Source organism: Peromyscus maniculatus, chromosome 1, assembly GCF_049852395.1.
Source record: "Peromyscus maniculatus bairdii isolate BWxNUB_F1_BW_parent chromosome 1, HU_Pman_BW_mat_3.1, whole genome shotgun sequence".
NCBI classification, from domain to species: domain Eukaryota; kingdom Metazoa; phylum Chordata; class Mammalia; order Rodentia; family Cricetidae; genus Peromyscus; species Peromyscus maniculatus.
In genome coordinates this window covers 170456320-170557957 of record NC_134852.1, presented here as the reverse complement: position 1 = coordinate 170557957, position 101638 = coordinate 170456320, and the positions used below count along the sequence as shown (strand labels likewise).

The window sequence follows — 101638 nt, the reverse complement described above, 5'->3', positions numbered from 1 at the left end:
ACTTCATGGTCTCCTATATGATATCTCCAAGATATCATATGGGCTTCAGATTTGAAGATTTGGTTAGGGTTGGAGAGCCCACTGGCAAGATGACTCCGTCTTCTAGGTGGTGAACTAGCACTGGATCTTGACACATTTGTGGTCCTGCTATTTTGCCATGCAGCCTTTTGTGCAGGATAGAGTGAATGACTTTCTCCAGAATGAGTAGTCCAAGAGAACAAGGCAGAAGCAGCTTGGTAGAATAGCTTGGCTCGGGTTAAGATTCCCTTGAGTAGTAGGAGAGACAGAACTCAATAGAATTCACTGAAAAGGTTTTTTTTTTTTTTTTTTTTTTTTTTTTTTTTTTTTTTTTTTTTTTTTTTTTTGCACTCTGATAAGCCTCTCTGCTGACACAGCACTCCAAATCAAAGCAAATCAGACAGAATTAGAAAAAGCCCTAGTTTAATGGGTAAAGCATTTCCAGGTGATTCTCCAGCAAAGACGACTGGGAGGAGAGACCGGAAAACCATGTGTCTGTTTTCTGGGATGCAGCTTAAATACCCTGTGGGAGTGGTCGTGAGCATCTCTGGGAAAGGAGCTGTGTTTAGCGGGCTTTGAAGTGGCGGGTTTGGGGAAAGAGATGGGGGAGGAGAGTTGAGGTGGATCTTCCACCAGAACATTCCAGACTCTTTGGGTATATGGATGCCAGGGTGCCAGGGGCTGAGGTGGAGCTTCCACCAGAACACTCACAGGTTGAATAACCTCTTACAAAGGCTGAGGACCACTCTCATACCATCTCACATCCTAGAGGAAATATACTGTTCACCCCATCCATTCAGTTTTTACAGAATGAAATGGATTAAAATGATATAAAGAGAAGCTTTGAAGGGGAAAGAATCATAATTTTAAAAACCCCAAGGGTTATAAGTGACTCACCTCTAGCCATAGTGACAGGCTTAGATCTGTCTAATAAACTTTTAACAGCTTTCGCATTTGCTGGGCCTCTTAGACTTTCCCAGATGATTTCATAACATGCTATTTGATCTTGAGGACAGTTTTAGGTCTGTAGGATGGAGTCAAGAGGGTTGGGATTGAAAGATGGATCTAATAATAGTGAACACTCACCAGGTGCTAGGCATTTGATGACACTTTATATCAACCCATAATCAATTTCGTCAGGCATAACAGGATGATTTCAATTTTGTGCTAAGTTCAGTTTCTTTAGGCTTGGAGAGGTAAATAGCACAAATGTGCTCAAGCTCCCAAGTTAAATGAAAACATACGTTTATCTTTCTCTGTTCTATGCAGTTTCTATTCATTTCCTCTATGCATTTCATTGAAAACATAATTTCCAGGCAGTACACATCATCTCTATTAGTGGCTCCATCTCTTTAGTTACTCTTCTAACTTCTGATTTCATCTGAATATGAAGCAAATCATGGTTTCCAATTGCAGCAAGTAAACATTTCTTCTTCCTGTGATTTGTGACTTACTGTAAGCACTAACAATAATCTGAGATAATCCTTCATAAATGTTAACTTGACTCTCAGGTGGCTTCTGTGGTATTACAACACAACCACAGAATCTTAAAAAAACTTTTAATAGTGTACAAAATGGGTGGCTAAGGATGGTGCTGGAGTAATTGAAAGGTGGGTCCAGGAAGCTGGGTGTCTTAGTCACTGTTCTGTTGCTGTGAAGAGACACCATGACCAAGGGAACTCTTACGAAAGAAAGCATTTAACTGGGGGCTTGATTACAGTTTCAGAGACTTAGTCCATTAACATCACGGCAGAAAGCGTGGGAGCAGGCATGCGCAGTATGCCTGGAGCAGTACGGAGGGCTACTACTGGGTCCTGGTCTGGAGGTGGTGGTGGGGGCGGAGGGAGAGTGGGGAGAGGAAAAGAAAGTGGAGGCAAGGGGAGAGGGAGAGACTGGGCCTGGCTTGGGCTTTTGCAATCTCAAAGCCCACCCCCAGAGACACATTTCCTCCAACAAGGCCACACCTGCTAATCCTACTAATCCTTTCATCCACTCCCGGGGTGACTAAGCATTCAAACACACGAACATATGGGGGCCATTCTTAGTCAAACCGCCACACTGAGCCACAGAGTTTGGGGACTCATAAGACAGGATAATATAGTGGTTAAGGGTGTCACTACTTGAGTCATAAAAGCTGGGTTCCCAATCTGTCTTCTATGAGTTCTGGAAGCATGACTTTGGGTAGTTAGTGTTCCATCTATAGTCCCATAATTATATGGTTGTTCAAACATGAAATAATGTATGTTACTGTAGCTAGAGTTTTCCTGCCTTGCCCACAGTCAGGACAAATCTCTGTCACCCGCCAGTCCCACAGCCGCTCAGACCCAACCAAGCAAACACAGAGACTTATATTGCTTACAAACTGTATGGCCATGGCAGGCCTCCTGTTAACTGTTCCTATATCTTAAAGTAACGCATTTCTACAAATCTATACCTTGCCACGCGGCTCGTGGCTTACCAGCATCTTCACATGCTGCTTGTCCTGGCAGTGTCTGGCAGTGTCTCCTTCTGCCTTCCTGTTCTTTTATTTCTCCTCTCTGTTAGTCCCGCCTATACTTCCTGCCTAGCCACGACCAATCAGGTTTTATTTATTGACCAATCAGAGCAACTTGACATACAGACCATCCCCCAGTACAGCCAAGTGCAGACCATCTCAGACACCTGCACTCAGGCCCATGGTCCTAATCATCCTCTATGCAAACCTGCTGGGTAACGCCACAAGGAACCCAAGAAGGGCTCCCACAGGACATACATTAACATCCCACAGCATGTTACCTTTTGTATAGTTAAAAATATGAATTGTAGAATATAAAGCAAGCATGTCTAAAAGATTCATTTAACGACTCTGAGATACCACCTTACACCTGTTAGAATGGCTAAGATCAAAAACACCAATGACAACCAATGTTGGAGAGGATGTGGAGCAAAGGGAACACTCTTCCACTGTTGGTGGGAATGTAAACTTGTACAACCACTGTGGAAATCAGTATGGCGGTTTCTCAGAAAATTAGGAATCGAACTACCTCAAGACCCAGCCATCCCACTCTTGGGCATTTACCCAAAGAATGCTGATATATACCATAAAGATACATGCTCAGCTATGTTCATAGCAGCACTATTTGTAATAGCCAGAACCTGGAAACAACCTAGATGCCCATCAACGGAAGAATGGATGAAAAAAATGTGGTACATATACACAATGGAGTACTACTCAGCAGAGAAAAACAATGAAAGCATGAAATTTGCAGGCAAATGGATGGAACTAGAAAAAATCATCCTGAGTGAGGTAACCCAAATCCAGAAAGACAGTTATGGTATGTACTCACTCATTGGTGGATTCTAGATATAAAATGAACAATCAGACCACAACCCATAGAACCATAGAGGCTATATATATAGCATGGAGGTCCCTAGGACGACTGTGGCATATAATCAATTTCAGTTTTACTCAATTATTGAAAAAAAATAGCCAAATGAATGGAAACACATGAACTATGAACCAAAGGCTGAGGGGCTCCCAGCTGGATCAGGCCCTCTGAATAGGTGAGACAGTTGATTGGCTTGATCAGTTTGGGAGGCAACTAGGCAGTGGGACCAAGTCCTGTGCTCATTCCATGAGTTGGCTGTTTGAAACCAGGAACTTATGCAGGGACACTTGGCTTAGTCTGGGAGGAAGGGACTGGACCTCCCTGGACTGAGTCTACCAAGTTGATCACAGTCCTCGGGGGAGGACTTGTCCTGGAGGAGGTGGGAATGGAGGGTGGGCTGGGGGTAAGGGGAGGGCGTGGGAGGGGGGAGAATAGGGGAACCCATGGCTGATATGTAGAACTGAATGGTATTGTAAAATAAAAAATATATATCAAAAAAAAAAAAGATTCATTTAAGAAATTAATAAGCTGGCAAGACAGTAAGGCTGGCTCAGAGAGAATTAGAGACAGTATTTGTGGTGTCTGTAAGAAAACTACTGGAATAACATCACTTTGATATAAATCTGGTCCCTGTATAGAGCAATAAGCTGAAGCTTTTAGGGTTGTCTCTACCAGAAAAATGATTTGCATCTCTGCCAGCCATATTAATTTTGCTTACCAGCTGTTTTCAAGTGGGGAGTGGTTTTGTCCCTAAGGGGCATTGATAATGGGAAACATGTTGAAGTTACAACTTGGGGTGGGGGTGGGGGTGCAAAAGAAGACGACCATGTAAGTACTCTGCAGTGTGTACCACACCACCCACAGAAGACTTCTCTAGACTCAAATGCCAGCAGGGTCGAGGAGAGGAAACCTGGTGGTGTTTGTACAGGTTAACATCTGCACTTACAAGATCTAAACCGTTCTACTCAGGAGAGAACTGGATAATCTTTGGTTGAGTCAGCTAACCCTGAAGGGGCAGGAAAACCCCACCTTTTCCTGTTTCCAGGCTTTAGAGGACAGTTCTTCACTCCTACCCTTCCTTTGTTTGGTGTTTTTGAGGCATCAAGGGTATCACTGCATTAGTCCAGGCTTGCCTGGAACTGGCAGTTGTGCATCAGCCTTCTAAATGCTGGCATTACAGGCACTGCCAACTGTCAAAACAGAGTTTTGTTTGCTTGGTTTTTATTTTTATTTTTTTGTTGTTGAATTTTTGTTTTCTCAGACTGACCTCAAACTCAGAATGTAGCTGAGACTGGCCTTGAACTCCTGATCCTCCTGACTCCACCCTGACCTTCTGTGTGCCATCACATCTGGCAGCACATTTTCTTATTAGCATTTGACACTGTGTGTCGATACGGTTAATGCTCAGTAAAGGTTGTTACTGTAAACTTTCAGGTTCTATGTGGGTGTCAACATGCTTGTGTGATAAACAAAACCCTCAGCAGCCTTGGACTCTTTAAAGGACATTGTGACAGCATCACTGTTGGAAATGACTTTCCTGTCAGGTGACTTCTTCTTCATGGTCACTTTGAAGTGTTAAGAAAATCCATATAATCTTCAAACTAATCTACGGTAGGTTGTATTTTAAAAGGCAAGTCACATTTTAAAAAGTAACTTGAAATAGCAGACTCAAAAACCCAGCCTCTTTTTTTCCCCCAAGGGACTATACTGTCAAATGGAGAGCATCCAAGATGTAGAGAGAAAACCCACTAGATACCTGATGTGAAAAAGTTAGGGAAGTGCAAAATCACAGAGTTGCAGTTTGTGGCACATTAATTGACTGGCTTATTGATCGATGGGGCTGGGGACTGTGTGTCTAGGCGAGTTCTCTGTCACTGAACTATATCTAGGCTCCATCTGGAGCACTTCTGATTGGCTAACTCATTTTTTTTTCCTTATGGGCAAATGGTGTATGCATAACATCTCAGAAACAAGAAACGGAAAATGAAAAGAAATACAGGAAATGAAGATGCATAGTTTTCCAAATTCATCTTCTATAATTAGTTGAACAGCATGCTCAATAGTTGTATTAGTTCTGAGTACATCTGGCAGGAAAGCCACATAATAATGAAAACTAGAAGTTAATATATAAAGAATTGAATGCATTACTTATATAAAATCAGTAGTTATTTTAAATCTAACAATTGTGTTAATATAAATATAATAGTATATAAAATACATAAATGAATGAAATGTTTGAAATAGATCCATATGTTTAAAGTAGGTACAATGTGAAACAATAGGATATACACATACTTTCATAAACACAAGTGATATTTATTACATAAACAAAAATAATCAAAAAATTGGGCCTAGTAAGAAGCACACAGAACTAAGAAGAGGAACTTCCCCATCCTGTGGGGCTGAGAAGAGACCCAAGGAGCCTTCTCTGACCTCCTCCCTCTGCACCAAGGTTGGCTAGACCTCAGGAGAGGGCACTGCCAGAACCCACTGAATGACAGAGGTCATGCTGGCACATTTTCGGGAGGTTCGTCCTTTAGAATTTTGAGGGACTCCATCCTCTCTAGTGGTACTCCACCACAGCTGCTGGCTCTAGGGGCTGCTGACTTCCCTGGACCTAAGATCTGGACACCGGGGGAAGCCATGTTTGCTGCAGGCTCCTGGCTGGCAAACCCCCTGCTGTTTCTCCAGCTGCGACTATGGCGGCTGTTCGTAGTCACACTCTGTCAGTGTGAGCACTTCAGTGTGTGCAGCTACTATCTGCTGACTACAGGAGTAACTGAAGAGGTCCTCCCCGGGTCACCGATGCCACTATCACCTAAAATGTCATTGCTAAGACCCTACTACAATCTACTGAATCAGAAGTTTGAGGTGGGGACTGGTCGTCTACATTCTTAGCAAATCTTCCAAATGATTCTCAGATACACTAAAGGGTAGGAACTAGTAAAGTTTCAGAAATGTGCATGTGTGGGTGTGATAGAAAGACACACACACACACACACACACACACACAGAGACAGAGACAGACAGACAGAGAGAGGCAGGTGGGAGAGGGAAAGGAAAAGCTCACAGAGCTTTCTCTGTTCTAAGCTTTAGTCCCAACTTCTTCAGCATCTGGATCCATGGGCACAAACATCTCAGGTACACCCACTTCAGTGATCCCCCTGTCCCTGATGTTGTCAAGGTCATGCTGCTCTAACTAGAGCCTCTGAGCTACCATTAAAAACTTCAGTGAATGTCTCTATGTACACAGAAGTGGTGAGCAATGCCTACCTTGCCTTTTCCATATCTATATTTCCTTCACTTTGGACCACTGACAGCATATTTAAAGATCAGCCTGAGCCGAAAATCCAAGGTCAGCAGAGGAGCTCATCATTGTGCCCTGCCCTATGGCTAACCTCATGAGCTGGCTAGCTTCCCTGGCTAGGCTCCAAATCGAGAAGAGAAAGCTCCATCCTCTCTGCCCCAGGGCCCTTGCTTGGTTCCTTCCCAGGGAGGGAGAGGTGGTACATTTTAGTAGGCTATTTCTCTGTGGTTCTTTGCTCTAAAATGGAAAATCTGTGTCCCTGCTGATGTACTCTGGGGTGATGGCCCGGCCCTGCTCCTACCATTAGCTAGCTGTGTGGAGTGGTCTAGCTCACTGGCTCTGGTTCAGAGTCCATACTGAGCTAGAATCAGGGCAGACGGTAACATTCTAAGATCTTACGATTCTAAATAATAAACAAACTCACTCTTAAACACTAAACTGGTACCTAAAAAGGTAAAGCTTGAATCATATCCATTGGTGATAGACGGTGTGTCTCAATGCATAGTCTTTACTCAACCTTTGCTAATCTTGTCTTCATTTCTGTGTGTGTGTGTGAGGCATACATGTGCATGTGTTTGTGTACATGTGAATATGCACTTGGATACAAAGGCCAGAGTTTGACATTGGGCATCTTCCTTTATTGCTTTCTACCTTATTTTTTGAGACAGGGTCTCTCACTACACCCAGGGCTTGTCAGTTCAGGTAGAGTGGCAGACCAGCGAGTCCTCTCAGGTCTCCGCCTCTCCAGCCCTAGCAATGCAGGTGAGTGCTGCTGCACCAGGGCTTTGCATGCCAGTACTAGGAATCCAAACTCCGGTCCTCATGCTCATGTGGCAAGTACTTCCGGTTGGGAGCCTTGGCCTTTAAGCTATTTCTCCAGCCCCAGGCTTGTCTTGTCCATCTTCTGCCATGTTTAATACTAAGCGCAAGTCTTCAGGCAGCACATCCTAAGAGGACCGAGAAAGCGCAGATTTTAGCAGGCTTGCTCCTTGTCAGTGCAAAGAGCAGACACTTGCTCCCTGTATCCTTTTGGATTCAGTATGATCACTGACTGATAAAGGGCAACTGCAATATGAAACAAGACATACAGAGACCAAGCACTGGAATTTTTCATTTTCAATTTCTGACTTATTTCTTACTGATAAGAGTAAGCAAAAAATGGTAGTTTTTTTTCAAACTTAGTACAATGTTTCCATTTTTAATGTCCATTGTTCAGTTTCCTCACCACATCCCCCCCATAAGGCAACCTTTCTCTGTTTAAGTTTTCAATGCTGAAACAGAGCAAAAAGTTAAGTATAATGATTCTCTATCACACCTTTATGGTGGAGGGGCATCTCAGAAATTCTTAAGAGGTTTGAATGATCTGTGTACATAAAAGGTACAATCTATAGACATGAAAATGTGTATTACAGAAGGGCACGGTGGTGCACACCTTGAATCCCAGCATTCAGAAGGCAGAGGCAGGTGGATCTCTATGAGTTCCAGGCCAGCCAGGTCAGCCAAGGCTTCATAGTGAGAGACTATGTCTCAAAATCAAACAAAAATATATATTGCGTTTTCCCACAAAATCTACTATGATAATGACAACCATTTAGTTTCGACAGAATCTTGCTAGGGAGGGGAAGCAGGCAGAAGCTGTGGCGGATATTTTCAGTTCCTATTTCCTCCTCCTTTCTTGCTAAAATATCCTTGCTCTGTCCTGTGGCAATGTTCCAAGGTAATGAATGAGTCAAGACTGGCATGAGCTTATCATTATGGCATCCTCTCCCCCCTCCACCCCCCGCTTCCCCCAGGCAGTGAGAAGTGACCATATGGCCCAGTTCTGACAGGAACTGAGGGAAAAGAAGCTAGGTCAGAGAGGGCCTTGAAGGCCACAGGGGGGATTTTGACACTTACCCTTTAATCAAGGATAATTAAAATCAGGACTTTAAACAGCTTGGCCAAAAACATGTATGTAAGCTGCTAATTTGAGCCTAGGTTTTGTGTTTTTTATATTGTGTATAACTAAAAACACTCACTAGTTACCAATGGATGTTAGAAATTAAGAAATAATGACAATTGACCAAATGAGGCAATATGACAATATGTAAGAACTGAGAAGATTGTGCGCAATCTATTTTATTATTAATAAACCAATTTTATATTTGAATTAGGACTCCTCTACATGAACACATAATTTTAATCCCAGCATTGAAAGAGGCATTAAGAAATTATATAATTCCCATCCCCTGCCTGTGTCTTTTAAAGAAAAGCTCTGATTCTCCATATGACTGAAGAAATTATGTGATTTTTGTAATTCTAGTGCTAGTTTCAGAAAACCAAATAAAACACACCAAATCCTTCTATGGATATAAAAATCTCATCCCAGGCACACTGGTATTGAACAAGCAGAAGAAAACCCGTACTACAAAGCACAAAGTCTCCGGCACTGCAGTAAACTGCTGACTCAGCCAATGTGAGACCATTATTTTGGGTAATGCTGCTGGTTCCAGGTGGGGAGCATTGCTATGAGATTGCAGACAACATCATTTTTCAAATTATATATTATAACTAACGCAATGAAAACTAGAAAAAAATGCCGTGTAGTAGACAAGATTCATTTCGTAGTGTTTGAGTGTGTGTATACAACACAAATACACATAATAATGTGGACACACAACTATACACACAAATGCAGAAACACACACAACACAATACTCATTGCTGGACTAGACACCAATCTTTTTCTCATGCTAGGAACTAGTCAGGAAAATCTGACCTCCATGCTTTAAAGGAACTGACCCTTTGTGCACGAACTGTGCCGTGCCTCCTGCAGGATGAGAGCAAGCCATTCTTGCATTCATGAGAGGTTCCTGTCCAATGGCACGGACACACATTGCTCTACAGATTGTGAAAAGTGTGATAAAAATGAACAAAGATACAGAAGAGATGTCACTGTCCTGCAGGACATACTGCATTCTGGTTAATGTTCCTCAGCACATCCCTCCACGTGTCTTCCTTTCTTCCTTCCTTCCTTCCTTCCTTCTTTCCTTCCTTCCTTCCTTCCTTCCTTCCTTCCTTTCTTTTTTTCCCAACATAGGGTTTTGCTGTCTTTCAAGTTTCTTAATCCATCCCAGGAGGACTTGCTGCATTCCATCTTTGTGCTGTTACTCACAAACCTTAGGAATAAAGAGAAAAATAAGAATACCCTAAGTCTTATTTGATTACATCTTCACACCCAATACCCAAGAACGTTAAGATTACGAGGATTTTTGAGGCAAAAATTCGGCTAATGAAGACTCATTACTAAGAATGCATGACTGCTGGGCGCTAAGCCATAATAAACAGGGTATATATATATACATATATATATATATATATATATATATATATATATATCACTACCCTGCTTCCCAAGGCTCAAAGAACATTTTGGAAGATGGGGCAGAAGGGATTAGAGAGGTGGAGTATGGGGAGAAGAGTGCAACGCTATCTTCTGAACTGGAAGTGAACTCACTGCAGCTACGGTTTCAGGCACGAGACCTGCCCAAGATAGGGCCCACCAGCACTGTCGTGATGGGGAGGGGCTCTTGAGGCCCCACTCTTTCTGAGGAACTATTTGCAGTTACTTGTGTCTGGGAGAGGGGAAGTTGTTTTCTTCTGTAGTGTAACCACTGGTAAGTTGCCTATGCCTGGTAAGCTCACACAACCCTAATTAAACTCAGTGGTTCACAAGCAACAACAACAAAAACAAACTAACTACCAGAGTAAACATAGAAAAAAAAGACATGAAAATAGTGGAGGGGGGGAGGGGAGAGGATGGAATGTACTGGGAAGAAGGGGTTCAGAGGGAGTGGGAGAGTGGTGAAGGAGGATTATGGGTAATGGAAATGACCAAGTACATTATATACATGTACATAATCATCAAACAATGAAAAACAGAAAGTCCAGATGCCCAATGTCATTTGCAATCGGCATAGATACTTGACTGTAGGAAAGGAAAACTTTGAGGACCAGAGGTGCATCAAAGGGCAGCTGCCTGCAGCATGCTTTTTGTTTTTGAGTGTTGTCTGGATGTAGGAAAGAAGTATTATAGCCTTCAACCCACTGTCTTAAATGAAGGAGGCTTAGCTGAATTGTTCAGGAATTCAAGAAAATACCTGATGCATTCTTATTCCTCAGTTTTTTTTTTTTCAGAGAAAATATCTTTTCAGCAGTATTTAATTGCTGAAATAAGTAAAATGTAAAATGATTGCACTCTAACCAAAACTGCTTCTAAGAACTTATTTCAAGAACATAATTCAAAAAGAAAACCAACAGTATACACAGATGTATGTGGGGGGGGGACTGAGAGAGAGAGAGAGAGAGAGATACAGAGACAGACAGACAGACAGACAGACACACACAGTTGGGGGGGATTAAACTCAGGGCCTCATGTATGTTAGGCAAGCACTGTGTACTGGCTAGTTTTATGTCAACTTGACGGAAGCTAGAGTCATCTGAAAGTAGAGAACCTCAGTTGAGAAAATGTTTCCATAAGGTCAGGCTACAGACAGTTGGACATTTTCTTATTTAGTGATTGATGGGAGAGAGCCCAGCCCATTTTGGGTTCTATAAGAAAGCAGACTAAGCAAGCCGTGATGAGTAAGGCAATAAGGAGCACCCTTCCATGGCCTCTGCATCAGCTCCTGCCTCCATCCTGGCCTGTGTGAGTTCCTGTCCTCACTGTTCTTATCTAGGGACTTATTGCTTATCTTATATTTGCAAAGGATAAGGCACTACTATCTTTGAACATTAAAATATACATAGTTCAAAACCTTTCAGAAACTGTCTAAAAATTATAGCTAAACACTACTCTAGTCAAATAATCAGTGAATCTGGTAACAATCTAGTTGTTCCTGTTGCCTGGGGATCAAGATGCAGAACTCTCAGCTCCTTCTTGAGTATCATGTCTGCCTGCGTGCAGCCATGTTTCTCCATGACGATAATGGACTAAACCTCCGACACAGTAAGCCAGCCCAATTAAATGTTTTCCTTTATAAGAGCTACCATGGTCGTGGTGTCTCTTCAGGGTAATAGAAACTCTAACCGTCCTGGGTTATTTATCTTTTTCATTTATGTATCAATTTCATTACCTTATTACAATCATGACTGTATATTCTTATAATGAAGAATTTGCTGAACAGAGTTATGCAAAGTGAAAAAACCAGAGTCAACATTTGATATGTTAGAAATGTCACCTTGGGTCTCTGAGGCTCAGGGCTAAAGCAGACTGTGCTGAGGATCCTTCTGGCCAGAAGAACTTGGAAAGGTGATGGGTTAAGATAAATTGCACAGTAATTTATCTCTTCAGTGGAAGACTATCATAAATTTTGGAGGCAGGAAAAATGGATCTGTTTTCAAGCTTTTTCTCTTCTAGTGTTTCTTTTATTATTTTATCTCTATCTTGTATCCAGAACAGAAACTAGGTAGCCTTGAGAAGAATATTTCTCATCTACCTCTAGATGCAGGCAGGGAAGGTGTGTGTGTGTGTGTGTGTGTGTGTGTGTGTGTGTGTGTGTGTGTGTGTGTGTGTATACATGCACATTTGAGTCCCATACATAGATATGTACTATCTTGTGGCTTCACAGCATCTACTGCAACATGCTAGCTATTCCTGGCCCTTGTGGACTAATGGCAAAAGGATTTGGGGTGGTATGGGGTATAATACATCTGAGGAACATGACCAAAGCTTCCACTGTCTTTATTGTTAGACAGATCGATCCTAAGGTCAAACTCCAGTATACGACTTAATCACTAAAAGGGACTGGGCCTAAGTCTTGGCCATTACTGGGAAGACAGATACTAGTATCTGGTCACTAAAACACCCTGAAGCCTCTCACTGGGCCAGAAAGAGGATCTGGTCTCTTTCAGATAAATCGTTCTGGCTCAGGGTTATCCTTTATAAAGGCTGAGCAACTCACATCACCCCACCACTCTTGATCTATTTATGTTAGTGCCCTGGGCTGCATTATGGGAGGCTAACCTTCCATCAGAGTAACAGATGGTAGGGGTGGGGTGGTGGGGGTGAGATGGCAGGGGTGGGGTGATGGGGGTGAGGTGGGAGGGTGAGATGGCAGGGGTGGGGTGGCGGGGTGAGATGGCGGTGGCGGGGGTGAGGTGGCAGGCATAAGGTGGCAGGGTAGGGTGGCAGACTTGGTAAGGATTATTAGTTCTATTTATATGAAGAAAATTTAACATGGTCCTACAATTTCCTCAAAGGGCTTCCTGCCTATGTGAAGGGCTGACCTCATATAGTCAGGATCAATGGATGCCCAGATGGCCTGGATGGCTAGTCAGAGAGGAAATGCTGAAGAGAGGGGAAATGTGGTGACATATTGTGTACCCTAATAAAGCTTGCCTGAGTATCAGAGGACAGAGCCAGCCACTAGATTAGACATAGAGGCCAGACAGTGGTGGCACATACCCTCAATCCTATCACTGGGAGGCAGAGATCTGTCTGGATTTCTGTGAGTTCAAGGCCACACTGGAAACAGAGCCAGGCAGTGGTGGCACACACCTTTAATCCTAGTACTGGGAAAGCACACACACGCCTTTAATCCCAGGAAGTAATGGTTGGATAGACAAAGGTCTATAAGGTGTGAGGAGACAGGAACTAAAGGCTTTTCAGCTAGAGAGGCGTTTTTGGCTAGAGCCTTTCAGATGAGGACTTAGAGGATTCGTGGAATTGGGGAGGTGAGATATGGCAGTGGCTTGTGCCTTTGTCTCTCTGATCTTTCAGCATTTACCCCAATGTCCTGGTACTGGGTTTTTTATTATAAAACCGATTTAAGATTTGAGCAGCAGGTAAACTTAATTCTGCCGAGCGACTGACATGTGAGCTGTAGCAGGGTTTTCTCACCCCAAACCCTGCAAACCCTGCTACATTCTTCCCTGCTGTTGAGGCTTATGCTGCTCTCTTTAGCCAGCTGACCATGATATTTTATCTGTGTTGGCCACAAGAATCTCTTCCCTTTTTATTGAGACACTCTGTAGCTTAAGCTATCTTTGAACTCACGAATCTTCTGCATCATCTACCTGAGTGCTGCGATATAGGAATGTACCATCAGTTCAGCATCAGAATCATTTTATTTTCTTTAACATTTGTTTTTGTTGGCTAGATGTGGTGGCACATGCCTTTAATCCTAGCACTATAGAAGGAAGAAACAGATAGATCTTTGTGAGTTTGAGGCTAGCCTGTGCTACACAGCTAGTTCCAGGCCAGTCAGGGCAACATAGTGAAAGCTTCATTAAAAAAAATTATTATTATTATTATTATTATTATTATTAGTGTGTATGTGTGTGTGTATGAGAGAGAGAAAGAGAGAGGGGGAGGGAAAGAGAGCGAAAGCGAGAGCGAGAGCGAGAGCAAGGGGGTGGGAAGAAATAGGGAAGGGGGAGGAGAAGGGTGGGAGAGAGGTACACATTCATGTGGGTGCCTGCAGAGCCCAGAAGAAAGTGTCAGCTCTCCTGGAGCTAGAGTTACAGGCAGCTGTGAGCTGCCCACTGTGGGTGCTGGGTAGTGAACTCCAGCCCTTGGCAAGAGTAGCAAGTGCTCTTACCTGCTGAGCCATCTCTACAGCTCCTGTTCTAGTTCTTATAATTCAAATCTAGCAGCTGCTAGACTTAGAGTTTTGTCCTCTCAGCATGGTATTCCAACTTTCTGTGTGTTTCCTTCTACTCTCTGCCCTGCTTTCTCTATGGAAAAAATTTAAAAATCAGGTCTCAGGTGGGAGCCTTCAACCATGATGGGGTATATGATTTAGTTACGGTCAATCACAGTATGCCATTTTTTTCTACTGAAGTGATAGCTTTAGCAAGTCATGTGATCCAAGAAAGATAAATGTAAAAATTTTACCTGGATCATTTCAGTTGAGTTAAATTGGAAATTTACATTAAAAAAACCAAACTGTTGAAGTCTGGGTATCTAACCTAGTGATGCTCAGCATATGCATGTAGGTCTGGGTTTATTCCCTGCACCACAGAAACAAGCCCATATAAAGTAAATAGTCTGACATCTAGGAAGTAGTAAAGGTAACTCATGGATACCCAGCTGCCCAGTTATCATTTCACACTGGGTATTGACAGCAGATTATCATGTCTGTGGGTAGAGCAAGCTGATTTAAAATAAACTCCAACGGAATTGTGGCAGAGCCCTGAGGATACCATCCCAGCCCTTTACTCCAGCTGACCCTAAAGCCATGTCCACCTCCAGATTTTCTTTTCACTTGAGCCAGGTGGCTGCTATATCTTTCAGGAAAGTTGTATTTGAAAAACAGAAACTTAAGCCTGGTCTACAGAGCTAGTTCCAGGACAGTCAAGGCTACACACACACACACACACACACACAAAAAAAAAAAAAAAAAAAACAACTGTCTAAAACAAACAAAACCAAAAACCAAAATACAAATAAACAAACAAAAAACCAAAACCCCAAAAACCAAACAAAAACCAAAAAACTAAAAGCCCAGAAACTTTATAAAAATTTTTTTTTGAGAGAATAAAGCAAAAGGGGACTTCCGGATCTATTAAAATCATCAGCGTTTCAGGCCCATTGTGTCAGTCCTCACCCCCCCCCCCCCCCCCCCCCCCCCCCGCGCCCCTGAATTTAAACTACATAACATACAAATCACTAAGAGACATAACAGGGATACTTCCAAACCTAAAGCTACCTGACAAACACAACGATGAAGATCCAGATAGGCACTGTATCTCGGACTCTATTCTCAAGGGAAGGATGAATGAATGCAGTCTCTCCTTGTTGGCATTTGTGCACACCATTCTTGGAGTGCCGTGAACTGTTCTCAAGATTCTTTTTCCTCCACCATTCGATTTGATGGAACAATATTTACCATTTTGCTTCTCTAATTCTTGCTTGACATCTTCATACACTTGAGAAAAGAGGTCCTCTTCAGATCTTGTTCCATCTAGGTAAACTGAGAAGAGAGAAATAGCAATTTAAATGTTAACAGGCTTATTAGTAAAGGATGCTTTGGCATTTCTTTAAAACACCAATAGCTTTCACCAAAGAACCCAGAACTGTGACCTAAGGAAGGAAGGAGGGAGGGAAGGGATAAAAAGAGAAAGAGACAGAGGTTAAGCATTGTGCATATGGTATTCACTGTGTACCTATTTCTTCTGCATTGGGACACTCCCTCCTAGAGGGAGGAAGGAGGCTCATAAGACTCCAGAGTAAATGAACTCACTGGCTCATGTGTGTGATATATTGTGTATCAAATAAAGCTTACCTGAGGATCAGAGGTCAAGCCAGCCACCAGATTAAACACAGAGGCCAGGCAGTGGTAGCACACACTTTTTATCCTAGCACTTGGGAGGCAGATATCTGTCTGGATCTCTGTGAGTTCAAAGCCACCATGGACTACATGAGATTGATTCTGTTTAGGAGAGAAACAGAACCAGGCATTGGTGGCACACATTTTTAATACCAGTACTTGGGAGTCACACACCTTTAATCCCAGCACTTGAGATCTCATGCCTTTGCTCCCAGTATTTGGGAAGCACACACACACCTTTAACCCCAGCACTATGAAGGAAGTGAAATGGCTGGGCAGAGAAGGGCATACAAGGCATGAGGACTCAGGAACTTTCAGTTGGAGGATTCGTGGAGACAGGATCTGGCCTTCCATTTGGCCTGAGGGGTCTGTCATGGTGAGAAGTTTCTCTAGTGGCTTGTTCCTTTGTCTCTCTGATCTTCCAGCAAGCTTTATTTGATACACAATCTATCACCACACTCACGGAGCTCCTGGGATTCACAAGGCCCCTTGCGAAGGTTACATCAGCAGCAACAACTGCTGGGGACAGAAGACTCTCCCATGCCCAGAGCAGCCAGCAGGTTGTACAAGCAGCTCCAGGGATGCTGCTTAGAGGAGGTGTTGCCATGGTGACATGGACTTTTTGGTGATGCAACTGTCTTTGAGTCACCATGCTCCTGTAAGTAACCCCAATAAACTCACTGGCTGACTAAGCTGGATGTGGGCAGTTTCTTTGGTTTGTTCTTGGTGCCTGACTATCACAGAATGGCAGGAGACTGCAGTGGTGCCTGGCCCCAAGAGGAGCAATTCCTCACCCAACAAACACATGGCCCAACTGGGATCATCTGTGATGCTTCTAAACTGTGTGTCAGTCTGGACTTTACCACACACTACCGAGACCAGAGGGATGCGTATTTACATATTTTCAGCAGAACTGGCATAGACACTTTTCAAGAAAAAGAAGTTACCTGGGTTAAAGAAAAAAATGACCCTCTAGTCGTAAAACAGCAAGGATGAGGAGATCTGAAGAGGGGAAGTGTGAGTGGCGAGCAGCAGAGGAAGGAACAGCACGGGAGATGAAGTTTTGGAGAAAGGTTGTGTCTTTCTAGATTTTTTTCCCCAAAGAGCTGGAAACCATGGACTGACTTCATTTAAATAGGGTGACCTAGTTTCTTTTCTGGAGTTGTGATAAAACACTCTAACCAAAAGCAACTTGGGGAAGAAAGGGTTTATTTGGCTTAGACTTCCAGATCACAGTTCACTGAGGGAAGTCAGGGCTGGCAGGCAAGGTGAGAACCAGCCACAGGAGCCGTGGAGGAATGCTGCTTGCTGGCTTGCTCTCTGCTCGATCGGCTGACTTTCCTACACAGCCCAGGCCTACCTAACTGACTACAGTGGCATTGCTCACAATGAATGGAGCTCTCCCACAACACGCGTCAGTCAAGACAATCTGTCACAGAGATGGCCACAGGCTGATGTAATCTAGGCAATCCCTCACTTCGGACTCCCTCAGAATGACTCTAGGCTGTGTCAATTTGACAGCTGACATTAACTAGGCCAAAGAACACGGACAACGTTAGACTGGTAGTTCAGACGGAGGGAGCGAAGTGTGTAAGAGGATGTTTCTCCTGTCCGGCACAGTAGTTGCTGGGGCAGCACCACCCAGCAACAGCTCTGAGATGGACCTGCGCCCTTGCTGCACAGATCTGCACAGAGCTACCTTCCCTGGAGGCCAGCAGGCTCCTTTCAATACGGAGAAGTCTCCTTTGCTCTGAAAAGTATACCAGTCTGATTCCTCTGATGTCCTGTCCAACAGACTTATGCCACTCTCTCCCCATGAGCACTGTATAAACGCTCCAGTGACAGTCTCTTAGCTCGAGGCCCAAATATTCCTATTGCCTCCAAACTGGTACATTGTCTCTCAGGTATCTCAATCTTATTTCTTGCAAAACACATTTGTCCTACCCCACATATCTACAACTCCTTCATGTTTTCTCCCCCAAAATATCACCTGCTAGTTCCTGGGGTGTCTGTCATCTTTGGTACCTTTATGCTCCAGTTCTACTGAGTCCTTGTGTTCAGTACTGCAACCTCTGAATCTACCCTTCAGATCACGAGAGGTCCTACTGAAAAGAATAAGTACCAACCACGACGGTGTTTAGAGCCTGTCTGCAGAGAGCTTCCCAGTTCTCCTAGGACATCCTACTAGCATGAGAGGGCCCGGCCTTGGCTTGTATGAACAGCCATAGCACATCCTCCCCTTGCTTTTCTCTACTTCAAACACAACAACCTCTTTTGGGTATTTCTCGTGCCTTCCTGTTCCTAGGTCTTTTCTTGGTTCTTCCTATGATCTGGATGACAGTCCTTCCTCCTAACTTAACTATCTCCCGCCCGCCCCACCCCAAGGCAGCTCCACACAGGAGTTCAGTGACAGATAGTTTTCTCAAGGGACCTGGAGGTGGGCAGTCTCCCTGGTGCTTAAAGTCAGTGCTTACCTGGAGAAAAGACCTGTTTGTAAAGCTCACACTTTTAAAGCAGTTTCCCCGTGAAATTTGAGCTGGGTGAGGTAGAGACTGGGTCTGCTTCCCTTCCCTTCCCTTCAGGCAAGGGTGAGTCAATGAATGATCACGTGGGACTCCGACATGCTTGACAAGGAGAAAAAGAAACCAGCAAGAACTAGTTTCAGAAGAGGGGAGCCCTGAGATTGCCTGAGCATCTCTTTAAAAACTCCTTGAGAAAAATGATTTCCAAGTAACTCTTCCTGTACTTTGACATAAATGAGAAGTAAAAGGCCTTCAGAGAGGGGGGTACTTACCGATCTCCCAGGTGATAGTGTTCATTTCTTGTCTGTGCTTTAGGTACATGGGCCACACGTGGCCATCAAAATACCCTGGAGGGTCAGGAGGCTCATACACCCTTGTACTGGAAAAACATGCAGGAAACTTGATGTTCATACGAAATTATGACTGACAAAGTAAATGAATCCAGTCAAAACAATGCGAAAATCACTCATGTTGAATCTAAAGAAGAATTCAGACTTTTTTAAAAACTCAATCATAGTGAGAAAAGCAGCAAAATGGACTTAGTTCTGTATTTCAAACCATAAGCCTGTAACTCATTAACACTCACAATTATCTTTTCTCAGCTTCCTGTGTTTTATGAAAGAATTATGGGACAAGTCCAAGAAGAAAAGAGGAGTGAGATATGGACAGGCTGGCTTCCTCACCTACTTAGCTGGTGTTCTCTGCAGTGATAGCAGAACCTGGGCATGGAGGCTGAGGAGGAAGGAGCTCACAGGGTGACACTGGCCCTTCTTAGAGAAGTTCCTGTGTACTACCCCAGGTGATGAGCACTTCTACAAAAAAACGTTTGACTTCTGATATAAGGCTTGATCAATAATGCCACTTTCCTTGTTTTCCTATTTTATCTTTTGGATAACAATGCACAGAGATGGTTTCTAAACGTACCTCCTCCTCCTCTTACATTCTTCATAGGGAATGGTCAGGAAGTAACTTCTGTTCCATATGGTGTCCAGTGGCCTAAGATAACAACACTCAGTTCACAAGGCTCTGTCTCCCACCCCCGCATTCCTTTCGGTTGGTATTAGGGTGGGGAGGCTTACCTATAATTAAAGAGAAGGAAACCTTCGATAATTAAGATGGGAACGCCTTGAGCACTTTCTAAGGCTACTGGTCCCGCAGAGTGTCCTGGGTTTTCCATCCAACATGAAACGGCTGACATCATTTTTTCCATGTTAAGCGCTTCGAGCACTGAGACAAACATAAAACATATGAAATTAATATAGCAAACTTTTTTTTAGGTGGTTGGCTTTTGTGATAAGTGTCTCCAGGGCCCTATAAATGTATGACATAGGAGCATTTCACTTATCCTTCAAGATATCTAATAATAAATACTTAAAACACCCAATTAAGACACTAATAGAGATATATGTAAATGGTATGTCTGAGACACTTTTATAGTGGAAAAATAAAGATGTACAAATGTAAAATACAATGAATAGCATGCCACTATTTCTAGCTGTAATTTTTTTTATATTGATATATTTATTGTGTATGTGTTGGGGTCAGAGGACAACTTGAGGGATCCAGTTCTGTCCTTCCACCATGGAGATCCTAGGGATGGAACTCAGGTTATCACAGTGCCTTTACTTACTGAGTTTTCTCCCCTGCCCCAGCCTTGATGCCATAAATTCATCCCATCAACTCCTTCCTGATAATTGAAAAATTTAAAGTTTATGGTACTGGAGACAATATGTTCAGTAGTTGAACTATATATCTCCAGCAAAATCTTTAAAAATCAAACTTAAATTAGTGCTGGAGAGATGGCTTGGTGGTTAAGAGTCTCCAATGCTCTGGCTGAGGAGCTGGACTAGGCCCTCTGGATAATCGAGACAGTTGTTTGGCTTGAACTGTTTAGGGGACCCCCAGACAGTGGGACCGGGACCTGTCTCTAGTGCATGAGCCGTCTTTTTAGAGCCCAGTGCCTATGGTGGGACACTTTGCACAGCTTTGGTGAAGGGAGGAAGGGCTTGGACCTGCCTCTACTGAATGTGCCAGGCTCTGCTGACTCCCCATTCGAGATCTTGCCTTGGAGAGGGTGGGAGTGAGGGGTGGGTTGGGGGGACAGCTGGGGAGGTGGGAGGAGGGAGGACGGGGCAATCTGTGGTTGATATGTAAAATAAATGGGAAATCTCTTAATAAAATAAAAAGGAGAAAAGACAGAGAAAAAAAAAGAAGAAGATTCATGGTCAATTCCCTGCACTGATATGGTGGCTCACAGCTGCCTGTAATTCCAGTTTTGGAAGACAAAATAAACTATAGATACATTTGAAAGATAAATAACATATCATAATCTATTTGGAAAGTAGCTACTATTTTTAATTGTAAAGGATCTCTTATAAATGAAAAAGTGTTTTTTTTTTAATGTTTATAGGTGTTTTGCCTGCTTGTATGTCTGTGCATATGTGTTCAGTGCTCACAGATGCCAGAAGAACACATCAGATTCCCTGGAAACTGAAGTTACATACAGTTGTAAGCTGCCATGTGGGTGCTGGGAAATGAACCCATCTGCTAGAAGGGCAATCAATGACTAATCTCCGAGCTCACATCTCTCCAGTTCTACACGAAACCTTTTAAAAGTTACAGGATACAAATGTCTTTGTAAACCCTGAAATGTGCAACTTCTGGAGCTAACAAGTATGGCTCTACAGAAGCAGAACATGTATTCTTTATGCACGGTCTTCAGACCAGACCAGCAACTTGTCAGACATGAAAATTCTCAGCCTCATGCCTGGACTGCTAATCACACCATGTGCCCTCACAAGTGTTCCTACTGGAAAGTTTTAAGGGGTGGTCTAATTAAGTTAATAGAGATATGACTATTAAGATTTTCTATGGTTACCCTGCTGGTTTGGCTAAGTGCCACTTTTTCCAGGAAACTGTCAGTTTCATCAGTTTACAAATAAATCTCACAGGAATATCCACGATTGAGGTAAGCACACATGTGCACAGACAGACAAGCAGGCAAAGCACCAGGGCTTCTTTTCAACATCTGCAGGGTCTACGATCCCGCTGTTTCCCATGGTTGCTATTTGTAACTTGTACCTCTCCTAATCATTTCTTGACCCATTTTGTTGAACCCCTGTGTGTGTGGGGGGGGTCACTAGATTCTTCAAACAACAGGTTTATGTCTCCTCTCAACATGAAGTCTTCACTATTATGTCACCGAGTCCTTGTTCCCTCTTTCTGAAACTCCACAGGTAGAGATGTTAGATTGTTTGCTATCACTCCATCCTTCTCAATGTTCTCCCATTCAGAGAAATTTCTACCATGTGTTCACGTTACAACTCTTTCTCTCTCATATTTATTTTTCCACTGAGTCTATCCAGAGAGTTGTAAGATTTGGGTTATTACACTTATTTCAGTTACTAAATTTCTTCTTGGCTCCTTTTTTTTTTGCATTTCTATTTCTTTTCTGGGGCATTTAAACTTTTCTGATTCAAGCCTATCTACAGTTGCTTGCTGACCCTTTTTTACAAAGCCACTTTAAAATCTCCGTCAGACAATTTCGACAGCGTCATCACAGAACTGGTGTTTATCAGCCATTATTTCTCTAATTCAAGTTGAGATTTTCCTGCCTCGTTGATTGACATATGCCTTTCAGGTATGTCCTGATGATCTGGGGTGCTGTGTATTGAGGCTACTATCTAATCTTATTTTGCAGCCAGTCACTCTGAAGTGCACCCAGATTCAGAGGAGCGTGTATGTTCAGTATCCATACGATACCAGGTGGGTGGGAGGGGGTCATAGAGGGAAAATGCTCTGTGGACACAACAGGGGAATAAGATTTTCCTTTTGTGCCTAGCTAAAGCAGGAGAAAAAGAAACTGTATTTTGGTAGGCCACCCTTATTCTAGTCCTTTGGTCATAGGTTTCTTGGTGCTTTTTATGTTCATTGATGTTCATGTTGCATACATTTCCAGCACTCCAGGTCCCATATGGGAAGAAATAAAGAAAACAGAGTGTCTTAGGGTTTCTATTGTTGTGAAGAGACACCATGACCAAGGTAATGCTTATAAAGAAAACATTTCATTGAGGCAGCAGCTAATAGTTTCAGAGTTTTGGTCCATTATCATTTTGGTGGGGGTGCAGTGGCATGCAGGTAGATATGGTGCTGGAGAGGTAACCAAGTGTCCTACACCTTGGTTTGTAGGCAATAGGAAGTGGTCTGAGTATCACACTGAGGGAAGCTTGAGCAAAAGAGACCTCAAAACCCACTCCCACAGTGACACACTTCCTCCAACAAGACCATACCTACTCCAACAAATTCACACCTCCTACGAGTGCTACTCCCTTTGGGGCCATTTTCTTTCAAACCACCACACCTCAGCCAGCATGCTGTCTTCTTTTCTTTGTTATATTGTGTTGCAGGTTCTGGCTAAATGAATGAGGCCAATGACAAGGGGACAGGGAGTTAAAATATTTTCTGTGTTTCCTAGTGGTCTTTTAGTCCATGGAATCCATGTGTCTTACTTCACACAAGATGTGACGATACTTAGGATTTGCTAAAAAAAAAAAAAATGCAGATGGAGAAAGTGGATGAGAGTAGAGATGAGCTATAACTGCCAGAGGGTATATTATATATATTATATTATATATAAAGCCAGGTAATAAACTAAACCATGACCATTTATTACAGTTTTCTTTCTACTTTGGTATATGTTTGAAACTGTCCATAAGAAAAACAATTGTAAATAATTTTAAAAGTACTGTCCTTTCCTACCTACCCTCTATAGAATTAAATTTAGTTTGCTATGACTAGAGCACCTCTATGTTCTAATTCACTTCTGTGTTGGGTACCTGTTCTATACATCCATTTGTTCAAGTTGGTTAAATATTATACAGTTAATGATTTTTTTCCCAGCTAGTTCTACTAGCTAAGAAGTGTATCCCCCTTGAAAATTCACATATTGAGTTCTTATGCCCAGTATGTTGGATTATGATCATCTGGAAATACATTAATGAAGTCACCTTACATAATTAGTTAAGCAGCAGGGCAGGCACCTTCTGTGATAGGACTGACGTCACTATAAAAGGTGGAAATTTAGATACATATGCACACGGGAGATGTCACATGAAGTGAAAGGAGAGATTATGGCAAGCAGCAAAAGCCAGATTGTACCACAGAATCAACTATCTTTCATAGCCCTCAACAGCAACCAACTCCCACCACCCCTTCATCTCAGATCCCAGCTTCCAGAACCATGAGGGCAGTACCCTTCTGTGGCTTAAGCTGCTCAGTATTTTGTGTATTTGCTAACTCACTTTATAAACTGTTGTAGAATATTATTTTAAGATGTGTTGCATTTGTTTATGCTGTGGAACATTTGTTTAATGATGCAAAGATGTGTTGCATTCTTTTATGTTGCATTTAACTCTGTGAAGCTGTGTTACTGTGTCTGTCTAAAACTCCTGATGGTCTAATAAAAGGCTGAATGGCCAATAGTGAGGCGGGGGAGAGGTTAGGTAGGCTGCCAGGCAGAGAGAATAAATAAAAAAGAGAAGTCTGAGAGATAAAAGAAGAAAGAGCAAGAGAAGGAGGAGAAGAGGATATCAGGGGCCAGCCACCCAGCACCCAGCCACCCAGCCACACAACCAGCCACAGAATAAGAGTGAAAATAAAATTACAGAAGTAAGAAAAAGGTAAAAGTCCAGAGGCAAAAGGTAGATAAGATAATTTAAGTTAAGAAAAGCTGGCTAGAAACAAGTCAAGACTGGGCATTTATAATTAAGAACAAGCTTCTATGTATGATTATTTGAGAGCTGGGTGGTGGGTCCCCCAAAGAGCAAAAGACTAAAGAGTAATAAAACAACCAACAACATTTTGGCACCCAACATGAGGCTGGGATATCCCTAGAGCCTGAGAAAACTGGAAAACAAAAACAGAAACAAAAAACTAAAAAAAAAAAAAAAAAAAAGGGACAAAGGGACACAGCTCCTTTAAGAAGTTTTGCCATACAGAAACAGCCCTTTTCATGTTAAATACAAACCAAAAACTAAGTAAAAAATGCTTGCCACAGTTCAAGGCACCAGCATTCCATAGCTGGGGGGCTGAACGCAGTTCCAGGTCAAACAATCCTCCGACCAGGCTGTAAGCTTTAGGCTTGGCTCTCGTGAACCCAGAAGCGGGCAGAGCCAGGCAAGAGAGCCACATGGAGGATCCAGGTGTAGCTTAGCAGACGAAAGTTTGCTCCTGCAGTCAAAAGACACTAGAGATACACAGTAAAAGAGGTCCAGATGGAAAACCTCCAGACAGGTTCCAGTGTGTTTTACAATGTGTGTGGGCTTAAGAAAGAAAGAATATGGGTATAGACAGTCATAGAAAGAAAGAAATAGTTAAAAAAAAATAAAGTCTTTAAAGAGAGAGTAAATGTAATATAAAAGAAAAAAAGCCACATAAGATGGTAAATACACAGGGAGTCTGGATCCTGTGTTATTGTTTTGATTTTGAATTTTTTGAATGTTGGTAAGCAAATAACAGCTGCTAAGAGACATAGGAGTGTGAGCAGGACTGCAAAACTGAACCAACATAGATACTTTAGGGCTATCTTAACTTTTTTTTTATCTTAACTTTTAAAAAGAAGTAAAAAGTGTATTTTCAAATGGAAATAAAAAATGCTTTGGAGTTTTGTTCCCACAGTAGAGGAGAGGTTATAGATTCCTTCAGGAATAATATGGATCAGGTTTGATCAAGGGAGACCTCCTGAACCTTGACAGGTGATATCTGTCAACAAAGGTTACTGCTGGTGTTCCCAGGATTTGGCCATTATCTCTAATTTTCTCTCTGGGACCTCAAAGATACTTGCTCCACAGACAGCAGGAATATGACACCCACATTTCCAAGAGGGGTGTGGGAGGCTTTTGGATATTTGGCGGGTCATGGATGTTTGTTATATTTAGGGGAGTATAGGTAAAAAGACAACTATTAACCTCAGATGTTTTGCACTGGCATGGATTTTGATATACTGATACAAATTTAAAGTTAATTTTGTTACACTCTATATATGTTTCTACTCTTGTCTGGGGTATTGTGCTTATGCAGTTCATTTAAAAATGCAATGTACAATTAAGAAATGAGGTTAATGGTTAATCTATAATTATCAAACTTGTAGTCACATTAGTTATGTTTTCAAGGTTAAATAGGTATATTTTAAATTGAATGGTCTTCAAACACTTTGAAGACCTATAGAATATGGCATGTGAAACATTTTGTTAACCTAAGGTTTTTTCATTACAATTAAACACATCTGCTCCTGGCAGCACCAATTTACTTCAGAAATGATGGGCATTTAAGAAACTCCTTATAGAGTTTGCTTTGTGACAAGATTAGCCACTGGGCATAGAACAGATTGTTATAGCTTGAAGACTAGATAGTTATAGTTGCAGTTTTCCTTAGTTATGATAGAAAGTAAATTAGGTGTAAAACTTTGGATTCACTAAGATAGGATAGATAATGCATTATTTTCTCTGAAGATGCTAACTACAAATGGGCAGATTATTGTAAATGTAATTCTTACTTGATAACTGTTTTTGTTGTGTATAGTTTTACCATGCTAAAGCTAATACCTTTTTATTTATTTAGTTCTTTACCTAATTTACTTTCTATCATAACTAAGGAAAACTATAATTCTAATTATTTAGTCTTTAACTCCATCAAAAGCCCAGAAGGATGTAATATTACCTAACAACAGAGACACCTTGCTACCTGGACAGTCACCCAAAGTTCCTCTGCAATGTTGTGGCATCCATCTTCAGCCTACAGGCCCAGAACATCTGACAAACTTTTCAGTGAAGCAGGAAATGTCCTGCCTTGTATTGGCAAAGTTCCTCAGTCACTTCCCTCTGTCTCCTGCAGAATATCTGGCAGACTCTTCTGTGAAGAAGCAGTTTTGAAGGACTGTCCTGCCTTGTTTTGGCAAAGTTTAACATTCTTTTTCCTGTGTGTCCTGCATGTCCAGTCTGCACAGCACATTGTCAGCAGTCAAAGGCAAGAGCAGTTTCTTTGCCTAGTGGCTAACCTTGCCACAATGAAAGCAAACTCCATAAGGAGTTTCTACCAGAACCTGTCCTTTTAGTAGTTACAAAGATGTTGAGTCTACCTGGACTCACTTTACAATGCAACATTTACCTAAAAAGTTTTTTCCCTAAAGATAGACTCTTGGGTATAGGATACATGAACTCATGGCTGGAACATTTCTCGGCATTTGAGTGACATATTTGCACTAGTTTGTAATTGCATGTAATGTGCATGAGGCCACGCCATTGGGCCATTATCCCTCCATTAAAATTCTTTGTTTACTAGAGAACTGGAGAAAAGGTGATTGCAATTATTCGATGACCTCCTGCTTTTTAGAAGGCTTATTCTCATTCTTCTTGCATTTTTTCTATTGGAATATTACCTTTTTATTAGCTAGTTTATGAGAACTCCCCAATGAATGAGAGCCATCAATAATGCTTTGTCATCGCTGAAATTGGTTTTTCAATCTTTCTTTACAAAATGTTTTCTAACTTTTGGAAGGAAGAAAGAGAAAAAAAACAATGTATCAAGATTGAACTTGCCGGGGTTGGGGGTGGGGTGGGATGAGCAGTTGGTCTTTAATCCCAGCACTCCAGAGGCAGAGCCAGGTGGATCTCTGTGAGTATGAGGCCAGCCTGGGCTACCAAGTGAGTTCCAGGAAAGGCGCAAAGCTACACAAGAAACCCTGTCTCAAAAAAAAAAAAAAAAAAAAAAAAAAAAAAGATTGATTTTGATATAGAAAGGACTTGGTCTGAAAGTTACTGTGTGTCTGCAAGAACTGTTATATAACACTGAATACTCAGACCTGCAAATTTGAAAATAAGGAGCATGACATTTTAGGAAAGTCCCCTTGGTTGGTCTACATACATTCTAAGGATAGCCTGTTACATGACGTTTTAGGAGAGCACCCTCTGTTGGTCTACATACATATTAACGATAGCCTGTTAATTACAAAGGGCAGTAAGAACAAAAACTCTATTATGCTAGTCTCTGCAAGAAAAGAAATGCTTTCAAGCTGACTTGAATTCTTTGGCTTCCAAACAGTATCAGCTTGGGTCAAGAGAATAAAGTGAGTCTAAAAAAACATTCCAAGATTTTCTCAGTAGTAAAACAAACAAACACACTTCCTGGTGCTTTGCAACCAGGAAGGGAAGCTGAAGGCCTGGAAGCTTAGTCTGGTGTAGATGAAATATTCTGGTGGGCAAGGGTCAAAGTGTAATCATGGCTAGTCACATATGCCATATGCCAGAGTCAGGGATGGACAGAAGGATGGCAAACCTACCCTGTCCTAGCTTCTGGAAAAAAAAAATCTACCATCCCAGTTTTGAGTTTGAAATATACATCTTCAGGAAAATTTCTGTTTACTTAAATAGTTAACAGAGATCATAAAAACCTACAAAGGCAGGCTTAAAATACAATGATATTTAATCATCCAAAATAAGTTATTTGTGTGTGAGAGAGAGAGAGAAGGAGAGAGAGATGTGGGGGGGCGTTGGGGGGGATAGGGGGTATCTGCATGCCACAGCACACTTGTAGGGACCAGAGAACATCTTGCGGAGGCAGGTGTCTCCACCTTTACAAAGGCTCAAGGGAATCAAACTCAGGTCTTCAGGCTTGTGTGACAAGTGCATTAACCCAGGGAGCCTGCTTGCCCTCCCTATTTAAACATTTAATATTATGTTAATAGAGAGAGACTTTTAGATTTGAGAAAGAAAATGAATATAAGCTCATAATAAATTTACAAGTGACTCTACTTACCATCATACTGCAAAAATCCATTTTCATCTGTGTCTATCTCAGACTCTGGCTGGAAAAGCAATAGGACATAAAATCAAAACAGTATGAAGGGCAGAAATGATGCAATTATACAATTAAGCCTTTAATAAATGCTTTGGATAATGAGGAACAAGAGCAAAGACAGTCACTGACAGATGGTGCCATCTAGTGGGCAGGTAACACTATTTGCCAGGTTCATCCTCAGCCAAAGCTTTTGGATATAATTTAATTAACTTTGTTATTACACCTTTTTCTGTTAGATAAGTTATCTAAGAGACTTTATACGTACCTTGAAGAAGTCATCCTGGGATATTATGCTGCAATTGGGAAGGTGTTTCTGCAAGTTCTTAGCCAGGGTTGTCTTCCCACCATTTGTCACGCTAAGCCAAGAAAAAAACACGAGCCCCAAGAAGACATTAGGGAACAGGGAACATTCTTCAAAATATTTTTTTAAAAAGGATATTTAAAACAATATTTAATGCTTGAGACAGAAATTCTCATCTTCACTGATCATGTTTTGTTTCTAAGGCAACAATCACAGGTTTGAAAGACAAGCCACCCTAACAGTAAGAGTCAAATGTAGGATGGGAAGAGGCAAGTGACAGTCAGGTAAGTGAACTGGACACTAGAACTTCAGAACACAGACACTGTACTATGGTGATATTTTATTTGTACTGAAATGTGATTTTATTTGTATGTTAATAAATAAAGTTGCCTGGGGGTCAGAGCTAATAGCAAGCCATAGCAGAAGTCTGGCAGTGGTAGCACACGCCCTTAATCCTGATCACATGACAGGCAGATCTCTGTGTGTTCAAGGATACCACCAGCATGGAGACACACGCCTTTAATCTCAATACCAACCATAGAAGACCTGAAGGTCTGTATAGATGGGCAATGATGAGGAGGTCATGTGGTTGGGTTTACAACCAATAAGAAGGAAGAATAGAAAGTCTATAAAAAGACAAACACACAGGAAGTAGCTCTCTTGCTGAGGAGGACAGCAGCAGCAGTGAAGGGTAAGGTTTTTAGCTCTTAGCTATTGCTCTGACCTCTTGGGCTTTTAACCTTGCAATTGGCTCTGTGTTTCTTATTTAATAAGATTGCTCATCTACACTGTGCAGGAAGCAAAACAACGTTTTCACTATCTAAACGGTTCTGGGTTCGATATACATTCCAGAGAAGTCCTTGATACGCCTTTCTGCAAGTTTATAGAACTGCCTACAGTCATTGTGATTGTTTTAACCACACAGGAAAAAAAAAAGAGGAAAAAAACCCTGCCTATTAGAAGTCCACCTACCAAGAGCCCACATTTCCTGTGCCATGCCTCTTTCCCCTCTCTCTATAGCTGGGGTCCATGTAGAGGCCCAGGGTCACTTCTCCCATCAGGTCAGTTATTTGTTTCCTCTGGCTGGGCTGTGACATCTGGAGGCACGGGTACCAGACTAACTTATGTGTCCTGTTTCCTTCTCTCCTGCAGGTGAGAGGATTTCTCTAGCCACTCTTTCTTTTCTTTGTGGGTTCTTCTTTGAACCGGGTGTCGCTCTGCAGTCCATATTGACCCCTAACTGCGTAGCCCAGGCTGTGCTTGAATTTACAGTGAACCTTTTACCCTAACCTCCCGAGTACTGGGATTACAGGTATTAGCCACCAAGCCTGGCTTATTCTATCATTTTTGCAAAGAGGTGATTGGCTCAGAGCTCAGTCATATCCAAAGGGTCTATGAAAGAATTCAGGGTCATTGTGAATTTGAAAGGAAAGAGACTGTACCATTTTCACTACATTCCAACAGGAATTTAGCAGCTCCTCTTATTATAAGTAGTAATTTACTGTAGTGACGGTGCCTGTGATTTGGGGCACCCCTTTTCACACTGAGCTGTAGGAGGGCGGGTATCTTGAAGTGTCACAGGTGCTCATTATTGTTTTAAACTGAATATATGCTATTTATTACACTAGCAATGAACTATCACAAGGTCACAGATTTGTTTACAAATATTTTATATCTGCATGTTAATAAGTTAGTTTTTCTTTGTATTCCTGTATCTTATTTTGTGCATTTAAAGTCGCCCCAAAAAGAGGTCAAGATTTCACCACACACCAAATGTTCAAAGCACAAAACTCCTGACGGTATATCTATTGGCAAGAACCTATGATTAGTTCTGGGTAAGACCAACATGACAATGTTTATAACCTAGAGAGAGAAATATACTCATCCAAAGTACTTGTTGTGAGGCTGGGCATGGTGGTGTGTGCCTTTAATTCTAGTACTCAGGAGCCAGAGGCGGGTGGATCTCTTGTGAGTTCAAGGCCACCCTGGTCTACAAAGTGAGTACCAGGCCAGTAAGGGCTACATATTGAAACTCTGTCTGCATTTAAAACAAAAATAACCAACCCCAAACCACCAAAAAGACCCATCCCACCAAACAATAACAACAACAAAACCCCCCAAAAATGCTTATTAGATATAAATTATCGTACCTTATACCTGCAAAGTAGAAGATATTAATAATAAGACTGTCCATTTTACCTTACAATACACAGGTAGGTACTGAGAACATTGATATGACCTTCTCTTTTTTAACAAAAAAATGTCTCTAAACCATACTGCAAGTCCATATTCAAGACACCGAGCTTTTGTTCAAAATGAGGAAACTTTACTATGGTCTGAGAAATCTGGCCAGAAAAATGTGTCAGTCATTTCTTATACTTTCTCTTTAAGATCATGTAACTAAATCAACAATAAATAGACCTCTCCCCACTGATTCAGCTGAAGACACAGAGAAGGAAGTGCTTTCCACAGGAGTCCTGCAGGGAATGGACTAGCTGTGAAAGAGTTTCATCATTGAGCACAGAGCCTGTACTCCATGCTTGGAATGTAACCATCCCCGCGGGTCAGGTGATGCCTCAGGACCCCTTCTTCCCGGTCAGCAAGCTCAGAACCTCCTTCACACAAGCTCCCTGTGTGACGAGCTCCAGAGCATGGCTTTAGGATCTGAGGGAGGAAGTGAGTGGCTACCTGATGCTTTCCTTTCCTTCTTTACAAATAAACGTCTAGCTCCTCTTGTAGTAGGAGGGTGCCAAAGTACAAGCAGAGGCTGAAACCAGTGTTCACAGTTCATCAAACAAGACGAGAGAATACTTGGGTAACAAGGTGATATTAATACCCCCATATTCCAGCTGAGGAAGGTAGGGCTTAGGAAGCTGCTTATCGCTGGAGTGGGAAGCAAAGTTTAACTACGGCATGGGTCTCCCGCTCCCCAGCCACCGAGGATTAAACCAGGAGATGTGTGGAGGAAAATTAGAAGATTATAATTAGGAATTGATGGCCTACTATGGGAGAGTGGCAGTGAGTGTGAAATGTAGAGGAAGACAAGAGTAGCCTTGCAGAATAACACAGCCCTGGCTCCGGGCAGACAGAAGCCACAACAGAGCACATTCTGATGCTCAATTCACTCTTACTTGCTTTTTTTTTTTTGTTTGTCTGATGCTGGGATTAGAACCTAGGACCTCACACACGCAGGCAAATGCTCTGCTACCCAACTACATCCAGTCCTACCTGACTCCTAATTGATTTTTGTATGATGTAATATAATAACACAACAGATTATCTCTCTCAAATTACATTTGTAATATCTTAAATGTCTTATCAATAAGACACACATGAAGAATGACAGACAGAATCCAGTAGCAAGACAAGTAATATCTTTCCCATTGCTGCTGATGTCACATTTGTACATCAGCCTCTGGCACCACAGATCAGATGACCACGCAATTTAGAATACTTGTGACAGAGGATACATGGCCAATATTACACCAGGGTAACGTAAACTAGCCAAATAGTTCACCTGGTTACCCTAAAGGTGGGGGAAGAGGGCTGGAGGAATGAAGGAAGCCTGTATTCCCAGGTCAAAGCTGGCCACAAAAAAGAAGGGAGTGACCTCAAGCAAAGGAGTGACCAATCAGGTCTCAGCTCCAGTAAACAAATGGAAATGTTGGTAATACTGCTGGCCCTACCACTTCCTTCCCTGGGAAACCCTTTCCCCTCCCACTGGGGTTCACACAGCAGTCCCTTCCTGAGTCTTAGGACTCCTCACAGCTTTCTCCACCATGGCCACATGAAACACCATCTGGACGTCTGGAGTGTGTGGCCCAGCTGTTTATGGAGGAACTACTCACCCACCAATTCCAATGACAAATGTTTTCATAATGGGCTTTGGAAATCACGTCTTCTTAATATTTCCTAAAACTATAGAGAGATAAAAAAAAAATAAAATCAGTACCATTTAGTTCTCTAGAGTTAGTCCTGAAGAGAAGTCACAGCTGAGAGGGGATCAGTGGCCTCAATCCCACGTTATCCACACTGTCTGGCTTCCCGTTGCCAATAGCTGGTGTTTCCTTAGGGCCTGTTAACTAATGTCTCCCTTGCGTGACCTGTTACCCTGGGTTACCTTGTGACAACTACTCTTAGTTGTCAACTTGACTATGAATGAGCAAAAATCCAAGCAGCTGGCCACATCTGTGAGGGATTTTTTTTTTCTTACTTAAATCATTTGAAGGGGGACAACCTACTTTTACATTTTTCCTTTTTTTTTAAATTTATTTATTTTTATGTAACGTGAATTGGTGTTTTGCCATGGGTGTCAGGTCCCCTGAAACTACTTTTAATCCAGATCTTCTGAGGTGGGGAGATGGAGCTTCTGCTGGCAGCCTGTAGAAAGAACATGGAAGAAAGGAGGTTGCTCTTTTCCCCTCATTGCTCTCGCTCTCACTGGCAACTCCACTCCTCCACTGATATTGGAGCCGACTTCTTTGGAGTTGTGACATATACTGAAGACGAGGTGAGACATCCAGCTTCACGGACTGACAGCCTGCTGGATTCTTGGACCTTCTGTTGGCAGACAGCCATTAATTGTGACTAGTTGGACCACAGCCTGGAAGCCATTCTAATAAATCCCTTATATATATTTCTTTCTCCTGTAAGTACTGTTCCTCTAGAGAACTCTGACGAATATACCTCTCTCTACGCCCTTCCTACTTTCCTAGTAAAAGGAGGCACTGCCGCCAGGGGCAGAGGCAAACAGAAGCCAGCCTGTCTCTCATTCCCTCCCTCTCTCTCTCTGAAAAGCTTTCACTGGTAATAGCATACATTCTCAAGCTTTGCAGAAGTGCAACCCGGCCCAGACTGGAATGACATATATTCATTTCTAGAAAAGCCAGAAAGGGAACTAGATCAATCAAGTGAGCATCTTCCTATCATTGTGAGAGGCTCTGAAATGCTTCATTACTAAGAGCACAAAGGGATGTTGCACATGTACTGGCTTGTCAGACTCTGGTGGATAATCCATGTCATACTTATTGATGTATTATTGAAAAGCCATGCATTTGCCGTGCACAGTTATTGGAAAATTCTGGTCCCCTTCCCGCCTGACATATTTGTGCACATTCATCAGGATATTGCCTCAATTACATAGGATGTAAATAATGACTGGTCGTGGTACTACAAAGACTTGAGGGGGTTACCTCTGTGGGAACTCTAGCAATTCAGAGATGAGGAATGAGGTGGAAGAACCTTTGGGTAAGAGAGGTAGAAACTCCCACAGCCACATAAGGAAATGCAAGGCTGTTTTCTTTCTCAAATCAAAACAGCATCCCACCCCCAAGCCTGATGACCTGAGTTACTCACTACTAGCTTGATGACTGGAGTTCGATCCCCAGGACTCACATGGAAGGGACTGACTTGTCTGAGTTGCCCTCTGACCTCTGCATGGCACTCGTGTGTGTCCACATATACACTAAATAAATAAGTGAAAGGTTTAAAACCCAGGTACTCTAGGTCTACATTAGTTAGCAACCTGGGACTATACAAAGCAGTGTTTGGGTAAATGCTGGACCTATCTTACAGCAATGAGCAGGTGACAATGTGGGAGAGGAGGAGAACTGGGCCATGCAGAAACAAGGCTGGGGCCAGGCTGAGTGGCAGTGGAGCAGTGAGCAGCCTACCAATCCCTGAAGCTGTCCATTTCAAAACCTGTTGGATTCACATGGCATTTCACTCCAGGCTCAGACATGGCACCAGCAACCCTTTCATTCTAAGTTAGGACCTCTTCGAATATGGTTTAAAACCCAAATTTTTAACAAATTGCAATCAAGAGTTGTCATGCATATATGTATATATATGCATGCTGAAGGATTGTTTGTTTTGGGAGCTTTTCATGTGGCTCAGCTTGGCCTTAAAGTGGCTATGTAGTGGAAGATGGATGACCTTATATTGATCCCCTCGCCTCTACCATTCAGGTGGTGGCATTACAGGTGTGCACCTCTAAATCTGGCCTTGCAGCAGAGTATGTTATGAAGCACATACAACTTGGAGCAAAGATAAACTGTAAATCTTATGTTGCCTCTGGAGAAACAACCTTTTGAACTTTCCAGAGTTATGAAATCAGCGTGTCTTATCACCTTGAATCTTGGGTGGTATTTATGCAGTTTCTTTTACTCAGCAGCAAAGACCATTTGCCCAGGGACACGGGGAGCAGAGAAAACAGACTCAGACAGGAGCAAACCTTAACTGAGTCACTTATATTTCTTTCACATTTATTTACTATTATACTTTTGATACAGAATCTCACTGTGTAGCCCGGGTTGGTCAGGAACTTGCTACAGTCAAGGCTGCTTCTGTGGCAAAGCTACCTACCTCTAAGTGCCAGGATCATAGGCATGCATCACAAGACTGGCTCACTTACAGAATTTTTAAAAACACTTTTGATTTACTCTTAGTGAAATGTTGAATCTTTTTCATAGTTGTCTTAAGTTTATATATGATCTACTCCACTTCTAAACATGGTTTACTTTGAATTCTAAAGTACAGAAAGCTCCCAGGGGCATGTGACAAACCAGCACGCTGGAAGAAGACAGTCACTGCACTACAAAATCTGAGAGATGATGAGGAAAAACACATGTGCTCTTCAGACGAGTTCAAGACACATGTTTTCAGGACTTCTGTGTTTTATTCAACAGTGATCTGAATATTCTCTCATGAACAGGACAATCTCTTGCTACTAAGTTAAACTTTGATCCCTTTTGGTAAACAGAAATCTCCCACAGCTGCCCTGGTAAGCAAGGCCCAGGAGTATGGCCACCACAAAGCTCCTGGTAACCTATGCCTCTTGAAGTTTCACTCACTTTATTTTAAAATTAACCTTCAGTAGTCACTTTGACACTCCATTTTATGAAGGTTTTTTTTTAATGCTTTATTACATTTGTATTTACGTGGTGTGCATGCCATGGGTCACCACAGTACACATGTAGAGGTCATAGGTCTACTTGTGGGAGTCAGTTCTTTTTCCATCGTGGGGGTGCTGGAGATTGAACTCTGGTCATCAGGTTTCGCAGCTGAACCATCTTGCTGACCCTGTAGTTTCTTATGTAACCAATCTTTTCATTTTTATTTTTCTTTCCCCTAATATGCACTAGTCATATAATACTGATCATAACATTGTGAGTTTATGTGTGCGTGAATACAATCTCAAGAGATGAGCTGTTAGGTTAAGCTTGGGCAATTTTTGTCAAGTACCAGACAGTACATAGTTTTGGCTGCGTGGGCAACTATTCAACTCTGAAGTTGTAATGAGAAAGCGGTCACAGTCAATGCATAAGAAAACGAGCTTAGTGTGTTCTAATAAAATTTAACAGACACGGAGATTTAAGTTTCCCCTAACTTTCATGTGCCACATGCCACAAAACACTATGCTTTTGCTTTTGTCTCAGCTTTTAAAACACCAAAAGCATTCTTAGAAGGCTTTATAAAAGCCAGGTAACAAGTGGATTGGAATTTGTTAACCAAATGCTGCAGAAAGGGGCGACCTGTCCCGTGGGAATCAAGACCCAGTTCTCCCACCAGCAAATGTGTGGTCACCTAGAGGGAGCGCCGGTGCAGTGAAGAGCGGTAGCGAGCCGCGGTTTCCCTAGACGCAATCAGGTTCCGGGTCCCGCGCAGGAGACTGGAAGGTGCCCAGGCCTCGGCGTGGCTACGCAGCGGGCAGTTGAGTACTCACCGAAGCGGGTTCGAGTCCTCCCCAGCAGGGCCGCAGAACAGGCCGCAGGAGGGAAACAATGCTGGTGGCTCACCCAGACTGTGCAAGCACTCTACCGGCTTTCATATTCCCAGCCAAGCAGGGCCCGGGGGCGTGGCCACCATAAGCCTCCTCCCCCATGGAGGAGGGCGGGGCCCCAGCGCTCCCAAGCAGGTTGGACCTCCGAGACTCCGCCGGGGCTGCCCGCCGCAGCCAATCAGCGGCCGGCGAGGCGCGGCCACTTCCTGGTGGGAAGGCAGGGCGGTCTGCGGAGCTCGCTGGTCCGAGTGTCCCGCATCGGCTGAGCGCGGGTCCCGAGCGGCCGCGGCCAGCGCAGGCTTGGCGCCCAGTTCCCGTCTGCGTGTGGGGCTCCCGCGGCTGAGCCTGGCCGCTCCACGAAGCGCCATGTCCAAGCCACCTCCCAAACCGGTCAAACCAGGTAAGAAACTCTGCGCGCTGCGCGTGCGGGTCTCCAGGCTGCGGGGCGCAGCGCTGGAGTTCCCGCGGAGCGCCCTCGGGCTCCCTCCGCACGGCTCGCCAGGACGTGCCAGCGAAGTGGTGACAAGCACCTAGGTCGCGGCCACTTCCTCATAGCTCAGCGTGTCGCTGTCAAGTTGGAGTTCTTGACCGGCCGGCGAACGGGAAGTGCGCTGCGGCTGGGTGGGGTTTGCGCCCGCTGCCTGCGGGGCCCGGAGGAGAGCAGGCTGGGGACTCGAGGTCTCCGGGCAGCTTTGGAGAGCTGCACCCGGGCTGCCAGAGGGACAGTCTGGCCCCCTACCCTCTCCGCTCTTCGATTGGGGCACTGTCGCTCTGTCGTGCGTCCCAGTGCTTTGCTTAGGGTGACTCTGGTGAACTAAATTGGAGAGAGCCCGAAGTTCCTCAAAGCAAAACTTGACCACTCTTCCTGGTTCACTTTTTAAACGTTGTTCTTAGAGTGTTTTCTGTGATGTAAAGATACGAGAGAATTTAAAGGGACTGCTATATTTCAGTTTGGCCAAATAAACTCGTAGGAGCTTTCATTGGATAGGTAATTAACAGAACTCGTAGAAAAGTGGGAGATTAATGACTGACGAATTCCCAGCCCCCCCCCCCCCCCCAGTCTGCAACTTTGGTATTGCAAAGGCTGAAACTTGAAACGAGCCATTTACATCATCCTATATGGCAGCTTATGCTGCTTCAGTGGTTTTTTTTCCCTTGAGGGTTTTTTTTTTTGTGGTCAGTCACTCGAAATTTAATAACTATTCAGTTTTATTCTTTTGTGGCAGTATCAAGACCCTGAATTTGAAAATAATGCACACACGTTTATGAAATAGGCATTCTTTGACGACTTAAATTTTCCAGGGCCAAGGGTAAGGGAAGTGGCTCAGACTGGCTTTGGCCTGATCAGAGTCAGGGCGGTGCTGGTTAGAGGCTGCCTTCGATGTGAAATCTGAGGAGTTTGCAATTTGCAATTTAGATGCGGATGTATGAGGTGGCAGTTTTGTAAACTCAGATGTAAGTCAGGACCTCAAGTGTATAGCTATGCTGAGTTCTTAGATAGCTAAACAAAGCGCTTGATTTAGAAGATTGTCCCCGGAATCAGGTCGTGAGGTTTTCAACCCTCCAGACACATTAAAAGAGAAGTTGCGAGTTGCATCTGTGAACTTGTGTGTTCACGCACCTTTGGGCGTGGTTTAGGATTCATCCTGTTACTAAATGGAAGATAGGCTCTGGGAACTATTTTGTTGTCTACATCTCTGCTTTTTCCCCTAGTAAGCCAGAAAAAGCATGGCTAAACATTTTTGCTATTTAGAAAGAACTGACTTCACAGGGATTTACAAGTGAGGCCAAGACATAAGTGAAGTTGCCATGAAAATCAGTTTGGTGACTTAGTAACTTACAATGAGAAATATTAGTGTCAGTAGGACTTAAAAAAGGAAAAACTGGCCCACAAGTACTGTGTGGCAGGCACTGGTCTAGTCACCCAAACACGTTTGAATTCATTCCTTCCTCCCAGCAGCTGTGACAGGTCGGTACCATTTGTATGGCCCTATTGCCCAGGGGGAATCGGAGAGGTTAACTCATCTCCTATCAGTGGTGGGGTGATGATGGATGGAGGAGCCGAGCTCAGATAGCCAGACTCCACTGTGTGAGGGGCCCTGAATATTTTACAGCTGGCTAGGGATCTAAGGTTTCTGACAGTAGTGCTGAACACCCTGGGTACTGACAGCAGGCGTACTGGACTCGCCTTGTTCTCCAGGCAAGTCGCAGGGGTGAAGGTCTCCAAAGAAACCTGGCATTCATGAGAACACATTTAAGGCTTAAATTCTCATTAATTGCTTTGTTTATACCCTCCTTCGTCCCCCATTTTTTTTTTTTTAAATTCACATTGTCAGAGAGTTGGGGGAGAGGAAAAGGAAAAAGAGTTGGGGCAGAGAGGGAAGAATATTAAGAAATGAGAAGAAAAGTAAGCTGATAAGCACACATGTCATAAGCTCCTGTAAAGTCACTGACCCTGGGCTGTCATGTTATTCCTGATCAGCTTCATGCACACAGCATGAAGAAATGAAGCAAAAGAGCAATGATAAGGTTCTTAGTGCTCAGGAAATTAACATGTGTTGCTTGTTCTGGGAAGTAGTTATTTTAATGCCACTGAGATCTGAGACAAAAGTCCCCCAGATTCTCTTCATATGTTGGGCTGGATATCTGTACAGGAAAAAGCTGAGGAATAAAACACCCCGACTCCCAATTGAATGGGCAACACAGCAAAGAGAGGAGCTGGATGAGGGGGTAGAGGGACAGAGTCTAGTTGTGCCTGCCTTGTTTTTCCTGTTGCAATTTAAGAGACTAAGGATTTCTTTTGGCTCATAGTTTCGGGGGTAGTCTATGACAGCTGAAAAGTCCTGGAGGCAGGAGTGTGAGGCAGCTGGCCACAGTGCCTCTGCCGTCACCAAGCAGAGCAGGATGTATGCTCCTGCTCAGATAGCATCCTCCTTTTTATCCAGATGCAGTACCCAAACCCAAAGAATGGTGCTGCCCTTGCCAAGGATGAGTCTTCACAGCCCAGTTAACCTAATCAAGGAAATCCCTCCCAGGCATTCTTAAAGGCTGACCTACTCTAGATAATACCCATAGGTAAATCTGGAAGCTTGTCTCCTATGGGATGCCATAGCCTAATGTAAGTAAGTCAGTATAAACTATCACAAATGGCAAGCAACAGACGTTAAATAACAAAGTGGGTAACGTATCGTTCAGGCCAAACAGCCTATACCCAGCAAGGGGCTCTTCTTGGAAGGAGGCTCCCCAGGCAAGTTCTAGTGAGATCTTACAAGGAGAGAGTCCAGCCATGTTGGAACTACTGAGGACTGAGCAGAATCTCACTGTGCTTTTTTTTTTTTTTGGCCTGTGTCCAGAGTGTCCTTTCTGTTTTCTCTCTGTCTTTGCTTCTTTCTCTGTTTCTTTTTGAGACAGGATCTCACTCTAGCCCTGGCTGATCTGGAACTTATTTTGCAGACCAGGCTGGCCTGGACCTCACTAAGCTCAGCCTGCCTCTGCCTCACCACCTTGCCTGGTCTTCTGTTTAGACATTCCTTACTGTGGCTTGCATTGGGCCCTGGGGGTTCCGGGGAACAATAAGATAAAGTTCTTGTTTGGTACTTAGTTTCTTTATCTACAGCTAGGTGGCTGATCATGTCCATTTAATTGTTTAATCTTGTATAAAAAAAAAGCAAAATCTTAATGTGGTGCATGTCTGGAATCCTTGTACTCAAGAGGCTGAAGTCAAAGAGGCCTAGCTTTGCAGCACCTACCTCAAAAAACAAAACAAGTAATAAAATATATTTTCTATTTTAGAATATTTGGAGCATACAGATAAACAATAAATATATTAAAATTAAAAAACCATCCTTATCACCTAGAGATAATACACTGTATGAATAACCTCTCAGGTTTTATTTATTTTTTTCCCTGTAAGTCAGTTTTTTTTTGGGGGGGGGGCTTTTTTTCGAGACAGGGTTTCTCTGTGTAGCTTTGCGCCTTTCCTGGGACTCACTTGGTAGTCCAGGCTGGCCTCGAACTCATAGAGATCTGCCTGCCTCTGCCTCCCGAGTGCTGGGATTAAAGGCATGCGCCACCACCGCCCGGCTGTAAGTCAGTTTTTATCACAAAAGGAAAAATAGAAGCAATTATCCCCAGAATGGTGTCCGAGTGTCAGTTGGAGATATCTTGCTGTGAGCTGGGATTCTATATTGTCTGTATTGTGCTTGAAACACCATTTCAATCAGAGTTTGCCTGTGCCTTTCATAGCCTTTTATCTTCTGTGGGGCCACTTTTGGCTCCTGAAGGTTTGTCATTGAAACCCTGGCCCTGCTCAATAGATATGGCACCCCGGCTCAGTCTTTAGTGCGTAGGCCTGCCCTGCCCTTCAGAGCCCTGAGGCCGCTCAGTTTGTGCAGAGAGCTGCATGTGGTTTTCAGCCACCCTCAGGAGCCTTGCGCTGCAAGGAGAGTGGTTCTACCTAGCTTGAAGGTGTACAGGACAGAATTTAGTCCTCACTGAGACTGAGAAATCTGATGGGCCACGGGATAAGGAATGCACCGAATATCACCTGAACCTTGAGACCATCTCATTTTGGACAGATTTGGTGACAGTCCATTGTAGTTGGAAACCTGATGTCTGACCTTGGCCATCTCCTCCAAATGGCTTATTGATTTTGGTGGTGAGAGGAAAGCATTATAAATATTTCATGTGTCCTGTGAAAATAAAACTTAGAAGAAACCAGCCAGTGTTCTGACTTCTTTGTTATTCACGATAAAAGCATAAAGGGCATTGTATATATGCCCTTTAAATAAAAAAACGTGAGAGGAAAAGAGTGTCTGTCTAAAATGGTCTCAACTATTGTGTGATCCGCCCCTGCATAAATAATGAATCGATAGTGACACTGATGACTTGGCTTTCAGGTGTATGCCGGACTGTTTTCTTCCGTCGGTGTGATGTGTTTATACCTGATGGCTGAGTAGAGTCCAAGGGAAAACTTCCTGAAAACGCCCTGGATGATGATGATGGCGATGGGGAAAATTAACATTTAGTTGGCCCCACATGTCAGGCATGGTAGCAAGCACTCTGTGTCCTCAATCTCCTGCATTTATTCTAACTTCACTGTGACGTAGGTCCCTAGATCCTTGTTTTATTCAGGATAAATAAGCCTCCAAGCTAGCTGTGAGTGATGTGGTTTGGGACTAGAGTTCAGGCTTTAACTTGGATGGGTTACGCGGAGGAGGTTCATGTTTGTGTGTGTGTCTGTGGAGGTTAGAGGGCAGCTTGCTGGAGTCTGTTCTCTCTTCTGCCGTGTGCGTCCCAGGGACCAAACTCAAATTCTGAGGTTTGACTGCGTGCGGGTATCTCAACCCTTGAGATGTCTTCCTGGCCCACATTAGGGGAGTTTGGTGAAAGATGCACATAATACCAAGAGTGGCTGAGTTTCTTTTAAACTCCTACGTGGTGTTTGCTGATGTTTGTTTAAGGGAACCCTACCAATGCACATTATGATGGATTCCGGTCCTTTGTTATAGCAGTGTTATAACACGTAGTCTAGTTTTGCAAATCCACAGGATAGAGTGGATATAGCCCTGTGGTGGCATTTGGGTATCAGAATGTGGCTGTACTGCCATTTTCAGAGAGACCTACCCCTCAAAAATTGTGACCCAGCCAAAGCAGAAAAAAACTTAATACATTTGACTTGGATATTATTGCGGATGATCAGAGTATTGGAAGCACAGGACACAGAATTTGGGGAAAATGAAAAGGTGTCATAGAGGAGGGGTAATTATAAGAAAAAAACGCCCGGCAAAATCTTTTTTTTCGAGACAGGGTTTCTCTGTGTAGTTTTGGTGCTTGTCTTGGATCTCACTCTGTAGACCAGGTTGGCCTCGAACTCACAGAGATCCACCTGGCTCTGCCTCCCAAGTGCTGGGATTAAAGGCGTGTGCCACCACCGCCTGGAGGCATCAGATTTTAAAACGGTATCATCCCTACGAATTTGATGAGCTACTCGGGTTTTATATTCTTGGAATTCACCAAGCACTTGGAATACATTTTTTTTTCCTGGCCCTCCTAATTTCTTGGAAACTTGTGAGCAATTTGAACTCAAACTAAGGAAGATGTCACAGCCAGTGGCATTGTACCTGAGCCAGAGGGCCTCACTCAGGCCCCTTACAGGAATCAGAGGGAGCACCAAGAAGAGTCTTCATGACCTGCCTTGTTCAGAGAAACTCCTGGGTTCCATTTCAGGACTCCCTGCTGGCTATCCATGGCCTAACTCACTCCTGTGAGACAAGAGCTATCTTCAGCCTGGGGTTGATTTGGAAAGGCTCTGATGTGTCTTCTTGACAATCTCCCAAGCATACACTGACTGCACTTACTGGGAGATGCTTCCAAATCCTAACCCTCTGAGCATAGGTGAGAGCCTTAGATGAGACTCAGTTGATGTATCTCTGACTCCGGAAGTCTGGAGGATTTCTGTGTCTCATCTTTGCTTAAGGTCCAGACTCTGACACTTATGTCTGATGCATTGCTCGCTGAGGTTTTCGGGATTTTCTAGAGCACATCCTCTTTAACTGTTTGAGGGTCTGTTGTCTTCTTGATGAATCAAAGAAGCGTCATCTTGATGGTACTTCTGGAGAACCTCAATTGGAGACATTGTCACAGTGTCACAGGCTAAGACAGGCTTTGGAACATTGCAACAGAAAACCATTCCCTCCCAAGTTTATATACCAAATATGTGCCAAATGAAGTGACTCCCAACTTCAGTGTTCTGTTGCGGGGAAGAAAGCCGCCTCTTGAACCACATCTGCGTGTAGGGTCTAAATACGAGTTACGTGCTGAGCTGCTGGCCAGGATCTGGCCTGAACCGAGCTGCAGTCTGAAGTAGGAGCTGCTGCTGTGGCAATTGCTACCATCCTCTTTCTGAGAACCCCTCCCCCCTCCCACAGGGGTTCTGGTTCTTGCTGAATACCTTCCTTCCCCTTCTGGAGGGCCAGGTCTGTACTTGAATGTTGAGAGTCAGGGGTTCTTTGGGGACTTTTGGTTCCTAGGACTTGATTCTGCTTATTAGGAGCTCTACTTTTGGTAACAAGCTCTTGCCCATTTCCTGGTTGAACTGGGGTCTCTGATGTCAGAGATCTGTTCCGGACTCCCTTTTGACTAGTGTCTAGATCCCCGATGCTTAAACTGTCCTTAGCCCTTATTATTTGCCACTGTTTTACTGTCTAGCTACCTGTCCAGATGGACCCCCTGCATTTCTGATGTACTGTTTCACAGTTGGCCTGGAGGCCTGTCTACTCTCGGGCAGGCCTTGGTGTGGGCTTACTTTCCTCATGTTAGGTAGACCCTAATGGTATGGCCAACTTATTTGGGCATGATGGTGGCACCATAAGGCACCAGCGTCACAGGCCTGGGGAGACTTATCCCAGTCTTCTTTGCTCACAGCAGTTAGAACTTGGTTTCCTTTTTGCTCTGTCCATGGGCCCTGAGGATGGACTCACTGCTTCTCATCTGATGAGTTAGTGCACCGTCAGTGTTAACCCCATCATTGATCTATTGTAGTTTCCAGCTCCAAAATACTTACATTAAAATATAAGGTAAGGGTCTGGGATGTAGCTCAGCTAGTAGAGTGTTTGCCATGTGTCGGGGACCAGCCCTGTCGAACAGTCCTTGGAGGGAGGAGTGAGGATCGAGAAATAATAGATAAGAAAAATAGCATAGAAGAAAAAGACAGAGACACAGGGTAGGTTTGGGAGGGCTCTGAGTCAATACCACAGTCGCCTCGAGTTTATTCCTAATGGGCCTTTTATACACCAGCAAGGGGAGAGGCAAAAGACCTCCCCTTTTCAAGGTCAAAATACAAAGTACAACAAATGTAGACCCTTCCTTAATTTTCAAAACACCTGGTGACCACGCCTTCCTGCAAAGCATCTTATAATTAGGCCTTGAAATATAAGACATCCGGTAACCACACCTTTGGCCAAAACATTCTGTTATGTAACCTTGCGGGCAAAGCAAACACACACTCTCTGACCCTGAGTCAAGATGGAATAAGGCCTCACCTTGGAGTCTCTGTGGGCCCCCATAGCCATGTGTGCACAAAGACCTGAGTTCGATCTCCAGTATCATATAAGCCATGATGGTACACCCTGTAATTCCAGCATGGGAGGTAGAGAAAGCAGGATCAGAAACTCAAGGCCAGATTTACTAACATAGCAAGTTTGGGGCCAGCCTGGGCTACATGAGACCCTGTCTCAAAACAGACAAAAGGTGTGTGTGTGTGTGTGTGTGTGTGTGTGTGTGTGTGTGTGTGTGTGTGTAATATATATACATATATATTAAGTAAGAAACACGCTTTTGGAAAGGAACTCCCTGAATAGTGAGTGACTTTCTAATGGCAGGATTCGGGTATGAAAACCGCCTCAGAGTGGATATTAGAGGCCCACACTATACACTGTAGAGGAGGCCACTTACAGAAATGAAAAATGAAACCCAGATTCGAGAGGAAGTTCTGGTCCTGAGTTTTCAGTTAACTTGCTAGGTGACTTTGGTAAGTCATAAAGACCACTCTGGACTTAGTTTCTTCATCACATCTTAAGTCTGATTCCAAGTTTACTTCATTGCTTTGGACTGGCCTTTTATATAATCTCTCATATTTCTGAATAGTTTCATGCATACTGCTTCTCACAGACTCTTGGGTCTTTTAGTTACTCCCTACCTACCCCTCGCTGTGCTTAGTGCCATGTGGATCCACACTTGTGGGGAGATGGAATACTCCAGGTCAGAGTTCAGGACTGATCCTGAGAGGTAGAGAGGATGGCAGAGGGCTAGGGTGGGGTACAGTGTATTGATAATGAGATCTGATCCCATTTCACTAATTCTGCCTGTGTAGGGTAGTGTTTTGTTTATAGCTAACTGGAGAAAGAACATTGGGAACCTGGCACGATGCTCCCGGGCCACCATATGCACTGATTCTAAGGAGACCATTATAAAATGTGACCATGCATGCATGACTGCCAAGGCAGGTTATTTATTTTTCTTTGTGAGTTATTTGTTCATTAAACTAATATATTTATTTATTTGTTGGTTTGTCTGTTTTTCAAGACAGCGTTTCTCTTTGTAACAGCCCTGGCTGTCCTGGAACTCACTCTACAGACCAGGCTGGCCTTGAACTCACAGAGATCTGCCTGCCTCTGCCTCCCAAGGGATTAAAGGTGTGCACCACCACCACTTGGCCCTAAAACTAATATTTTTATGATTTGAGAAATTTTTACAGTATATTTTGGTCATATTCATATAGTCTTCTCCCAGCTCCTTCCAGACCTAACCTTTACCCACCCCACTCCCTCCCAACTTCATGTTCCCCCCTCCTTTTTTTTTTTTTTTAAATAACCCACTGAATCCAGTTTTTCTGCTTATATGCTCATGGCTTTGGGGCCATCCTCTGGAGCATGATCAACCTAGCAGGGGTCACACCCTTAAAGAAAACTGACTCCCCCTCCACAGAAGCCATCAACCCATACAGGATTTTATGTTTAGAAAATGTCAGCTCTGTGGATGGGAGCTCTGGGAATATGACTTGTAGTTTTTAGAAATCCATTCTCTGTGTTAAGTGTCCTTTAGAGTTCTTCTTTCTGGGGCACTCCCATCTTATCTTTCTGTCACTTTGAAATGATACAGTCTTAAACTGTGGGCTCAAGGTCAGCTTCATAGGAATTCACACTTCCGATTCTAGGCTAGAGGGTTTTCGTTGCTGGTTTTTAACCAGAGGGATGAGAAGCCTTCCCCTGAAAGGATGGCCGTCCATGTGTTACTCTGCATTGAGGTGCATCTTACTAAGAAACTAAAAAGCTCTTTCTTCCACCCTGCTCCCAGACTACTAAATAAACAACTCTTAGACCTGGAGTTAAGGGATTAACTCAAGAATTTAAAATTATCGTGCTAGGAACAGGTTTCATTGTAGTGACTTTAGGATTCAACAGATTCTGTTTATTGGAGAGTATAATACTTTGAATATTAATTTCTTGGGATAGACAGTGAGGGCTGGTGGGCTACATAGGAATGTAGACAATGAGTATAGAGGAGAGTGAATTCTGTGTCTACCTCAGAGCCCACGGTTCAGGTGACCATGGTATGTGGGTGGGGTCATGGCCCTGAGAGTGCAGGTTCTTCCGTCTTCTCTACGCACATATTACACAGCAAAACAGCAAATAATGCCATAGGATCTAGACTGGAGAGAGAGGCAGGGCATCTCTAGATTTTTTTGTTGTTTTTGTTTTTCGAGACAGGATTTCTCTGTGTAGCTTAGCACCTTTCCTAGAACTCACCTGGTAGCCCAGGCTGGCCTCGAACTACAGAGATCCGCCTGGCTCTGCCTCCCAAGTGGGCATCTCTAGATTTTAAGAGCAAATTCCATAGTCTCCTGCCACACATCTCTATACACATAAATCTGGGTACCCATCAATTCTAATGGGTCTTCAAAGCATTCCATGAGCCTAGTATAGCCTCAGAGGGGAGTGGGACCTTCTCCGGTCTTATAGTGTTCTGGAGGTGAGGTACTAAAATTTGTGACCTTCATGGGTTGCCACCTCCCATGTCAGGCCCTGAGAGAAAAGGGGGTTTCCATTCTAACAGTCCTGAAATTTACTTTGTTCTAATTGTGGTCCCAGAAAAACCACATCTCTTGTTTAGCTGGTCCTGTTCTCCAATGAAGTTCTAGAGGCCTCTGCTCCCTTTGGATTTTTCCTTCTTTTTAAGTCTGAGGTAGTTTGGGGAAACACCATGATACTTCACCCAGTAAAGGTCACCTCTGGCCCTGTGGGAGCCTCTTGGACTTACTGGGGGCTTTCCAGACCTCCTTATTTCTGTCAAGCCCTTCATCTCGATAAAGGGTCTCAACTGTGAGGACTCTGCTCACTACCTAGCTGTCTGCTGCTTAGCGGCCACGGTTGAAGAGATGGAGACTCCAGGCCAGGCTCTGGGATGGAATGGCAGTAGAAGCTATTGGGCCACATTTCCAGGGCCGCCACCATTCATCCTTTTCCCTCCTGTGACAGGCATGGTACAGACCTCGGAAGTAAAGCTGCCCCCATGAGAGAAGATGCACCCAGGGAAGCAGTTTCCAGCTGAAAGCCGGGTGTCAGTGGGTTTGACTGCTCTGGACACCTTGCTGATTTCTTGCAGATGAACCCCTTTCCCTTTCTTGAGCCCACCCCACCTCGGTTGTGCCCCCCCTCCCCCCCAACCAAAACACAACTACTGGTAACTAGACCAAGGGCCTCACACACACTACTCTTGAGCCATATCTCCAGCCATCTTTTTATTTTGGGACAGAGTCCTCACTAAGCTGCTTAGGCTGGCCTAGCCTGGCTTTGAATTTGCAATCCTCCTGCCTCAGTCTCCTAAGTATTGTAGGACTTTGCTATCAAGCCTGACTCCTTGAGACAGGGTCTTTGTGATCGCTTTGGCATGCTGCAGAGAAAAAATGGAATCCTTTTGTTTTGGGAAGAGGAAGGGCTCAGTTTTCAAAGGCATTGTTTGTTGACTTTTTTTCTCTTTTTCTCTTGATTTTTACATTTCAGACACACCCAGGTTTGTTTTGTTACACCAGAGTTTGAGTATTAACTTGCTCCGACAGATTTGGCCACCCCGCTGAGACTACATTTTGGCCCCCAGTGATTCTTCCCGGCTCTCCCACACTGCACACCCTTGTTTCTGTGCCAGGTTTCAAAAGTTCAGACATTCTCAACACATTTCTAGGGTTCATAAATGAACACATTTCTCCCAGCACATTGTCTTGCTAGGTTGTGCCCGTGGGAGCTAAGTCTAAAAGAGTGTTATATTGATGCTGGGTGTTCTAGGTATTTAAATCTGAAGTCGTTTTTGTTGTTGTTGCTGTTAGTTTTGTTTTTTTCACAGACTTTCTAAACACTGGTTGCACACATTAATACATGAAATGATCTGACCTGTTGTTTTAAATTACCGACCTCCCAGTAGTAGGACGGAATGTCTGTAATTAGTTATGACTAGTATACAGAAAGGGTGAAGCAGGGGTGTGGATACTTCAGGGGGAGGAGAGAAAATAGGAACAAAAACATTGGAGTCAATCGCTGAAAGGAAGGTTGTTTTTTAATAAGATTATCTTTGGTTTTATGAAAATGTATGTGTGCACATATGTATGAGTGTGTGTGTGTGTGTGTGTGTGTGTGTGTGTGTGTATTTCCGGTCGACTATATTTCTTTGGTGGGTCTTTCTAACACACTTGAAAGAGTGCGCATGTCGGCTTAGACATGTAAGTGTTCTAGCGATTGCTCCCCTAGAAGAGCTGGTTGTGCCTGCCGTCTTTGAGTATGTGGGATTTATACAGTTCCCAGCCACTGGGAATCATGTGGAAAACAGCTAAAAGATCAAGTGCAAACACCCCTCCCCTGCCTCTCTGATCTTGAGAAAGCCCTGGCACATGCCCCAAACCTGATCTCTCGCCCTTTTTTCCACCCTCTGCCTCAAGCACCCTGATCTGGTGGATGTCCTCAGAATGCACTTCCTGCCCTGCGCCCCTGTGTACCACACTGGGCTTTGTTCTGGGGCTTCCTCTCCCTGGCCTCCCTCTCCAGGGGTACCTTATGTGATCATTCTAAATTGAAGTAGACGTTGCCTCCTGTAAGCTGTGCTGATCTCAGCGCTCACTAGTGTCTGTGAGTGTTTTTGCCATGGTAGGGGTTTGTCTGTCGGCCATTTCTTTTCATGGCTATTTCAGGGAGAAAACAGGGAGCAAAGGGGACCCCATTAGTACATCCTGATAAGTTGCACATGACTTCCAAATTGTCCTTCAACAGGACATTAATAAAGATCATATTTTCTAGTAATTCCTCTTCACTCTTGGCAGTTCATAACATAAAGGAAATAAACGTGACTTGTAGTTCTGCTACCCAGTTTTTCTTTATGCATAGCTAGTTGCATGTACATCACAGCCAGTCCCTTACATAATAGTAAAACATAAGTTTGTTCCCCCAAAGCTATATTTTTCAAACATTACTGATCCTGGGACCGTGCTCATATGAGACTAGTGCTCTGCCACTGAGCCATGTCTCCAGCCTTCCATTTACTTTTTGAGACAGCTCTTGCTCAGTTGTCCTGGCCTGGAGTACTCGCTCTGCTGCCTGATGGCTTTGAATGTGTGATCATACATCCTGCTTGAATCTTCCAGGTACCTGGAATAACAGGCTGATGCCACCAGGCCCAGCTCAAAAAACAATTTTTTAAGAAGGTGATAAAACTTTAAAGGTGACATGTTCTAGAGTTGTATACGTGTACACATGAATGGACATTTTAAGTCTATGAATAATTTTATATTCATGGTCCTAAATCTGTTTTAAAAGTACAAATTTAAACTCATTTAATTCTCCAGTAGTCATCAGGGATGTAATGTATGTTCTGTTCCCTTAATTAAAGCACTGAGGTATTTTTTGTCAGGATATTGTATGTGATGCATTCCCTAATGCACAAGACTAGAATTTGATAATACTGTTTTGTTAATGACAACAAAGACATATGCATTAATCCCCAAGTAATGTACAAATGCACACAATGATGACTAACAAGGATGCATATATGTCAGAAGTTGTGTGTGCTACTTTATGTATATGAATGTTTTCACTCCCAGGAACCTGTGGGTTCTCTGAGGACTGTCCAGTGCGGAGAGCTGGGGTTCTTCATCATAACCTCAGCAATCCCATGGCCCCAGGGAAGCCTTCTCCTTGTTCTGTGGACCCAGACTAGGTACTTCCCAACTGGAACTGTAGCCCCTCAGCTATGAAATATGGTTAATAAAGGAATTGAATGGTTTTGAGGATTCGGTGAATCACTGTGAGTTAGTGTTTTGCATGGTGTCGGGCCCATGGTAAATAAATGTCTTGTAAATGTGAGTTTGGAAGGGTCATTTAGTTTTCAATGAATGGTTTTAGTGTTGGGGAATTTCCTCTCCGGTCTTAGCTATGTGGAGTCATTTGCCCAGCTAATGGTCTTATTTTAGAGGGAGCTGGGCCCAGCCTCATTTGGGGTCTTTGTAGAGCACATGGGCTGCAGCTCCCCATAATGTGCCTTTGTCCAGTTTGTTACTTTCAGAAGGGGCCGTGGGATGGGGCTTTTCTGTATAGGGGCAGAGACTGAGGATTTCCGGCTTGGTGGGCTACATGAAGTCTGGAGTGACTGCATGTAGTGAGGGAGCGAACCAGACAGAATGCAAATGAACAGCTGTGTTCTGATAAATGATCAGTCTTCAGTCCTGGACACTGAACTCAGATTATTTTCATGCTGAGAACTGCTTAAAACTGTAAAGCTATTCTGGCCGTGGGTCATACAAAACTAGCCATTGCTGTCAGATGTCCGTCATTAGGCTTCTGCCTTTCACAGAAGATGGTCCAGATAGTCTCAGAACTGAAATCATTTTCTTCCACTTTTCCTCCTGGTCTCCCCAAACTATTGAGGAATGTTTAGCAACCGTTGTCCCCTTTCTTTAATGTTTAGTTACCCAGGGCATAGTCAGACAAGAACGTGTCATTTGGACGTTTGAATCCTCTTATTTGGGACGTTTATGTCATATGTGGAGGAAATGAAAGTAGCCAGCGTTTGTGATCTTTCTCGAAGTAAAGTCAATGACTAAGGTTGCTGAGAGGTGCTGCAGAGTGGAAGCGAATGAAACGAAAATGGACTAGAAAGGCACCCTGTTAATAAACAGAGACCTCTTGTCAGGAAACACACTGGCTACTGTTTGTAAGGAGCCTGCCATTCCTGCCCCTGAAATCAAGACATACTGCAAATTCTTCTGTGCCCCCCCCCCTTTGGATTGGAGAAGGGGGTGGCAGTCAGAGAAGAGGTAGTATTGGAATAAGAGGAATACAAACAGCATTTATAATCTTTTCTATTGATCTGCTTTAATCCAAGAATATGAGTGTGTGGGAAGAAATGTATGCAGTTACATTATTCTTCACATCCTCAGCTCTTGGACATTGCGGTGCCTCGTTATTTTAGAAGCAGTGGGCTTTTGTGGAATGATACACATGGGAATCCAAGCCAAGAAATGTGTTCTGGGATGATCTCTCATTTATGGGCGTTGGAGTCCACAAAGCCCCAGGGAGGCCTGTGTTGGCCTCACAGAGCACAGCTGTTTCCTTTCACCTCAGGAGCGGAAAGATGGCTTTGGCTCTTGGATACCGTCGTTTAGACTCCTCTGTTTCGTTTCTGAGCAGAAAACATCCTGTTTCAGGGCCTGGAGAGATGGCCCAGCAGTTAAGAGTGCTTGCCGCTCTTGCAGAGGACTCAGGTTCAATTCTCAGCACCTCTGTGGGGACAGCTTGTGACTGTAACTCTAGCCTCAGGGGGTCTGATGTCCGTCCGTTTCTCGATCCCTAGGACCCCTGTACTTACATGCACATACCCACACACAGATGTAAAGTATGCATAATCAAAAAGAAAACACATCTAAAACTAAAAACAGCAAAAACAACCATTCTCTTTGATCACGCATGGATGCTATAATCCTGGTAGATAGCATATTGAAGCTTTTACTTACCCTGAGGATATCCAAGGTAGGACGCTTTATTTAATATCCGCAAAGTATGATGTGAGATTAGTATTGCTTTCATTCTCTCAGGAAAAATGTGAAGAATAAATGTATATACTAAATTCATGTTTTCTATAATTTACTTTTGGTCAAATGACTTCCTTTTGAGAACTATAAAATTAGTTATGCTATTTGCTTTTGAGGGAGAGGGAGAATATTGTGTTTTTAATGTATAGCTGAATCTTAAAACTAAAACAAAATTGAGGAAATATTTAGTATTCCCTATAGACTCCTTCAGCAGATAGCCTGGAGTGTGGCTTTTAGGGTTTATCTTTTGACCTTGACTTCTAGTAAGACGTTTTGCTTGATGATCTAGTCCATAAAAATACATAGAAACATATGCATACACATATATGCACCTACACATCCCACACACTCAGGAGTATAGTAGTATGTATAAGAAGTTCATCTTAGCCTTATACTTCTTTCAGAACCCGCCTCTCAACTTTGACCAACTGGCCATGACCCACAGACATCTGCCTAAGTATTCATTTTAGATGGCAGAGGAAACCCCCATACCTACTTTTGGTACCCACACCAGTAATCAAACAAGGCATGATATTTGGGTTTACTATTAACTTAATGTTGTGATAATTAGCAATGATTATGAAGCCAATAATTTTAAGCCCCCAAATCATTTGAACAGTGAAAATTATGCATACAGTTTGAGAATTATTGTTGAGATAGAGTGGTTGCTGATAATCTTTGTGGGATTATCATCATCATTGTTTAGTTAAGTCCAGGTGATGAGAAGGTACACACTGCCCTCAGCTTCTGCTACATAGGAACCAAGGCTTACTATCACACTGGCAACCGTGTCATGGGCAATAGCTGTACTAGCAGAGCTGGTGTGATAGAGAGTGGGCTTAGTTTTACAAAAGTCCCTTTGAGCTAGACTCACGGCGTGGAGAAATTATGATTCCTGTCCTTTTATAGGAAATTCTGAAAGTTGGTGTGCAGCTGGCAGATGGCTCAGTGGGTAAAGTACTTGCCACTCAAGAATGAGAACCTGAGTTTCAGTTCCAAGAACCCAGGTAAAAGTTACACATGTGGTGTAAGCATCTGTAACCTAGCACTCCTACAGGGGGTGGGAGGTCGAGACAGAATTCCCAGAAACTCTCAGGCCAGCCAGCCTGGAGTACATACTAGAAAAACAGGAGACCCTTCCTGGAAGGCCTGGGCTAGTTCTCTGAATATGCCTGCTTTCACAAACATAAGCATGTACTTACATTGTACACACACACATATACATACATGTACATATTATAGATGAGCAAAAAAGTTAAAAAGGGTTTTCTAGATTGTCTAATAAGTTTATAATCATAATTTAACTTTTTAATATTTCCTATTTTTATTACATTGCAGTACTTCATTCTGTCTAGGTGAATGACATTTACGTTTGCCAAATATTAATTTTAACAGTTGCTTGTTTGCCACCAGTATGCTAAAATCTGTATTTGATAAATTCCAAAATATCTATTTAGGCATTTATCTATTCCCAGTAAAGAAAACATTTCACAAAATCATTATTTCAGCTAAATATAGTATGCTCATCTTTTCTGATCTAGTTAATCTTTTGTTATTCTTTTCAGACAGTCTCACTGTGTGGCCCAGACTGCACAGAATCATCCTGCCTCAGTATCCTGAAGGATGATTGTCCTGTGCCACCCTGCATGGCCATGTTTCATTTTGAAAGCTGCTTATTTTGTTTCTCAGTCCACTCACGGTTTCTGACCTGTGGTTTTCAACTGCTGAGACCCTCTTGCTCTGTTAATGGTGAGATAGCAAGGACAGGCCATTTTGGCATGGGATATTTTCTTGTGCAAGGGAAAGTGATTTCTAATTTTGTTCTTTTCCTATATGGATTATTCAGGGTTCCAGAACTGCGATTTAAAATGTTAAGACTTGTAGAAAATGGATTGATGCTATTGCTGAACAGTTTCTTGGACTAATTCCTACCAGCTATTTCAGAATTTAAGAGGTTCTGTGTTTTTATTAGCATGGTAAAAATTACTGTGTGGGCATGCCTTAATCAAAATGCTTTGTTGTTTTTCTTTGTTTTGTTTGCTTTAGACCTAAGAGTTTTAGTGGCTGAACCTCCCTAATCTGAACATTCAAAATCCTGAGTGTTCTGGAATCCCAAACTTGCTTTTAGAGAAGTCTTAAATTCCCAGCAAGACTGAGTGGAAGGAACAAAGCTTCCCTGTCTGTCCCATGCCAGCCCCCATGCATAGCCTCTGAACTGTTGTTAGTTTCCCCCTGTTGTGTTTTGCTACATTGTTCTATTACCAATAAAAACTAAAGAGGCAATACTGGGGTGGAAACCTGAGAGATCAAAGAAGCAGAGGAGGAGTGACCAGCTGACTTTCCCCTTCTTACTGGGGAGCCAGCCAGCGCCTATTCTCTCCACACTCTTGGATCTTTCCCAGATCCAAGAGAGCGGGTGAATTCCAAGCCTTCCCTTCTCCTTCCTGTCTGTATTCCTGGCTTCACTATGGCTAATATCTGGTTGCTGGCTCCACCTCTGGATTCAAAGTTAACTTTATTAACACAATCTAGGAATGTCACAGTACGATCAAATATCTCGCAACATCCCCCACTGTATTTTCTGTTCCTGTGACAGAATACTATGACAAAGACAACCTTCAGGAGGAAGAGATTCTTTGGGCTTATGGTTCTGATAAGAGTCCATCATGGCGGGGAGGCATGGCAGTGTTGTAGCTGGAGCAGGAAGCTGAGAGCCCACACCCTTAATCACAGCCTGGAGCAGGGAGCAAGCTGAAAGTGACAAGTTGTTTTTTATTACAGTTCCTACTCCTCAGTGATGTACTTCTTCTGACAAGACTACACCACCTAAATTTCCCTAAACAGCCCTGCCAACTAGTAACCAAGTAGTTGAATGCCTGAGACTCTGGGGGGCATTCTCACTCAAACCACCCATATTCAGTTCCCTGGCCCCCATAGGCTTATGGTCTTACCATAATGCAAAATGCATTTAGTCCAACTTGAAAAGTCTCCATAATTTTTCACACTCTCAACACTGAGTCTCTCCCGAGATTCAAGGTAATCTCTTAATTTTAACTCCCTCATCAGTAAAATTAAGAAGCAAATTATACACTTCCAATGTATATTAGCACAGAATATTCATTACCATTCCAGAAGGGAGGAATGAGGCATAGTAAAGAAATACTGAACTAAAACAAGACCAGAACCCAGCAAGGCAAACGTCAAATCCTGCAGCGCCATGTCCAACATCTGTCACTTAATCTTTGAAGGACTTAAAGGCTCTGCCCTTCTAGCTTTGCTCTCTTCAACATCCCCCCCCCCCCCCCCCGATGATTCTGTACCCTGTATAGCTCTGCTTGGCAGATGTTTCATGGCTCTGGCATCTCCAGCATCATGGGTTGTCTTCTGCAACTCAGGCTTCACTTGATAGCATTACACAATGGCTTTTCACAGCCTCTTGCCCTCTCATGGCCTTCATGCAAGGACTCCCTTGTTTTATACTGATTGCCTCAGCAGCTCTCTGAAACCATGGAGGAAGAATCCATGACCCCTTCATTCTTGCAGCCTTCATGGCTCTGAAGTCAGTATCAAGTAGGCATGGAATACACTGCCAAGTTCAGCTGCCAATGTGGGATGGATGCTGGCACCCTCGAATCACATTAGCAGCTGCATGTTTATTTAGTTGCTATGAGGAGAAGGTGCCTTCAGTTCTCTTCTGCAGGTCAGAAGCTTAGCAAGTGGAATCTTGTCCTGAGGACACCCTCCTTTTGTTCCAGTGCAATGAAGGCCTCTCTAATTTCTAGTAGTTACAGCCTCAAGCCTCCTGTTGTTCTTTTTCTCTCTAAACTGTACATTTTGCCCTACTTGCTCTTTTTCATTGTAGACTATAGAAAAGTTACCAATAATACATACCACAGGTTCAATAACGTGCTGTTTTGAAATCTCCTCTGCCAAGGAAATTAATCCATCCCCTTTTCAACCTTAGGCAAGTTCTTAGGACAGGGACAGACGGCAAGCCAGATTTTTTTTTTTTTTTTTTTTTGCCAAAATATCACAGGAATGGCCTATAGCTCAGTGCTGGTAAAGTCTTTGCTTCCTTCTGAAAAACCTTTGAGCTGGGCTTACAGTGTTCACTGCTGTCAGTATGGCTATCTTCTAGGTTCCTATGTGGATAGCTCTTTAAGCTCTGCTGATAGCATTCAATTGGTTTCTAGCCCAAGATTCCAAATTCCTCCTAAAAACAACATGGCCAGATTTGTCACAGCAACACCCCCCTCTCTGGTACCAACTTCTAGGCCAGCAGAGCATAAGAACAGGAAGCAAAAATTTTCTTAGTGTTGAGTGATACCTCTCCCTATTCCACTCCCTATTCCTGGACCCTTGAATCCTGGCTGTAGGAGGGAAAGTACCATGTATTGGATGCTGATTCAAAGCATATATTGTCTTCTGAAGAACCCTGCCTCTGCCGTCCAGGCTATTACCACCATTGGCACTTTAACTGTGTCTTTAAAAGACCATTCTACCTCCACCATTTTATCCGGCCATTTGTTTTAGATGGTGGGGAAAACATGGCATGACTAGTGGATTCCATGAGCATGCACCCTCTGTTGCAGTTCTTTGACCATGAAGTGAGTTTCTTGGTCAGAAGCAATACAATGTGAAATGAAATGATGATAGAATGGCATGATGGTGGATAAGGCATTCTGTAAGACCACATTGTTGGTAGTTTTTGCAGATGCATTACATGCAGCAAAGGCAAATCTTTAACCAGAATAAGAATTTATTCCAGTAAGGTCAAAGCAATGCCTTTCCACAAAGAAAGCATAATCAATCTGCCATCATGTTGCTGGCTGGTCATTCCGGGGAATGGAGCATGTCATATCAGGGCTCATTGTTGGTCTCTGTTGCTGGTAGATCCACCACTCAGCAGGAGCCAGAGCCAAGTCAGCTTCGGTGAGTGGAAGTCCATGTTATCAAACCCCTACATAACCTCCATCTCTGCCACCATAGCCACTTTGTTCATGGGTCCACCCATCAGGGACCTGGACAGGGATGGCTGGGGAAAGAGGCTGACTGTCCACAGAATGAGGACTAGCTCCTATGCTGAAATCATCTTTTGATGAGCATTTACATGGAACTGAAGTATCTTCATACCCTTTGTTCATTTGGGGAGCTTTGTTCATATATTTCTTCTGTGAATGCCTTTCTCACCAATTATTCAAGTCCATGACCATCCAGCCAAATCATTGGCTATAGAAGTTCATGAGTCACTGAACAGTCACACATCTGGCCATTTAACCTTACAAGCAAAGTGTAAGACCACGTGTACTGCTGGAAATTCTGCCCACTCTGAATATTTTCCTTTATCCCAGTGTCTTTCATGGTTGTCCCAGAAAGGAGTAGCTACTTCTGGATGGTGCCTGCGTAAACCCATCAGTAAACCAAGCCCTAGTCTTCTCTTTCTCAGTCATCTGATCATAGGAAGCCATCAGTGCATGCTTGGGAACAGAAGGCATTCTAACAGGAGTAAAAACCATAGACATTTGGTGACAGGAAACCTAAGATACTGTGCCTTTGTCTTAGTGTGGTAGGTCTTGCCTGCTAGTTGTGAGCTGTGCTTCTATAGAATTTTCCTGTGAACCGTATTCGGTCTCTCAGGGCAACTTCTTCTTGTAACTTGATCAGGACCTGCTTGAGCCTGATCATGTATATATTACTTCCATTTGACAATGGACTGCTGCTGTGCACCCCTACATTATGGGCTAGTGGGTCAGATAATACTCAGCTTAGGTTACATGGTAACTTTGTGCCTCCCCCACCCTCACCCCCTGCCAAATTTCTACTAAGGTTTAATAGCAGGTTAAGAGCTATCTTTCTAGTCAACAGCCAATGATAGATAGAGCCTTGCTTCAAAAGCCCCAATCTCTGCTGTGATTTATGCATAGCAGCCTGCTTCAGACCCCAGACAGTATCCTCGTCTGCCAGTGACACCTCAGGTACTGTCAGGGCTGCTCAATCATGTAATCTAAGTGACAGAGGAACCAGGACCTGTTGAAGAGCTCTCTCTCGTTCCAGGTTCCACTCCAAGCTGGCATCTTCCTGAGTCACTTGGTATATAGGCAAGAGAAACAAACCTAAGACTGTGCTGCCTCCAAAATCCAAATAGGCCCTCTAAGCATTGTGCTTCTTTCTTGGTGGTGGTGGGGGCTGGGTACAACCACTTTTCCTTAGAGTATCTATGCACACTCCACACGACATGACTAGAAATTTTACTGAGGTAGAACACTGTTGAGCTTTGATTGGATTTATTTCCTGTGCTCTGATGTATGTATCAACAAGTCCAAGGTGTTTGTTGCCTCCTGCTCACTTGGTCCAATCAGCATAATGTTATTAATATAGTGGATTAAATTATTAAAATATTAATTAAAATATTACTGGTGTAATATTTTGTGAAAGAGACAAATGATCTAGATCCCATCACAGAGCTGGAGAGTTAATATACCCTTGAGGTAGGGCAGTGAAGGTGTATTGCTGTCCTTGCCAGCTGAAAGCAAATTACTTCTTGTGGTCCTTATGGGCAGATATTTTAAGTTGCATTTGCTAGATATCAAGTACCAGGAAATGTGTTAGCAGCTGCAGTTAGAATTACTACTTGATTATGTTTTTGATAGTCAATTGTATGCTCCATGATCCATCCACCTGTTTTCTGCACAGGCCAAATAGAGTTAAAGGGGAATATGATGAGAACCACCAACCCTGCCTCTTTCAAGTCCTTGTTGGTGGCATTAGTTTCTGTAGTCTGTTTCAGAATGTGACCACTGTTTTTCCTGATATGTAGTTTGTTTTTTTTTCTAACTCTTTGGGGGTCCGCCACCCAGCTCCCAAATAAATACATGGAGACTTATTCTTACTTATGAATACTCGGCCTTAGCTTGGCTTGTTCCTAGCCAGCTTTTCTAACTTAAATTATCCTGTTTTTCTCTTTAACTATGTTTTCCTCTGGGCTTTTTACTTTTCTTTGTTCTATATATCTTTCTTTCCTTCTTACTCCAAGGCTGGGTGTGTAACTGGGTGACTAGCCCCTGGTGTCCTCCCCTCCTTCTCCTTTCCTTACTCCTCCTCCTCTCCTGTTTATTCTCACTGCCTGGCAGCCCTGCCTGTTTCTCTCTCCTGTGTAGCTATTGGTCATTCATGTAGCTCTTTATTAGATCAATCAGGTGTTTTAGACAGGCAAAGTAACACAGCTTTACATAGTTAAACAAATGCAACACATCTTTGTATCATTAAACAGATATTCCACAAGTATAAATAAATGTAACACATTTTAAAATATTCCACAACATTGGTATGTTAGACTATCTAGATCATATAGTCTAAAAAATCCCCCTTTAATATTTCTATTCATTCTGTGAGTCCTCTTCATTTGGAGAACCCTGACTAATACACCCACCCACCAACACGGATAACATCATTATCACCTATAGACTAATTTATAGTGTTATGTATCTACCATTACAGTACAACACAATCATTTCACTGCCCTAAAGATTATCCTTGCTCTGTCTTTTTTTGTCCTTTTTGATCTTTGTGGGTCTCTATTGTTTTCCCCTTTCCAGAAAGTCACATAGTTAGAGTCATTAAGATATGTGGCTTCTTAGATTGATCTTAGAAAGGTGCTTTGAAGTCTGCCCCATCTTTTCATTTCTTTTTATTGCTAATAGTATCATTCCATTTTCTGAGCATGTCTTCTAGGCCAGTCAATTGCTGTAGCTTGTTGAATTCATAGCTGGGCATGATTGATAGTAGTTTTCTTCCCTAGTAGCTTGAATAACACTTTCTATCACTATGAAAGCGAGCATGTAGGATGAACCTTCCAGGTCAACACCAGCTTGATTTTGCATATGTTTTATGCCTTAAGCATATGGTGTGTGTAGTAATAAGGTCTTTCCACCAAGTTCTAGATGATAACCTAGAGCTTTGGCTATAGCCTGTAATATTTGTGGGCTTAAGGGACCTCACTGGCTATTCTGGCTAGTTTTATGTCAAGCTTGACACAAGCCAGAGTCATGTGGGAAGATTGAACATCAATTGAGGACATTCACCCACCAGAGAGTGGCCTTTGTGCAAGCCGGTGGTATATTTTCTTAATTGATGATTGATGTGAGAGGGTCCAGTTAGCTCACTATGGGCCGTGCCACCTCTGGGCTGGTGGTTCTGGGAGCTTAAGAAAGGATGAGCAAGCAGTGGAGAGCAAGCCAGTAAGCAGCACTCCTCCACAGCCTCTGCATCAGCTCCTGCCTTCAACTTCCAGCCCTGTTGAGTTCCTGCCCAGACTGCCTTCAGTGAAGGACTGTGATGTGGAATTACAACAGAAATAAACCCTTGCCTCCAAGTTGCTTATGGTCATAGGGTTTTATTCCATTAATAGAAACCCTAACTAAAATACTGCCCAACAACCCCAAAAGAAATAACTCATACCTGATATTCGGCTTTTTACTTGTTATTTTTATTGTTTTGATAGTGTAACTTTTATAAAGTAACTCCGTTTTCTCTCTTTTTATGTATGTGTACATGCCAGTTAAATAGTTATGTGAAGCTCCACCAGCCCTTCACTAACAAGTTAGATGTAACCTTTTTTAGTTCTCTTTTACAAATCCCGAGTCATCTGTCTTGTTCCAGAGGTGCAAAGATAAACACTGGAGAAGCCCACACTTCCTTTCTGGCCGTGAAAGACCAGATCTCCTCCCTTTGCATTCACTCTTCTGTGACCTTGACCTTCACACTTTAAAGTCTGGGGCCAGCCTTCCTGCAGAGGAAGAGGCAGCACTTGGCTGCTGATGGTGGTCTCCTCCTCTCTAGTGACAGCAGGGAGTTAGTGAGAAAAGGGAAGGGCAAGGCTGGAAACAGCACCAGCGTTTAGAACTGCTTAACTCAGAGGACCCCCCCCCCCCACACACACACACAGGATCTCCCTACAGTGCCATCGAGATGCTGCTGGATCATCCCAGCCCATGTTTAAGACAGAGGTTATGTTGGGTCTTTTCCAGGGCTTTCATTCTGATGAATCCCAATTTCAGGCCATTTCCACAGTCTCTTAGCTCCCAGGCAGGCCTCTTTGTTATATGTAACCATGCTTGCGTGAGAAAATGCCGAGCAGAGAGCCTTAGAAGGCATGTGTGCAGTCCAGCAGCACAGCTCATTGACGTTTGTGAGTGCGCCTTCCTTAAGTAAATTTGGAATTGATCAGTGTGTGGGCTAGCTCTGTTTCGATGCTCCCTGTCATTGGATGTCTGTCAGATGTCAGCAAGAAACAGAGCTTAGGTCTTGTCCCTAGACACTGCTGTAAGGCTGAAGTCAGTCTGTGGAGCACTGTCCAGAGCTAACTCAGTATGTCAGAAGGACCAGTGGATTACGTATTAGTATTAATTGATCTAACAACAAAATATTCCAACCTGTTGCCTGGCAGTTGTGAGCAATCTACTGGTTTTGTGATTCCTTAGCCTCTGGATGTTTCTGTTACGTTCTTTCATTTCCAGTTGACTCAATTTTGAGAATTCGGGCCCCAGTGTTTTGGAATATGAAGTGAAAGACATCTACAAAAGGTTAATGGCCCACTATTAAGCAGTAAATAGTGTCCTGTGTTGAAGCGCCTTCTGGATTTCACACTTTGTTGTGTATTAGGGTAATTGTTGTTCAGTATTTAGTATACATCAAAAATGAAAGAACGTCAGTTATGCAAATTAGTGGTTCTGTCACTTACTGTGTATTTACTTTCAGGTTCTTCAATTTCTATTGAGTTTTGTCTGAGCCCATTAAAGTTGTTGTTGTATCTTGTTTCCAAGACTATCCACATCTTTCATCCTCACCATTATCTGTAAGGAACTAGAAAGTTCTATTGTTCATGTTGATCACAATGGGCTGCTTCCTTGCTTTTTGGAAAGTTTGAAATAATTGAGATAACTAATTTCCACCGTCTGCAGACAATCAGCAAACAATGTTCTCTGGCAGCTCCTCCTGCCTCCTTGTTTCTGCACCAGCTCTCACTGTCCTGGAACTTGCTATGTAGATCAGTCTGGCCTCAAACTTAAGAGATCCAAGTGTTGGGATTAAAGGTGGGTACCATCACACCTGGCTTCCTCCTTGTGATGTTTCCTTTCTCTCTAAGGGTTGTAAGGTGTGGATGGAGTCTCCAAACAAGCAAAGTAACAAAAACAAGGGGAAAAAATTACATTTATTTCTGCCAGTGACTTTCTCTTCATAGACACAGAGAGACATAGCACAAGAATTCAGATTGCAAAGTGTGTGTGTGTGAGTGTGTGTGTGTGTGTGTGTGTGTGTGTGTGTGTGTGTATGTATGTATGTATGTATGCAGGTTCCTGTACAGACCACAGGAGGGTGTTAGAGCCTCTGGAATGGAGTTGTATGTAGTTGTGAGCTGCCTGAGTGACATCTGTATTGGGTTTTCTGGAAGAGAGACAAGTGCTCTTAACTGCCGAGCCATTTCTCCAGCTCCCTCAACCCCTCAACTTTATATATATATATATTTTTTGTTTGTTTGTCTGTCTGTTTGTTTGTTTGTTTTCGATACAGGGGTTCTCTGCGTAGCTTTGTGCCTTTCCTGGGACTCACTTGGTAGCCCAGGCTGGCCTTGAATTCACAGAGATCCGCCTGGCTCTGCCTCCCGAGTGCTGGGATTAAAGGCGTGCGCCACCACCGCCCGGCTCAACTTTATATTTTTAAGCGATATTATAACATTATTGTTAGGGCTGTCTCTACTCAGGACAGAGATGCAGTGCAAATCTGTAGTTCGTGTCAAACCAAAGACATGTGCTTACTGTTGTATTCATGCAATAAACATTTTAGTCATGTCATCCTGTGGGGAAAAGGTACTACCTCTAAAGCAGTGGTTCTCAACCATGGGTTGTTGGGAGGGGGTCAGATGACCCTTTTAGAGGGTCACCTAAGACCATTGGAAAACACAGATATTTACATTGTGATTCAAAACAGTAGCAAAATCACAGTTATTAAGTTAGCAATGAAAATAATTTTATGGTTGAGGTCACCACAACATGAGGAACTGTGTTAAAGGCTTGCAGCATTAGGAAGGTTGAGGACCACTGCTCTAAAGTAATATTCCCAAATAGACTTTTCATTTGGGAATTCTAACGAGGAAAATCGATAACAACTTAGAATAAAGTTAGAAACAAAAGAGTTGATCAGATTCTTTTTTTGTTTTTTTCTTCTTTTAGGGCAAGTTAAAGTCTTCAGAGCGCTGTATACATTTGAACCCAGGACTGTAAGTATTCTGATTTAAATTGTAAAATTGACACAGCAACTTAAGATGACTTTATTTAGACACCTGTTCTGGCGTAAGTAGTCCGTACTTTCTGCGATGCTATGAGTAATTCACAGGATGAGTGTCCAGTCTCTCCCCACGGCTCTCCCCTAGTGAGTGGAGCTAAGCCCCAGGTTGATGTGCATGGCCTGAGTTTGGAGGTCATAGACTCCCTCACATGGCTTCTCTCCTTGTGTGTGGTGACATCTGCTTTAAGTCACCAAGGGGCCCACGTACAAAAATATCTAAACTACAGAGACCCCAGTCTTTGTCAGCTTTGCTGTGGGTCACACACTAACCTTCCTCACCCACTCCTTGACCCTCTACCTCACACCTTCCGCCGGCCTCCTGGAGCGGGGCTGTCTTAGTTCTTCTGTCAGCATTTCCTGTTGTTGTGGATCCCGGTGTCCACCCACCCACTCAGGGTTTAGTGAGCTCCTGTTTTGTGCCACACGCCGGATGAGCCTTTGTGAATAGTGCAGCGACAGCTGAAGGAAATATAAGAAAGCTAGCTGAGCACAAGGGAGCCAGCAAACACCGTTTCTCCATGATTTCTCAAGGTTCCTGCTTGGGTTCCTCCCCCATGATGGAAATGTAAGCCGCATCAGCCCTTTCCTTCCCTAGGCTGCATTCGTCAGGGTTTTATCAGGCAACAGGAAGGAAGCCGGAACATCCTCCATAGCACCCATCATTTCTCCCATAGTTACTCCAGGGTATCCATCATCACTGGCATGGCTCTCCCACTCTGAGTGCTGATTCACATCACCAGGCCGGGGCCTGCTGGGAGATCACAATCTGCCCTTTTCTAAACCTCTACCCAGTTCCTCATTTGAACATGGGAGTACTGCCCACTGAACATGGGAGTACTGCCCACTGCTCTACACCACAGTCCTGACAGAAGGTTCCATCACTTGGTGGTCATCAGCTGGTGACAGTGATTAATAGCCAGTCCAAGTCTGCATACTCAGAGGAGCTTTCCCAAGACTTCAGAGGTAGCAGGCTTCCGGGGCTGTCACTGTCACCGTATGAGGTGGGTGAGCCATGGGTAGAGTGTTTGTGGAGGGGCTGCTGCAGCAGAACCACAGACCTGACATTTTAGCCACAGACATACAATTCCTCATTATCCTGGAAGCCCCAGATTGAGTCGACAGCAAGGCTGGTTTCTTCTGAGGCCTGTCATGATGACTTATAGTAAGTCACTTTCTCCCCATGCCCTCACATGGCCTCTCCTTGGGTGTGTCAGTGTTCCCGTCTCTTCATGGATGTCAGTTGTGTGGGGTTGGGGTCTGCCTTGAAGCTCTCATTGAATCTTAATGATCTCAATAAAGACTGTTTCCAGCCAGGAGGTAGTGGCGCATGCCTTTTTATCACATTACTCAGGAGGCAGAGGCAGGTAGATCTCTATGAGTTCGAGGCCAACCTGGTCTACAGAGTGAGTTCTGGGACAGCCAGGGCTATATAGAGAAATTCTGTCTCAAAAAAGCAAAAACAAAAACAAAAACAAAAGGCCCTGTCTCTGAGGTGCTGGGAGTTGGGACAGCAACCCAGAGTTAGGGAGGAAGCACAGAAGGCCATGACAGGTAGAGTGGCCCAGAGTCATCTTTAACTTCGCTTACAGGGACATCTCTGATGACGTCAGGATCCCGGAGGAGGAGAATGGTGGAGGGGAGCTCACAGCATCATCAGTTGCTCCTTCAGGCCATGCAAACACGAGGCCACAGAAGCCTCCTCTAGAATGAGACCTATGTTCCCTGAGGGTAGTGACTGAAGGTGTCCTTAGCCGGGCCACTGTTGTCCTTCCTCACTGACCTCCCCTCGCTATGTGACTCCCCCGACTTTTGGCCTTTCCTCACTTCCAGTGTGAATCAAGCTTCTCCATTCTGTTTGCATTCCCTGCTAGGTTAATGTTTCCAATCTGTGGCTTCGGCCCACCATCTGCTGCCCATCTGTATTTTACTATGTGGTCCTCTGTGGTGTAGCTCTTGTTCCAGAGCCCCTGCCCCCTGCCCCTCCCCCTTTTGTATCACCCAGAGGACTCTCAGTAGCCCCATCTCTGCACCTTCTCTGGACCCCTGCTCATGTGAACTGTTTTCCCTTCCGTGAATACTGCACTGAGCATTCCCACTAGAAGTAGGTGCCTCTTACTGTGGCCTACTCAGGCACAATACTGTACAGGCAGGTCCCATCTGGGGAGCAGGACCCCGGTTCAGAGCCTGAGGTAGGCTTTCCGGTTTTTCCTGCCTCATTTGCTGCTTGTGACATGGAGATGACTTAACCTTTGTCTCTGTTGGTTTAGTGAGAACTATGATAACGTAAGGCGGCAACAGCTGGAATAGTCGCCATTGCCAGTGAGTACTGGTTGCTCTGTTGATGGACGTTTAACAAATACTTTTCTTTGTTTGATATACTGATTTACCTCCATTTCTTTGTTGGAGGGAGTTTCCCCATGTTGTTTTTTTAAAGCTTTAGTTATTATTGAATATATAGGAGTAATACATATTTAATTTATTAGGTAATTTAAAAAGTATTCTATTTTTAAACTGTGACTATAATTTTTGATATGCTGGTCCTGAGAGTCAGTAATGGCCATTCCACATCCTGTTATCTGCATACTGCTCCATGTTCTCCCTTCTGTCAGTCTAGATACTGAAGTATCTAGTGAACAGGTCACCAGCTCACACAGGCCTTCCTTTAGCTGTTATTAGATATTGAACATCCTTCCAGACATTCCTTTACTTTTGTGAGAGCATGAACCTGTCTCTTGGACAATGCTGGAAGCATTGTTTGTTTCCCTGTAACAGACAGTCATCATCTTTGTCTGGGCACACAGCACACTGATCACTCAGCATGTCATGCGCAAGGCACGCACACCACACACCATGGTACAAGGACACCACAGTACAGCACACAGGATACTCAGCACACCGTGGCACACAGCATAGTACATGCTCAGCATGCCACACATTGAGTCTACTGCATCCATAGCACACCATTTACTCAGCATACCCTGGGCACTGCACTCTGAGAACACAGCACATTGAGGATGTAGCACATTATAGTCAGTACACTAAGTTCACAGCACACTACAGAATACACTGAATATACCGCTGAGTGCACAGCACACCACAAGCTCCACATTCTGAACACATTGCACAGTATACTGAGGTCACAGTACTCCAAGCACACCAAGTATACAACACACTGCAGGCATAGTAGGTTGAGTGCATAACACATGGTTTATAGCGCACCAACTACCTCTTTAAAGCACTGTGGCCTGGACATATTGAAGGCTGAGCTGGAATCTAGGGGCCCTTTACTTGCTTATACAGCAGCCTGGAAGGCTATGGTTCTCCTTTTAGCAACTCACAACCCCAGGAGACAGTGCGAGTGTCAGCCAGCTCCAGTTTTGGTAATAATACATTGGCTGGGTAGAGTAAGGCAGGTGTGGCTCCTGATTATCTATCTTGCTTCAAGGAAAGGTATTTCTGGCATCACTCCGCCTTCTGAGATTCTAACCCTCCCCCAGCCCCCATTTGGATGAAGTTGTCACCCAGAGACCTGCCTGGACTGGATGGACCAGTGCGAAAGCATGTTGTTGGGGGAGGAACAGTGTGCCTGAGGAACAGTGCCTGAGGAGTGCTGGTTTCTGAAGGAAAACCAGGTGGACCTGCTTGGTCGTACAAGGCTTGCTTGGCTGCTCTAGGTTATAATGTGAGGAGGTGTAGAATGGGGATCCGAAAGTCGAGGTAGGATCCCAGCCATGCTCCTTACTCTGGCCTTCAGGCTTCCTGCATCTGCTTGCTAAATAGAGATACCTATGACCCAGTTCTGCCTCGGAGGTTTTTACAAGGACCCAGTGAGGTCAAGCATACTTTGCATGGGAGAGGAACTGTTTACGACATTGTTGTCCTGCATTATTGAGGAGTTAGGATAAGGAATTTTTTTTTTCCAAAATCACCATCATTGAACTAGGTCATGATACTGTGATGACCAGTATGTGTGATGTTTCTGTGAGAGAAAACAAAAGCTGGAATTAGAAGTTGGGGCTCCATAGTCTGAACATCACATGCTTGGTGACAATCTCATCGTTAGTATGGCAACAAAAAATGGCCCCCACTCCTTAGTAATTTTGGAGAGGGTTAAATTACTGTTTGCAAAGGTTGTGACCAGTGCATGTCACATAAGTAACTATAATAAAATAGTAAATGAAAACATTTATTTTTCCTTTTATTAATTTTTGTATTTTTAAGTTACCAAATCTAAAAAAGTTGAGAAGTATATCACAGTTTCTCTAAGCTTTTAAAAAACATATTTGCATAAACCAATAAAATTGCTGTCTTGGGACTCTGTTACCCATACTATATAGAATAGTAACGAGAATGTACATTTGCACTCAGTACTAATAGGTATTTACACTTGGTACGGGAGCACAGGTCATTGCTTATTCCTTTCGGCTTTTGCTTTACTCGAGACAACGTCTCTCTCTGCAGCCCAGGCTGGCCTTGAGCTTAGAGCAATCCTCCTGTCTTAGCCTCCTGAGTCTTGTGATCCAAGGCATGAGTCACCGTCCTAGCTCCCTTCTTCGTTCTAAGACCTTGTCGCTTTCCCAGGAGAGATGAGAGAATGTGGTTAAAAACCAGAGAGCAAGCTGGATGTAGTGACGTGCTCAAGGCATCATTGGGTCTCTGCTTTCCCATTTCTCTTCCGTGAATACGATGCCAGGAATGTAAAAGTAGATCCTCCTTGAACAGTTTACATTAAGTGGTCTGTTGTGGGTTCTTAATGGAAAATGCGACTATTTTAGGTAACGTCTGATTTTAAGTCATAATGTTACCATACTGACTGTGCAGTCCCCAGCAGTGTCAAGAATTTCATAAACCGCCCTCTTAGTCAGGCTAGGAAAGCCCACCCCTTTATTTTGTCCTTTTGGAAGAAGATACTGTGTAGTTTGTATTGTACTTGAGAGCTATTAAAGGAGAATAAACTATAAAAACTAATGAAATGGCTGGGTAGTGGTGGAGCATGCCTTTAATCCCAGCACTTGGGTGGCAGAGGCAGGCGGATCTCTGAGTTCAAGGCCAGCCTGGTCTACAGAGCGAGTTCCAGGACACCCAGGACTACACGGTAAAACCCTGTCTCAAAAAACACAACAAAACAAAAAACCCCAAACTTATAAAATGATCAGACCTTCCCCCCGACTGGCTGCTGGTTGGTGCCTCACTTGATCAGTCCTGACCAGGGTGGAGGTGCAGTCGCCCTGTAGCACAGCTTCTGCTCATTTAAAGCCGAATCAGCACTGTGAAGTCGTCGGATGACTCAGCTAAGTGACATTTTCCCAGTGATGCCCTTTACCAAGCCACAAAATACAATCACCTAAAAGATGCTGAGAGTTTTGACTTTAATTGTTTTAAAATTGAGATAAAACATTAAATTGACCATTTTAAAGCCAACAGTTGAGTGGGTTTAATACAGTTGCCGCGGTCAGCAACCACTTCCTTTAGCAGGTTCCAAAACATTTTCATCACCCCAGAGTAAAACCCTTTGCCCAAGAAGTGGCCACTTCTCATTTATTTCCCAACTCATTACTCAGTTCTTACAGAGAAGAAATTAAAGAGGTGATGTGTGTGCATATGTGTATGCACACATATGCCTGCTGTGTATTTTGGGCTCTTTTGGCAGAGATTTTTTTTCATATGTTTTTGTTTTTCTCATGGGTGAGTGATCCTACTAAAGATGGAAATTTAGGCAGATCTGACTTTTGAAGGAGACCAAAACGGGAGGGAAAGGTGGCTCCTTGGCTTCCCCAAGGCACTGATTCAAGAGGGCTCGTGAGCTATGAGTGGACAGATACAGACTAGAAATGGCCCAGGACATCTCTAACGTGGAATGCGCACATCTAACCCTTGTAGAACTCCAGGAAGTGCAGTCATTATAGAAGCATTTACAGCTCACATCAGCCACCCCCCCCCCACACACACCCATTCTAAGTTCCTCTTTCCTTCCCATGCCTTGGTACTTTCTAAGGAGAGATAGTCAAGTGGTGATAAAATGCCACCTTAATGCTGTGAGATGGCCACTGTGTTCAGTGCCGTGCCGTGGTGATGAATGTGGGCTCTCTTAAGTGTCTCTGAGAGGATCCCGTTTGCAGCTGTTGTTAAAGGAAATTGTTTCTCTAATCACTTCTATGTCTGCAGCGTATTGAAAGTAATACTGGCCATCCATCTTCAAAACAATGGGTAGAGAAAAATCTCAGAGGTCTTTTATTTCTCTCCTCCTGAATATTATTTCAAATGAAGTTACAGTGCACTTCCTCAGGTCCAGTGGGTTTAACTAGTTTTGTGTAGCTTCTGCTGTAAATCTAGTCTCTGTAAATCAAAGTGTAAAGGTAATAAATGCTTTAGGAAGTTGCCTTTAAAGGAAGTCAGCCATTTTGGGGATCTCATCTATCACCATACAGATGGTGAATCTTTCATCTGACTTCACATTTGTGGTTGCTTCAAGCATGATGCAGTTGCTAACAGTCTTTGTTTATATTGGGAGCAAACGGCAGTTATGATAGGGCACATCAGCTTTGAAATGAAATCCATCATAGAGCAGAGTCATCTATACTCATCCCAGTCTTCTCCTGAGAGGAGGCAAACACTTGGGGAAATGGGTGAAATAATTTGTTTCAGTCGTATAATTTTTATTATATGTGCAGAATAGGCAGAAATGAAAGTTTTTTTTTTTTTTTAGATATTTTCCTACTAATATTATAAAAGTATACTTGGTAATAGCAACAAATTTGGAAAATTCTTGTGCATATTTTATGCATAATCATTATTCTTCCTGTGTCTGTGCTCAGTGTTTCTTAGCAGCTGTCAATATCTGAGATTCTCTTTCAGTGGGCATTGTACTTCCTGTTTACTCAGAAAACCATGGTGTTATCTACTGGCAGTAACAGGATGTGTGAGCCAAGTGCTAGCTTCTTGGGAGAGCTTGCAGGGCACTTGATGGGCCAGGCCAGGGTGAGGGCACTAGCTGTGAAGTCAGCCCCTGCAGTGGCGAGGGTTTCTGATGGCTTCTTGTGTTTTAGCTCTTTAGGCCTGTCAAGGCTGAATTACATATTAGTACTCGTGTATGAGAAACATTCATTCTCTCTGAGCATGAGGACCCGGTAATAGTTTTCTGAAAACAAGCAAATACAAGTATTGATGTCTTTCATGGTCTTAATTTTAGACATTTATCCACATACATACATATATGTGTATATATCACACACATGTTAAATATGTATGTATGTATGTATGTATGTATGTATGTATGTATGTATGTTTATCATCTACCATAATTTTTAAGAGGGAAAAGTTTACCAGTATTCTATGCTGGTGTGAAAAACCTTTGCTTTGCAATGGAAGAATCTAAAAGGTGTTAGAAACTCTAACTTGTTATATGCACATTCTTTGACAACATTCATCACAGGACACATCCAGCTTTAGAATTCAAGTATTAATTTACAATAATATTTTGTTGTATAGTTTATTTTTTGATGTTAATATAGAAGTAATTGTCTATAAGAAAAATTTAGGGTTTAAAAATTTAAAAGAAATCACTGTATTCTAAGGTAGGAAAAATCTCATGGAGTTAATGTTTATTTTTTTCTTCCTTCTAGCCCGATGAACTGTACTTTGAAGAAGGAGATATTATCTATATCACGGACATGGTAAGCCCAGCTAATGTTCTGTACTACTGCATCATACTATAGATATATCAACAGAGGGCTACATGGTTTGGCCATAGTATTGTAAATTCTTTTGTGTATATTTACATAGAGGTATATATGCAGAGTCTCGCTTTTTGACACATTTACAGTCACATATCATTGGCAATAGTCATTTTTGTTCATCAATAGGAAATAGTTGAAACTTTGTGGTGGCCACAGATGGAACTCTGCAGCCTTACAAAGGAATGAGGATATCTCTCATATGCTATTCTGATGTAATTCAAGTGGAATAAAACAAGATATAAATGCATATATATTATGCTTTACTTGACTAAGAAAGCAAGAGTGAGAGACATAAATATGCTTCTATTTTCTGACATTGAAAATAAAGAAAAAGCTGCAAAATATGACTTTAAAATTAGTTTCCTCTATCTGAAGGAAGGAAAAATAGATTTTTTAAATTATAATTTGTTTTAAAGATATGACTTTGGAAGCCTACAAACTTATATGTGGCTGTAACATTAAATAATTAAAAGCAGTCCCTAAAAATTGTGAGCAGAATGAATCAGGTGACTTTAATCATGCTCTGGCAGTTAGCTCAGCCACACAGAAAGGAAGTGTCTTCTCTCAGTCAGACTTGGCAATGTGACTAAACATTTCTAGTGACTATAGCAAATGAAACAGAATGCCAATAAATAAATAATGGAAGGAAGGAAGGAATAAATACATATAAAATAGAGAGTGCCCATGTTGACCTGCAAATGCTCTGAGACTACTGCGTGTCTCGCATTTGAGGGCGGATGAGTCATTAGGTCGCTGGTGTCCATTGTGGGTTCTCAGCATGGGAGGAGGATGTGCAGATGTCAGTCAGTAAAATGAAGTAGAAACACAGAAGTCCTTCATTTGAATTGGAAAAAAGCATCACATTTTATCTTTGAAGGGGGCCTTAGAAAATTGCCAACCGAGTAATAATATATTACTTTCATTGGAAGGAACAAGGCCCCTTTGAGAAATAGCTAGTACCAGCTCTGGGCCATTAAATGTGCAGGATGAACTGGCTGTCCTGTGACTGGAATAGAAGGCAGCTTCAGAAGACTGCAAGTGCCACACACTGGAGTGACAAGGAAAGCAGCATGCACTACCCTGAGATGGGGCAATTTCAGCATCAGTCAGGGCAACAACCCTCAAGGATTGAAACACTGGTTTAAGTTGATGATTTCCTAATGCTACCTCAAAACAGATCTCATTGGTACTGTGAGGAAATGCTCTGGAACGAGGGTGTTTATTCTGACACCTGGTTAGGGAAGGAGTCAGTACTTATTCTGTCCGTTTTTCCTGACTTTATCTTGAATGGTCTGAGAGTTGGTAAGGGAAAGTTAACTCTTTAAAGAGATATACTATTTATTTAAATGGAAAAACATCCCCATTCTGCAACCCCTGTGATTACTGACAGCAGCTACACTCCTACAGAGGTGGGTTTGCCTTGCATGTTTCCTGATGGGGGAAGTGAGTACCACCCATGCAATAGCCTTCCCAAAAATGTGAGGCTGAATCTGCTTATGCATTTAGGACTCAGTAGCAACTCATGGGCAATGCATGGAAAAGGGGTATGTGTTTAATGATAGCATAGGTTTACAACAGCAAAATCCAAACTGTTTCCCTTTCTATAGAATATATATATATATATATATATATGTACACACACACACACACACACACACACACATCAAGAGCTAAAAAAACAAACAACAGCAACAAAACTAACACAGAAAAGAATGGAGGAGGAGCCTGTAAATTAAAGGTGAAGTGAAAGAAAGGGAAATTAGTTGTACTATGTGGTCTTTATTTGAAATCTGTGGGCCGTTAGGAATTTTGAGTTTTGACTTAGATATTTGATGATGTTAAGAATTACTGGGGGAAAGTTAGAAACTGTGGTAATGGTGTCACAGTTGCCTTTGAAAATTATTTATCTTTCAGATACATATTCCAATCTTGCAAAGTAAAAAATACACTACCTGCCACTAACCCTGGTAATCCCAGAGGGGAAATAAGATGGGTGGTGGGTAGTATTGGTCACAAATAATGAGTCACACAGTTAGGAAATGTTATCACGTTGTTCTGCTTCTGTATAGCTATGAACTTCTCTATGATAAAAAGTTACCCAAAAGTGAAGATAACACAAGAAGAAACTTTAGAAAATGTGCCAAAGCATAAAAGTATATCAAAGGAGAGATGTGGAAGCCTGCTCTCTAAATCCTTTAGCTATAATCTAAACTAATGCATTCCTCCTCTTTTCTCACATCTCTGGTTTGTCTGATGGAAGATCTGTGCTGTGTACCCGATGTGAATGGGGATGCTTCTGTACTTAATGTTCCTGATAAGGGACATGGATACAGATGGCAAGGGTTTGAAGATGCTGATCAATGGGGACCCAAATGAGGACTTGGGGACCCAAATAATTTCAGATACAATTACATGCTGACTCCCCTGCTCTCTTGGCAGAGCGATACCAGCTGGTGGAAAGGGACATGCAAAGGCAGGACAGGGCTGATCCCGAGCAACTATGGTAAGTGACCAGCTGCACTGTGAGCCTCCTGTTGACAAGATGGCCGGGCCTACCAGGTGTGCACAGCCCAACTCATTGCTCACGAGAATTCATTGTGACATGAAAAAGCCACACTATCTCCTGGGAAACACTGTGGATTCTGCTCTTACTACTTTCTTTTAATGCTCTTAAACTCCAGCTCACACATTGTTCATCGAGTTCAGCAGTCCTTAACCCATGGGTCGCAACCTTTGGGGGTCAAATGGCCCTTTTACAGGGGTCACATGTCAAATATCCTGCATATCAGATATTTAGATTATAATTCACAACAGTAACAAAGCACAGTTATGAAGTAGCAACAAAAGTGATTTATGGTTGGGGTCAGCACAGCATGAGGAACTGTGAAGGGGCCACAGCATTAGGAAGGCTGAGGACCACGGCTCTGGTTTGTGGTGAAGAAGCCCCATTTTGTTAATTGACAGTTGCACTCATGAAGTGCTATCAAAGCAGCTTGAGGAGCTTGTTAAGGTGTGTCTCAGCCGGGCGGCGGTGGCGCACACCTTTAATCCCAGCACTCGGGAGGCAGAGCCAGGCTGATCTCTGTGAGTTTGAGGCCAGCCTGGGCTACAGAGTGAGATCCAGGACAGGCACCAAAACTACACAGAGAAACCCTGTCTCGAAAAATCAAAACAAGAGCAAAAAAAGATGTGTCTCCTATGCAAAATTATTAGTACTTCTAGCTGAAAGGTGGGCAGAATATGCAGAAACATGTAAGTAGAAACTAGCCGAGCAAAGCTAAAAAGGCCCACGATTGGTGAACAAGGGTCCCTGAGTTCAGTCATCTTCTTCCAGTTAGTAACAGGCTACATGACTAAAGACCCGCAGAGTGATGCCTCTGGATTCGATTCCACGTCTGTGTAGTGGGAGTGCTGTGTTTAGATCACTTTTAAGAGCCTTTTAGGCTTTAGTGGTCCATGACTCCTTAGACTGATGGTGGAGCCAACATCAGGCACTGGGTCCCAGCACTGCCACTGTAGTTGGCCAGTGTCCCAGACTGTCCTTCAGAGACATGGAGACGATGGCCAGGTTGAGCTCAGGAGCCTCTACACCCTGGGCTTTGTGTAGTTCTCTTCCTCTGAAGTCCCTTAAATATCTTTCCATTGTGCTGCATTTCCTGCCTTGGCCATAGATAACTGGTGTAAGAAAGTCCAAAAATGGACATCAAGAACGTCCTACCCCTGCCCTCCTAGGATGACAGGTGTGGGCCTGAGGTCGCCCTGGAGCAGCAGTCTTGCTCTGGGCGATCCCGCTCACTCTAGGGCCACAGTGCTTGAGAGCAGATAGACGGCTGCTGTCGTGGATATAGGCAGCAGTGTCACACACACCCAGTCACTGCTGCTTGTCTCCTCAGAAGGGAATCACAACTGTTATCAGGTATCCTCAAAGCAAAGGTGTCCCACAGAATGTGGAACTGGGTATCAGATGCTTATACCTTTCATGGCTTTCCTTTCTTGAATACTTGAGTAAACTTGGTGTGGGGTTTTTGTTTCTGTTTCCGTTAATGGCTATGCTTGCTGTTGTTTATGCTTCCAATTAATTGCTGTGTTACTGCCTTATTGCTTGGCTTGGTTTCATTTAACACAGATCCCAGCCTCTTTTAAAGGAGTACTATCAGTTATTTTCTGTTACTTGCAATCCACCCTAAGTAAGTAATTAATTAAGCTGTTGTATCTGAGGCTCCGGCCATGAAGCTGGGTGCCCATGGGGCATGACCAACTCCTGTCTATCACTGAGCGACATCATTGATGGGCTTGCGTTTTTGTTTTCTATCTAGTGGCTGAGCAGGCAGAATCCATCGACAATCCATTGCATGAAGCTGCAAAAAGAGGTATGTTTGATTCTCTTTCTTTTCTGATAGAAGATATGGTATATCAAAATGCATAGATTTTTAAAAAATGTTTTATTCTTTGAGAGTCTCATACATGTGTACCAGTATTTTGATCATTCTCCTGTTTTCAGCTCTCTCTTCCCTATAGCATGCTCTCTTCCCAATTGCAGGTTCTCTTTTTAAAATAAACAACCCTGAGTCCAATTATTGTCCTTGTGCACATGGTCGTGGGGCCATTCGCTGGAGTGTGGGCAACCTACCAGTGGACACACCCCCAAGAGAAATGACTTCTCTTCCTCCATCAGCTGTCAGCTTCCAATAGCTCTCAGCTGGGAAAGGCACCTCATGAACCCCTCTCCCATTCACATCAGAACTGGGACAGGTTTAATCTTGTGCATGTAGTGAGTCCATGGCCATCTCATGTCACAGTGCTCTTCTCCATCCTCTGGCTCTTACATTCTTTCTGTTTTCATATTCCGCCATGTTTCCTGAGCCATGGATGGAGAGAGAATGATGCAGATACCCTGTTTAGGGCTGAGCACTCAGCACTCACTTTTTCTCAGCACTTGGACTGGTTATGAGTCTGCGTTAACTGCTGCCGTTGTGAAAACGAAGCTTCTCTGACCAAGCTTGAGAGCAGCACTGACCCATGAGTCTAAACAAGCATATTTAGAAGGCGGTTGGACAACGTGACCACTAAAGCAGAGCAACATTGTGGGTTACCCCTCTGTGGCCTGTGACATCCCCAGCCATGGCCATTGGAAAGGCTTACAGTACCAGGCATGAATTCCCTCCTGTTTAACAGGTTTCCAATAGAATCAGAGAAATTGATTATCTCCATAGAAGTCATGCCACTATTGCAGATTTAGGCACATCTGGACTGACAGGTCAATATTATAGCAAAACGTCTAGGTCTTAATTACATGGTTTGATCCGTTTTGTCAAGTACATACATACCCAGAGCACCAACCCCCAGATTAAGATCTAGAACATTTCTGTCGTCTCAGAATGTTCTCTCAACATACCTTCCCACTTAAAACCCTGCCTTTCTCAGAAGCAACCTCTGCTGACATCTTGTCACCCTAGAAGGGCAAGAGTGATTTTAAAAAGGTAACACACGTCTTTGAGCACTTTCCTACACTGTGCTCAAAGGAGGACTAGGCAGGTGGAGGGAAGGTCATGATCTGATTCTCAAAGCTCAGAGGCAGATCTGGGCAGATGCGTGTAACAGATCATTACAGCGCAGTGTTCTAAGTCTCCGAGGGCAGGAGGGCAGTGGTGTCCTGGGACGGAGCACTTAGGAGAGTGTTGTGGGGTGGCTCTGACTCAACAAGGTGGGAGTTGTCTTGATCCCCACAAGCCTGGGTGTGGAGGCCCACAAGGGTTTCCTAGTGAGATCTGAGCTTTTTTTTTTTTTTTTTTTTTTTACCTAACAGAGCTGCATTAGAGGATGACTTGACCATGTGCATGGTTTCTAGGTGATTGGAAGGGTCTACACTTGGCTGAACTAGGGGGAGCCTTTTGCTCCACCCCTTGGCATTCCTATAAATAGCCCTTTAGCAGAGACAGGATGGGCCAGTGGATAAGGATCCAGGCCCTCCCGAGGCTATCCTGTGTTTCTGTCTGTTTCTCTCCTCTCTATCCTTCTATCTAAATCTCTTATCCCTCTCTCCTCAAGAGTACCCTTGGGTAAAATGCCAGCCTCCTACCTCTGGGATACTGGCAATATGAGGGGACATTTTGACTGTCACAAGACATTTTCCCAAGGCATTCTTCTGTCACAAAGCTTTCTTCAGGTAGAGGCCCAGGCTGTTGCTAAACATCCTAGAGGGCCTAAGGCAAGCCCCATAGCATAGAATTTCTCTAACCCCAAACTCCCATGGCAAGTCTATTAGGAAGCCGTCCTTTGAATAATGGGAAGTGTTGATGCAGCCTCAGCAAGCAGTTTCATTCCTTCCCATATCTGCATGTGCAGAGAGAAGGGCTTAGAGCAACTACAGTGACATTAAAACAAAACAAAAACAAAAAACCTCCTTGTAAATGAGATACTTAGGACATTAGCCTGAAAATTGTAAATTAGTGACTATACTTTAGCATAGAGCAGTTGTTTTGAGCAGCTTACTAAACTTAAGGTACTACTTTTTTTTTCCTTCAAAAACTGAGACTGTCTTTAAATATGAATAGGGAGAATTTCTGTTTATAGTTTTGTGTTACACCCTGCCTTTCAGAATTAAACAGAGATAAAAGCAATGTCTTTTTTCCCCTGCGAAGCAGAAATACCTTTAGACCTATTTTCACAACTTCTCCTATTAAAAATGGATGTTACTGCTGTCCATCAATAACCCTGAGTGCAAATGCACCATAATAAGTGCATTAGCGGGCAGGTCTCGTTTTAGGGTTTGCTGATGAATCCATCACAAATGGGAGCTTACAACAGATGAAATTGATTTAAAAGCAAAACAAAGAATAAAAGCCTTTTTCTTGTGTTTTTTTATAAGTGTAAAATTCTTTCAGGCAACTTGAGCTGGTTGAGGGAGTGCTTGGACAACCGAGTTGGGGTGAACGGCCTGGACAAAGCTGGAAGCACAGCCCTGTACTGGGCCTGCCACGGGGGCCACAAAGGTACCGTGTCCCGCTAGTCACACAGTTCTATGCTGTTGGAAATCGCCTGGACCTAGGGAGCCTGCTGTCTTAAAATGATAAAAAGCAGTGCTGCAGATCCTTCAGAGCATCCGCCAAAAGCTGTGTTCCTGGAAACTGCAGGGCAGTGAGGTGGGGTGTGGCTGGTGAGCACCACTGTGCAGATCTCTTGAAAGGCTGGGAACGTCCTCTCTCAGGCTTCAGAATGTACTAGAAAACACCAGCAACAGGATGACAAGCCCACCGCCACATGCCACAGGGAGGGCTCAGCTGGCTTCTGTAGCTTTTCCCTAGCTGTGCTTTTGGTCCTACATTTTAAATTTAATGAAAAATTCAGAAGTACCACACTGACTTGGGTCTGCAGTTCTGTGGCAGTCTGTAATAATGGCACATTGAATTCTGTGTACTTCATTGTAGCCCAAGCTCCACCCTCCACTCTTTCCATCAACTGAGCTATACCTTTGGATCTGAAAATTTTCTTTTGTAATCTACCTTTTAGGGTTTTTTTTTCTGTATATAAAATTTGAAGAACTTGTAAGAATTGTCTAGAACATTCTCCTAATAAGTCTTGTCTTTTGCTATTATGATGTCTATTTTTACAACGTTCACTGTTTCTGTCTTAAGAAACTCCTTTTTCTGTTTGAATTTCAGACATAGTGGAGGTCCTGTTTACTCAGCCGAATGTGGAGCTGAACCAGCAGGTGAGAGAGACTGCTTACGTGGGGAACGCATTTAGCACACCCACCTCTTTCTCGTTGACACAGTATAGCTTGTGCATGGAGACAGTATTTTAGTTGAAATTCGACAGCACACGGAGTTTTGTTGCGAGTGTGTTTTTGTGATGTGGTACTGGGGTTTGAAGCCAAGTCTTCACACTGTTCAGGTGTGCATCAGAGAGCTATACCCTCAATCCTTTTCTGGTACTACACAGCACATGCTGGAGATAATCAGCTCACAAAGAGAAAAGCTTTCCTTCAGTCTCAGTTTGAGAAGTGCTGTTGCATGATCAATTGGCCCCATTGCTCTTGGGCTGGTACCAAGGTGAGCGAGCACATGGTGGATCGGCTCATTGCATCTGCAGTGAACACTCTCACCACCCCAGGAAGCACACACCCCAGGGCACGAAGGTTTCTCACTTGCCCCTCTCTCCAAGACTCTACCGCCTCTTTCTGAATAGCCGTATTCCAGGGACCTCTGGGTATGCTTAAGATCCAAACCACAGCAAGGACCCTTCTGCTGAAGGCTCTGCTCTCTTCCAGACTCTCACCACTTCTAACCCTGGCAGTTTGCAGTCTGTTTGTGACCTGTCTTTTTCTCATTGGAGTCTGTGTCTTTGGTTCTGAAAACTCAGAAGGATGTGCCTTAGTGCTATTTTTCCCTCGTGCCTGCAATGAAATCTTTTAGCCTGAGAAATCACCTTATTTCCTTCCCTACATCTAACCATTTTCTTTGCTATTTTGATTCTACAGGTTGAACCTCAGATTTCTTTTTTATCAGAGATTTCTTCACATTTATCCTTTTTTTTTTTCCAGTGATTTCCTTTTTTAAGTTTTTTTTAAAAAATTATTTCTATGTGCATGGGTTTTTGCTGGCTGGTATATGCACCACATGTATGTAGTACCAATGGAGGCCAGAAGAGGGCATCAGATTCCCCAGGGACTGGAGTTGCAGACAATTGTGAGCCTCCATGTGGTTGCTGGGGATTGCACCTGAGTCCTCTGGAAGAGCAGTGGGTGCTCTTGACCACAGAGCCACGGCAGCCCCACTTTTTTTTTTTTTTTTTTTTTTTTAAGTTTTCAATTTTTTACTCTGTTTATTTGGTAGCAACATCTATTACAATGTAATATCTTCCCTCTGCATAAAAAATCCTCTAGGAGAATGCTTAGAGGGTAAAATAAACAAAACACAATCAAGCTTTGTATCCATGTAATCCATATGTGCATCCTGTATTTTCTTTTCTTTTTTTTTTTTTTTTTTTTTTTTGAGTAAGACTGAAATTTATTATATGCCACAGTCGTCCTACGGACCTCCATGCTATATATATATATAGCCTCTATGGTTCTGTGGGTTGTGGTCTGATTGTTCATTTTATATCTAGAATCCACCAATGAGTGAGTACATACCATAACTGTCTTTCTGGGTTTGGGTTACCTCACTCAGGATGATATTTTCTAGTTCCATCCATTTGCCTGCAAATTTCATGCTTTCATTGTTTTTCTCTGCTGAGTAGTACTCCATTGTGTATATGTACCACATTTTTTTCATCCATTCTTCCGTTGATGGGCATCTAGGTTGTTTCCAGGTTCTGGCTATTACAAATAGTGCTGCTATGAACATAGCTGAGCATGTATCTTTATGGTATGTATCAGCATTCTTTGGGTATATGCCCAAGAGTGGGATGGCTGGGTCTTGAGGTAGTTTGATTCCTAATTTTCTGAGAAACCGCCATACTGATTTCCATAGTGGTTGTACAAGTTTACATTCCCACCAACAGTGGAGGAGTGTTCCCTTTGCTCCACATCCTCTCCAACATTGGTTGTCATTGGTGTTTTTGATCTTAGCCATTCTAACAGGTGTAAGGTGGTATCTCAGAGTCGTTTTGATTTGCATTTCTCTGATGATTAAGGATGTTGAGCATTTCTTTAAATGTCTTTCAGCCATTTGTAGTTCTTGTTTTGTGAATTCTCTGTTTAGCTCTTTAGCCCATTTTTTAATTGGACTGTTCAGTGCTTTGATGTCTAGTTTCTTGAGTTCTTTATATATTGTGGAGATCAATCCTCTGTCAGATGTGGGGTTGGTGAAGATCTTTTCCCAATCTGTTGCAGCCCCGCTTTTATTTTGATTTTTTTTAAAAAAATTCCCCAAAGTTCTATATTCATTTTCTATTGCTGTGTAGCAAATTCCCAGGTTTAGCAATGTGTATGGGATGGGTTGGAATTCTGAGCATGACATGATCAGAATCCTCAAGATTCAAGATCTCACACTGTAAAGCCCAGGTTCCATTAGAACTGTGTTCTTGAGAAGCTTGAGGTTCCTGTCTAAGCTCACTACAGCTGCTGAGATTTGAGCTTTTCGCCCCTGTAGTACCTACTGATGACCTCAGCTTTTAGATGCCACTTCCTTCTATCAAGAGTTCACAAAATGGCTGTTTGCCGTCCTCCTTGTGGTTAGTAAGTGGTAGTCTTTGCTCTGCCATTAACCTTTGTTTTTAAAAGCCTGCCTGACTAGATGTGGCCTACCCAGAATAATCTCCCTTTTGGTGAACCCAATAAATATTGTCTACAAAGTGATGGGCTTTTTATTTTTAAATACAAGGTCTTACTATGTATCTTAGGTTGGCCTTAAACTTGCTGTGTAGACCAAGCTAGACTTGAACTCACAGAGATCCATCTGTCTCTGTCTTCTGAGTGCTAGGATTAAAGGCGTGCACCACCATGCCCCAGCCAGTAGAAGTGATGGCCTTTATATTCTCTGGCTTCACCCACACTTGAGGATGACAGGGTTGTATATGGGGTCTGTTGGGGGACAAAGGAGATCAAGCATTAAAGGAATCATCTAAGAAGTTTGTTGACTACAAGCTCTTATTTCACTCTTACTTTTAATGACATCCTTTTCTTGTCTGATTATGTAAAACCATCTAATATGGCTGATATATTAATAATTGCTTTTAAAAAAATGTTCTCTGCTATTTACTGTGCTTTTCTCCCTAGGAGCTTTTTTATTTTGTTTAAGTTGACCTCTACTCAAACACTTACGCTGTTTCCAAACACCTAGTGTCTTGTGTAGCTAGAGTTTTCCTGCCTGGCCTACAGTCAGGACAAATCTCTCACCTGCCAGTCCCACAGCTGCTCAGACCCAACCAAGTAAACACAGAGACTTATATTGCTTACAAACTGTATGGCTGTATGCAGGCTTCTTGCTAACTGTTTTTATATCTTAAATTAACCCATTTCTATAAATCTATACCTTGCCACGTGGCTCGTGGCTTACCGGCATCTTCACATGCTGCTTGTCATGGCGGTGGCTGGCAGTGTCTCCCCCACCCAGCCTTGTACTTCCCAGAATTCTCCTCTCTCCTTGTCCTGCCTATACTTCCTGCCTGGCCACTGGCCAATCAGTGTTTTATTTATACAGAATGATATCCACAGCAGTCCTGGTTCAGCCATTTGTCTGTGATTGGAAGCTATGTGCTCTTGGTGGAGGGTGGGGTGCCCCTTAATGAACTTCTCCATAGGGTGACATGATGAGGCCCCTCCTGTGTTATCGAGTATGCTAACATAAATACCACTCCTACCCCTCACTGTGGGGCCATACTGTTTGGCGGAGGTCCTGCGCTCTCCTGGCTGAAGTCACCACCCTTCACCCTCCCCACTGGACAATGAGGGTAAAAGCAGCTGAGTGAAGGATCTCACTGTTCAGTTTACGGGTTTTCATCCAGCTGACTCTTGTCACCGTCTCTCCTGCCATTGTGCATGAGCTGAGGAACTCTGGGAATCTCTCCGCAGGGCAATTCTGCTTTAGTGGGACATCTGCCAGTAATTGGTCCAAGGGGTCGAATGATGTCGTATGGATCCATTTGGTCACTCCTGTTTTCTCTCCATGCCGCATTCTTGCCCAGTGCTCTAGGAATCTTCAGTTCCTGACTTTGTCTGGGTCTCTTTGCATCTCCTGCCAAGGCCTCTCTCAGCAGGAGCCTGTGCCTCAGCATGTCTCTGCCACGGTAGTTTTGCTGTGCCCGGCCTCCCAGAGTAGATTTTTCTCATTGCTAGTTCCTCTCTCCTTTGGAATTCCATGTGGTTCTGGAGCTTTTCTCTTAATCCATTTACAGGGACTAAACTTACATTGCTCTCTTCATCCAGTCCACTTTGTATTTTTGTAACACTATTTTCCCTTGCTTTCACCATAGAATAAGCTGGGAGACACGGCTCTGCACGCAGCTGCCTGGAAGGGTTATGCAGACATTGTCCAGTTGCTACTGGCAAAAGGTAAAGTTTTTATTGAATTGACCTGATATTTGTTTGCCTTGAAAAATAGCTCCTAGCAAAGTAGGCCATTTAAAATAGTAGGGAGACTAAGTTTCCTTCCATTAAAGCTGGAGTTTTAACCTCTATACTCTTATTTATAGTACATCATTGTTACAATTGAGATGAAATTATTGGGGTACATTTATGGTACTTTTTAACTGTGAATTAAGACCTTGATAAACTTAAAAAGTACATACAAGCGTATTACTTTTAGAAGGAACTTGCTATGCATATCTGGATTTTAGGTTTTTTTAGGGAATCATGTCCTGGGAAAGTTGGTTAGGCTCATGTTTGCTTGGGAGAGCCTGAATAAATAGCAGAAATGCTGTAGATGCTCTTGCCTAAGCTGAGCCAGTGCTGAGGTGTGAACGAAGGATGCTTTGATCCCATTTCTTGCTTCTCTGCGATTCACAGCAAACAGCTAAATCAGGGACCACTCATCCGTTTATCTGCTTGTCCCATAAATATTAACTGCTCTTACAGAGGGCTGGCCATGCATGTCACTCAGGGGCTTGGCCCAGAGGGCAATTCTGTGGAATCTTTCTCCAAGCCACAATTTGTAGATTCTGTCTTTAGGAATCTTTAGGAAAAGTGTTGTAGAATTTATGAGCAAGGATGTTTTTGGTTAAAGTCAGATGATGACCCCAAACCCCTGGTCTAAAAGGTTACTCACCATGAGGACGATTGTTGGGTTTTCCTAAAGGTCACACTGAAGGCTGTGGTTTCTAATGTGGCAGCCGTGAGCAGTGTGCTGCTGAGCCACACTTAATGTTTTGTTTTCAAAGTGGCTGCAAGCACCCATGGTACTGCATACATTGTGGGAACTGTGGCTGTGATAGAAGGCAGCAGCCCTCAGTACCACTTCTAGTGAACCCTTTAAGTAAACCTGTGAGCAAGTTCTTCAGGGATGCTGCTCATGATAGTGTTGGAAATGATGACAATCAGGAAGAACTGACTCCTGTCATTAGAGCCGTGATGAAATCAGTTTTGGCACATCCACAAAATGCAATACCTATAAATGTTCAGATACATCGAGTTTTGTGCATATCTAAGAAAAAGTGCACCATTATTTAATTCCTGTTAAGTTAAAAATGAAGTTGTAAGGCTGGCACGATGACTGAGCAGGGAAGGGTGCCTGTCACCAGACTGAGGACTTGAGTTCAGTCCCTGGGACCCATATGGTGCAAGGGGAACACCAGCTCTGGCCTTCCAGGTGCAGCGTGACACAGATGTCCACATGCATACATACAAAGAAAACAAGTGGAATTTACAAGTGGAATCACAGAGCGGCACAGGTGGTTTGGCTTTGTGCACAGGTTCATATGTGTGCAGATCATTGGCGAACGTAAGAGAGACGGCTCAGGCCCACTGTAAGAGTGGTCCCCTCTGAAGAGCTTAGTTCAGGGGATTAAATCAGCACTGTTGAGTACACTTCTGTATTTCTTGTTCTTTAACAATGCAGATGTCTCCATGGATTCTGATGCAATTTGTAGCACAAAGGCGAGGGAAAAAATGAGAGGAAGAGGGCTTGCAGGGACAATGAATTGGGGAACAATGAATTGCCTATGAGTTTTATTGTTTTGCCATTCTTCTGATTTACATATGAATGTACCAACAGATATAAAATATTAATCCCCTGACATTCATCCCAGTGGAGTTTTCTAAAGGCCCTCATGAACTGAAGGAGAGGGAAAGGGTGTGCTAGATGGAAGCCCCAAAGCCTTCTGCTAAGATCCACAAAGCCCTTGGGATTTACCCAGAACCTCGTAATGGCCTCATTGAAAAGTCCTGTGCAATCCCTGTCACGTTCATTCTGGGCCAGAATTGTTCTCTAGGTAGCTTTGCCAAAGTGACTAGCTTTGGTACAGAGGATTGGCTGCCGTGGTCCAGTCCTCAGAGACACATAGTTTCCTTTTCTTGTGTTGGAAGGTGCTAGGACGGACTTGAGAAACAACGAGAAGAAGCTGGCCTTGGACATGGCCACCAATGCAGCCTGTGCGTCACTCCTGAAAAAGAAGCAGGGAACAGGTATTGTTTTATGTTGCTCTCCTTCTTGTGCTTATGACCGAGACTTAACATCTTTCTATTGCAAAAGGGTTTTTTTTTTTTTTTTAAAGATTTATTTATGGGGTTGGAGAGATGGCTTAGTGGCTAAAAGCATTGGCAGCTCTTCCAGAATCCTGAGCTCAATTCTCAGCAACCACATGGTGGCTCACAGCCACAGATAATGGGATCTGTTGCCATCTTCTGGCATGCAGGTATGCGTGCAGATAGAGCACCATATACATAAAGTAAATAAATCTTAAAAAATTAAAATGAAACAAAAAAATTAAGAAAGTATTTATGTGTTTTATGTGTGTCTTAGTTAGGGTTTCTATTGTTGTAAAGAGACACCATGACCATGGCAACTCTTATAAGGAAAACATTTAATTGAGGGGGCTTACTTACAGTTTCAGAGGTTCAATCCATTATCATCATGATGGGGAGCATGGCGGCATGCAGGCAGACATGGTCCTGGAGGAGTAGCTGAGAGTCCTACATCTTACAGGCAACAGGAAGTCAACTGAGTCACTGGACATTATCCTGAGCATAGAAAACCTCAAAGCCCACCCCCACAGTGACATACTTCCTCCAGAAGGCCATACCCATTCCAACAAAGCCATACCTCCTAATAATGCCACTCCTTATGAGATTATGGGGGCCAATTACATTCATACTAACACAATGTATTTTCGAGTTTTGTCTACATATACATCTGCACACCAGGAGATGGCGTCAGATTCCATTATAGACAGTTGTGAGCTGGCATGTAAATTCTGGAAATTGAACTCAGGACCTCTGGAAGGGCTCTTAACTGCTGAGCCATCTCTCCAGCCCCACAGAAGGTTTTATTCCCCTCCCCCTTGATAAATGATTGTGAATTTTGAATATATACCACTGATGTAAATCAGATCTAGAGTAGAATAATACTGTCAGGTAAGCAAATTTGAAGGCAGGCTCTTTCACGGTGTGTTTCTTCTGTTCTTTGCTGATAATGGGTTTGCTTTCCACCCTCACATCATGGCTTCTGGGAGTGGCTGAAGACAGATGTAACTGAAATTCAAGTTCCCCACCCCATAGTTGCATTATGCTTTAGATTTAATGAGGGTAGCAATAAGTTGTCATTGAAATTATTCCAGGCTTTGCCAAAGATTTTGCATCTATTCACAGTGTGTAGATGGTTTTGAAAATTTAAAGATGAGGTGTACATTCTTTTTGTTTGTTTGTATTTTTTGAGACAGGGTTTCTCTGTGTAGTCTTGGCCGACCTGGAATTCTCTCAATAGATCAAGTTGGCCTTGAACTCACAGAGATCCGCTTGCCTCTGCCTCCCAAGTGCTGGAATTAAAGGCATGTGCCACCAATGCCCAATTGAGGTGTACATACTTAAAGATTAAAATGTAGATGTGGGAAAATAAATTTGAAAGAATGAAGTGAAAGTTATACATGGTGGTTGTTTCGAATGAAGGGGTTGTCTGTTACTGTTCTGTTGCTGTGAAGAGACAACCACAACCAAGGCAACTTTTATAAAGGAAAGCATTTAATTAGGGGTTTGCTTACAGTTTCAGAAGGTTAGTCTGTGATCATTGTGCTGGGGAGCGTGGCAGGAGCAGGTAGATATGGTGCTAGAGAAGTAGCTGAGAGCTTTGCATGCTGCTCTGTAGGCAGCAGGCAGACAAGAGGAGGGAGGGAGAGAGAGGCGCCTTGGCATAGGCGTTTGCAACCTCAAAGCCCACTGCCAGCAACACACCTCTTCCAACAAGGACACACCCCCTAATCCTTCCCAAATAGTCCATCAGCTGGGGACTAAGCATGCAATTATGTGAGCCTGGGCAGTGCAGGGCATTGTCCTTCGATCCACCACAGCATTGAAACACACAAGTCACCTGCACCTACTCAGGGGCCGGCTGTTTATTGGCCTCTCCGTGTGCATCCTGTGAGGACCTGCCTTACATTCTCCATCCCACTCACCTCCCCTTTCACTCTCCCTAGCACTGTGCTTTCTCCTTCCCATTCATCCATATTCCCTGGCTGGCATCGAGCCCAGAGAGGTTAAATACATCAATAGATGTAGACAAAGGTTTGATGGAAGGGACCATGAGAGAGAAAGAGGGAGAGAGGGAGGGAGGAGCGAGTGTGTTTGTGTGTGGCGCACGTGTGGAGATCAGAGAACAACTTGCAGGAGTTGGTTCTCTCCTTCCACTGTGGGATCTGGGGATTGAATTCGGGTTGTCAGGTTGGCGCCTTCCGCCCACTGAGCCACCTCCCAGGCCCTCTATTGTCTTAGGTTTAATACTCCTTCAGAGTACGAGCCAGGGTTTCCCCCACCGTCTAAGAAGAAACAGTGTAACGGAAGCCTTACTTAGGCAAATGCTTTGCCTGGCTGCTCATTGTTACAGCCTTGGTAGAACCTCAGTGTCTACAGTTCCAGTGGTCCACATCTGTAGGATCAGTGTTTGCATTATAGAGGTAAAGGACACTCTGTTCCATGTTAACCTCATTATATCATTTATTATCTCTTCCATTAAATCTTTTTCTGTCTAATGGAAAACTGGTTATATTTCTCTTTATTCCTTTGGTTTTTTTTTTGTTTTTTTGAGACAGGGTTTCTCTGTGTGTAGCCCTGGCTGTCCTGGAACTAGCTCTGCAGACCAGGCTGGCCTCGAACTCACAGAGATCTGCCTGGCTCTGCCTCCTGAGTGCTGGGATTAAAGGCGTCCGCCACTACCACTTATTCCCATTAATCTTGAACCCTGTGGAAACTAATCCCTCCCTCCAGTGTCCATTACCCTGAGAAGTGGCCACACAGCGCGTCGCTCTTGTACCATACCCGGCTCCTAACAGAAACAACAACAGAGGCACTCCTTAGTCCCCTGCCTTAGCCCATCAGAAATCGTCAGCATCCTTCCTCTCATCAGGGCTTAAGGGAACCTCCCAAATTATCCTCCTTGCCCATTAGCAAGTCCCATCATCAGCCTGCCCATGAACCTGTTGCTCCTCTTGTAGTATCCTCCTCTTCAGCTCACATACAGTGAAAACCAGCCTGGAGTTTGGTGTTTTAACCAGGAGTTAAACTGCTGTTTCTTTAAAGACATTCATTTATGGATGTGGGCTCTAGAGGGAAGAACAGAGTGTTAGCTTAGCTGGTGGTGCCTGCTACAGATTTGGGGGAAGCCATATTAGCAACGGTGTGGGAGAGAAACTAGAAGCCATGCCTGTTGCTGGGTGGGCAGCTTTTGCTTGAGGTCAACCTCCTGGTCCTTGGTGTCCAGTTGGGTCAGGAGGAAGGGCTGTGGCCTAACTTCCTTTCTCTGCCACTGACTTCCTGTTGCTAGACTGGTACCTTCAGAGAGACTCCACCGAGGTCTAAAGTTTCTTAGGCTCTGAAGGTTCTCATTCTCTCTCCCTTGAGCTGGGTCCTGACCAGCAAGCCATCTTTCTAGCCCGGTAGGGTTCTCTGCCCATCCTCCCGTACCCTCTGCAGACTCAGGACAAGTCATATTTCCGGTGTAATCTGGGCTGTGCTAGCAAGAGAGTATGGTTGGGATACCTTGCTGTCCTGCAGCAGTTAAGCTCTGACTGCACGTTTGTTGTTGGGTTTTTTTTTTGTTTTGTTTTGTTTTGATTTTTCGAGACAGGGTTTCTCTGTGTAGCTTTGCGCCTTTCCTGGATCTCCCTCTGTAGACCAGGCTGACCTCAAACTCACAAAGATCCACCTGCCTCTGCCTCCTAAGTGCTGGGATTAAAGGCATGCGCCACCACTGCCCGGCTAGTTTTTGAGTTGCTGGAAAGTGTAAGAATTTGACATGGTAGCCAAAGAGGCAGCAGTTAGAATAGCTGCCTTCCTTCTGAGCTCTGTTCAAGATTGCTTTAGTATTTGACAGGGTCCGACTTTTTCATTTATTTTATTTATTTTCATTTCAGTCTCTAGCTTCTTTGTATACTTAATTTGTCTGAAATGAAACTTAGGCATCTGTGTTTTCGCTTTCTTTTCTCCCTCATTAGTTATCTTTCTATCACCTGCCTTCAGGTAAGGCACAGGCTGTGGACTGACTGATGCCACTTGTGAAGGGGTTGCTGGTGTGCTCCCTGCGGGCCACAGTGCGTGTGGCGGGTTGCTTTGTGCAGCGGCAATCAGACAGCTGGTCTCCCCACCAAGTGCCTCACTCTGTCAGAGGGCTTGGCAGCATCTGCAGGAGTGACGCTTCATAGGCTGAAAAGCAGTGGTGGGAAGGATCTCGGGGACCCCATAGTCCCTCAGTCAGTCCCTCAGTCAGAGGGGAGATCGTGTTTTGAATTGTCAAAAGCACTGAAAGTGAGAACAATTCTGAACCGTTTGTGATTTCTTTCTTTTGCCTCCTTCCTGTTTTTTCTTCAGACGGGGTTCGAACGTTAAGCAACGCCGAGGACTACCTTGATGACGAAGACTCAGACTGATTCCTCCTGGAGCTGCTTTGATGCCTAAACTCCTTTTGCTTTTGCCATTCCAAAACCTTGGTTGTTTTGCCGGAAGAGTATTGATAACCGTTCTTTTTAAAGTCTGTATGAACGTGGCACTGTTGCACTGTGATCTGTGATGAGTCGGCATGGCACCGGTGATTCTCACCCGTGACTTGCCAATAAGCGCTGGGATACTTTGCTGTATAAAATGCATATATGTTCACCAGTGTAGAACAAGAAAAGATTATTTCTATTTATCAAGCTAAAGGAATTTTAATAATTTTTTTCTTTTAAAAAAAATCAGGATTTTTTTTTAAAGTTCTTTACCTCAAGGAATGGGATGTTTTGAGTGGGTTTTTCAAGGGGGAAATGCTTATTATAACGATAGACCAAAATTCTCAACAGAATATTGTCAGCTCTTCTGACAAAAATAAACATTTAAAGAGTCTTTGTTATCTGTTTTTGTGCTATCACTCACTGCTGGTAAATAAATAAAGCTTTTTGTACTCAGGTAAGAACTGATTTTATCTTACTTTTAGATTTCATTTTATATTGGTTAGCACAGAAGAATCATAGTTGTGTTTCACTCACAGCTTCCCAGATCATCAGTTGCATGTCTTAGAAAACATAAAATTTTAATAGTTACAAAATACTCAGAATTGTATTCAAGGTAATACTTAGAACAGAGAAACTCAGTAACCTCATTTCACTTTGATTAAAGTGTGAAAGCTTTAAAAAAATCTTGATCTCCACCAGGTGGTGGTGGCACATGCCTTTAATCCCAACACTGGGGAGGCAGTTCAAGGCTAGCCTGGTCTATAGAGCGAGTTCCAGGACAGCCAAAGCTACACAGACAAACCTTGTCTCAAAAGATGCCCCCCCCCCAAAAAAAAAAAGAAGTTTTAAATTTGTATCGCTGCAGAAATGTTAAAGGTGGCACAGTCTCATCATGTGTCTAGATTCCCAGCCCAGGGCCCAGAAATATATTTCCAAGAATTCACTGTTCATTTCAAAAGGCTTATTGGTCATGAGAAGGAAATTTGTGAAGAAGGAAGTGGGTCAGCTCAGGAAATGAATAACCTACGTAGGTTCACCTTCTGGCTATAGCTGGTTTCTCTCTGTGGGTTAGGTCCCTCGAGAAAGGTACCCGGAGGAACCAGGTCGAGGTTAACCAATTTAGTAGAAAAGAACCCTTGGGAACATTAACAGCAAAGCATGCACTCCGAGAGTAATTAAGGATGGTATCATAGTCTCCAAATAAATGTGTTTCTTTCTGGTTGTTTGAGATGGCATCTCACCAGACCATCCTGAGACTCACTGTGTAGCCCAAGCTGTCCTCAAGCCCTGCCTTTGCCTGCCAAGTGCTGGAATTGTAGGCATGAGCCACCACGCCTGACTTGTTAATAAATTTAATCTAGCCATTTGCATGCAGTTCTTTATAAGCAGAAATGGAAGCATACCAATTCCTTCCAGAAATGTTCTCTCTTCCCATAGTACTTGGAAGGCTTTTTCACTGAAACCCAGCATGTGCCTCAGCAAAAAGCTTTTAGAGATCCTGAAACATTTCATTCTTCTGTCCTTTGCAGGCAGGGCAGTTAAACAGTTATTGACAGGGCAGAGACGGTATAAAGGTCATCTGGAGGGAAGAGAGTCACATTTGGCCTGTGCTACTGCATAGGCATGCTAGCTGCCTGGTCCCACCGTGTCCAGTCCCCCATGGTCTCATCATGTGGGTCCCCCCTCCCCAAGCGTTTGCTGCCTGAGCAGGCAGGAACTCGTGACCACGCTGCTCCTTGGGGTCCCAACTTTGAGTTGCTTAATTCTAGCTGATAACAATCCAACTACTTCACCACTGTGTCCCCTTGCCGCCCTCTAGCTCCTGTGGGACAGCACCGGGCCCAGACGTTTCAAGGCCATGATGCATCCATCTAGCACAGCGGATTCCCCCTCCATGATTCCACCTCCCTGACATGAACTGACTGGAGTCCTTTTGTAGTTGATGCTATTTCCCCTCTACTTCCTGAAGCCTCTTTTGGAATGGTTTTGCCATGGTGATGGTGAGAGCTAATTTTAGGCAGGGGCAGGGCACTGGGTGTCACACTCTGAAGGCAGATGAGCACCCCCACTTGAACCTGGCCTACAGAGTGACAACACCTGTCCTTGTACTCTAGCCTTTCCTAGCCCAGACAGCACCTCTGACCCTCTAGGGGCTGAGAGTGAAATAAGACTCTCAACTCTCCAACCCCAAACTGAATACAGGTAATTTTTATAAAATTATAATATGCACTTTTAAATAACATTTGTGTTTAAGGTGAAGAATAATAGAGCTTTATTGCCTTTTTTCCTTTCTTAATATGTTGAACATGGAGGAACCCAAAAGTTGGCCAATTATATTAGCTTCTGTGACTCTTCACTGACTCCTTTTTTTTCCCCAAAAAAGATTAGCCATATTGTTATTACCCAAAGATAAAAGATGGAAATAATATTGAAAATGAAATTTTGTATTTTAAATAGAAGAAAGTGATAATGTATTTGTTTTGAGACTGGCTGATATTCAAGCTCTGCACAGACATCATCAGTGTAAACCGCAAAGGGTCTAACTCAGTTATTCTTGACCTGTGGGTCACAACCCCATTCTGCAGCATTAGGAAGGTTGAGAACCACTGGCATAGAGCAGCTTCGGCTTCTGACTTTGCTCTTGGGAGCCCTGTGCTTTTCATGTCAGGCTGAAGAACCGTTTACATCTTGATTGTCTTTCCCTACTGACTGGTTTGTGGGAATTTTTTTTCAAGATTTTTTACTGCAAGTATTTATGTAATGTTAATACACAGAGCAGAAGTATGCTATTTAGCCAAATTTATAAGTATTTGATTACTAAAATGTGAAGTTCGGGTGGAAATAGTCGGAGATTTGGTGACCCCTATTTTTATAACAAAAATAGCTTAGGCAACAGTTTTCTTAAATGCCAGGAAAACTTCAGGCCACAAATGTATGGGTTTTGTCTCCTTAGTTCTAAATAACATGTTTTTTTGCCTGCCCCTCCCTTGCAATGACATAAAATTAAATAAAACTGCTGTTTATTAAGGGCCTTCCACTGATTCCTGTGGTAGGCACTTTCACAGACATTACATCATTAATCTTTTTTTTTCTGTTTTATTGCTTTTATTGGATTTTTAAACATTTATTTTATTATTGTTATTGAGTTCTATATATGCGCACTGGATTTACTCATTTCTACCCTACACTCTGCCCTCCAACTCCTCCTGTGCCCTTCCCCCCACCATGCTCCCTCTTAACTTCATTCATCTGTTCAGATCGCCTCAGAAAACCAACCCTATCTTTGAGATGCTGTACCGTAAAGTTGAGGGGCTGGCTCAAGGTTACTGTGCTTGGAGGTGGACACATAGGTCTGGCAGACAGCAGAACCCAAGGACCTGGCAGAGGTCAACATTCACGTTGCCAGAAAACTCTGCAGAAACCTCAGCCTTTCTATCCAAAGCCCTTGTGAAGGCACGTGAAAAATTCAGCAGACCTGCTTATCAGCCATGTTACCTCAAACAGCCCCATGATTTTCATAAAAGATGGGTTTTCCTTCCTAGAAATATATTAGCAAAACTTTTGGGTTCACAACTTCCAAATGAAATACAATTCAGTAACAGGTTTCCAAAATCTCCTGTGTACATTTGTATGAACGTCCCACAGTTCTTTGGACAGTCCTAGCCCATGTATTTCTGTGTAATATGGAAATAGTGGCAGTCCCAGAAAGGACCATGAATGTCTTAGCAGGTCCAGTTGCTGCTTGTGGACATGCAGGAAGCTCCATGGTTCCCAAGCACTTTGTGTTTGTTTGTTTGTTTGTTTTGTGGGGAGTCCTCAGTCTGCAGGGGGTTCCCAGGGTGCTCAGCCTCAGGCCTCTGCTTTCACAGTCGGCAGATTGGGAGGAGGCCGGGTTCCTGCCTGTGGCTACAAAGAAAGGCTGGAGCAATGTAAAGGAATGCACTAGGGAGCCTGAGAGAGCCCAGAGGAAAGTGGGAGAGACACAAGGGGCTGAGCAGCAAAGAACTGACCACCTTTTGTAAATTTCTTTTCTGGTAGAAATCATTAGAGTGCTTCAAAATGTGGTTAAGAATTTAGGCTTTGAAATGAATGGAAACACATGAACTATGAACCAAAGGCTGAGTGGCCCCCAGCTGGATCAGGCCCTCTGAATAGGTGAGACAGTTGATTGGCTTGATCAGTTTGGGAGGCAACTAGGCAGTGGGACCAAGTTCTGTGCTCATTGCATGAGTTGGCTATTTGAAACCTGGAGCTTATGCAGGGACGCTTGGCTCAGTCTGGGAGGAAGGGACTGGACCTGCCTGGACTGAGTCTACCAGGTTGATTGCAGTCCTTGGGGGAGGATTTCCCTGGAGGAGGTGGGAATGGGGGGTGGGCTGGGGTTAAGGGGAGGAGGTGGGAGGGGGGAGAATAGGGGAACCCATGGGTAATATGTAGAACTGAATGGTATTGTAAAATAAAATAAAATAAAAAATGAAAAAAAAAAAAAAGAATTTAGGCTTTGGAGTCAAGAACTGCATGTGTTTCCTCTGCTGCTCGTGGTTTGGTGACCTTGGCTGAGTCTCTGGTTTTTTGTTTTTGTTTTTTTTGTTTTGTTTTTGTTTTTGTTTTTTGTTTTTTGTTTTTTGAGACAGGGTTTCTCTGTGTTGTTTTAGTGCCTGTCCTGGAACTCACTCTGTAAACCAGGCTGGACTCGAACTCACAGAGATCCACCTGTCTCTGCCTCCTGAGTGCTGGGATCAAAGGCATCACCACTGCTGCTGCCAGGCTGAGTTTCTTAAACACTAATTCCCAAGCCAAAAATAGACAAAATAGTAGTACGGACTGTCTAGAGCCTTGGTTCTCAATCTTCTAGATGCTATGACCCTTTAATACAGTTCCTCATGTTGTGGTGCCCCCACAACCATGTAAGTATTTTCGTTGCTACTTCATAACTGTAATTTTGGTACTGTTATGAATCATAATTCAAATTTTTGTATTCGACCCCCGTAGAAGGGTTTTGTGACCCTAAGGGGCGGCAACCCACAGGATGAGAACCTCGAGGCCGGAGTATTAAGCTTAAATGAAACAATACAGATGATACTGAATGGTGCTCAGCATGTGAATGCTTAATAACAAGTTACTTATAAGCAGGGAAATAAAGATGTTTGCATTAGAAACAAATGTGTATAACAGAGGCGTCAGTGTTTTCCGGTCACTGTTGAATTTCCTCAGATATGTCCAGAGCAACTGGACCCTGCTGTTTCCTTCCACTCATTTAGATGTGCCTCGCATGTGGCAGTGGTTTTTAATTAAAAAGTAACATTTGTGAACTACAGGGGAAAGTTGCATAACTTGAAAAGGCCTGATTAAAATAATCCAAGTACCAGGAATGGTTGTGGACATCTGTAACCCCAGTACTTGGGAGGAAGAAGTAGGAAGGTCATAAATTCAAGGTCATCTTTGATGACATAGTTCCAGATCAATGTGGGCTACATGAGACCTTATGTCTCAATAAAGTAATAATAATTCAGCAGCTGGGGAGAATAGCTGTGCCAGATTGAGTTGAATATTGCCACGGAGGAGCAGTTTGATGGACTTCAAAGACCATGGGTCCAATGCTCAGCATATACTGATTTCAAGTCAGAAAGTTACTTAGTTCTACCACCTTTTATCTTGTTTTAAAATAAAAGCAGTTCAAATGAATCAACTTTCTAACTCCGTGTTTTCTCTCTCAACTCTATGCACTGAACCTCATAATGTCGGTGAGATAAAGATGCAATTTCAGACACTTAGAAATTAAGTTTCATGCAATCACTAATTTGGAACAAGAATGTGGAAAGAACTTTGTCATTCCTCATCCCAGGGACTCCTGTGATACCAAGAGCAGGTCTTACATCAATGGTCAGTCTGGGGTGTGGAAATGGGAAGTGCATGGACGCAGGTGGGCTTGAAGGACCCACCAGTGCCTTTCATTTCTTGGGACTGGATATAAATTTGGAGAAGTCAGCTGTCACAGTTTCATATGTCACAGTGATGCCAGGGCTCTGGGTCTGCAGCCCTCACCCCATCATTTCTCAGTCTGTGACACTGACCAAGGCTCCTTGGTCTCCTCTGTAATAATGGAGGATTAGACGATGTCACCTAGTGTGAATTCAAGGTGTCATTGATGGGCCCATTTTTCCCCCTAAAACTTCCCTTCAAGCCCTGCTTCTTGAGGGCCCCAGATTACAGCCTGATACTGTGGCTACTACAGCAACTGCTGCACGTGTATCAACTGCTGCTGTCTTAGAACCAGGGTCCATATGGTAGGTCTAGGGTGAACAGGTGATCAAAGGCCCATGTTGTGGGTCCTGTTGTATGGTTTGACTCCTTCGTGCACTTTTAAAATCCAGCAACCATATTTCTCCACTTTTCATTCTTGGTTAGCAATAGTTGTGGTTTTTTTTTCTGTAGTGTGAATTCATTGGTTACTACTATTTCTACCACAGTCTCTGACTATTAAGCATTTTAGAAAATTTTAGTACTTAGAAAATTGGCAGTTTTCTGCCAATGTGAGAATTGTTTAAAAATTTTGTTCTTGACAGGCCTTAGGTGTCAGTGTGTGCTCCCCTTCCATGTTTGAATAGCTGGAGCCTGAGCCCCAAAGTGATTTTCTGGAAGGAACATGGCAGCTGATACCTTAGCCAGGAATCAGATGCAAGTGCTGAGAGAGATGCTCAGTGAGATGTTTTCCTGCTACAGATGTTTTTTCTTGAGGGGATTTTCCAAGTGTTTTATATCCAGCCCCTCTTTTCCTCCTCTTTGCCTCTTTTTCAGGAACACTGTAGCCATAAGGGGAGTATAAGGGAGCCATAAGGGCCCGATCAGCTCAACATATTTTGCCTTTTATCTCATAATAAATGATGGCCTGATTAATATGGGAAGAAACTGAGACGCCAACCACAGTGACGTTTGAGATGATGGCAGGTAGTCTCCACATTTCTTAGCTGACCATTGCTATGGTGATCTCTCTCAGGTGGCAGGAATTGAGTGTCTTGTGTCCTGACTCCATTGTGTCTTAGTTATCACAATAACAGGGTCAGTCTATCCCCTTCAGTGTGTCTGGTAACAGAGTGTCAGCTACTCATCTATTAGCAACTGGCTTATTTGTGGTTAAGGAATTTCCTTTTCTAAGTTGATGAGTTTATTTTACTAACTGGATGAGCTTACTTAGTATTTTGTTGCATCATTGCCATTTAGGTCACAGGAGAATCCTCAGAATGAAACCATGGCTTTTCAGAAGTATTCTTAGTAAATATTGTAGCTGTATGTTTTCTTTTTAATAAGAGTCCAGTAAACTTTGGAGTGTCTTTAAATAAATATAGATGGAAGGCTGATTTCCTTTCTGCAGTCATTACTAAGGTGCCTTCTTTATTTTAATGACTTATACATATGTTTATTACAGTGTTAATAATGATTTTGCACCTACAAATAAAATCTCGTATTCAAATTAGTTTGTGGATCTTTCTTGTTACATATGGTTATGATTTAAATTACAACCAGATATATCCAATGCTGTTTAACTTTCATTTATTGTAAGTTTTATAATAAACTTTATTCTCTATGGAAGTCATGGCCATTTCTCTTTTGCTATAATTTACTTTTTAAATAATTTTATTTATCCATGACAATTTTGTACTTGTATACAATGTATCACTTCATCATATCTACCCCCATCCCTGCCCTCTCAGTCCCTCTAAAATCCCCAGTGTCTTACTCTCATTTTTTGGTCCTCTGCTGTGGAATAATCCTCTTGTGCACTGTAAAGATTAGTCACTTGAATTAGTTTAACAAAGCACTGATTGGCCAGTAGCCAGACAGGAATTATAGGCAGGGCAACTAAACTAGGAAGAGAAAGGGCAGAGTCAGGAGTCTCCCGCCAGAGGAAGCAAGATGAGAATGCCATACTGAGAAAAGGTACCAAGCCACATGGCTTGACATAGATAAGAATTATGGGTTAAGTAACAAGCCTGAGCTACCAGCTGAGTATAATTTATATTAAGCCTCTGAGTGATTATTTGGGAAGCAGTTGCTGGGTATTTGGGAGTTGCTGGTAGGACAGAAACTTCCGATTACAGTCCTCTCCTTGTTCTTTCTTTCTTTCATTTTTTTAAAAGTCTACCAAGTGTTGCCTGCTGGAATGTTGCCTGACCTTGAGAAAGTTTTGTGCAGGTAATCATAGTTGCAGTTAATGCTGACATGTCCTGCTGTGTACAGAAGACAGCATTTAAGAACTTTGCTCCCTATCCTACAGCTCTTATAGTATTTCCACCCCCTTGTTGGAGATGTTCTTTGAACTGTGGATGTGGGAGGTTCATATAGATTTATCCACTGCTGAACACCCACAGTTACTTCCTCTCAACACTTTGAACCTTAGGAACATCTGCATTAAACACTGCCCACTGCACAAAGAAGCTCCTCTGACCAAAGGTGAAAGCAACATAAATGTATGGGCATGAACATCAATGTTTATAAGGCAGTTTGACATGTTGCCTGGCTTCATCAGCTTCTTTATGGAACCTTTATACAAACTTCAAGGACCCTATAACTTGTATTCATCAAAGTTGCAAACTGAATATGGATTACTGCTGTCCTGGAACAACCTATTATTTCTCCTTATTAGCACTGATCCCTTTAACAATTACAGCTGCTCAGTCCATGCCTGTCTTGTCCTCAGCTTCGTAAGTGCCTACATTCCTTTCCTCACCAACCTGCATGTTCTAATAGCTGTCCTTGTTAGGGTTTCTGCTGCTGTGATGAAACACCATGACTGAAGCAACTTGGGGAGGAAAGGGTTTACTTAGCTTACACTTCCACATTACTGTTCATCATCAAAGGAAGTCAGGGCAAGAACTCAAGGTAAGAACCTGGAGACAGCACTTGATGAAAGTGATGCTTGCTGGCTTACTCTTCATGGCTTGCTCATCCTGCTCTCTTATAGAACCAGGGCTACCAGCCCAGAGGTAACATCACCCACAGTGAGCTGGTCCCTCCCTCATCAATCACTAATTAAGAAAATGATCTACAGGCTTGCCGCAGCCAGATAAAGGCATTTTCTCAATCGAAGTTCCCTCCTCCCAGAGGACTTTAGCTTGTGTCAAATTGACACAAAACTGGCCACCACAGCATCCTTCTGTTCTGTTACCTGCTCTTACTCGCTGTAATTTGGGAGAGAAGAATGAGCAGAAACCATACCATGGCTAAGCTAAGTGGTCTTGAAATTTCCTCTGCCAAATAAGGTATAGTCCATTGGTTTGGAATTCAGCCCCACTCAAAATTTCTGGACACAGGTAGAATGTAGCCAGATTGATTGATTGATTGATTGGTTTATTTATTTATTTATTTATTTATTTATTTATTTATTTATTTATTTATTTATGTCAGAACATGAATGGCCCCCTACTTCAATTCTTGATATAATCCTCTCACCTTGTGAAACCTCATGAGCACAGACTTTAATGTCTGCATCCTTCCCTGCCAGCATTCTGATCTTTCAGACACCCACTAAATCTGCCCATTAAGCTCTTCTTAATATCACTAGGGAGTCTCTAGCATATAGTTCAAACTGTTCCACATATGTTTCTACAAACCATTTCCAAAGGCCTAAGAATCACCCAGTCAATTTTATCACAGCAGCAACATTGTTTCATGCTGCCATTTTTTTTAAATTTTGATCTTCCCCTAATTCCTCCCATGACAACCCTCTTCCACCTCTCCCCAACTTTGTGCCTTCTTGTAAAATAAACAACTGTAGTCCAATTAGTGCTGCACATGCATACTCCTTGGTGTGGGACCATCCCCTCTAATGTGGGTAACCTAACAAAGGCCACACCCTTAAAGAAAACTGACTCTTCCCCAGAAGCCAGTAACTGTGGGTAAATCCTCAGTTGGGGGGTAGAGACTTGTGAACTCTTTCCCGATGTTCTAGAGTGTTCATAGGCTTGATCTGTACAGACATCTACAGCTGTCCTGAGTTTGTGAGTCAGTGGTCCTGTCATCCAGAGACACTTTCACTATGATCCTTTCCAACCACTGGCTCTTATTTGATTTTCTGATGCCAATTTAAGACACAAGACTACCTTGTGTTCTGTGTTCTTTCCGGTAAGAGGCAGTGGTTGCAATAGTTGACAGGATGTGGTGGTCACTGTGGTAACCACTTCAGAACCATGGTTAGATTTTAGACCGATCATTCTCAGGAAAAGAATAGAGGTGAATTCTTATCTCCTTAAATTTCTGGTGACTTTTGTGACATGCTTCACTGGTAGACAGCAGTGAGGAGGGACTCTGGGAACTAGGGCTATGTTACAAGAAGCCTGCCAGCTTCTGCTCAGGTCTCTTGGAACCTGGTAGGCAGGGAATCAGAGTAGACCTGTGGAGAGGAAGCCAGGCCTCTAGCTGAAAGTCAGTGATTTCCCTGCTGATAGCTAGAACCTGTATGTCATCGATAGAAGTAGGCCATCTTGGATGTGCATCCTTCAGTTGGATGTGGATCCTTCTTCTATCAGGTTGGGAATACTCAGGCAATTTCTTTCTGGAATCCTGATCCAAAAAAATCACAAGCAAAATAAAATTGCTTTTTTTTTTTTTTTGGTTTTTTTGAGACAGGGTTTCTCTGTGTAGTTTTGTCCCTTTCCTGGATCTTGCTCTGTAGACCAGGCTGGCCTCAAACTCACAGAGATCTGCCTGCCTCTGCCTCCCGAGAGCTGGGATTAAAGGTGTGCGCCACCAATGCCCGGCTTAAATTGCTATTTGAGGATTAATTGTTATCTCTTGTGCAGTGTCACATGACTACATTTCATGTGCTATTTGAGTCTCACAATAACCCTATGAGTGATGTTCTGTTATGTCATTTTTGAAGGTAATGAACTTGACCCAAAGGTGTTAATTTGCCCAAATGACTAACTATTATGAATTATGCACACACGGGGAACCCCCAGCTAGTCAGGCAGGGTATCCCACATGTGAGGGAAAGCTTGCTGGCATGATGGGCAGATGCAGCAGCAGGCTGACAGGTGACCCTTGACATTCATAACCCAGACACTGCATCGGCACATAAATGGTTTATTGTAATAGAGAGTCGAAAAGAAGATAGGAAAGAGGGAGAGAAAAGACAGAAATAGAGAAGAGGGTTGAGAGGTGCACACCTCATGGGTGTGAAGAGAGAAAGAGAGAGGAAGGGGCAGAGTTTTTCCATAAAAAGAAGCTTTTCCATCACGACACGGGGCGGTGCCAAGGGGCGGGTCACAATATTAACACTAACTAGCCAGGGTGATGGGAATCGAGTCAAGGTCTGCCCACTGTAGCTCACATCAAACTTTTGAGCTAAACTGCTAATTAACTGTACGATTTGGGTTTCAGTTTACATGAAAACACAAATTTGTCAGCTGGATGGATTGGGTCATGAGCCTCTTTTTAATCTTAGGCTCATGGTGTTTTATAAACGGCTGAGACATTTTGGAGACGCCCGGAAAGTAAGCTGTCCCCGTTGTACTAGTGGAGTGCTGCTCACTGTTCTCTATCCACCAGTCAGGTCACCAAGGAACACACAGAGAAGTTTGAAGTAGTAAGAAATGAAACAGAAGCCACAAGTTGCAAAACTATTGCCACAATGTTAAAAAGCCTTGGCCTGCGAGGCTGCCTAAGCTCTAAAGAGCTGCATTTATGAGACAAACCTTTAGCACCAGCTCCTCACCTTTTGTTCAAGACAAACTCTCTCTAGTGATTGTAAAGGACACCTATCAGTTAGAGATGTGACTTTTACTGTTCCAGCCTCCTTTTCACAAGTTTTGATGTCTCTGCCCAGAGGCCATTTCCTTCTGCTCTAAGTCCGCACTGTGACAAACCTTCAAACCCTGGTGACCTTCGTTTGATACACACCATA

The 101638-nt window shown here is 43.3% G+C and overlaps 2 protein-coding genes across 9 annotated transcripts; one reads left to right on the top strand and one right to left on the bottom strand.

The window, feature by feature from the left end:
- Positions 1-7309: 7309 nt before the first annotated feature.
- On the bottom strand, positions 7310-36540 carry Nmrk1 (nicotinamide riboside kinase 1). Of its 8 annotated transcripts, none has more exons than XR_006064003.2 (10): positions 36403-36540; positions 32528-32591; positions 28644-28734; positions 28337-28385; positions 19606-19753; positions 19451-19522; positions 18799-18905; positions 15564-15647; positions 9475-9851; positions 7310-7640 (listed from the first exon to the last, which is right to left on the bottom strand). XR_006064003.2 is itself a non-coding variant. In XM_042261580.2 (9 exons), exons 2-9 carry the CDS (start codon positions 32554-32556, stop codon positions 7627-7629), a joined length of 594 nt encoding a protein of 197 aa, XP_042117514.1. In that variant the 5' UTR covers positions 32557-32591; positions 36403-36540; the 3' UTR covers positions 7310-7626. The 8 variants fall into 8 exon arrangements, 6 of the variants coding, with proteins under 6 accessions (XP_042117514.1, XP_042117518.1, XP_076417048.1 ...); XR_013047774.1 differs by lacking the exon at positions 7310-7640 and having other exon boundaries at positions 9688-9713; positions 9754-9851; XM_042261580.2 differs by lacking the exon at positions 9475-9851.
- Positions 36494-90127, top strand: Ostf1 (osteoclast stimulating factor 1). The gene is made up of 10 exons (XM_006985419.4): positions 36494-36859; positions 63316-63362; positions 71053-71103; positions 73606-73669; positions 75483-75536; positions 78051-78158; positions 78828-78877; positions 83083-83161; positions 85130-85228; positions 89618-90127. Exons 1-10 carry the CDS (start codon positions 36826-36828, stop codon positions 89674-89676), a joined length of 645 nt encoding a protein of 214 aa, XP_006985481.1. The 5' UTR covers positions 36494-36825; the 3' UTR covers positions 89677-90127.
- Positions 90128-101638: the final 11511 nt, after the last annotated feature.

Coding starts and splice junctions, on each gene's coding strand:
- Nmrk1 (XM_076560933.1), bottom strand. CDS start 32,556: ATGAAAACATTTGTCATTGGAATTGGTGG. Junction 28,386..28,643: donor CCCAGGATGACTTCTTCAAG/GTACGTATAAAG, acceptor TTGCTTTTCCAG/CCAGAGTCTGAGATAGACAC. Junction 18,906..19,450: donor GAATGTAAGAGGAGGAGGAG/GTACGTTTAGAA, acceptor ATGTTTTTCCAG/TACAAGGGTGTATGAGCCTC.
- Ostf1 (XM_006985419.4), top strand. CDS start 36,826: ATGTCCAAGCCACCTCCCAAACCGGTCAAACCAG. Junction 78,159..78,827: donor CTGCCACGGGGGCCACAAAG/GTACCGTGTCCC, acceptor TTTGAATTTCAG/ACATAGTGGAGGTCCTGTTT. Junction 83,162..85,129: donor CCAGTTGCTACTGGCAAAAG/GTAAAGTTTTTA, acceptor TTGTGTTGGAAG/GTGCTAGGACGGACTTGAGA.